We start from the raw sequence: 144,179 nt of genomic DNA, 5'->3' as shown, positions 1-144,179 counted from the left end.
TGTACTGACCTCTGCCAGAGTCCAGTCGTCAGTGCTGCCCTGCCAAGGTTAGGTGCAGCTAGCCGGGAACCAATGCCTAAGCAAACCACTCACCATCTGTAATCAATAAAGTTGTGGCCAAAATTATGCCAACAACCTTAAACTAAATTCTGTGTCAATTGTGTCTTTATTTATTGAGGGAGGTCTTGGGATCTTAACATACAATGCTCAGCAGTCATGGGATGGAACAAGGGGATTGGAATAACAAGGCTGGAATATTGTTGGGGGGGGGGGGTAATAAATATTGTTATGGGTTTGTGGGTGCCAGACCACTAAATCCCTGGATCCAGTAAGTGCTAGAATTTAGTCAAGTGTTAAACTGAGTGCCAGACTTCTAATCTTTGGATTCAGCAAGTCTTAAAAGCTAATCAAGCCAGGATAGTCTCCTGGTGATGTGTAAGGAGATGGAAGGGGCTTTGTGCGAGATGTAAATGGGTGTGGCCCACCTTCAACTCACAGATACTAAGAAGGAATAAAGCCAGAGTTTAGAGTGGAGAGTTAGCAGTTATGTGAGCTAGAAGCTGGATGCAAAAGTGTCAGGCCGGAAAGCAGAGAGATAGAGAGCACCATTCTGGATATCTACTTGACTCCAAGGCTGTGGCTATGGGAGATGCAAGACTCTTTTGAAGACTCTAAAGAAGACACAGAACATTTGGAGAATAATATTGATGGAGGACTGCCAGAACAGGAGAGTGGAATGATACAGCTGGAGACAGTAGATGGTGAAATAGAAAGGACCTCCCCCCAGGTGCCAGGGGGAGTGAAACAGTCCAACGGTGGAAGGTGTGGGAAACAGTGAAACAGTCAAACGGTGGAAGGTGTGGGAAACAGTCAAATGTTGGAGGTGTGGGATAAAACCGTGGATGGAGAGATTAAGAAATATTCTGAGCTGGCAGAGATAGAGCTGAGAAAGAAAGGATTCTGTTTACAATGTGGAGTGAATTTAGAGGAAAAAGCTACCAAGCCTCTGGCAACACTCCTGGACAAAAAAGGAAGGACCTGTTTTGTTTTGTTTTGTTTTGTTTTTTCAAATTAGGATGGAAAACCATAGCCAACAGGAAATGGGAATGGAAGATATGGAACTGGGTGTGGATTAATGAATATACAATAAGCAAATAACTATGGATTGATGTTTTAATATATTACCACAGCGAAGAGACGCATGTGTGAATAAACATGAAGGAATTATTGCTTCTCAGCATAGCAGGTAAAGTTGTTATGCTGGACTGAAGGAAGATTATTGTTGACATTTATTGATAATAATATTTGGAGAACCACTTTTAGAGTTCTTGTGTGGAAGGAAAAATTAATGACCTTGAGGTGTCTGGATCTGAAGACTGGGGAAATATCGCCTAGGTGGAGTAAGAACATATGGATGCCATCCTGGAGTGAATATTTTGAATATTGAATGTTTTGAATCTTTATATATATAAAACTGACAGACAGAGAATCAGAAGCTCCTTTTTAATTTTTCCTTCTTTTCCCATTATTTTATTATTTTCATCTTCCTATTTCTTTTCCCTACCTTTCTGCGCTTTCTTCTTGTTTCTGTTTTTTTTTTAATGTCCTCTGCTCTGGGTCAATGTGGAGATTTTATATGCATGAAGGTGAAGGCTGGCTGGTGAAGGACCCTGTGTGTAACAACAATATGATGTATCTCAGCAATGTGCCACAATTCATCCAGAGCTGTATGGTGTGCATAAGTAGGAAAATCAGATGCTTTTCAATAAAGCCAATTTTACTAAAAGAAGCAAAGGGGCAGTAAATGTTGTGGTGGTTCTTTTGTTCTTTTTTTGGGGGGGGGGACTATGATAAATTTGGATTCAGACCTGCACAGCTGTCTTCCAGAAGCTTCTCATTGAATTTGATAATCACTTTCCAGCTCCATCCATTTCTAATTGTATCCCTCTGTAGTATCCATTAAGACTGGAATGCAACACCCTGCCCTCTAGTTGATTTCAAGAATGATATTATCCCATCAATTTTCCAGCAAATTACAGTGCTTTGCAGAAGCACATTAAACCATCAGATCTTTCTCATTATAGATTTCTCACAAGGCATTTCATTCCAAATGAGCTTTGAGCCCACCTTAAATCTCTGATGGGGCTGCCGCCTTTCACAGCTACAAGAAATGAGAAGTGCAACTTCCATGCAGTAATTTGGACCTGGGTCTACTTGAGTGACGTCTGCAGGATGCAGTCTTGGAAAGCTGAGAAGCAGTGCTTAGTATTTGCAAGAAAACACATTGTCAAGGATTCATGAGACACACAGAGAGTGGAGGACTCTGTGCTTTGTATTCTTTCTTCACCTCCTGTGAAGATGCTAGTTATTTCAGTCAACCAGGATCTGCGGCCCAGTAATTATTAGAGCAATGATATCATGGTACAGAGATGATGTTGCCCTCTCCTGATGAAACAACTAATATCTTTAATATGCTGGAGAGATTTCAAATTCAGGGAGCCCTAAACCGTTGAAGCAGGTTGATTTAGCATCTCTTTTAAATACTGCTCATGCAAGAGGAGTTAGCTTTATTGCTCAAAAGTGACAACTGTTTCTGAATTTGCATTTAAGGAGCCATTGTAATTTTGCTGGGAAGAAAAATGTCTATGCATGGCTCCCTCTGGTCCATGCAAATTACAGGTGGAACACATCCTGGTATTTTATCTTCACTGTCAACTCACAGCATGAGCAAAGCACATTCCTGGGAGCTCTGAAGACAAAAGAGAAGCACAAAGAGGTAGTGGGTGGATTTTGCATTTACCCTACAAATGAAGAGGGAAGTTCCAATTCTGCTTCTAATGGAACTGAAGATCAAAGTAGCATGGGGATCAGAGGAAATTCAGCACTTGGTACGATCAGATAGAACACCATTTATAGAAGGACTGGAGCTTATTCTGAGCTGTCTCCCAATTGTTCCAGCACTATTTCAAACCATTTGCCTCTATTACCTGAGCCATTGCATATAGTATAACACATGTCTTCCTCCTGCTATATCTGGGTAGCTTATGGCCTCTTGAAGGTCTTATTTCATTGGTGGAGAACCTCAGACCCAGGGACCAAATGTGGCCCTCCAGACCTCCCTATTTGGCCCTCTCCCCAGGCCACACCCCTTAGTGGTCCTGCTTCACACCCCAAATATTACTACCTGGCTGGAATATGTCATTGAATTCTGACAATGCCTCTTGTTTCTCTGGATAGAGGATAGAGAAGGGCATGAGGGTGTTGTAGAAACTAGCCTACTTTGCAAAGCTAAACTTTATATTCATGGCTCTGCTTATCCTGCTGCCTGAATGAATCTGTATTCTGCACAGCTCAAGAGGCTCAACCCTTTATCATGTGTGTATCTTAACATCTTTCTATAAAATTAAGGTGGGAAAGCAGATATGGTATCTAAGTATCTTTATGGTAATTAGTGGTGCAACTTAATTAAAAAATAGCTGTGCTTGAAATCATGCAAGTTCTCCTTGCTTTCTAAAATTATCCTTGAGTTACCTTTCTCTCTTCCTCCTCCCTCTGGTTTGCACTCTTTTTATTATCATAAAGAAATGGCATTAAAAACAACAGGGGGAGCTTCACCACCCAATAGGTCTAGGGGTTCCCACCCTGCTCAGCAGTCTAGATTGCAGCTGAAAAGCTTATTGAAATAACAAGTAGTCTTTAAAGAGATTAGCAAGCCTGAAAATGACAGGAAGCACACATCCATTCAAAAGCATACAATAAAAAGAGTGATGCGTTTTAAATGCACTCCCAACTGGCTTGTCAGTAACAAATTAGACTTGTCACATTCTCCAAACAGATTTTTTTGAGAACATTAGCAATGCTAATGATCTTGGATCTCAGCAGGAGCAGAGAAGTTGAAACCTGGTTCAGAGGTACTGCCAGACAGCTCATCTCCTTCCTTGGAGACCAAAGGCAATTCCTTGCTCTGTAAGCATGGATTAATTGGCAAGAATAAGCACAGACCCAGCCCTTTTAGGGCTAGGTTCAAGGTTCTTGTGTTAGTATACAAAGCCCAGAATGATGTAGGTTCAGTATACATTAAGGACCACTTTATCCCGTATGGCTCAAACTTGCCTTTGTGGTAAATTGGAGAAGCACTATTAGCCCCCCTCCCTGCCCCATAGGCCAGAAGCACAAGTCATGTCAATGGGGTGGGGAGTCAGGCCTTCAATGTAGTAGGGCCAATTCTAGGGAGCTCACTCCTATTAGAAATCAGTCAGGCATCAATCCCGGCTAAATTTAAGAAGCTGAAATGGTTTTATTTTCAGACAGCCTTTGCACTACGAATGTTATTCTGGTGTCTGTATCTTCCATTATTATATATCTGTGTTTTATAGCTAGGGGGTGGGGGGGCTGTTTTAATTCAGTTCACATTTGAAGTTAAATCTATCAAATTTGCAGGCGCTGAAACAGTATGAGAGCCAGCATGAGAACCTGCTGGCGAGTACGGTAGATGAGGAGAGTGCATGGCACTGCAGAACCAGGTTGATCAACTTGCCTTTATGTGGTAAAGTCCCTTATATAAAAGTCTACCCTGGCCTCCTTTCCAGTGACAGGCAGGATTAAGGTTCTGGCTCCGGATCCAGAAGAGCAAATCCAGACATCAATGGACAAATGCTTGTAGTGTTAGAACAGGTTGAAAGCAGCATAAGACTGAACAATGAAGAGTCAAGCAAACCTGATCAGGAAAGCTTTAAAATATATTCTGAGGGGAGGGAGACCATATTACAGATGACAGGGAAACACCCGGTATTGGGGATACAGTTATAGCTTCATTGATGCACAAGCAATTGATGTAGTGTTCCCCCAGGCAGAAAACAGCATACAGTGGCACCTTGGTTCTCGAATGTAATCTACTCCGGAAGTCCGTTTGACTTCTGAATCGTTCAAAAACCAAGGCGCGCCTTCCGATTGGCTTAGGCGCCCCAGAAACAATAGCATTGGGCATTCGGCTTCCAAAAAACGTTTCAAAACCGGAACACTTACTTCCGGGGTTTTGGTGTTCAGGAGCTGAAATGTTTGAGTAACAAGGCGTTTGAGAACCAAGGCGTTTGAGAACCAAGGTTCCACTTTATATATATGCGTGTGCATACATGCACGCATTTTTGTAAACACTGATTGCATTGCAAAATTTGGAGAAGTGTGAATTTTGAAGAATGGTTGTGTTTCCATTCTCATATTGTTCCAAGAAACTGCAAATTTGATAGATTAGTTGGCTTTCAACGTGAACTGAATTGAATTTCCCCTCCATTCCTACTCTCAAATCACACTGAATTAATCTTCTTGTTCAAGGATCAAATCCAAGACAAATAAGGCAATACACTGTTTGCCAAGCATTCAGCACATTCTAGAAACCAACTTACCTATCCCCTTTTAAAATAAAGAATTATTGCAATGGTCCTGACACAAGGGGTTTAGCGTGGGCTAGGAGAGAGAAAGAATAGATTGGTAGGATGAGTCATTCAAACTAGAGACAGTTGGTAATTAATTCAACAAAACAAACACAGTAATTACTAAAAGTAATAAAACTTTACATTACATTAAAGGATCTAATAGGTTTTATGAGAGGATTCTATTACACTAAGCGCAATGGAAATGTGCTATTTATAAAAGCGAGCCTTGCAAAATGTCAATAGCTTGGTATTTACCTTAGAAAATTAGACAACCATACGAAAAAATAATTATCTTTAAAAATGCACATTTGGAGATTCTTTCATTAGTGAAATTAATTGCATGATCTTAATTGCGTTGGCGGCACGTTAATGGCTCCTGTTCGTGGCACTTTGTAAACGAAAAGCGATCAAGAAATATAATGGGAGGGAAATTCTATTCTCATTCCATGCAGTCATATATTGTAAAAGAGCTCATCTGGAAAATAAAAGTCAGTTGAAAGAGTTCCTTAGGGTGTCAAGGGTTTTGAATCAGACAAATGATAAGGTGAGTTAATGATTCTTTCAAACTTGGAAATGCCCAGGCCAGTTGTTTGCTCAGAACTGGAGCCAAAGTATTATTATTCCTGTCTTGAAAGGTTCTAATTGATCACCCACCATTTCATCCAAAGCAAAGGGTTAAAGTAATCAACTGCTGAGCATACACCAAAAATGACTGCTGAATTTGAGTGCTTATTACAACGAACTAGTAGAAAGCACCCAGCGCCCTTCAGGAATTATTAGAAATCAAAGGATACCAAGATTTATAAATGGATAATGTAATTTGTTCATTCCTGGGTCTGTGCATCCCCCCCAAAAAATAATAATAATAATCCAGGGGGTGTTTTGTCTCCTTTCTCACCATCCCAACCACCCTGCAGAGAGCAGAAGGTTTCAGTCCTGCTGGGTGCTGTTTCACTAGCAAGTTCCCTCCAGGAACTTCACCTTAAGTGAATAGCTCCCGCACTGCTGCTTCATGTGCTTGGCTGATGTGCCAGCCTTCTTGCCATCCCCCTGCTTCCACGTCACTTACCCCCTTGTGTCCCAGGTTGGAGCAGTTCATGGCCCAGCTGTTCCCACCACCACCGATGACTCCATTGCTTCTCATTCCAGGGCCACCACCCATCCAGCTACTGTTGTTGCCGCCGCCACTGCTAAATTGTGGGAAGTGGCTGCCTGAGCTGGACCCACCCAGACTGACCCCTGCATCAGCCATCACCGTGAAGACCATAACCAACAGTGACAGACAGACGCCTGGCACTGGGGCAGTCCTGTTCTCCATGCCTCCTCCACTACCCCATTCCTCTCCCCTGTACTTAGGTCTCATCTTCCTCCCTTGGGACCTCTGTGGTCTCAGCCACTCCCTTTTCAGTGCTGCTAGGGACCGCTTGCCCAGTGCCTTCCCTGGAGATAACATTCTGGCAAATTCTGTCCTCATCACGGAGGAAACGTGTTGCAGTGAGATCACCAAGACTGATCTCACTGTTTGTGTGGGTGGGATCGTTTGGATAGCCACAACAATGGGGTCTCTCGGTTGCTGGGGTAATTCTGGCCAATGGGGTTGAGAGAATTTGCAGCTGCCTCTTAGCGCCTCGTGCATTGGATCACCCGCCCACCCTCCCTATATTTAGGGTCTTGCCATGACCTTGCTATGCCATTGTGGGTCATCTGTTTTTTTGGAACAGGGGCCCAGTAGGAATTTTCCCATATGGCTGATTGGCTGGTGCTACTTGGGTTTCGCCTGCCGCGTAGCATATTGACACAACTTTGTAAGGTTTGGCGGTTAGGCGTTGGTTCAAGGTGTGGTGAGGGGGTGTTGTCACACCTGCCTCTCCCAATGTGCGATAGGGTGTTCCGTTAAAGGAATCCAGGTGCTCATCGTGCTTTTATCTGATCCTCTTCCGTGGGTTAGTTCCATGCCACGGCACCTGGGAGCATTTTGGGGTGACGTCATGTCTGTGGGAGGACCAATGCTCCCTCAGTATGTTTACCCTTACTGACTTCTGCCAGTGTCCAGTTGTCAGTGCTGCCTTGCCGGGGGTGTAGGTGCAGCTAGTCAAACCAATGCCTAAGCAAACCACTCACATTCTGTAATCAATAAAGTTGTGGCCAAAATTATGCCAATAACCTTAAACTAATATTGGTGTCAACTGTGTCTTTCTTGGGAGGTCTTGGGGGGTCTTCACACGCAATGCAGGTCCCAGCAGAATTGCCCCTTCTGCTCACAAAACTACAATTCCCAGAGTAGTTTCACAATCGATTCTTCTTCCCAGGGTAGCTCCATGTGGGGAACCTACAAAGAACTCTCAGCATCCTTAACAAATGACTACAGTGGAACCCCGGGTTACGCACATGATCTGTTCTGGGTCGCCGTGCATAACGCGGGCGTGCATATCCTGAATGCACAAAAGAAAACCCGAAAAACCGGAAGTAGCACGATTGGAGCACTTCTGCACATGCACAAAGTGCGCAGGAGAGTTCTGCGCATCTGGGGGTCTTGTGCGGGTTGCGCACGCTCCAGAAATGCTTCCGGGTTGTGGGCATTCTTAACTCAAACGTCTGCAACCCGGGGTGTGCGTAACCACTGTATTCCCAGGATTCTTTGGGGGAAACCATGACTGTTTAAAGAGGCAGGATACGGCTTTAAATACATAGTGCAGATGGAGCGCAAGTGTCAGCAACAGAGCCCTGAGGTCCTGACAGCCACCTAAGGGTGCCAGGTTCTGGTGTCAGGTTTGGTTAAATGAAGCAGTTTTCTGGGTTGGTAAAAGGCAGTTCTTGTTTGTATTTCTGTCCTGCCTTTTCACCCAAAGGAACTCGGGGCAGCAAAGAACAAAGCAGAAAAAATTATTTAGAAAAAAGAAAACACAATGGAGTTGGGTGCACCTCACTAGGGAAGACATTAAAAAGGGGGGGAATCACCACAGAGAAGGCCCTGTCAAAAAAAATTCAATACTAACCAAGTAGCAGCCAGTAATGACAACACCAACAGGGCCTGAGATAGTGGATACTGAGGAAAACATTGTTTGAGGTAAATTGTTTCTAAGCTGTTTAAGGGCTTATTTTTTATTTTCTTGTTACAAAATTGTACACACATAAATCATAAAACACAACATGACAAACAAAAATAGGTCACTTGGGGGTGGGGAATACTAAACATTATTTTACAGTACGTAATAATGAGATGATTACAGAAAAATGAGTTCTTCGGTAAATGTGCTTGAAAACACAGGGTAATAGGAGTAAGTACAGTGTTGTGCCTGCTTATCTGTGTCATATTGCAATATATGTTGTAGGTATTTCTTGTCCGTGTGTTGTTTCATTTGTATATTTAATAAAAATCACACCATACGGTGGAAAAATTAACTTGTCCCCTCCCCTCCCCTCCCCTTGCCACCTTCAGTTTTTGCTACAGATTTTTCCATTATTATGGCTGTTTGCCTGTTTAAGGCTTATATGCTGTGGCCTCCCACTCTCATAAATATAATGAACAAGAGCTGTTTGTCATTACTCAGAAGTGAAAGACACTATTCTCCTTTCCAAAGGAAACTTTTAGGTATTCCAATGTTCAGAGGTTGAGCCTATTATTGCAATCAGGTTCAAGTATTAAGTCCGTCATGACCTTTTGCTCAAATGTTTTCATAACTTTTTCTCTATATTTTTTTTAAGAAAATGAAGTTTGAAAGGATAAGGAAGCAAGATCAAGGGTAGAAAAAAATCTTTGATTTCAAGGGGTTGTTTAAATCAAGACAAAGACAAACATGAATGGCTTAGCATTTTTGCCATTAAGCCAGCTGCTTGGTTGTTGTTGTTTTTTAAAGACTAGGTAATTTTGCAATATTTAGGAGAAATGCAGAAAGAGAATATGGAAAGAGACTAGGAAAAGTGAATGATAAACCATTTGCGTACATTTGCACACATACACACACAAAAATCTGGTCAAACACTTCTTCCGAATGGAATACCTTGTAGCTCCTGTTTACAGACAATAAATGTTATAGGTTTACAGTGAAGAGAAATGAGAACTGCCATTCCCAAGGGACCCTGAATACATCTTTTCCAATGACAAGCAGTTAACATTATGGATAGCATCTGCCCAAGCTTTTATCATGATTTAAATTTGTTTTTCATTCACCAAGCTGGATTGCAGGAGAATTATACTGAAATGTGTGTGAATCACCAGACAGATTTTTATTATTATTATTAGCATCTCTGTGGTGAACCTAGTGCAGAGAGAGGAAGTTTATGAGTGAACAGGAGTACAAGGCACTTTCTTGTCTCCAATATTTCCTGCAACAAATGGAAGGTGTAATTGATTTTCTAATAATAGAGAGAATTCTCCTTTGGAAGCATAATATTGCAGCTTTAGACCATGTCTGGGTTCTGTAATCCACACTATATAGAGCCATTCAAGTGCTTTATGGCAAATGGTTTGTAGGCTTATTTGTTGCTGGAATCTGGAAGGATATGAAACATAAAGGGTCTCCAAGCCACTAAGGTAATTTAATAGCCCAAGACACACACACACACAGCCCACACCATGGAAATATGAAGTGCACAATATTTGGCACTAGGGTACCTGTGAGGAGCCTGCAGTGATGAGACAGAAAGAGTTATTGGTTCTGTCCTCTCTGCCTTGCAAATTCCACTGGTTGTTGACAAGGAGACTAGTGAGGGTGGTGAAAAATCTCAGCTGCTATTAGGCAGGACATCATTTGGGTCTTCTTCACAGACCCCCTCACTGTGAGTCCTTGCAATCTGATAGACAAGAGGACTTGGGAGGGCTGGTACTACATTCCCAGTACTGTCATGATTCAGGGAGAGCCTACCTATAACTTGGGTAGTACAGGGCATTTTTCAGCCTGAGGGCCACATTCCCTTCTGGAAAACGTTATGAGGGTTACATGCCTGCAGTGGGTAAAGTCAGAGGCAAAAGTGGGTGGACAATGTATGTAAATGTAGCCTCTGAACATTAGGCTACCTTCTACACACACTCAGGCATCCCTCTGTATCCTCCATCCAGGTGACATTTTCATGTCACTTCTGGATTTGCACATCTTGAATGCACGTAAATGGAGTTGCCTGTATTTGCACACAGACATCAAACCCTGGAGTCCTTCTTAACAGTTTCACTTTTTTGAGAGTTCAGGAAATGCAGTTGGAAATAATTAGGGTGTGGAAGGTCTGTAATGGCTATAAAAATTCCATCTACCCTGCATACCAAGCTGAGGTTACTGGCGTTTCATTATTTGACATGATGTGTTTTTATTAAATTTATATTTTTTATGCTACTGTACCTTTATAGAAATGTATGTTCGAGGTTAACTTTTCTGATAAGATGAACTTTTTAATGGTAAGATCAGTTTCATAACTGAACCAATTATCTAGAGGTCTTGAAGCAGAGAGGCTGGACAGCCATCTCTTAGTGACCCAGGAGATTGGACTAGAATATATTTGAAAACAAAGCAAAGAGCTCCAAACACCCTCTTTTAAAACCTGTGTGGGTGAGGTTTATTACAGAGCAAACGAAAACAGCACACGGAAGCCTTCTGTGATGTGCAATATTGAGGGGCTGGTTCTGGCACTGGTTCTTCATGTTAGAGTTGGTGTGTGACAAGCAGACCTGTTTTCACCTCTGAAATATTGGATTGGATGAAAGGATATAATTTTGCTGGCTCGGTTGCATTCAGAACTCCGTGCCTGAAGTCAAAATATTCCTTCTGAGAAACAGACAGGAAGTTGCCAAGGGACTGTTTTCCTTTAAGTAAAATGAAAATGAGCAACCGTGATATGAGAGTTAGAGCAGAAAGGCTGCAAACTATTCACACGTCTTAACGTAAATCAATAGTATTGGAATTAAGGTTTAACATGAGAGGCAGCTGTCACAGAGACAAGGCTAACAAGAGCAGAGTATGTGTAGAGACGATTAATGTTGTCCACTTTTTGGAACAGACATGCTGCTGAAAGTGAAGGGAGGAAGGGGGAAGAGCTTTCCTTGCAAGAAAGATGCGGTGGCATATTCATGAGTCAATTTACCAAGATTCTCAGTTGGGTATTGCAGAAAAGCCCCATGAGCCTTTCCTCTCCAACCAGCCTCTGATTAGCAGTTCTGAAAAGCAGTCAATCAATTTCACTGGATGGCCCTGTGGTCTAGCACGGTGGCATTGCAGTGAATTCTCTCTGTCTGCTTTCTGCCCATCACACATACTTTTGTAAACCTCTATGAAAAGTGGAGAAGATGGAGGCTTTAAAAAAAAAGTCATGGTGTGGATAGAGATCTCCCCCTGCCTTCTTCACCTATAATTCTGGAATGGGGTCATTGTTACTGAGAAGCTGATCTGGGTAGAATGGGTCCTTGAACTCGGATTCAGATACTCAAAATTTTATTGGCATGTGTCAATGTCTTTTGTTCCCATGGATGTAGAAACCAACCTGCTGTACAAAGGTTACATTTATATTCAGAGCCCTGCCTCTTTTTGCCTCTGGCACCCAGAAGGGAATTAACGTTCCACACATCAAAATGTGGTGCACGTTTTGCGTGATCACAAGTAGCCCCCTTGGATCACGGAGCAGCTCCTGGCAGTTGGGCCTGACACCACTTCCCAGGTTGGATACCTGTGGACTCCACCTACCCCAGCAGCCGCCCAATCCTGGCTGGGGAGGTGTTGCGGGGGGGGGGGGGTTGGCCAGGTAGAAGGAGGGATTATACAATACACACAATAGAACTTGAGTCATACCTGGGAAGCGGCCGTTGGATTCAGAGCTTCCCCACCCTCAATTGACGTTTACTTTACAGGTTAACCACCTTTTTTCCACAACCACACAGGCACACAGGTGCTGCTATGTCAAAGTTGCTGTTGAAGGGCCGGAAAGGACTTTCCCTGCATCGGCAGGTTTCGCCTTTCCCGTAGCAATTCGTCACAACTTTGGCAGTTGCAGGCCTTGGGCGTAATCCTTTACTCATTTACAGGATTGGGGGGGGGCGTGGGGCGGTGACCCCCGCCCCCATTGCGGCGGCAATAACAGGGTTCCCGTTAAAGGGGTCTTAGGGGGAGGCATTGGCCATACGCCCAGAGGTCGTTACTGCTCCCCCCTCCAGCGGGGGCGAACAGGGGGACGGGCTATCTGCTTGAAGATATGTTCTCCAGAGCTAGCCCACTCCCCACCCATGCTGGATAACCCTAAAATTACCCAGAACCCTGTCTGGGGAGCTGGGAAGGATAAACGCCCAATGCCTGAGCCAAGGTCTCCCTACATCTGAATATTAATAAAGTTGTGGCCAATTTAATCCCATAGAACCTTGTCACGTGTCGTTATTTCCCTCAGGGGCTGCCCCGGGGTACGGGGGGACTTCGCCTGGCCACGCAATGTTCCCTGCCACTGATGTTGCTGACTTAGTTACAATTACAAAGACAGAGGACAGGGATCTATCCAGGCTTTGCTGGACCTGCACAGCCTTGGGAGGGAATTATCCAGCTGGCCTGTGGGGAAAGCAACACAAGCACCCCACTGATTGGCATCCTATCTTCCTTCTACAGTTATTTTTCCCTACCTGAAGGAATGAATACTAAAACACACAGATGCACACAACAAAGTGAAGTGCTAAATATGTTTCCCATATTTTAACATCCCTTCTGCTTGTGGACTATTTATTTTTTATTGTCCCTTAATAAGCCCTTTTTCGCTGCTCACAAAGGCTATGCTACAGCCACCCAGATAGCCTCTGAACAGCCAACTTCTGATAGTGAAGCCTGCACTGAGGCCTTGAAACATACAATTCCATAAAAAAAATACTGCCTGGTGACTTAATGTTCATGTGTGGATCTGCCTACATATGCACTAGTGATAAAATGAACCCACTCACCCAATCTCCCTTTGAGACCTTGGGAAGGGAGCAGAACATTCTAGCATTTTAATAAGCAATACAGGGGTGGTGATTTAGCAGGACAGGCTGCAGAAAATAAGGATACTCCCTGATAAATTGTCTCATACTTTTTTGCCAAAGTCAAAGAAGGGCACAGGGGAAACAATTCTTCTCCGGCTCATAATTCAGTCTGAGCCAGAGAAGAATTTCAGGGTTTGAAAAACCTACTTCTCCTTTGAGGTGGACTTTACAAATCCTGATAATTCTTCTTCAACCTGTAATATAGAGAAGTTCACCAGGATCCCTAACAGTAAGTTGCCTCGACACAGCTCATCTGCTTGCCAGGTGCCCCCAGACAACAGCAATTTTCAAGTTTGTATATAATCTGCATGATTTATTCTGAAAGCGCAACTAGGTTTTCTCTGGAAGACGTGCTGGATGTTATTTATTTAATGGTTCATTTGGAGATGCATAAAATATTCAGTTCTGCTTCTTTGTGAAATCAACAGTAAGAACAATCCACTTTCTAGGTTTTGTGTTTGTTTGTTTTTTAAATGAAATTTTATGGACAACTTTTAGGTCTTTGTCCACAAAGCACACATTATTTGACGGGGAACCTGAATTTAACAAATGGTGTCCTTTTCACAAGCATGTTAAAATACTGTCAGTTTTCTGTGTATGGCATTAGTTCCAAAGGCAGCAAAGTGGGGATAGGGAAGAGAATAAATTAAGCTCAACAATGTAGAAAAAGAAAAGTTTCCCTTTCTCCCAACAGTGTTAATCAGAAAAGGCTGAAATATAGAATATCATTTCTCTTGAATAAAACTGACAGAATATAAATCACTCTTAATACCTCCAGCCCTCTGCAAGAATACAGACGGCATAAGGCAGTCGCTGTTCTACACACACTTTGTATGCTTCAAAGCCTTCCGCTTTGTCTGGCAATTCTGAATAATAGAGGATCCTGAGCCATGTATATGAAACTTGGATTAATGTGCAAGATTTAATCTACAGTTTGCAAGGACCAGGCAAATTCCAAGGGAAATCAAGAGTTTAAGAAGTCTCTCTCCCAAACAGGAAATAGGTCTCAAGTCCAACTTGTAACATATTGCTTATGACACATTTCTTGTTCCAGGCCAATTCTCACCTACCCCTGCCCCCACCACAACTGAAATTAGTGTAGAATGAGAGGGGCCGGAGTTATGTATTAAAGAGTCCCAAGCCTTCATCTGCAGGGGGAATGGAGGGAGATGGGTTTGAAGCTCCAGGAGCAGCTGAGCTTGCCAAAGGCTGGGTGAAGTCATAGGCTGCCTCATGCCAGGTGAGACTATCGGGCCATCTAGCTCAGTATAATCTGTTCTGTCAGCAGCTGTCTATGTTAGATATTACTGACGTTTTGTGATATGTGTGTGTGAGAGAGAGGAACAGAGGAAGAGATTGATTTTGTTCCATATTTACATTACTATTTCATTTTTTATCCTTATTCTAAAGCCATACTAGGGTTGTTTATTTGAAAGGGGGGGCATAAATGAACAAATCATTGAATTTTTATTTTGTTTTGACTATGGCAGACCAACACGGCTACCCACCTGTAACTCAAATCATTGTAGTTTTTTTTTCCTGATCTTGGCTAGCATCATAACAAGATGGCAGCTGTGGATGGGCCCAACATTGTTTTACACCAGGCCATACAGGGGCAGCTGCTATCCTGTACTTCCATGAGCTTTCCGGAGGCACTCCGGACAGCTTTTCCCATTTTGAGAAGCTCTGATCTATATCAGTTGAGGAAAGAGTCACATAAAGGCTAAAGTATACATTATGCTCATGGCATAGCTGTGTCTTTAATTGAAGAGTTTTTAAAACAAACAAAAACAAACAAATCACCTAACATGGAGAATAGAGAGTTCCAGCATTTAGTCCCTGGGCTGGTCCTAATATGGGTAAGATTCTCAACCCACCCACTTAAGCAGATGGGAAGTTTCCTAGTTCAGTTTGCAAGCATGGGGGGGGGGGCTATGATTCAGATTGGGAACACAGCATGGGGCAAAGGGTTTAAGCTCCCTATCAGAATTCCCTTCCAATCCTGATGGGAGCACCCTCTTTGCTTGTAATATTTTTTTTAAAAAAACAACAACAACAATTCCCTTAAAAACACAGCTCCATAGCTAGTGTAGTCAGCGGCGGAGGAAGCATCTTGGGCACCTGGGACGGTGCGCCCAGGGGTGGGGCAAACCACCCACAGGGCGGGACACACAGCGCCCATAGGGAAGAATGGGCTGGGGCACACGGCCCCCATAGGGAGGGCCGGGGCGAGGTGCAGGGCGCCCATAGAGAGGGATGGGGCAAAGCGTGTGGTGCCCATAGGGACGGGGTGCACCACGGGGCCTCAGCTGCCCTATAGCTGGGGGGGGGGAGGCAGCAGGCAGACAGCATGGAGCCTGCAACAGGCCCCGCGTTGAGTGCCGCCTGTCATTTTGTCACCCCCATCAGGGTGACACCCGGGGCGGAACACCCCTCGCGCTCCCCTTCCAACTCCCCTGACTGTAGCAACTTAGCATGCAGCTTGATCCTAGCTCTGATGTGTGCCAAAACAGTTGCACTAGTGCATTATTGCATTATTAAATTCCCTGTATTTCCCCCTAGCATCTGCCACTAATTAATGTGAAAGGAAACTGCATTCAAAAAATATCAGAGCAGAAAGAAATATTATGGGTGAAATATTATGGATGGGTACAGGATTTTTGTTGTGCTTATCTTATTTTGAAGATGGCCAACAGGTGTTTGCATGTGTATTTTCTTTCATTCCACAAAACATCTCTCTGGCTGTCTGCTCCTGCAGCCTTCCCAGGTGTTTGCACATCAATTAAATCCCAGGGGAATATATCATGAGATAATACATTTTTGTATATCGGAAAGTTCAGGCAGCTGGGGAGGCTGCTGAGAGTTGGTGAAATGTTTACTAGAAAGCAAAACACACAATGAGAAAGGCAAGCTCAAAACTGAAACTTAAAGGGGGAGACATGACCCCCTTTGCCTTTCGATGCCCAAGTCGACCAACCCACATTTTCCTATTGGTAGACCTGACATCCCAAACCACCCACCAAAATTCTAATGACATTCTAAAGAGGCTGGAGAATTTGGCAGAAAAATAGAAGCTTTGTTAGCTGAAGAAGAAAACTTTCAAGAAACTGGGGCACAGATTCTGGACATTACATGCAGTTCTACCCCACTCTCCTATTTTTTGGCCAATTTGATAAAATCCTGATTGCAGGAGAAATCTCTTGATGCAAGCAGTCACAGATGAAAGACCTTCCACAGAGATTTTTTGGGAGACACAAAAGCCTTTACATGACAAAAAAGTAATTATTCTTCAAAGTTCCTTGAAAGAGGGAGTTTAAGGTATTTAATGATTAAAAACTTGATGTCCTTGAGTACAAGTCAGATAAAGGAATTAGCATGGACCTTAAGGCTGCCAAAATGACAAACATAAAGACTGCAATAATGAGTGTGCCTGAGGTGATTACATTTTCTAATTAGAAGAACACATGTCCCATTTAGGCGTGGTAATCTTGTTCTGCCTTTGACGTCATTTGGGTCGTCCTCAACTAGTAGAAGCTCTTGCAATTTTTAAATAAAGCCCATAGGCAGAAGGCAGAATCAACTCCCCCCCCCAAAAAAAGAGGAAAAGAACAGCACCAACCGCATCTCTAAACATGAAGTGTGAAACTTCACGTCCAAGGTTCAAATGCGGCCCTGTGGGGTTTAAGTCACACTACACTATGAATACGGTCTGAAGCTCAACATCAAAAAAACTAAGATCATGGCCACTGGTCTCATCACCTCCTGGCAAATAGAAGGGGAAGAAATGGAGGCAGTGAGAGATTTCACTTTCTTGGGTTCCATGATCAATGCAGATGGTGACAGCAGTCACGAAATTAGAAGACGCCTGCTTCTTGGGAGAAAAGCAATGACAAACCTAGACAGCATCTTAAAAAGCAAATACATCACCTTGCCAACAAAGGTCTGTATAGTTAAAGCTATGGTTTTCCCAGTAGTAATGTATGGAAGTGAGAGCTGGACCATAAAGAAGACTGATCGCCGAAGAATTGATGCTTTTGAATTATGGTGCTGGAGGAGACTCTTGAGAGTCCCATGGACTGCAAAAAGATCAAACTTATCCATCCTTAAAGAAATCAGCCCCGAGTGCTCACTAGAAGGACAGATCCTGAAGTTGAGGCTCCAGCACTTTGGCCACCTCATGAGAAGAGAAGACTCCCTAGAAAAGACCCTGATGTTGGGAAAGATGGATGGCACAAGGAGAAGGGGACGACAGAGGATGAGATGGTTGGACAGTGTTCTCGAAGCGACTGGCATGAGTTTGGCCAAACTGCGGGAGGCAGTGAAAGATAGGCGTGCCTGGCATGCTCTGGTCATGGGATCACGAAGAGTCGGACACGACTGAAGGACTGAACAACAACAACAACAACAAGAACACACTATGATACAACTTTAAACGGTCTTGGCTTCCCCAAAAGAATTCTTGGAGCTGTGGTTTGGCTCAGAGTTGTTTGAAGACCCCTGTTTCAGAGCTACAATTTGCAGAGTGGTTTAACAGTCAATCCCTCTTCCCAGCTAGTATGGCCCATGGTCAGGAATTTGGGGAGTTGTTTTCTCCATGTCTCATAACAATAGAACTCATGGACATCCAGTGAAGCCGAAAGCTGGAAGATTCAGGAAATCTTCAAGACAAAAGAAAGTACATCTTCTTGAAATGCATAGTTAAGCTATGGAACTCGCTCCTACAGGAGGTAGTGATGACCATCAACCTAGTTGGCTTGCAAAGAGGGTTAGATGACTTCATGAAGGCAAAGGCCATTGACGGCTATTGCATAACTGCTATGCTCTGCCTTCAAAGATGGAGGCAGTAATGCTTGTACTGCTTCTGAAAACCAGTCACTGGAAGCTTCAGAAGAGGACAGTGCTATTGTGCTTGAATCCTGCTTGCTGGTTTCCCACAAGCGTCTGAGAATAGAATGCTGGACTAGATGGTCCATTGGCACGACCCAGCAAGCTGTTCTTATGTTCTTAGTCCAGCAATATGTGTGTGGGGGGTGTCACACAGAGGCGTAGCAAGGCCAGGTGGTAGCCGGTGCAGATTTTTTTGTCACCACACACACACACACACACACACACACACACACACACCAACGGCTCAGGGTAGGCTTGGGAGTCGTAGGCAGGCAACACACCAAATGTCACCCCCCTCAGTGATGACACCCAGGGTGGTTCGCACCCCACACACCCCTTCTTACGCCTCTGTCCCCATCTCCAGCAATGGGAGGGCCACTTCTTCCCCTGTTCCAGTTCCACACACCATGTCCATTTCTGTCTGAAGGAAGGACATGGGTGGGCTGCTGCTTGGCCAGAGCCTTTCCCAAACCATGGCACTGCGGAGGAAGAAGGACATTGTATTCTCCTGGCATAGGCATCCACTCTAGGGCAGCGGGGTTCTGTGGGCCCTCCCCAATGATTTTTTTCTGGGGCACAGCCCCCTCAATATTTTCTCTTTCCCCCCCCCTGCTTCTGTCTGCCTTTCCAGCTACCTCTCTACTCTGCTTTTTAAGATGCTGTCTAGGTTTGTCATTGCTTTTCTCCCAAGAAGCAGGCGTCTTCTAATTTCATGACTGCTGTCACCACCTGCAGTGATCATGGAACCCAAGAAAGTGAAATCTCTCACTGCCTCCATTTCTTCCCCTTCTATTTGCCAGGAGGTGATGGGACCAGTGGCCATGATCTTAGTTTTTTTTTTATGTTGAGCTTCAGACCATATTTTGCACTTTCCTCTTTCACCCTCATTAAAAGGTTCTTTAATTCGTCCTCACTTTCTGCCATCAAGGTTGTATCATCAGCATATCTGAGGTTGTTGATATTTTTTCTTCCGGCAGTCTTAATTCCGGTTTGGGATTCATCCAGCCCAGCCGTTCGCATGATGAATTCTGCATATAAGTTAAATAAGCAGGTGTCGCGGTCACTCTCTCAGACCTGAGCAGCACCCCCAGATGTTTAACTGTCTATTGGTAACTGCCTCAACGACATATGGTATATCCGCTGCCACCAGCCAGTATTCACTCTGGCAATGAATAACTTCAGATTCGGATTGTGGTAAAAATAAACATAAGTTTCTTTATTGTATGTACAAAGCGTAATGGTTTCAAATGACTTGGTAAAACATTTAATATAACTGTATGGTTATTCAGATAAGTATATTTCAACTCTCTACCTAGTATTCCAATAACTATCCCTAATGCCTCCTGTTAATTATTCAATCTGCTCTAGCTCTGCTCATTAGCTCTATCTCCCTCTCTCTATCCCTCTCTAACTCTGACTCAACTGCCTAACTTCCCACCTCTAACTGCCTTTTCTATCCTCTCTAACTGCCATCCTTCCACACTCTAATTGCCTGGAGAGCTCCCATTGGTCAAGCTCCTCCCTGCCAAGTTAACCCCTGGAGAACCTTTAGGGGTGAAACGCCACAGCAGGGAGACAATATACAGCCTTGTCGTACTCCTTTCCCAATTTTGAACCAATCATTTATTCCATATCCAGTTCTAACTGTAGCTTCTTGTCCCACATAGAGATTTCTCAGGAGACGGATGAGGTGATCAGGCACTCCCATTTCTTTAAGAACTAGCCATAGTTAGCCAGACTTGTGTGTTTTAAGTGCCGCTGACGCCCTTGTTCTGCATCTTACTCCCCCACCCGTTCCTTTAGCTGCTTGATAGAATCATAGCATGGCAGAGTTGGAAGGGATCCCAAGGGTCATCTAGTCAAACCCCCGGCAATGTCAGGACCCTGCCCACAGCCAGCACTGGCTGGGCTCCAAACTCCAACCATCTTCTTACCAGCTAGATACACAGACCCCTTGCAATTCTGCATGGGGTGGAGATAGGGGAGAAGAAGAAGAAGAAGAAGAGTTTGGATTTGATATCCCGCTTTTCACTACCCGAAGGAGTCTCAAAGCGGCTAACATTCTCCTTTCCCTTCCTCCCCCACAACAAACACTCTGTGAGGTGAGTGGGGCTGAGAGACTTCAAAGAAGTGTGACTAGCCCAAGGTCACCCAGCAGCTGCATGTGGAGGAGTGGAGACGCGAACCCAGTTCCCCAGATAACGAGTCTACCGCTCTTAACCACTACACCACACTGGCTCTCTTTCTCTCTCAGGACATTGATCTGAGAGGCACACCATGCAGCACTGTCAATATCTCAAGGGCTTTCACAGGGAGGAGGGAGGGAGCTTGTTTTCTCCTGCTCCAGAGGCCCTCAGGACCTGAAGCCATGGCTTCAAGTTACAAGAAAGGAGATTCCGACTCAGCTTCAGGAAGAACTTTCTGACAGTAAGAGCTGCTTGACAGTAGGAAGGAATCTCTTGGAAGGCGGTAGACTTTCTTTCCTTGAAGGTTTTTCAGGAGAGGTGGGATGGCCATAGAGGCGGAGCAAGCTGATCAGGTGCCTGGGGCGGCACATGCGCCCTGTGCCCAGGGGCGGGGCCAGCCGCCCTACGGTGGTGAGGCCAGCTGGGGCAGGATGCTCCGCAGGGCCTCCAAGGAGTCTTTCTGCCTCCTCTCAGCCGCCCTACAGCTGAGGGAAAGGCAACGGGTGGACCATTTGGGACAGCCTGGAGCCTATGCGCCCAAGCCACTGTGCCACTCCCAGGAGAGACATGTGGCTTGGGCGCACTGCAGGCCCCGTAGTGAGTGCTGCCCGGCATTTTGTCACCCCCTCAGTGGTGACACCTAGTTCAAACCGCCTCCACCGCACCCGTTCCTCCACTCCTGGGGCCACCTGCCCCCCAGAACTATAGTACAATAATACACATATGCCAAGAATCTTTTAAGAGGTGCCCTGGAAGTGTGATCCCTTTGAGCTTGAGAGATTTAATATCACAGCTCTAAGTGTGTAAAAAAACATGCTGACACATTTCCCTTCCACTCTGAGTAGCTGCTGGCGTTATGGAATTAGGTAATGCATTGGTCAAGCCTTGTGCTGAACCACTTCATCAGAAAAAAAGCCCAGTGCTTGATTGTTTTCACAATCCCCATGGCTGCAAAGTGGTGCTCTTTACAAACAAGCTCGCCTTGGTGGGTCTGGCGAGATCAGAGATCAGCTCAAGAAAGAGTAAGGGAGATCATGCTAACAACATTTACTGCATGTCAAAGACTCCGTGACACTCTTTGGTAATACCAGCAGAATGTATGGGATGCAGAACAGCACTGATTCTGTACTGTTCACTTCCTCCCTTACCCTCACCAGCCTTGTTCGTTTCCTTTTATAGCTGTTTAAGTAGAATCTGATTGACTCTTTGGCTCACTTTCAAACCCTCAAATGCTTTGAACTGCATGGCTACTTTGCAACACCAGGACATAAGATCTCTTGAGGCCTCTGCAGTCGATGCCCCCACCCTTGGTTCCAAGGGCTTATCCTCACACACTGAAGAGATTTTTTTTGTCATTATAGATTGGGGAGGTGGGAGAGAGAGAGAGAGAGAGAGAGAGAGAGAGAGAGAGAGAGAGAGAGAGAGAGAGAAACATGACTGACTGCTGCATTGCAAATTTCAACTCCCGGCTTAAAATGCCACAGAAAATTGGAGTGTTTCTTTAAGACTTCATTCTATCTTCCTGACATTTTGTTACCTGTTAATTTTTGTGTTTTATATGATCTTTCACATGACGTAAATGCCACTTCTGGAAATTTAGCAGAATCTAGTGGAAGTGTAACACTCATTTCTGTGTTGTTTCCAGAAAGAAAGAAAGAAACCATTTGCGGGGGGGGGGGACCTAAAGGGGCCTTAGGGCTCAAGACACACCCTAAGCTTGAATAGGGCCACTGCCTGGCTGGAATCTCTGCCCCTGGTTCTCCTGTGGGATTCCTGGATGTTTGGCTTGTACCATGCCAGGTTTCAACACTGACCAACTCCCCTGGTGGAGTTGCAGGTAGGTAGCCGTGTTGGTCTGCCATAATCAAAACAAAAGAAATAATATTTTTTAAAAAAATCCTTCCAGTAGCACCTTCGAGACCAACTAAGTTTGTTCTTGGTATGAGCTTTCGTGTGCATGCACACTTCTTCAGAAGTGTGCATGCACACAAAAGCTCATACCAAGAACAAACTTAGTTGGTCCCCTGGTGGAGATTTGGACTTGTGAAAAAAACCATTTGCAACCCTGGAATATCACATGATTTTTTTGTGCTGCAAGTTCCCCACAATTTTCATGGATCGTGCCCCCACCACTCGTATATGGTATGTGGATGGTATTTTAAAAAATATTTCCTGGTGAATCAAGGGGGGGGTGGAAGTGAGCGTGTGTGGAAACGGTGGGGGAGTGGCGACACATCTGATGACATTTGTTGCTGTGTTGGGCAACTCCCACTGATGTGAATGAAGTTCAGCACAGCTTGATGGTACATTGGTCCAAAAGCCACAGTTCCAAAGCTCAGCAGGTACTGCAGTGGGAAAGGGACGTTAAAGATCAGGGCAGAAATGCTAGCATTATAACCAGCAAAAACAAACAAACAGCAACAAAAAACCTAATGAAATAAACTCCATGTCTGAATGCAGCATTCTTCAGGATCTGAATTTGCTCATGGGAGAGTTTGGCTTCCTCCATTTACAGGACATACAGCTGCTGCCAACTTTGCTCTCACTGCCAATGGATCTGCCAACTAATACCTGAGAAGATTCTAACTGGGATTCAGGGCTGTCTCTACCATGAGACAGAGCGAAGCGGTTTCCCCAGGGGCGTTCCTAGCCCCTTGGCTGCCCGGGAAGCCAAGAGGCACCCCTGGGGGTGGGGCATCGCAGGGCGTGCGTGCGTCATGACGTCATGACGCACGTGCGCCCCGCCCCCGGGGGATGCCGAGCGGGGGCTTTCGGAGCCTCAGATGGCTGCAAAGAGCCCTGAAGCCGCAGCCTGGCACCCCTTTGTGCTAACAGAAGCGGATTCGGGGCTCTTTGCAGCCCGCAGAGACTCTCGAAGCGGCGGCCCGGCATCCCCGGGGGCGGGGCATCGCTGCGTGTGCGTCATGATGCAAGCACACGCAGTGACGCCCCGCCCCTGGGGGATGCCGGGCGGGGGCTTTCGGAGTCTCGGCGGTCTGCAAAGAGCCCCGAAGCTGCAGCCTGGCACCCCTTTGTGCTACAGCAGCGGCTTCGGGACTCTTTGCTGCCCGCAGAAGCTCCCAAAGCCCCCGCCTGGGCCCTCTCGGGGGAGCGCAAGTGGGGCAGGGAGAGGGGCAGGTCAGCGAAGAAGGGTGTCACCCCTCTTCGCTGGTCCACCCCTCTCCTTGCCCCGGCTCCGCAAGCCAGCCAGCGGCGCGAAAAGCGCTGGAGGGCAGGGGCTATTTTTGGCAGTGCCGGGGCAGAGCCGCAGGGGCGGCCAGCGAGGGGGGTGACACCCCGACTCGCTGGCGGCCCCTGCGGCTCCACCCCGGCAGTGCCGAAAATAGCCTAAAAAGATTTTTTTAAAAAGTTTTTTAAAAGCCCAATGGGCGGGGCCGACACCCGATGTGTCACCCCCAGCAGGGGCGCTGCCCGGGCCCCCCCCGCCCCCTCCGCCCCCCTGCGACGCCCCTGGGTTTCCCCAGGTGGCAAGTGCTGGTTGGCAGGAAATGTGGCAACGTTTTGAGGACAGAGTGGTGTGTCTGACCAGCATCCTCTAAGCTGGCCTGCTACATAGAATTGTAGAGTTGGAAAGGACCCCAAGGGTCATCTAGTCCAACTGTCTGCATCGCATGAATCCTGCCCACAGCCATCCCTGGTTGGGCTTCAACCACCAACCTTCTAGTTAACAGCCAGACAAACTGACCCACTGTACTTGCAGTGAAAGATTCTGATCTGTCCGTAATACTGAAATACCGGTAATATTCCATTTGCCTGTCTGGTAGTTTCTCTTCATGGAATGGATATATATGAGGTACTACCTTGTTCCGGTGGCAAAAATGTCTTGGGCTTGCCCTGCTCAGACTGGTCACTGGGATCGTATCAGATTGATTTGACTGTCTTTTGGTCTAGTTCTGAATTCTGTGTTTCTGAGGCTTACCAATAAGGACTTAAAAGGGGGCGGGAACCTTTTCCAGCTCAATTGTCATGTTTCCTTCAGGGTAACCTTCCAAGGAGGCACAATCCAAAGACAGAAGTGGAACAATGAATGCTAGTTTACACTCTCCTCTCTCTGTCTCTCACACTTCTCTATCCTCCATCAAGAGGCATTATCAGAGTACAAGGGAACATCCCAGTCAGATGTGGAAAAGAGCCAGTGAGGGGGTGTTGCCTAAGAAGAGTTATGAGGGCCAGATCAAGAGAGCTGAATTTGCCCCCTGAGCCTAAGGTTCCCCACCCCTTTCTTATTCAGCTTAGGACCCAGGTGCCATTAGGAATACCTTATCCCACATCAACCTGCTAATATCAAGTTAATTAGCCCATGCTAATTAATTGTAAAAAAAAAAAAGGTCAACAACAACAATCCTAAAAAAAGCTCAACAGCTCAACAACTTTGGTCGGCCCTCACGCATGTTCACTTCATCAAATCTGGTCCTCTTTGAAAAAAGTTTGGGCACCCCTGATGTATAAGCTAAACAAGCTATAGCTTAGGGCCCCACTCTCTTGGGGGCCCCATTTTTTTTTTTACTATTAATATGCTTCTTCTTAATTGTATTTCAGTTCAACAATTACTTTGATAAAATACATATTTTTTATGCGCAAATGGCTTTAGATACCTATTAGGTCCATAAATTACCATATAGCATATATTCAACACAAAAAACAGCGACAATTTGTTGTTGACTGGGAATATAAAGGGCTCCATTACCTTCAGTAGCTTAGGGCCTCATCAAACCTAAATCCAGCCCTGCCGCCAACTGAGGTGAGGTGGGATGTTACCGGAAACTGGGTCACTTGTTACAGAACTCCCAGTTCAAGGACATTTGCCAGGCACCTGTGTAGCTGTTTGGGGGGGGGCATGTGAAAAAGACAGTTTTAAGATTATCCCTTTCAGGAATTTAATAATTGTGATTAGCTGTTTCAGTTTTCTTTTACTTTTAATAACTCCAGACTTAATATTGTTTTTGCTAGATTTTATGCTATTTGTTTTGCATTGTTTCAAGCCACCATGGAATCCTGTGATGGAGGATACCATACACATTGAATAAACAAACAAGTAGAGGAAACACTCATTTTGGAATTATACTTGTGTGTCAAACCAATGTGTGACTAGGGAGTGGAGCTGTACTGAGTAGCCCCACCCCAGCATCACATATACCGAATAACCCCCATCCTGAGATTCATATAGGTGCACCTGCAGGGGTGGGAGGGTCGCCATGTGTCGGTGCATATGCACAGACTTCTATGCAATCTAGAACTTGTGAGTGTTACACTTATCAGGTGCAAAACAAGTCATGCAAAAATAAAATTGTATAGCCACTATTCAAGCAAGAAAGTGGCTGTTTCGGGCACATACAGAAAATATCCTGGTTTTGTGGCTGTGAATACCATTAAAAGTTACAAACAGCATCTCCCACTAATTTAGGGGAATGGGAGCTTCACAGAGTGCAGGATGTAGGGCAGGGCAGGGAGATAATAGTCCCAATTCTCTTTCTCCATCGGCAAAAAGAAATAAGAAACTATACCATTTGTTCCCGCCAAACTTTTTTAATTGCATGTTTTGAGGTCTTTATTCTAAAGGGACCATTTAAATGTGAGATTTCCTTGCAACAAAAAGAGTAATCATGATAAATGCATCCTTTCCACTATTATTTTTCTTTGCAACTCCTGGCCTTATCCATTCACAAGCTCTTTGTGGAGGCCTGGAAATATGGCAGGGTTGCAATGAAGGATAGCCAAGCAATGAGTGGGGGAGGGGGGAGAGAGAGAGAGAGAGAGAGAGAGAGAGAGGAGAGAGGAGAGAGAGAGAGAGAGAGGAGTGTCCTGGGGACTCATAGGGTGCAATTTGTGGGCTCCAACATCTCCAAAGTTAGTCTCTGTGGATGTTTGGAATATAACCACCGTTCTTAGAGTACATCAGCCCTTCACAATGAATGCCACATTAATACAGTAATGAGGCAAGCAGGGATGGGGCCTGATGCTAAGTCTGTATGTAAGAAGAAATCTCCTAGCATTAAAACCACAAGGCAAAGCCATTTCCCCTAATTGCAAACCTATGCAGTGGAGCACCTGCCAATGGGAGCAAAATGGTGCCACTCAAAAATAAAGCAGGGGTTTCTTTCTACATAGCCTACATGGGGAACCCTCTAAGTATGCAGTATATAAGTTTACAAATCAAAAGGAAAACAGCACCAGCAAATAAGCAGCTTGACAGGTGCTTGTGATTTTCCAGGGTATATTGAATGTTTAGGTAGCATTAAGGGGAAACAGAAGGAGTGGGAGATTATTTTATGATTTAAACTATCCTTAAACTTTGAATACTCAAACCATATCCCCATGCTTTATTAACGTATAGACAGACAGACATAAAACCCATCAGGTGTTTATTAAGGCTAGAACAAAAATTGACTGTTATGACTTCTTCACCCATCAAGATGACTAGAAGCTAATGATGAGAAAGCAGCATTGGATGCCATAAGGTCATGGAAGATTGGATTTTGTGCAGTGGGCAAGACTCTCACAGGATTTGCTGTGTGGGTGGGGGCTTTGCTTTCTACTTGCAAAGCTGCTGGGCACCAGTGTTTGAAGCACCACTTCTGAGCCACTGTGAACCCTTCTCTGTGGTGCCTGTGATGCGATGCGCTGCTTAATCATGTGCTCTGGATGCTGCTCTCCCTTAGGAATTTGCCCCCTTATTATTCCTGGCATATTGTTTTTTTTGTACTCTCATTAGGCTTAAGAGGCCCCATCAGATAAAAATACTATTTCCAAATCAGCCTGATTGAGGCAATCAAGCTGCTTGCACAAGGCTTTTTAAAATCCTTCATTAGCCTCAAGGATCCCTTTTTACATGAATGCTGCAGCCAAGGAAACTCATTGACCAACTCACATCGACCCTAAAGAGCCAAAATGATGGGTTGAAAGGGTTCAGAGATGGTTACGCAGACTGACAACTAAGCCAGTCAAACCACTGGAATTGTTTTGAATGTGTTCATCGAAATACACTTCCTTTAGATCTGCATATCCACAACTTGATCTAAAACTTCTGGGTTTACATAGCCTCCAACATTTCACAGATGAAAATAGGGGTGCAGTTGCAATGCTCTTAAGATGTTACAGCTTATGGATCCTCGTCCAGAACATGGCTGGGGTTGCATCAGCTGGCAGTGCCCAAGTAGGGGGCAGGAAAAGAGTAGAGAAATCCCATTGCTTAAGTACCAGGGTGATGAGGACCAGGCACAGGCCCTTCAATCAAGTAAGCCCACCCTGGGTGTGGGGATAACCAGCTTCTGGGATAACCAGTAATTCTGGAGTGCCTGCTCCCACTGGTTATGATGGGTCCGCTGGTTATGAGGTTTAGCTGAAGGTCGTGAGAAGTTGTTTGGAGTTTGTTACGAAGGTTTCTGAAGGTTCCGAAGAGGAAAGGATAGGCAGAGCAAAATTTGTGGCCAAAAGTAAAGAAGCGGCCAAATTAAAATAAAGAAATAAGAGACTGCAGTCAATGGTGGAGTTGTGCTCTCCCAACTACTAATCTGTGCGTTGGTTTCTCTTTCGCTTTCTCTCTTGTCTCGCATCACTTGTTCTCTCTTTGCTTGTCTCACGCACTCTACACAACGCTACAGAGAGCAGGGGCCATTTATTGATAAACTGAACAACGTCATAGCATTAACATAAACCAATCACAACATTGCATTGGGCTGTGTTTCCGGGCGGGAAACAGCTTTCAGACCGTTACTAGAGGCTTTTCTGGCGCGCTTTCTTGCAAGTGCGGAGGGATCCAGGCAGCAGTTGCTAGCTGGATCTCCTTTACTTCTATGCATTGCGTGGAAGGTTTTTGTGAGGCGGCAAAGCGCGGAAAGTCCCAAAAACGTATCCCCACACCTGGGCCAACCCAGAGACTACCTGACCCACAATGGACCCATCCCCAAAGCAATTCAGGGGCAAGGCTAAAGGTTTTTTAAACCCCATTTTCAACACATGGTCATGAGGCAGGGATGGGAAAAAAGAAGACACAGCCATCTTCTTCTTCACCCTTCCAACCAAGAGCAGGAAGATTCTATCGGGGGGGGGGCACACAGCAAGTGACACTATGCAGGATCAAATCTCCCTGCTTACCAACTATAATGTAACTTAAAATAGATGCATACTTTTTTAAAAAAAAGATTCTTTATTTGTTTACTTAATTTTTCACATTCAATATGTTATGCATAGACCAGATGCACAGAAAACCAAAACAATCTAGCGTGGCAAAATTCAGATGTGCATGGAGTCAGATATCTGAAGAGAGTCTGATTACATAAAGATCGGGGTGGGGGGTGGGGACACTGTCAGCGCTGAAATGCAAGACCACAGATGTCTTGGCAACATGTCTTTCCAGAAGGAGTTATGAGGACTTGATGGTCCCTTCCTGCCTAATGAAGCCCCCCCCCCCCATGGCTCTACAAAAGGACCCTCTGACTTTACCGCCTGAGAACTCAGTTTTGCTGTGTTGCCTTCTCAGCTAAAACTATGCACCACACTGTTGACCATCTCAATGTGACAGTCTAATCATGTAAATGCTGAACGGAAAAGTATATGTCCAGTGATGGGTAATTTCCAGGTGAGCACAGTACCATTAACAGAAAGACAATCAAATCTTTATAAAGTGAATCCTCCATTGCATTAGGAAATATCAATAGTACAGCTAACCCTGGGTCTAACAAGGCTATGAAGATGCTGCAAAAAAATCAATGCCGAAAGGGGCATTAGTAGCCATTATTTCCAAATTTTGCATATAAGAGGAAAGAAAAGATACCAAGAGACTGGCATTTTAGGGGCATTATCTTTTAAGTATAATTGTTTAATTCACACTGAAATGGAGAATGCCGGTGTATTTCTAATGGTGGGGATTTCCTGTGGCAGCATACTGAGAGCTTTCTGAGCTCTAACCGAGTCAACGATTAACTGAGAATATTAAACACATGAGTGTTTAACTAAAAATTCTCCATCTCGAAGGGAGTTAACTGTTAGTCTTTCTTTGGATGCCACAAAGACAACAAAGGATGTGATAATGGCTCTCTAGGAGCTCCTTAGGCTGAATTCAAACCAATGCAGGCAGGAATGGGAGAGAGAGAAAGTTTTGATTTCTGGAAGAATTACAGTTGTTTCTGATAAGACACTGAGCCTGTGCTGGACATGCACAAGCTATTATATGCAGTTATTTTGGATGTATCTCTATTGTTTTTGTTCTGTTTAGAAAAGAAGTTCTGCAAGTAAAGTTTTGAATAACATTTATGGGTCTGGACATAGTTTATTCCAAACAGAGTCAGTTTTTCATGCATCCAGTTGCTTCAAGCTGTGCAATATTCATATCTGCAATACTACCAAGTCAATGCTGTACTGTTTTCCATATCAGCTTCTTCCTGAAGACGGGTTTAAGCAATGTAGTATGCTGATGAAAAAATGAATGCATGCCTATGTTCAACCTCCACTGCTAGGTGCAGTATACCTTTGAAACTGAATGCCAGTTGCTGGGATTCACAAGTGAGGAGAGTAGTGTTGCACTCAGCTCCTCCTTTCAGGCTTCCCACAGACAGCTGGCTTGCCACTGTGAGAACAGGATGCTGGAGTAGACGGACCATTGGCCTGATCCACCCAGCTGTTCTAATGTTTGTGTCAGGGACTGTGCTGAGGAGGGCTATACTGAGGAAGTATGGTGGGAGCCACCCCCTCCCCCTGATCCTGATCCTGAATCTTCCCAGGAGCAGGAGGACAGTATAGATTTAGAACAGTGGTTTGCAGAGGGACATAGTTTAGAAGGCAGAAGCTGGGAAATACTGGATGGGGAACAGCTAGGAGAAGAAACACTGGAAGAGAGAGGGTTAACAGATTCACAGTCTCTGGACAGCATTCCGCTCCCATCCCCAAAGACACAGAGAGCTCAGAAAGTTACAGCTCAGAAAGTGTTAGAATAGAAAGTGCAGGGGGTACTAGCTCAGATTACAAGGCGTAGGAGTGATATAGATTACTAGGGACAGAGTGGGGGAGTGTCCCTTAATTGGGAGCACCACCATTCTAGGGAGACGTTTTCTTTTGACCCTCACTGTGTTTATTAAAGAAACTAACTGGTAAGATGTTCCTTTCATTTGATCTTGTCATTCACGGCCACAGGGGAGGAAGCCGATTCCCCGAAGCCTGACAGTATAATGATATATTTGGTTGAGTTTTTTTGTTGTTTGTTCACCCATTGTGATAAAAGTGGGTCTTCTCCACCCCAACAATTACAAAAAAGCATATTGAATCCATGTTTGTGGTACTAAACATTGAATATTAAAAGAGTATTGTACATAAAATCACTGCTGAGTGGACATGGACAGTGAGAATCAAAAACAAATATTAACAAGTTATCAGCTAGAAATAAATAACAGAAAGACTGTTGGGTGTTGCCTTATATCGAGATGCAAACAAATATTCAAGCCTACATTTGGGGGGAAATGTGAAATACACAGTCCTACCTTATTAAAGGAGCTCTTAAAAAAGAAAAGATAAACACCTACCATTGTGTGTAGAGATGTACAGACTTTCTGCATGCCACCAGTGACGGTAGAAAGAAAGTTTTAGTTTGCTAGCACTCAACAAAAACTGCAGGCGTTCTTCAATGGGGCTAAGGACAGCAGAGCCACCTGGCTGTTTTCTTTATTGAGTGTGACCTTGCAAGTGAAATTGACTTTGGGAAATAATTCATGATTTTGCAATGAAAAAATCCAGAAAAACAAAGCTTTGATGTCAACTGGTTTATTTATAAAGTGTTTGCAGCCGTATTGGTGGGGTATAAATAATAAATTATTATTATTATTATTATTATTATTATTAGTCCATTAGAATTGTTGGGGGTGTGGAATCAAAATGTCAACAGGATAAACTTTAAAAAAATAATTTCATTCTAATAGTCAGCAACTCTTCTGCAATATAATGGCTATGTTAAACTGAAACAGCCTTCGCCGAAGCAACAGCAAGAAATGGTGATGTCTTTAGCCATGGTATAACATCCCTCTTTAGCCAACATTTATTCTTATTCTTATTCTTATTCTTATTCTATTCTTATTCTTATTCTTATTTATACATACCCCACCCATCTGGCTGGGTTTCCCCAGCCACTCATGTGTACAGTTGAACATGTAAAAAGTGGTGTCATTGTGTGCCATTGTATACGATGGAGGTTCTTGATTGCATGAAAGCTGAACATGCAAAGGGACCTCTTTTAGGCATTCCATTGAATGTGTGGATGTTGAAGCATGGCCAAGGGAGTCGGGGCTGTCCTGTCCATGAGGCAGAGAAGTAGAAGAAGAAGAGAAGAAGAAGAGTTTGGATTTGATATCCCGCTTTTCACTACCCGAAGGAGTCTCAAAGCGGCTAACATTCTCCTTTCCCTTCCTCCCCCACAACAAACACTCTGTGAGGTGAGTGGGGCTGAGAGACTTCAGAGAAGTGTGACTAGCCCAAGGTCACCCAGCAGCTGCATGTGGAGGAGCGGAGACGTGAACCCGGTTCCCCAGATTACGAGTCTACCGCTCTTAACCACTACACCAAACTGGCTCTCAGTCAGGAGAAGTGGTTGTGGAACCCAGAAGCTGCCACCACATCACCCCAGTAAGTGAGGGTTTAGCCTCAGGTGGATGAATGGGACAGGCTACCTCTGAAGGGAGAGTTTCAATATCAGAGGACATAGCTGGTGAGCATGCCTCTGCTTCTCATGCACATGTTGAGATAAATGTCCGTGCTCTTGTCTGAGATCAATGCCAACATCTTTAGTTTCTGTTGTATATTTCTACTCTGCAATAGATTGGCTTCCATTTATGTATGTATGTATGTATGTATGTATGTATGTATGTATGTATGTGGTTTTGCTCCTTGGTTAAACATATATGGAGGGTAGAACGGATTGTCCAATAATATGTGACTTTGCATACATGTACATGTGCTTACTTATGCATGCACTAAAGACAAGATGTATTTGTCCCCATTCAGTGAGTTCAATAATAGCAGCTTTTGTCCCAAATTTAGGTTGTGTGTCAACTGAGTCTTTTTTTTTGTTTTGTTTCTACCAAGTGTTTGTGTGAAAGAGCGTACACTGGTTGATTTGTACAGGGCAACTACAGTGTATACCAGGCTTCCTCAACCTCAGCCCTCCAGATGTTTTGAGACTGCAATTCACATCATCCCTGACCACTGGTCCTGCTAGCTAGGAATCACCCATATAGCAATGCATGTGTACAGTACAATGATTGCAAAACTTGACTATTTGTGTACACAGGAAAATGGTTTGTACACTCACTGAACGTAATATGTGACAACTTTTAATGTAATGAGATTTCTGGGATGGCATTCTTTGATTGGTATCATTGTTACAGCCTCCTGGAGAGGTATAAGAGGGCCTGTTTGTCCTTCTTTGGCAGGAAATATCATCTTCACAAGGAGAATATGAAACATGAATGAGAATATATATATATATATATATATATATATATATATATATATATATATATATATATATCACACTATAAATTCCCCACACCAATGCCTTTGATGCTGTGTCATATCAGGAGCCTTGCCTGCATTAACTGGAGTAATGGCCTCTCGGAAAGATATTAACAAGAAATTTTCCTCTTGGAGCTGGTGGCATTAAGATGAGATTCCCTGGCTATTACACTGTCAATTTGTTTAATGATTATTAGAGAAGTAGGTGATTTCTATTAAAGAGAACTGACAGACTGCCCATTAGATATAGATGCATGTTTATTGAACTGGAAACTGGGAAGGAACAGAGCCGACTGGGTTATTTGCTTCCAAACTTCAGGCTAACCTCTTTGTTTTCTAACCTAGAAAGTTCAGGTGACTTTTCTTTCTTTCTTTTGTGACTTGAAAGGAAAGTGCTTAGCCACGTGACTTTTATGAATATATGGAAGGATGCTAAGGGTAGGTGTTTATTTTAATCTGAGTGCCAAAGAGGATGGAGGATAATAAGATGGTTCTAACAGAAACTGGGAATGATGTTATTATTGTGTTGTTGTTGTTGTAGTAGTAGTAGTAAAGGTAAAGGTAAAGTAGTAGTAGTAGTAGTAGTAAAGGTACCCCTGACCATTAGGTCCAGTCGCGGATGACTCTGGGGTTGCAGCGCTCATCTTGCTTTATTGGCCGAGGGAGCCGGTGAACAGCTTCCGGGTCATGTGGCCAGCATGACTAAGTCGCTTCTGGCGAACAAGAGCAACGGAATACTGAAACCAGAGCAGTGCATGGAAACGGCGTCTACCTTCCCACCAGAGTGGTACTTATTTATCTACTTGCACTTTGACATGCTTTCGAACTGCTAGGTTGGCAGGAGCAGGGACCGAGCAATGGGAACTCACCCCGTTGTTGGGATGCAAACTACCGACCTTCTGATCAGCAAGCCCTAGGCTCTGTGGTTTAGACCACAGCGCCACCTGTGTTCCTTCCCCACACCATAGACTCATATTTATCCAAATGAGATATAAAGGAGGACTGGGATCCTTTATCTTCATTAATAATAGTTAAAGTTCCTGCACTCCTTGAGATCTTTTCAGAGTATTTCCTTCTGACAATAGATGGCTCCTCAGTATATGCTCATTATGCTCTACAGAAGCTGTATGTAATGGGAGACACATTTTTTGATGACTTAATCTAGGAGCCGTAAGTGATTTAGCCAGTACCCCTAAACATTTTGTGAATCTTTGTACTTTTGTCCATTTACTGTATTTATTTCCCCCCAATTTGAACAATAAAATGGTGATTTTCTTTTTTATATATATAATAATTTTTATTGGTTTTTATGCATATTTTCCAGCATAACATCTCATAAACATCAAATCAAATCTTTAGCTTTCACAGCCTAAGACTTCCTTCAACCCCATCTAATGGTTTTCTAAAATCATTTCTAATTCTGCATTTTATTACTATAATTATTGCTATAAATCCAAATCCTAAATAAACTCATACTTAATCCCTTTTGTAGTAATTTTTATAATTCTCCTCACAAAACTTCTTGCAAACCTACAAGCAATGTCAATTGATTACAATTGTCTTTCAGATAAACGATGCACTTCTTCCAGTCCTTCAGGAAAATCTGGTCCTGCTGGTTCCAAATTTTCCCCATTAGTCTCGTCAACTCGGCATAGTCCATCAATTTTGTTGGCCACTTTTCTTTTGTCGGTATTTCTTCCTGTTTGCATCGTTGGGCTAAAAGTATTCTTGCTGCAGTTATTTTTTATAATTCTTGTGGATTTCTGTACCCACAATGCCAAGTAGAAGAGCTTCAGGATTTTTTTGCAAATGTATATTTCAACATTTTTAAAATTTAATTACAAATCATTTTCCTGAAGTCTTTTACTTTTTTTACATCCCCACCACATGTGATAAAATGTGCCCTCTTGAGTCAAAATGAGAGTACCCCTAAACCTTTCTTTTAAGCATTGGATTTAACTGAAGAGGCAGAACTCGCTACTGACAATGAGTCTTGCACTGGTCCTTGCTCTGCCCATGACAATGTCCCTATGGTGAATGGAGAGGCATGAGCTTCTCCAGATGATTGAAGGGGCCCGATGTCACGTCACGAGGAGCCAGGGGGCAGAACCAAATGCCCTCTGAACATTGAGGGGTCTTGGCCCCCTGGGAAAAAATTGGGGAGCCCAAAACTGCATTGGCCCCCATGAGTTGGTGCCTATGGGTGAATTGGAGATCTGGGAATGGATGGAAAAGGAGCTCTCCAGTCTCACCTCACGCTTCCATCTTCTGGTGCAACCCTTGCCACTGTTGCTGCTGACAGCCTGTGGCATTGTGAAGCATGGCAACTGAAATAATAGAGCTACCTTTCCATCCCCTGCTGTTAAACCCAATTCACTTTTGACTAGTGATAAATAAGTTTCTCTGGGTTTGTGCTGTGAAGCCTTTTACTTACCATACAGGTATAGGAGAAACTCGGGCCTTGGGATCTCTCGTTTTCTTACAACGTGGAAAGGAAGATTCGCTGCTTCGCTGTAAGCTGCAGAAATGTAGGTTAAATACAGCCAAGGAAGGATGAAGAGCAGGCACACCACACCAGGATACTCAAATAGCATTTATGCCTCCACAAAGATTACCTCAAATCTCTATTTAGCATAGTAAGACCAGCCTTTGAAAGACTGAATCAGAAGTAATTCAGTGGCAGAGGAAATAACATAGAGCATTGGGCTACCCGGGGGGGGGGGGCAACATGGTATCCTCTAGCTCCTGTTGGACTACCACTCCCATCTGCCCAAACCACCATGGCCCATGGCCAGGGATGGTGGGAATGGTTGTCCAACGACAACTGGAAGGCACCACATTGGCTATATTACAGTATTTAACAGCTGACACTAATTTCCCTATGAATCCAGGTAATGGCTAAAAGAAATGCTGTGCCTAAAAACTGAAGAACATCTTTGTGGAACTGTGTGTGTGTGTGTTTGAGTGAGAGAACTTTTACTTATCTATTATCTTCCCTGTAGCCCTACCTAGGCATTCTAACCATAGAAGAGGCACAGGGCCTTCTATCCTGACCATAGAGCAGAAAGAATTTGAAGGGAGGGTTGCCAGCACATTTGACTTTAGACTCCTGCCCACAATTGGGCAGGGGCATAGCATGGGGAGGGCAAGTGGGGCCATAGCCCCAAGCACATTATTTTGAGGGGACACAAGCCAGATGTCCCAAAGCAGAAATCCCCACCTTCCACTGGGGGTCTATGGGCCACAAAGCCTGGTCTGGCCATTGTGTCTCTGCCCCCCACATTGACTGGTCGCCCAGCACGTGTTGGGGAGATGTGTCTGTCAAGGGCTGTGGGTGGGCAGGCAGCACAGTACGGCCCTATGGATCCTCTGTGCCCCACACCTGCCTGGCGGCGGCAAGGGTTGAGTTGGCCTGGTGGGTTTTGTTCACCCTCCACACCCGATTTCTGGTCTTTGTCATGGGACAGGAGTCAGCTACACCTGCTGCTGATCAGCCATCTTGCTCCTGATGAGAACCAGCTGGCTCCAGCTTTCTTAAGCAGGGTTTCCAGCCTCAGTCAGGTGCTGGAAACAACATTTGTTGTTCCTGACCAGATCTTGCTGCTTCTTGCTTCTTGTGATCTAGGACCAGGGGCGGAGCTACCTGCCCCGGCACCCAGAGCGGTGTGGGGGTAGGGCTAGCCGGCCCATGGGGGCAGGGCTAGCCACATGCACGGCGAGCGTCCCTAGTTGCTTGCCGCCCGTGCGGCGAGCGTGGGGGAGTGCTGCTTGCCATCCGCATGGCGAGCATCGGGTGGGGGGGGCGCCGCTAGCCACCCATGGCAGCATTGTCCCTCGCGGCCTGTCACCCACACAGCGAGCATCCGGGGGCATCACCCCACAGCACGCAAGGGTGGGTGGGTGTGACATGGCAATGTCACCCGCCTTCACGGCTGACACCCAGTGCGCACCGCACACACACCCCCACACCCGCCTTCCACTGCCAGTGTTTAGGAGCCTTGTCTTTTGTTGATCCCTGGATTGTCTGACTACGTGAACTGAGATACTCCTGACCTTAGGACTGGATTGGACCTTGTATATGGCCTCTGTCTCCAGGCAAGTACCCTCTGAGACTCAGGTGGCTGGCTTCTCCCTCCACTGAGCTGTGCTGTGGCTGGCAGCACAGGACTATGGCTGTCTTGCCTTCTGTATGTATGTATGTATGTATGCATTTGGACACCCCGGATGCCAATAAAGGATGCAACATCACTGCAATTGGGGACAACAAGGTGTAGGAGGGGAGCAGGGGTGAGAATGAGTGTGCACACCTGCTTCCACAAACAGAACTTTAGAATGTGTCAATAGGGGCGCATTGTAACATGGGGAATATTGTGTTGGTTTTCCTGATTGTGATAGTAACCTTTGGTCCCCTTTTCTTACAATCCTTTCACACTGGAGTACCTGTGGCTTTTTGACCAATATACCAGCATGTCAGGGTAAACTTCATGCGCACCAGGAGATGCAGTGCGCCACAGTGGGATTGGACAACGTCACTACTTCCCCACCCTTTTCGCACATGCATGCTTCTCTTCCCCCATGAAAATGGCAGAAAAGAACCGTGTGCCAACGTACTGCCCCAAATTCCGCCACTTTACTTCTCCAATTTTGTGGGTTAATGTGGTTGGAAAACGGATTATTTCTAGAACCAATTAACATGGAAATGAGCACTAAACTTCCACCACATTCTGCTAGATTTTCAGAAGTGGCTCTTATGTGTGAAAGCTCAGATATAATATGGAAAGGAACACTTAGGGACACATTGGGGAAACTAAATAAACTGCTGTGTGTATGCAACCTAGGGCTACATCCATACAATTCAAACACATCACCACATGTTTGTAACACTATTTCCGCAGTGTTATCAACATTAATTATAATCATTATCATTACGAAGTTGAAGAACCTCTTGTCTCCATCACTGCAGCCTCCTTGGCTTCACCCCCATTTAGCCACCAGGTACACACAAACACACATTCTGCCACAGGCCTGGGAATAATGTCTGGGGAAAGGTGAGGCCTGAGGAAAGTCCCAAAGACTAGATGGAGAGGTCTGGAGGACCAAATTTGTCCTTGCCTGAGGTTCTGCACTCTTATTTTGAATAAGGTTACATTCAGATATGGGCAGGGGCTCCAACTTGGGCCCCAGATTATGGATGCCCAGTGGTGTGCAACATAACATGACATTATTATGTCATGCCGCACCATGACATCATGCTGTCAGGTTGTGCGTGCCACAGAGGCACCTGGGAAGCCTGGAAGTTGTGTCCGGGACACCCACAAAAATTGTGGGTTCCCAAGCCCCCGGGCCCCCATATGATTGGTGCTAGTGGCTGTGGGGTTTATTGGTTTTGTTTTCCATTTTATAATGCTAGAACCATTTTCTAATGTTCCCTTTACACTGCAGTAACTGTTGCATTATGGAACTGTGACTTTTTCATTGATATACCACCAAGTCACACTAAACCTTAAGCAGCAGGGGTGGGGGTGGGGGTAAGAGGGGAAACTGTATGCCAGGATACTGCCCCAAATTTCAACACATGAAATTGCAACACAAAACTCAAGGTGAAATGGGTTGCAAATAGATCCCTCACCCCTGCAAACAATGGAAATGAGTGCTAAACCTCCAGTAGATTCCACTAGGTTTCCAGAAGTGGCATTTTCATTGTGTGAAAGTTCACATAAAACACGGAAATTATCAGGCAAGGGAATGCCAGGAAAATGGAACAAAACGCTGCCTGAATGCAGCCTAGGAATAATGAAAACTCCAAAAAGCCCTTTACAGCCTTAGTCCTGTATTTCTCACAACCTACCTTGAATCACATTTGTGAGATAGAGTCTCAGTCTAATAGGAACAAAACAAAGGCTACATACACACTGTACAGGTGAAACTCGAAAAATTAGAATATCGTGAAAAGGTTCGTTTCCTTCAGTAATTCAACTTAAAAGGTGAAACTGATAGATGAGATAGACTCCTGACATGCAAAGTGAGATATGTCAAGCTTTTGTTTGTTATAATTGTGATGATTATGGCATACAGCTGATGAGAACCCCAAATTCACAATCTCAACTTTGGGGTTTTCATCAGCTGCACACCATAATCATCACAATTATAACAAGGAAATGCTTGACATATCTCACTTTGCATGTCAGGAGTCTATCTCATATATTAAACTCCAGTAGCTAATGAAAACAATTGCTTACACGATTGTGGGAATACACTCCGTGGGTGCCCTTGCACCTGCAATTATTTGTACCTGTTTGAATGTAAATTATGTGCACTATTTAACGTATACTTCTGAGTAAAAGCGAAAGTGAAAGCAGGATTCAGTAGGCGTCTTGCCACTGAGATCCCTCCGCTTAGACTTTTTGGCTCCAAAGGTTTAAACTTGTTAATGGTCAGTTAATCTGCTTCCCGCCCTTTTCAAGGGCAGCAACAGTGTTCTGATTGGTAAAAAGTATTGATCATGACGTTGTCTGTTCGTTGTCAATAAAAGGCTGCGGCTCCCCGTGTTGGTCAGTTCAGTCAGTCGGGATAGGAAGATAGTTGGATGGAGTAAGGAACAGGTAGGTTAGAATGAGGGTTGGCTGGGTTGGAAGAACGCGCAGGAGGTAGAAAGGATAGAATGCGGAAGAATTGGTGGTAAAGGTTTAGCTAGCTTAAGAAAGGATAGATCGCGGAAGAAATGGCGGTAAAGGGTCAGTTAGTTTAGATAGTCTAAAGGATAGATTGCGGAAGATTTGGCGGTAAAGGGTCAGCTAGCTTAGATAGTCTTAGAATGGACAAGGTACAGAGAGAAGTAAAAGCCCACGCGGGTCAGCCAAAGCCATCAAAAGAAACTATGGTTGTCTGTCTTCATTTCATCTTAGTTTAATTTTTTGCAGTTTATTAGTGCTTTTGTTTGGCCGCAGTTTTGGCCACCTTTTATCTGGGTACTTTGCTTTAGGGAACAACTTAGGAGGTCGCAAGTGCTTGCAGGTACATCTACGAGGCACTCATTCATCCGAACTACTCACGCACCCTTCAGATTCAGCCTGGCGGACAACTTTATTCACGTCGCGGTGTGAGTTAAGCTCCGGAATTACCGGCCGTCCCGTCCGCAGGCTTGGCCGGTGCCCGTGCAAGGACGCACGTGAGACGCTGGCCACAGATCCCCCAGCAACTGGTATCCCTTGTGCAGTTGACCTTGTCCTGCACGCGGGAGGCTCCAGCGAAGAATCCCCGCACACGATATTCTAATTTTTCGAGTTTCACCTGTAGATTTAAACTGCAGTTGAACCACCCGCCCCCCCTTCTCAGAATCCTGGATGCAATATTTTATTAAGGGTGCAGTGAATTGTAGCCCTGGGAGGGTTAAACTACAGTTACCAAGATTCCTTGGGGCAGAGGAGGGGGGGTGCTTTTAATGTGTGGTGTGTATGCTGCCAAATACAGTTCATCTGTGAGCTAACATTAAAAAAACACACACACACACAAAAAGCAGTCTTTGTTACTTAATGGACAATTTCCATTTGCATGTACTGAAATCAGTGATTATACAAGCAGAAATTCATTTCTGGAAAGACTGCCAACTGCTGATTGTCTTTTATATATTGAAGTAAATGCAAAGTCAACTGCGACACATCTCTCCCCGCACCACCAACTCTGCAGTAAATACAACCTTGCAGCTTGAAATCAAGAGTAGGATGTGGCACTGTCTCTAATAAATCACACACATTTCCCTCTACACCCTTCCTGTTTGTGTTTTTGCTGTACAAATTTGTGATTTGCGACTGACTTGTTTGCACTAAGGAGTGAATGCTGGTGGCACTTCATTTTAAAGGCAGGAGGATGCTGCCATCCAATGGTGAGCCCTATACATCAGCCTGCCTTCACCCAAAACAAGCTGCTAGATGTTGGCTGTGACTATGAACCAAGAATGACGCCCGTTTTTGTGCTTACATTGGCATTAAAATGCAAGTTATCAGGAAAGCTACGGATACTGGTGGTTGAATAAGCAGACCCCTGCAACATTAAGAGATAGGAGGAAGTGTGGCCTGATTGTGGGGGAGATACAGCTGCAAGATTAGGAGGTTCAAGCTAGCTGTGATGAGTGTTATCCGAAAACAAAGACTATGCTTTCTTTCTTCAGAATTAATGTCTTATTAGCTGCCCACCTGAAAGATGACTTGAGAGACAGGACACCTGGTTCAAGGTTATATTTATTAATTTAAACATCAGGATCTACAGCCAATAATCCAAACTTTAAAAGTGCAGGCAGGCAGAATCTATCTGTAAACAAGGTGGGGGAATATCCCTCCTTTCATCCTGGGCACTATCTCCCTGCCTCACCTATTTCTGTAAGAAATGCCATCATCTGCTTGAAGTTGCCCGAGCTTTAGGATTGCTTTCTGTGGCCATGCTCTGTGTCTCGTCATTTGGGTACGGTTGGCCACTTATATGCTGTCAAAAAGGAGGATACAGATTTGTGCAATATTTGTCCTACACCTTGTCTAAGGTAATGAGGAGTTTAACACTCCATGACTCTTCGCCCCCTCCCAATTGTTGTAGTTGCTTAACATCTGGTCTACTGCCTTCTAGGATTCGGTGGCGAGGTTCTGCTGGGATAATGACCAACTGGTGCCATCAGGATATGTCTTTTAGGCACCATGCAAAAACATTCCTCTTTACCCAGGCCTTTGGCCATTAAATAATCCATGGCCTGTTACATTTGTGTGATGGAGGCCACTGTTGTTATTATTACTATGCCACTGAATTATTATGCTCTGTATTGTGTTTTTTTTAATGCTCCATAAAACATGTTCTTAATTTTGTACATCTCCTTGGGATCTTTTAATAAAGGGTGGTATATAAATCAAACAACAATCAGTTTAATGTCCATGTTATCAAAAACCGACCTTTCAGTCCCCTAGGATGACAATATCTATCTATCTATCTGTCTGTCTATCTATCTATCTATCTATCTATCTATCTATCAAAAAATAAAAATTGTCCAGTATCACCTTAGAGACCAACTAAGTTTGTTCTTGGTATAAGCTTTCATGTGCATGCACACAAAAACTTATATCAAGAAGAAACTTTAAAAGGTAAAGGAACCCTGACAGTTAAGTCCAGTCGCGAATGACTCTGGCGTTGCGGCGCTCATCTCGCTTTACATACCGAGGGAGCCAGCATTTGTCTGCTCCGCAGACAGCTTTTCCAGGTCATGTGGCTAGCATGACTAAGCCGCTTCTGGAGCAACGGAACACCGAAACCAGAGCAGCGCACGGAAACACCCTTTACCTTCCTGCCGGAGCGGTACCTATTTATCTACTTGCACTGGCATGCTTTCAAACTGCTAGGTTGGCGGGAGCTGGGACCGAACAATGGGAGCTCACCCTGTCACAGGGATTCGAACCGCCAGCCTTCTGAAAGGCAAGCCCAAGGCTCTGTGGTTTAGACCACAGCGCCACCCGTGTTCCTTCCCCACACTATAGGCTCTTATTTATCCAAATGAGATATAAAGGAGGACTGGGATCCTTTATCTTCATTAATAATAGTTAAAGTTCCTGCACTCCTTGAAATCTTTGCAGAGTATGTCCTTCTGACAATAGATGGCTCCTCAATATATGCTCATTATGCTCTACAGGAGCTGTATGTAATGGGAGACACATTTTTTGATGACTTAATCTAGGAGCTGTAAGTGATTTAGCCAGTACCCCTAAACAGGAGCTGGGATCGAGCAACAGGAGCTCACCCCATCATGGGGATTTGAACCGCTGACCTCCTGATCGGCATGCTTGAGAGGCTCAGTGGTTTAGACCACAGCGCCACCCGCATCCCAAGAACAAACTTAGTTGGTCTCTAAGGTGCTACTGGATATATATATATATATATATATATATATATATATATATATATATATATATATTCGACTGCCTCAGACCAACACGGCTACCTAACTGAATCTAGACCCCTAGGATGACAGTTTGTACTGCAGTGCCCCATGGAGAATCTGGAGGTTACACAGGTATGCATACATTGCATATGAGCAGATCCACCATTCACTGACTCATCTTTATAGGGATGAGGGTGTCCAACTTTCTAATGAAGGATGTAATTTATTTATCAAGGATCCACATAGGGACCTGTCTGACCTTGTGCTCTGCAGGTAGGTAGAGGGTATCCCAGCTTAAGCTCTTGTGGCACATAGTATGAGGAGGGAAGGTGTTTAGCTTAGCACCCCTGATGAGCGCCCAAGGGCACCAACTCAGTGAAGGGATGCTCATCCAATCTACCCCGACTCCTCACCAGGAACAGAAGAAACAGACCTTGAGCACTAGAATAAGCTTCCTTCGAAATGCTGGGATACAACTTTTGGATGCCCACCTCAGCTTGATTTTAAGTGAGCAGACATAGAGGTGTACTAATCCATTAACTATCTAAATCTGGGACCCTGAGCCAGGGTGGGGTTGCCCAGATGAAGGGCTGAGGGGTTCCCAAAGCACCTTCATCGTGTTAGGCTTCCTACATTTTCCTGGATTCACTTTCTGTCAGGGCCTTGATAGTTAATAAAGTTGTGACGTTTAATCCCAGTCACGTCTTTGCTTCTAGGGGTGGGGACAACCCTTGTATTTGCATGCATACAATCTAATTCTAGAAACTTGCTTTTCAGCAGATGTTGGCTTGAGCAGGGGGGTATTCCACAATGGAGAGTTGATGATAATTGTGCTGGGTCAGCTGGAAAGGACACACATGTGGGAACATAAAGAAGAAGAGTCACATTGCCAAAGTTACAAAATGGCTACTGTCGGCACATTGCTTTATTCACATGGTAGCACTGACTTGAACTGGCCCCCTTTGGCTTTCACAGTGGGGAGGAGATGCATTCAGTAACAGCTCCATTTAAAGGCCACAAAATATTTCATTCTTTCCCCATCAGCCCTCATGCTAGGGAACTGTTTTGCTACTTGGTTTTCCTGGGCATGTGTCCCCTTTTCAGACAAAAATCACCATTTCCCCACTCAACTGTTCTGATTGCATGAAGAGAAACCTGATTGCGTTATTATTCATCCATTGGTTTCATAAAAGATTTTTTAAAAACCTCTGTAGGAACCCTAGAGATTTTGATGAAATTATATTGCAATGGGGAGTGAACGGTTGAGATAACTAGCTACATCTGATCCCAGCAGCTGCAGAAGTGAGGCTTGAAGAGGGGAAGGAGGAAAGAGGGATGTTCCGTTATATCAAGCAATATGTAGAATATAGAGCATCATCCTTTTCCCCCTCCATTTTCTGTCCAAGGCCTAGCCTGAGACTCAAACTTGTTGTGACCACACAGGGGGCTTGTTGTGGCATGGTGGGGGCTACCAGGGTGGTGGCCCCACGCACATTTGGGGGGGCACATTTTTTGGAGGAATGCCTGTTGCTTCCTCACACTGGCCCTGCACCCTAGCCATGTGCCACTTTGCGAAAGCAGCTGTGTTTTGTTTTGCTGCTGATGAGTTTGCCTAGTGCAGTGCAGGGGTCTCAGGGCAACTGCAAGTGGGGGTGGAGGGCAGCAGAGGGGCTGCCTGGGCCAAAGGAGGGCCATGGCAGGGTGGTGGGTGGGGAGGGAGCTAGCAGCGAGGAAGAGGCGCAGAGGAAGGAGGAGGAGGAAGAGCAGCCGTTGCTCTGCAGGCTGCTGTAGCTTCCCTGCTCTTGTGAAGGAGCCAGTTGTGGGAGCAGGAGGGAGGCAGGTGGTGGTCAGGGGGAGCGGCAGGGAGGAAGCATTGAGAAGGAGCTTCTGCAATCTGTGCAACCCACTCACCACCTGTTCCCTTAACCTTTCCCGAGCCTCTCTCTTACACTCTTATAGACACTGAATGCATTGAATGAGTGCATCAAAGTCCTACCTGTGTAGGCATACCCAAATAGAGACTCAATGCAGGGTTGAGGGATCCCATAAGTCGCACCTCCCTGCTCGCTTCTTCCCCTCTCCTGTGAGGGGTTCCAGCTGCCTCATTGTGCAGGTGGCAGCATCATTCATTGGATGCGAGGAGCCTCTGGGTTGGGGTGGGACAAGGGAGGAAGGAGCAGCACAACTTTCAACACCAATAGGGTTGCCCGGTATGCACCTCCCCCCCAGTTTCCCAGTCCACTAGGGGGGCACAACACTTCCCCACGCTGGGCACAGGCAACCCATACTATGCCCCTGGTGACATCGGAGATCTGCCAACTCTTTTTACTTACTTCCAACAGATCTGAGAGTTGCCGTAGGATTGTGAAAGGAATGCTGGGGTCAATTCTTCTCATATTCCATTTGCCAATTGATGTTGTTTACCAAAGTTACTAGGGACATGGGTGACGCTGTGGTCTAAACCACTGAGCCTTTTGGGCTTGCCAATCAGAAGGTTGGCGGTTTGAATCCCCGTGACGGGGTGAGCTCCCGTTGCTCGGTCCCAGCTCCTGCCAACCTAGTAGTTTGAAAGCACGAAGTGCAAGTAGATCAATGGGTACTGCTCCAGCAGGAAGGTAAACGCAGTTTCTGTGTACTGCTCTGGTTCGCCAGAAGCAGCTTAGTCATGCTGGCCACATGACCCGGAAGCTGTACGCTGGCTCCCTCAGCCAATAAAGCAAGATGAGCGCCGCAACCCCAGAGTCGTCTGTGACTGGACCTAACGGTCAGGGGTCCCTTTACCTTTACCTTTACCAAAGTTACTATGGGACCCTCTTGAGGAAAACATGTCACTCCCCTGAGTCCCACATGGAGATAAGTTGGATTCACTGTAATGGAGGAGGAAGCCTTGACAGACTTCCTCCTGAAGGAGGAGAAGAGGAGATGTTTGTGGATCAATCAGAAAGTGATGGGTTTGGCCCATAAAGTCTCGTTCCAGCCAAGTGAGACCACCACACCTTGACTGCTGTGGTGTCTCATCCATCCACCCTTGGACTGTGTGGGTTTACCCAGTCACCCTTTCGGGGCTAAGTAGGAAGTAACAGCTGAGGCAACTTTCTTTGTGTAATCCACATTGTTCCTTGTTCAGCTGGTTTTCCATAAACATAGCTGATGTCTGCAGCTCGCTCTATGAATGACATCATATGTTGGCAGTGACATCACAAAGATTCTAGAAAGGAAGGGTATTTCTTAGAACATCCCAAGTGAACAGTAGGAAAAAAGCAGAAGAGACAGCACAGGAAAGAGATATGTATTATTATGAAGAGGGTAGCAGCTGGGATGAGGAAATTGGGAGCCACTGCACTGAATATGTTCAGCTGGCCTTTATGTGCTCCTGTCTGTCCATTTTTGTGGGAGGCATCCTCCTCATCTTGATGTTCAGAGTAATAGAATACACATTGAGGTCCTTGTTTAAATTTACTGGATTGAAGGTAAACACACAATTGGATGCTGAGAAAGGAGGGTTTGCATGCCTGGACAATGACGGAACTAGTTACCAGCTGGTTACTAAGAACCATCCTTTGGGGAGGCATCTTGGTTCTTCGGGGTGGGGGTGCTTTTTCGCCCCCAACCCACACATCAGGGATAAAATATTGGTGCCATTGTACTCAAATATACATTTCAATTTATCTTGTGTGGTGTTCTGACAAGGTACAACAACATACATGTGCAACAGTAAACAGCTCATGAGCATGACCTTGGAAAAGATAACCTGAAAGGCTAAGAAAAATGTAAACAAATTGAAGAAACTGAAAGCTGGGACTGGCTGTGAATGATCTAGTTCTGCTGCTCATGATTGCTATCCTGTTATTTGTTGTATCTTTTTTTTTTAAGAATTGGGGAGTGTTAGTGGAATTGGCATAATTTTCTCTATATGTTTTTATTGTTAACACACCGACACACTGAGGGGTTTCCAACATTTCCAGAAACCACACTTCCCTCACCCCCTTTTACACTTGTGTCTGTTATTTAATATTCAGGCTTGGCACTCAAATAGGAGATCTGCCTTGCTCACCAGCAGGTTCAAAATGAGCAGGTGTGTGCTTAGTTTAAAAGCCATTTTCCCCCCTCCTCCCAGTTTCCCCAAAATGTTCTGCCCCTATTTAAACACTGGGCAGTTTTCTACTGCTTTTACAGAGATTGGGGTGCAGATTTCACTTGTGTGGAGAAGATGGGATATGGAGAAGTAGCAGGGGGCATACACCAATAATCTGAGAGATGAGAGCGCCCTGCTTGCCTGTAGCACAGCAATGTGGATTGTGGCCCTTTTCAAGGACTCAGCTCCTTTCTTTCCCCCTTAATAGACTCGAAGGATGCCAAGGTTAAATCTATGGAAGAGACACTTTCAGGTTTGGGTGGTAAGGATGATCTCTGCTCAGACTGTTGTGGGACGTATACTGGTGAGTTTTTAAATTAATATGTACGCATTGGGAAGGGAAGTATATTATTATTATTATTATTATTATTATTATTATTATTATTATTTTGAATTTATATACCACCCTATACCTGGGGGTCTCAGGGCGGCTCACAGAATAAAATCAAGCTATAAAACAACAAAATACATAATAATAATAAAACCAATAGCCCCCCCCCAAAAAAAATCACATTTTAAAAGGGCATAGGATGTCAATCAAATCAACCAAAGGCCTGGTTAAAACCATACATGATATTGCAGTAGGAGAGGAGGCATGGCTGCAAGGTGATAACCACCCCCATCAACATTTCTTATGTTCAGGCACCACAAAACAGCACCACTCATGCAAAATAAGAAGGTACTGGCAGGTTCAATAAAGACTCAAGGTTTTCCAAATTAAACATGTCCAGGAATGTATACAGATGTCACAACATAACCCCCCCCCCCAAAAAAAAAGGTTAGGAGAAAAAACCCTATCCAAAATATTGCAGTCGGAAGCAGTGTCCAGGTGGAATTTGTCAAAACGTCTGGGAAAATCCAGACATACGGCAACCCATGTCGGCCGTGGGTTTTTTTTGCCGATTTCCCATAAAAATAGCTCAAAAACATCAACCCTGGGTATGGCACTCCACACTGTAACTTTATGTTGCTGGTCCAGTTTGTTATTTCAGTTGCGTGTAGAGGTCCTCAAGCCCACCCCCAAATGATTCACACCGGACACAGAAATTTTGTTTAAGGTTATTGGCATAATTTTGTCCACAACTTTTTTTATTAAATTACAACATGTGAGTGGTTGCTTAGGCATTGGTTTGACTATAAGTCCCATCCAGGGGACAGGCTGACTTCCATCCGCTTGGTGGAAGACAGCAAAGGGGAAAACACTTTGAGGAGAGGATTGGGGCCGGGGTGGCCAGGACCCCCCCTCTCCCCTAGTGTTCCCAGGGGCTCTTGCATGGCCCTAACCCATGACCAAGGGACGGACAAGCATGGAGAGCCCCTGGATTCCTTTAACGGAATTCCCCGCGCAGCAGCAGCATTGGAGGGGCAGGCACGGCCAACCACTTCCCCTCCACCAACCAATTGAATAACCAATGCCTAACCGCCAACCTTACAAGTTGTGACTAATTACTACGCGGTAGGCGAAAACCAAATGGCCACAGCCAATCAGCCAAATGGGAAAATTCCTACCAGGCCCCTGCAACAAAGCAGACGACCCCATGACAGGCATAGCAAGGTCAAAGCGCACACCTACAAAACGAGGGGGGGACAGGTGGGAGATCCGGTGCATGCAGCAAAGAGGGGCTGGTGCTGCGAGCACCCAGAATATATAACCCCTGAGCTGTCTATCAAACTTTGCAACATACAATTCTCCCCAACAACCCCAAAAGCCCCTAGCAGCATCCTTGGCTAGCTAATTAAATCCCGCCCCACAACTCCAGCAGGGTGTCTTGCTAGGCCCCAACCGCAACACGTGCTCTCTGGGAAGGAGAACACGCTTTAGTGATGTGTGAGGTTCATTGTGGTTTACATTGGGGATTGGCTCAGCTATAAGTTGGTCTACTTTCCCCCAGAACCCTAAAAAAATAGCTCAGCTTATTTCCAAACCAAGCAATATTTGACTTCCTCTTCTTTGAGGTCAGCATTACATGATACGGAAGCTCAAATGCAGGCCCTAAGCCCAGCATGCTCCACCAAAATCTCTGTTGTCGAGAGTTCAAGGCCTATAACTACAATGTACTGCAATATATGGACAGATTGTGCTCTCCTAAAAGACCACAAACTTACATTCCAGTCCTAAGCCTCATAGATTTTGCTTCCAACTAAATGTTCTTTGGATTGAAGCCGACCACTTCTGATCTGAAATAGCATTTGCTTGGAGGTAAGCGCCATTGATTTCAGTGGAATTGGCTTGTATTCTGAGTAATAGCATTTTAAGATCAGAGTGTACCAGAGCATTCACACCAGTTTTTTTTCCTCCTAGTAGATGCCTCATATCCTCATATTCTGGACAGAGCCAGTGATTAGTGTGCCACTTCCAACTTCAATTGCAGTCATGTTGTTGATCACATCAACCTTCCCCTCCACAGAGTTTTATGAGTAGAAACATGTGCAAACTGGATATGCTACAATTCCTGAATTAGTTTTAGGAATTATAATTTTAAAACCAAGATTCAGGAGGAGTGGAGAGCAGGGCAAAGTGAAACAGTGAAACAGTAAAACAAACAAACAAACAATAAAATAAAATAAAATAAAGAACCAGGGGAAGTTGCAAATTCATATAACGCGTGGCAAAGAAACTGCTAGCACATTTGTCAAGCTAAGTAGGGTCTGGTATGGTTTCAAACTGGATGGGGGACCATGTGTTCAGATTCCTGCATTGCAGTGGGTTGGACTAGATGACCCTTGGGCTCCCTTCCAATTCTATAATTCTATTATTCCATGTGTGCTGTATAAAATTGAATGCACTGTGTAAAATTGAGGGTTGCTTTATGTTACCCTAATATTTTATCTGACAGTGGTTGCAAATAATAAAAATTTATGTTGTGACATCTGTGTACATTCCTGGACATGTTTAATTTCATGTGCTGGAAAATACATACATACATACATAAAAACAAACAGTGCTTGATACAGATTAATCCATTTGTCCCCTTCCTGCATAGGAATGAACTGTGTGATGAACATATGCTTGGAAAGAGACGGCTGTATCATCACAAAATAAAGTGTCCAGTGATCTGCAATGCAGGTGGCGCTGTGGGTTAAACCACAGAGCCTAGGGCTTGCCAGTCAGATGGTGGCGGTTTGAATCCCCGCGACGGGGTAAGCTCCTGTTGCTCGGTCCCAGCTCCTGTCAACCTAGCAGTTCGAAAGCAGTCAAAGTGCAAGTAGATAAATAGGTACCACTCCAGCAGGAAGCCAGAAGCGGGTTAGTCATGCTGGTTACATGACCCGGAAGTTGTATGCCGGCTCCCTCGGCCAGTAAAGAGTGCCGCAACCCCAGAGTCATCCGCGACTAGACCTAATGGTCAGGGGTCCCTTTACCTTTAATCTGCACATGAAAGCCATAAAGTGTACATCTACCCAACATTTTAGTGAACTTTAAAGGAAAGGATGGGGAACTTGTGGCCCTCCAATTATTGTTGGACTCATTTTTTTTTTTACCAGCCACAGCTAGCATAGGCAACACCCAGGGATAATGGGAGTTAGAGTCCAAGTGAACCTGGAGGGCTACAGAGTCCCCACCCTTGTTTTGAGAAGATAGTAAAATGGTTTTGCATCTTGATAGATGAGTGGCATGGTTTAGAATCAGCTGGATTTTCATATCATTTATCACTGATTCAATCTGGGTTTCTGTTTTAGGTCATACTGGTGTTCCTGTTTAGCATTGGATCACTTATCATTTACTTCATCAACTGTCAAAGGTAATTATAATTCAGATATCTATTATAAAGTGTATTTTAATTTGTTGCCTTTTTAAAAACAACTGATATATGTATTCAAAATACTGTATTTGTATCCACTTTTCACTTGAAATCACCAAGATGGCAAACAACAAAAGCAACAGGGAAGGATAATAACAATAATAAAACACACACACACACACACACACACACACACACACATATAATATATAATAGTAATAAAAAGACAGTGTTAAAATTCATATTGAAACCCTCAGTAATCCATCAATCACTTTAAAAATCAAATGTACAAATTATATTGGGAAGGACCACTCCAAGAAATGCTCACTAGAATTATATTTGGAGGCAGAATGTCCCCCAATATCTACCTTTGTGGTGAGCAAAGGTTGAAACGTGAGCAAAAATGGAGCCAGGTGGTCTTCCCTTGGGGACACAGAAAATGCCTTCTCCCCCCAACTATTTGTTATATTTATGACATTAGAGGAACCTGTAGCAGGATTCAGGCTGATCTCAGCCCTCATAGGAAGCTGCCTTATACCAGTCAGAACCATTGACACACCTGGATTGCTATAGTTCACACAATGGTTGGCAGCAGTTTTCCAGTGTTTCAGACAAGAGTCATTCCCAGCCCTGCCCAGAAATGGTACGAGGCAGCTCCCTATGTTTCTGAGCTAAGTCTTGTTCACAATGGCTGGCCTCAGCTCTCCAGAGCTTCAGGCAGGAGTCTCTCCTGGTCCTATCTGGAGATGCCAGGGACTGAACCAAGGGTCTTCTGCATGCAAAGCAGATGCTCTGCCACCAAGTTATGGCCCTTCCCAATGCCAGGGATTGGGCCTTTTGCATGTGAAGCATAACAACAGAAGAAGAGCTCTTCTGGCTCAGTCTCATCCAGTCTAGGATCCTGTTCTCACATGGCCAACCAGGTGCCCTTGAGGAACCTGCAAGCAGAACCTAATTGCAACAGCAATCTCCTTACATGTGTCTAACCACTGAGCTAGTGGTTACTCTTGCTCAGACAGGCTCATATGTGAGTAGACTGTGATACTCTTGTTCTGGGTCATGTAGGGTTTTAATTAAAGCAACAACCTCAGTACTTTGAATTGATCTTTGGAACCTACTGGTAACAAACATAGAGGAGACAGTAGTGGCACTATGTGGTGTGTTTGCACAGTGTGTATGTTTTGGCTGTCACATTCAGATTGAAGTACTAAATTCCATCCTTTATTCAGAAATTTAAAATACAAGGTATTCTATCAAAGTCATTAATGCTCCAAATTGAGGACCCACATGAGCAGCTGGGGAATAAATGGTGAGAAAACAGCTACTGTATCTGTTAGATACTTGCAACTGAAAGCATATGGTCCCACTAAAAGATATAGGGTACAGGCTACATTTTGAAAAGTGGGTTGTTTTTTCTGGGTTGGAAGCAGCAACATATTGAAAAGCACAAATCAAAATGGCTTTGGCAATTTTGTTCTGTCATTCTGCACTTGTCAAAAACACAAAATGTGGAAACTGTCAAGGGTGCCAAATGGAATGTGAAATTCAACTTGTTGATATTTGGGAAGGGACATAGCATGATGATGCAGCATGAGAATGGTTTTGCTCAGTTGCTGCCAGTTCTGAATATCTCATTAAACCCAAATTTGCTTTTAATGACAAATCTTGCACCAGTCTATACTGGTTGAAAGGAAGAGAGTCAGGCATATGTCACACCTTAATATGCTTTGCAAGCAAAAGGTCCCTGGTTCAATCTCTGTCATCTCCAGATGAGTATTTTTCCAAATATGCCCATCCTGAAATCCTAGAGACTAGATACAGCATAAGGTACTGTAGTTCCATTGTTCCCATGAGAAAAGGTCAATGTTGTGATGAGTGTCATAAAATGGGCCAGATTATCTATCCCACCTTTCATCCAATGAGTTCAGGGTTATGTACATAGAGCTCTGGTCTACCTGGTCTCAGTCCAAGAATCTAACCATTAAACCACACTGACATGGGAATTCATATCAGCCTATAAACAATGATGAATCACTTTCCCTCTCTTCTCCAGTGTTAAACAGTTCTGTCTCTCATTTGAAGACCAGACAGTTTTTGTAGACCTCTTCTTCAATTTATTCTTCCTCTTTTACTTCGGATTGCGGGTAAGAATTATTATTTTTCTTTTATAAATTAATAGGGAAAGTCATGGCCATGCATAAAGGAATGTGCAGGTGTTAGAATGACATATGGCAAAACTGAGGAGATGTATCTCCCCCAACACTGCCCCAACACTCTCAGTAGCAGGTGAAGTTCTAAACATTTTTTTCCCCCAGATGGCTGGTGAAAAGTCACATCATGGAATGAATGATGGGAGACATCTGTCAGCAGGGCTGGCCCACCTATGAAGCAGGGTGAAGTGACTGCCTCAGGTGGTCAGATCCACAGGGGCAACAGATTCTGATTCTGCCACTGTGGTGGCAGTGACATCTGCAGCCTGCTCCTTGGAGGCCAGGTATTCTGCCTCCTCAGCAGTGTAGTGAGCCAGTGTGGTGTAGTGGTTAAGAGCGGTGGACTCGTAATCTGTGTAACCGGGTTCGCGTCTCCGCTCCTCCACATGCAGCTGCTGGGTGACCTTGGGCCAGTCACACTTCTTTGAAGTCTCTCAGCCCCACTCACCTCACAGAGTGCTTGTTGTGGGGGAGGAAGGGAAAGGAGAATGTTAGCCGCTTTGAGACTCCTTCGGGTAGTGAAAAGCGGGATATCAAATCCAAACTCTTCTTCTTCTTCTTCTTCTTCAGCAGTCGCCCGCCCAAGCTGCCTCTGCTGCAGCCTCTCAGTTACTAAGAGGTGCTGCTGGTCTCATCCCACCCATAGGAAAGAAATAACAGAGGCTGTCTTGCAAAGGGACAGCTGACCTAGAACCTCATCAATGTGATCAGGAGCCTAGTTAATCCACAGCTCGTGTGGAAGAACCCGTGCAAATGAAGCCAGCCCTGAATAATTGGGAACCCCCTTTGGACTTCATATGTTTGTGTGTGTGTGTGCTTTATTGTTCATATTTGCACCTGTACATCAAAGATATATCTTCCTTATTTTACATAAGTCAGTTTTGTCAAAACGAAAACCCAACAAAGAATATAAGTCCTCCTACACTATATTTAGCACATAAGTTTGACTTCCCACCCTTTCCCAATTTATCCACTCTAATAAACCTATTGCCTCAATATACCTGTATATAAATCTGTTTTGTCCCTTTTAACCTATATTACTTGCAGAGATTACTCAAAGGCTGCTACCAATTTCAGGTTGCAACAATTGTCCTTTAAATATCTCCTTAGACGTTCCCAGTTTGAAATGACCCCCTGTTTTGACTTATCTGTGATCTTTTCCGAGAGACTGTCTAATTCAGCATATGCTACTAGCTTTAGATTTACTAAAGCTACTCATTTAGAAAGCTACTAGATTTAGATCTACTAGCTTTCAGATTTAGTGGGAATTTTGTCACTCTTCCAATGTTTTGCTCTAAGTATCCTTGCAGCAGTGGTGGCATACAGAAATGCTTTTCTTATCTTCCTAACAATATCTGGACCTGGAATGCCAATAAAAATGATTCTGGTTTCTTCAGAAAAGATACATTTAACATTGTTTTGAGCTCTCTCTATATACAGGTGAAACTCGAAAAATTAGAATATCGTGGAAAGGGTCATTTCTTTCAGTAATTCGACTTAAAAGGTGAAACTAATATATGAGATAGACTCATGACATGCAAAGCGAAATATGTCAAGCCTTTATTTGTTATAATTGTGATGATTATGGTGTACAGCTGATGAGAACCCCAAATTAACAATTTCAACTTTGGGGTTTTCATCAGCTGTATGCCATAATCATCACAATTATAACAAACAAAGGCTTGACATATCTCGCTTTGCATGTTATGAGTCTATCTCATCTATTAAACTCCAGTAGCTAATGAAAACAATTGCTTACATAAATGGACTTTTCCACAATATTCTAATTTTTCGAGTTTCACCTGTACATCATTCCAAAAGGTCTTAATCTTTTTACACACTCACCACATGTGGAAGAGAGTTTCACCTGGTTCTCCACATCTCTAGCATGTATTTGGAACAGTTTGTACATTTTGGAAAGTTTATAGGGGGTTAAATACAATCAATATAGCATCTTTTGGAGGTTCTCCCTTAACGTAAAACATGCCGTAAATTTCCAATTAACTTTCCATAGGTGGGGAACCCCTTCTGGACTTTTTGTGTGAAAAAGAAAATGAATACACAATATTTGTGTTGGGAGATTGAGATAATACTGGTTTGTAGAAAGTAGAATAGTTTGATGTTATCATGGGACAAATGCTTTGAATAATTCTTTTTTGTACAACTTACAAGGGGAGAATCAGAAACCCTTTTTCTTTCCTTTCCCCCAAATTTATCTCCCCTTTTCAGACCGCCTTAGGTCAACCAGATGTTTTTTTAATTAAATGGCTGTTGGCAGATGTTGATAAATCCATCAGTTATAGGGTGGCACTTTCTGCTCAAGCAGCAAGAAAGAAAAGGGCAACCTTTATGGATAGTGCAAGTGTCAAACCCTAAGGATGCTGACCAGAAGGAATGTTGTTTTTTAAAAAAAATAAAATAAAATTTAAAAAAAATCTGGACATTGTAGCTTTGTCTTGGTCTGCTGCATGCAATGTCTTTTGTTCTGAAGCTGTGTGATTTGTGCTTATATTGTATTCTGATGGCCATTGGCTATAAACAATAAAATTCTATTGGGATAATTATTTTTATATAAATAACAAGGGGAGAGTTGGAAACCCCTTTTTCTTTTCTCTTTCTTTCTTTCTTTCTTTCTTTCTTTCTTTCTTTCTTTCTTTCTTTCTTTCCTTCCTCTCTCCCTCTTCCTCTGCCCCTTTAACTTGTTGAATCAGGAAAAAGCTTAATGGAAATAAATAAATAAAAATGGTGGAAAAATGAAAATGGATTCAATTTCTCCCCCATTCCTAGCCAGAAATAATGAGCATCACCATAATTTTATTATTTGTACCCCACCTGTCAGGCTTCGGAGAATGTCTCTCCCCCCCCCTTTGGCAAAGCAGCAGCCGAACAAAGCATTAGAGTCCCTTACCAGTTTAAGAGTGTTTAATGATCACAGCAAAAGAACCCAGCAGCCATTCTCAGAGCGAAGGTGCTCCCAATTAAGTTTTCCTCCTCCTCCCCCCCCCCCGAGTCATCGTCACTTCCCCTTCTTGCAACCTGATCTCACAACCATTGAGTGTTCTGCATAGAAACCTTATCAGCTCTCCTTGCATTTGGAGAGATAGGCTGGGCACTCTCTAGCGAAGGGGAGTCAGTTATCTCTCTCTCTCTTCCTGTTCTGCTTCTTCTAACTGTTTCCCACTCAGCTCTGCCCAGCTGTTGTTTTCCGAACCATGTCCCTCTGCAAACCAATTCTCTAAATCTATGCTGCTCCACTGTACCTGAGCAGCTTCAGGATCTTGGTCAAGAGCAGGAAGAGGGAGAGGTTCCCACCATTCCTCTTCAGAGCTGTAATCCTCAGTCTGCTCTCTGACACCGCCCATCTGACTAGGTTGTCCCCTCTACTCTGGGCAGCTTCCAGCATATACAAAAAGTAGAGGGTAGGTCAAGGATGCAGGATTCAGTATCATAACCTTCTGCGTACTAGCTTTTCATATGAAGGGCTAATATCTGAAGTGAAATGGTAGGTGATCAGCAGCTGACAAGCAGGCAAGAAGAAAGGCAATGAACAGGAACTCCACCCAGTCACCCTCCCTGAAATGGTGTACAGTAGTTTGGGAGGATGGATAGTGGGTGGGTGGGTGGGTGGAAAGACAGCTAGACAGATATGGTCCTTGTGTCATCTGATTTTGTGCAGTTTTTCTAGTTCTTTGCAGCAAGTGACAAGTTGACGTTTTGGATTGAACTCAATTCTATTGTGGACTTCTTCACCATTACCCCGGTCTGTGTAGCTTTCTATTTAGGAAGAAACTGGCTTGGTGAGTACACCAATATTTCCATTAACTTGCATAGAAAACAGCATAAATTCCCAAGAAAGACTGAGGTAGGGAGAATACCACTCAGTCTCTCTCTCTCTCTCTCTCTCTCTCTCTCACACACACACACACACACACACACACACACACACACACCAAGGAACCTCTTACCCCAAGGACAGTTGCCAGGAGCAAGCTTCTGCCCCCATGGGGGATATGGTAGAGTTCTCCTTTCCACAAATTGCTGTAACTGGAGTGCTCCGAGAACACAATTGTTGTGGTTAAAAGTTAGATCTGCCCATGAAATCTAAAGATCCCCCCTTTCCTGTTAAGCTCTGAGCATTTCCTCTGTTTGGTTTTGTTTTTCAATAGGAAAAAAACACAGGATTTGAGGGCAGAGCGAAGCACCCTGCTCTGGTACCTGGAGCGGCGCGCGTCCCAGGGGGCGTGGCATGTGTCCCAGGGGGCGTGGCATGCCTCTCAGGGGGTGTGGCATGTGTCTCAGGGGGCGTGGCATGCGTCTCAGGAGGCATGGCATGCGTCTCAGGGTGTGTGGCGCACCACCCATGGGGGCGTGGAGTGCGTTCAGGGGTGTGTGCAGCATTTTGTCACCCCGGGGTGACAACCCCCCCCTTTGGAATGGCACCCAGAGCACACACCTACACACACAGACAGACACAGACACAGACACACACACACACACACACACCTTGGAACACCTGTTTGAGGGACAACTGAAGCCCCAAGGTTACTCAAAAGCTTAAGCTTTCCCTGCTCCAACTTTGGATGTCTTTTTAATAGTGCAGCCCAACACAGAAATATGTGAACTTTCTGAAAATCAGCCAAACTTGACCTTGTATTTCAGGATACGAAAGGAACCGATGCACATACTGCTAAATGACACTGTAGATTAGCCATGAAATACTACCAAATACACAATGCTGACCATCAAATACTACCAACTCTTCTCCTCAAATGCCTGTTTCTATCAGGAACCATTGCTATCCTCTAGTAGTCCACTTCACTGAGTTCAGTGGAACTTACACCTAGGTAAGGAAGCTTAGGATTTCAACCTAAGCATAACAGACCAGATAATAGCAGGGGTTATGCTCAAATGCTCACCACCACAAGGACCTTTCCCTCCACTCACAAAGCCTCATCCTGCCTCCTTTCCTGTAGGTTTACGTTTCTTGCGAGCACTCCGACTGATGGAACTTCCCAAAATATTACAGTTTCTCCAGATTACGACGACTGCGTAAGTCAGACTAGCATCATACCACCTTTTCTTATAAGCAATAGATTTCCCTTCTATCCCTCCTTCCCCACCTTGGGATTTTGGTGGCCTGGGCAACAAGTCATTTGCTTAGTGTGGAGTTTTGCACACAGGGTTGTGATTTGGACAGCTTTTGGTTGGGGGAGACACAGGGCCGGATTTATGTTTGATGAGGCCCTAAGGTAATGGGGCCCTTTATATGTCCAGCTGTCCTTTGTCAACAACGAATTGTCACTGGGTTTGGGTTTTGTTGTTGTTGTTGTTGAATATATGCTATATGATAATTTATGGACTTAATAGGTATCTAAAGTGATTTGCACATAACAAATAGGAGCCTACACAACACAAAACACTGTTGCTGTATGTAGGTTTTACTTTATTTGTTTTTTATCTTATATTTTGGAAATGTGCATCCAGGTTTTTTTCCCTTTAAATTTTTTTGGGGGCCCCAAGAGAATGGGGCCCTAAGCTATAGCTTGTTTAACTTATATGTAAATCCGGCACTGGAGAGACAGCACAAAACCAAAGATAAATCAGTGGAGGTTTGACTAAGGACTCCTACTTCTTTCTCCCTCCCTCCCTCGCCAGTTAGAGTGTTTCATCCTTGGAGTGCTGTGGACCCAATTAAATTCCAGACTGTGCTTGTGGAATGTCCTCCTAACATCACCATGAATCCTGTACAGAGAACTCATTATCTGAGGCTGTATACACACAACATTTTATTCTCAATATCAATGGAGACTACTTTCTATGTAGTCTGCACACAGTCCAGATCTGATGTATATTTTGCCCCTCAAAAGTGCTTCTTGGGAAACTGGTCTCATTCCAAAAATAAAAGCTCAAAGCTCATTGCAGGTGAATTCTGCATTACACTGCAGTATGTCCTGGCAACAGGTGTGTGTCTAAACACACATGTGCCCAATGGCATTGCACATAGGTGTATGCCAATATCACAATCCCCATTTCCTTCTTAGTTCACCTGGACAGCAGGAATCTAGAATCAATTTAGATTAAAATCAGCATGTTGAGGATAAACATGGATGATTCTTGGGAAAATTTATTATGTTTAAAAAACAAAATACAAACACTACAAATCCAAAAAAGAAAAACAACACTTGACTAAACAACAAAAACCAAAACACCAAAAATACAACAAATAAATCCTAGGCATCCTCATACTTGTTTAATTCTTACTTAATGGACTTCCTCCCATCTTCTATGCTGCGTTCATTACAAATTTACTTTAGTAACTTTATAACAACTTTAAATCATCGTTCACAATTAATCTATACCTTATCTATCTATCATCTTATCTCTAACAACTTATATCATACCTATACACCTTAACAATTCTAGCAATTATATCCTACTTTTTCTAAACACAATCTATACTGTTGCCATTAGTTCAACTGATTTCCAGTTCAAATCTCTATCTTTTCGCATTTTTTCATATAGTCTCTGAATTTCTTCCAATCTTCTTGCACCCCTTCCTCCCTCTGTTCTCGGAGTTTCGCAGTCAGTTCAGCGAGTTCCATGTATTCAATCAACTTCATCTGCCATTCTTCCACTGTCGGTAGATCTTCACTTTTCCAATTCTTCGCTATTAAAATCCTAGCAGCTGTTGTGGCATACATAAAAAAATGTTTTATCTCTATTGGGAATCTCATGGTTGACTATGCCCAGCAGAAAGGCCTCTGGTTTCTTAATAAATGTGTTTTTCAATACTTTTTTAAGCTCCTTGTAAATTTTCTCCCAGAATTCCTTTACCTTTGGGCACGTCCACCACATATGATAAAAGGTACCTTCTACTTTTTTACATTTCCAGCATTCATTACTCACTCCATGATACATCTTAGCTAATTTCACAGGTGTCAAATACCATCTATACATCATTTTCATAATATTTTCTCTTAAAGCATTACATGCAGTAAATCTGATACCTTGCTTCCAGAGTCTTTCCCAGTCCTCCAACATTATATTATGTCCCACATCTTTTGCCCAACCAATCATGACTGATTTAACCATTTCATCTTTTGTATGCCACTCTAGCAACAAATTATACATTCTGGAAAGATTCTTACTATTCGGTTCAATTAGTTCTGTTTCCAACTTGGATTTCTCAGTTTCAAAACCTAGTTTTCTATCTATCTTAAAGACTTCATTAATCTGATAGTACTGCAACCAGTCTGTCATCACCTCTTTCAATTAACATGGATGATTCTTGGGACTGGCACAAGCCTGAGACTGGTCCAAGATCAGCCAGCAAATTTTCTGGATGAGTGGGGATTTGACCCCTGGTCTCTCAACACTCTAATCACTACACTGGCTTTCTAGCTGAGTGTGGTTTCTTATGTAGATATGCATCAGAAGGTATGGGAAAGCTTTATGATTTGAGAAACAAACAACAACAACTTTAGGGGGAACCCTAAGCAGCCCATTGAGGATTGAACATGCTCAGTGATCACAGAATCCTAGCTGACTGGGGAATGGATGCATAACCTGGGGTAAGAATGGAATGGTATATCCTGGAAGTAGGTATGGCTGGCTTGCTAGAACCCTGCATACTCTGCACTGCAACATTTTGTTACATGTCCTGCATGTCCTTTGGGAGTCCTACTGTGCATTGGTAAAACACCACACACAAAAAGTGTCTTGATTCAAGAGCATGCACAGTTGCATTAATTGCTTATTTGTAGTTTTTAATCAAAACACAACTGCCGGTTGGTTAAAATGCAATGGATGGGGAGATTAAAAAAAAAAAATGAACTGCAGGAACTGAAAGCTATGGCAAAATGTGCTCTGTACAACATATGAAAATTGAAACAGAACAGTAAAAAAAATATATAATGCATTGGTGCCATTTTGGACGCAATAGCAGAAAACCTGGAACTCTGAAATCTAGAGAGAAATTAAGATAAAGAGAAAAATGGTATGTTGTTGGGAAATTCATACATATGTTGTGATTATTGGTGGTTAGTCACTTTGTGTGAACCACAGGCCAAATAGCAGAACGTAAAGCATAATTCACGAATGGATCTATATTTATCTCCAATTGAATTACTTATGATAGCAGTACGGTGCCTAAGTGGGATTCTACCCACCTGAGTAATGTTAGGAGGAATAAGTAGAGATGACTTTGGCACATTGGCACTCAGGTCATGTCTTCCCTTGCCGGTTTAGCACTGCAATCAAGCTGTCCAAACTCCTAGCTGTATCTGTCAGCACTTGTCTCACTGCTGCAGGATTTCTTCATTGGGTACGTAAAAAGCAATGGCTGCAATGGCTCAGGCTTTCAGGTTTTTACGTGACATTTTTTTATTCTATTTTAATTAATTTATTCTTTTTTTGTTTGTTTGTTTGTTTGTTTCTTGCACAGATCGAAAATTCTGGTGATCCCTGGTCACATACTAAAAATTCCCAAAGCCTGACTTACTTTGATTGCTTATACATGGTCATGGTAACCATGTCTACAGTTGGATATGGTGATGTGGTGGTAAAAACCTCCTTAGGGCGGACATTCATCATTTTTTTCATCATTGCTGGCTTGGTAAGGAATTTCTTAGCCCTTTCAAATCTACTCTACGGTTTTCTTTGTCTTCTTCGGAATCCTGTATCTGAGATCTTTAGTTCTACCTAATTTGATGTATTACAGAACAGCCTTTTTTCATTGGCACCTTTAAGTAGCAATTCTCAAGTGCATGAACCACTATAGTAACTCATTTGCCAAACTGACAGATGGCCTGATTGAGGAGGCCACATTGCTGAATAATCTCAAGGGGAGGACTGAGATTCTCGGAGTGTTCAAGAGGAAAGTTCCCTCCCCCCCCCCCCCATTTCCACAAAACCTTGGTCAGAATTTCTGTCTGAGAAATTTCAGTTCTTTAAGTGTGTCAGGTCAATGACATCTTATGTGTGCTAGGAAGTGCAGGAAACAGTCTTATTTTGAATCAGACCAACTCAGCATTGTCCTCACTGACTGGCAGTGACCCTCCAGAGTTTCAGGCAGGAGTCTCTTCCCACCCTACCTGATGCCAGGAGTCAGAGTCAAGCATAGGTTGAAACAGTGTCTGTGCCGTTAACGCTTTAGTCAAAGAAACCAAAACAGTACAGACCTTGTGATCCTATCAACTCTTCACAATAGGTCTTACTCCAATGAGGTAGCTGTGAAGACTGAAGCTCCCCACCTTCCCACCACTCTCTAAAGCCAGGCTTCCTCAACCTTGGCCCTCCAGATTTTTTTTGGCCTACAACTCCCATGATCCCTAGCTAACCGGACCAGTGGTCAGGGATAATGGGAATTGTAGTCTCAAAACATCTGGAGGGCCGAGGTTGAGGAAGCCTGCCCTAAGGCTCCTCCTCTCCAGGGTCTTTCCCAAGCAGTTGCAAGCTGCATCTATACACAACCAATCTCTGCTCCGCTCTTTTCATTTCTCTGCATGTTCTAGGAGACCAAGGGGGAGGAGAGCTGTTTGCAGCAGGAGGGGAAATTCCCTGGTTTCTTCCAAAGCCTATCTCAATGCTGCCTCTTGGCCAACCTCCTCTCTAGTCTCTGCTTCAGCTTTGGAGTCTGAACTGCTCTCTGCCAAAGTCCCTTCCTCCTCACTAAATCCTGTTACTTCTTCTGCTTCTGACACTTCCACCTCCCAATCTGCTCCTTCTTCTCCCTCTGACTATGCATCGTCGTCCCACCACCAATCCCCTGGCTCTGAGCCTTCTTCCCCTGGGGGTTCCCTTTGGGGTCCCCCAGCTAGTCCCTCTCACCACTCCTCGGCATCCAGCCAGTCTGTGATACCTGGAGATTGAGCCCAGAGCTTCCTGCATACAAAGCAGATGTTCTACCACTGAGCTGCAGCTCTTCCCGAGACTTTTAAATGTATGGTGAATAATAGCCTCAGTGCTAACATTTATTTGTTCTTTCTCAAATGTCCTTGGGTTTCCTATTTATTTACATAAGAATTTTCACCCCGGCATTTCATTCAATCGAGCTTGTATATTTCCATTGTCCTAGGTCCTTTTTGCAAATTTGGTGCCTGAAATGGTAGACATTGTTGGAAGCACTAAACTACACAAGGGTTCCTACGTGGCTGTGAAAGGCAGAAAGTGAGTAAATTAAAAAAACAACAACTCAAAATTTGAAACTTTATTGTGCTTGGTATTGCTTGATCATACTGGCTGCTGTTGAGTAAGAGATTGTGAGTATTTGTTGCCACTTCATTTCTGGGCCCAATTCCTGGTGCTCCCCTTAATTGTTGTTGTTCTTTAGTCATTTAGTCATGTCAGACTCTTCGTGACCCCATGGACCAGAGCACGCCAGGCACTCCTGTCTTCCACTGCCTCCCGTAGTTTGGTCAAACTCATGTTGGTAGTTTCGAGAACACTGTCCAACCACTGGATTATATTTTGGAAAGGAAAAAAAAATGAATTCCTATGCCCCACAAATAACCCAGAGATGCACCTGGACCGTCCACGGGCCAGATTGAGAAGGCAGTTGGGCCGGATCTGGCCCCCGGGCCTTAGTTTCCCTACCCATGCTCCAGCCCATCCATTTCTTCCTTAGATAATTTTAGGTTTCCTGTCAGCATCGTTTTGCCTTCCCAATGCCCTTTCCTAACCACACACACATATTTTTTTTGAATTTTAAAGAGATAAATAAATTAAATAAAGTCAAACTGAGGCAAAATAGAGGTGTATAAACAAAATGTTGCTAGGAAGAGGCATCCTATTGAACTGCACTGCTGGGATACAATCCTAGCGGCATGAATGGTGAAATCCAAAGACCTGCTGAGCTCAAAGCAATGGGGCAGAAGCCAAAGGGTGTGTGTGGGTGTGTGCGCGCGCACATGTTTCTACATTTTCTTCTTTTAGTACCTCTCCCCACCAATTTTTTCCTCCCATTGCTCTCAGACAGAAAGGAAATCAGTGTACCAATTCCAGAACTGCTGTATTTCTCACTTGTGATGGAATCATGTCAGGAGAGTTGGAGAGCTGAGGATCCAGTGGCTCTAAAGCCTTTCCCAACCCACCCTGGAATGAAATGATCCATTTTTGTTCTTATAATCCTTGGAACTGACAGTGAATTCAGTGGCAGAGGAAGCCGATCGGGCGCCTGGGGCGGCGCATGTGTCCTGCACCCAGGGGCAGGGCCAGCTGCCTACAGGGTGGGGCAAGCCGAGACAGGATGCTCCGCGGGGCCTTCGAGGAGTCTGACTGCCTCATCCCACTCAGCCGCCCTACAGCTGAGGGGGAGGCGGTGGGCAGACCGTTTGGGCAGCGCAGAGCCTGCGGGCACCCAAGCCACCACATCACTTCCAGGAGAGACGTGTGGCTCAGACACGCTGCAGGCCCCACAGTGACTGCTGGCTGGCATTTGTCACCTCCCTCAGTGGTGACACCCAGGGCGGCCTGCCTCCACCACAGACCCCTTCCTCCACCCCTGAGTGGATTGACAAATGTGGAGGAGGTTTTCACCCCCGCGATGGAGTAGTCTGCAAGGATGGAGCTTTTTCTCTGCAGGACACAGTGACAGATCAGCTGTATCTCTTAGGTTCTGTGACATCTTTCCAAGGGCTATAGGATTGCTCTCTAAATATGTGATATAATGATTATATCATTAGACCCAACATCCTATGAATAAAAAGCCATACATTATATGAATGAAAAAATGTAATTTCATCAAGATTATTTTTGTGTTGTGTTTTACCAGTCTGGAAGTGCACACTTGTGAGTTGACAGATTTGGATTGTCATGGTGGCAGCTACAGTTGGTCTGCAGTTTCCTAATTTGTAGTGTTGTGCTACATTTTCCAGGCAAGAAAATGATCTGTGGACATTTCTTCTTCCTGCAGATATATTGTGGTCTGTGGTTATATCACTCTGAACAGCGTAACTACTTTCCTAAGGGACTTCTTATCCCCAGGCTCTGGGCAGGTTGCCACTGAGATTGTCTTTTTGGGAGAGTAAGTATATCACATTGATTTCAATGGGGGGGGGAATACATACCATCCAGATTCCTGGAGTGGAAATTGCATTATTTCTTGCATCTGCTAGCAACACAACTACCATTCTTAAGTACCTTGCATTGTATGAACATATAATGATAACCTTCTTTAGTGCTACACCAAATGTTTAGGGTGAAAGCAAAGCAAAACAAAGCACTCAGCAAGTGTGGCTGACTGTCACAATGAAATTGCAGGGAGAAAACCTATCTCTTACTACTTTATTGAGCAAGCAACACAGGAACAGCCAAAACTGCACCTCTTACCTATGGATGCACAAAGCATCTGAGCTAGTACCTGAGTAACATTTCATAAGAAGGAACAACTGCACAGTTCCAGAGACAACCTTAGCTGGTGTACCACAGGTCAAAGGCCCAACCATAGGGAGAACACACCCCCCCCCCCACATACTTATTTTAGCAAGGATCCCTTTTCTGGGTGACTGACAGAAGGAGGTAGGGTTGGAAGTACTTGAGAAATACAAACAAAATACTCTTGGTTGATTTTCAATGGGACCTTGCCTTGCTGAAAGGGAATGATGGGTTTGAATTTTTCAGGGTGGGCAAAATGATTACTTGATTTAGTACTTGCTTCACTCTTGTTGCTCCAGCTACACACACACACACACACACACACACACATTCTTCTAAGGGTGTTACTGCAGATAGAATCATAGAATCATAGAGTTGGAAGAGACCACAAGGGCCATCCAGTCCAACCCCCTGCCAAGCAGGAAACACCATCAAAGCATTCCTGACAGATGGCTGTCAAGCCTCCGCTTAAAGACCTCCATAGAAGGAGACTCCACCGCACTCCTTGGCAGCAAATTCCACTGTCGAACAGCTCTTCCTAATGTTTAGGTGGAATCTTCTTTCTTGTAGTTTGAATCCATTGCCCTGTGTCCGCTTTTCTGGAGCAGCAGAAAACAACCTTTCTCCCTCTTCTATATGACATCCTTTTATATATTTGAACATGGCTATCATATCACCCCTTAACCTTCTCTTCTCCAGGCTAAACATACCCAGCTCCCTAAGCCATTCCTCATGAGGCATCATTTCCAAGCTGAAAAAGCAACCATATATTGTTGCACATACCCCAGTATCTGAATGGTGAGAGAGTCCAGGGGTGCCAGTGCTTACCCAGGGTTCAGTTTCCTTGGGATGGAGGTCAACTGAGACTCTGATGTTTGTAGCGTTTATGGTTTTATTTATACATTTGTACAACCTGGGCATAGGATGGAAGGGCTTGCAGCATTAACATTCCAACATTCCTCCCCATTTGGTTCCTAGCCCCCTAGGCATACACTTGGATTCAGCACAGCCAAGAAAGTCAAGCGTTTCTCACCAGCTTCCAACCCAGTCAAAACTCACACACCAAAAACAAATTTCTCTGTCCTATTGTCTTCTTTCATCAGATGACCTGGCATCCAGCCAAGTGGGGGTGGTGGGGGAGGCTTCCCTCCTGAAAGCATAATCAGTTGTCACTTTGGCAAGACATCTCTTAGCTAACTCTTTAAGATGCTGATGAGGCCAGCCAAGACCATCACCTTCACAAATGAATTGGTTTAACCAGTTCACTAGTAAATTCTAAGCATGGACACAGAATCACAGGCCTATAAATATATATATATTCATTCCCAGGAATTGATGGACACCTTCATTCTCTCTGCATACATTTCTCCTATCTAGAGCTGATCCAGGTCTGGAACTGGAAACTATATTCAGATGTTATGCTGCATATTCCACTTTCTTCCAAGGTTCTGCGATGAAGACTGAAGATCTGCGGAGAGTTCAGGTAGGACTTCATCTTCTTCTTCTTCATGAACAGAGTCTAATGGGATAGTGCCTTAGCTGTGAATTCTCTTTTGCAGAACCAAAGGAATGATAGAAATATAGGAAGCTGCATTATACCAAGTCAGACAATTGCTCATCTAGTTCAGCGTTGTCCATACTGCAGCAGTTGAGGCTCCCAATCTTAACTCTGAGATGCCAGAGATGAGTGTGGGACCTTCTACATGCCAAGCAGGTGCTATACCACTGAGCGACAGCCCTGCTTGTAATTTGCAGGTGTTTACTGTGTTTGAGTTGGAAATAATCTTCCTGCACTAGGAAAGTAACACTCCAATTTTAGTTGACCCCAAGCCCCTGTGAGTCTGGGGCAGAGTTGAAAAGGAATGCAGAATGATCAGAACTTCCCCCCAATATTTATACTGGAAAGCTTGAATAGTAATTATACGAACAGCCAGTAATTAAGGGTTGAAAACTTTATTAGAAACTTTATTAGAAACTTTTGTTCTGATTCCTGCCTGGGCATAAAAAAAAACAACTGTCAACAGCCAGAATGGAAACTAAACCAAAGCATGTGATTTATTCCTAAGGGGCAATATATACAGTACAGTATATAGTTATTATAACTATACTGTATTGTAGTTGCAGTGGCTGCTGATTCAGTGTAGTTGCTTAGCTAGGTGGGTCAATGGTCTGATCCATCATTTGGCAGCTTCTTCTAGTCTAAGGATGAGGAATCTTTGGCCCACCAGATGTTGTTGCACTCAAACTCCCATCAGCCCCAGTTAGTAAGCTGGTAACCAACAAGAATGGAAGTTGGACTCCAGCAACCTCCAGAATGCCAGACATTCCCCATTCCTACTCTATTCTGTTGGGAAACATTCACAATTGCCCACTACAGATATTTGCCCTTGTTATAACAGCAAGCAACTTACCATTTTGTTTATATGAGTGTTCGTTTCTTTAATGTATTGCACAATTGAGCTGAATTTGGATCATGTGAGCTGGTGGAGGGAGGGTCTGAAGCAGACATTCACACACACACACACACACACACCCAAGTGCAACCACACCCTCCCATTAGGGTGTAGGGGTTGTCAGCCTGAGGCTACTGAGAGGAGCTCTGCTGCAGCAGTGGAGCTTAAAATCAAGGAGGAAATTTAGAAAAGCAGACAAGGCCTCAGGCTTCACTCCTGAGAAATAATTTCAATATTTTTGTCCTCCCCTGAAAAAGAAAAGAAAATCACTAAAATGTGCTTTTCCAATTTGCTGCTGCCTGTGAATGGAGTATCAAATTGGAGAGGACAACATTTTCCCCAATCCCTTTTCTTAGGGGAAGTAAGAAGAATTTTTGATAGTGGGAGGGTTGATAAGGGCAGAGAACAACTCCTATTTGTGAGTCAGGCTCAGCTCAAATTAGAGCCAGACTTTTATTAACAGCAGTGCTTGTACAAAGGTAAGGCTGCAGTCCTGTTCAGATGTATGGGTGGACTAAGCCCAGCTGAACACAGATTTACTTTAGAGAAAATATAAATAAGATTAGGCTGCCAGCTTACTTCTAGCCTCTCCTCTATTCTCTTGTTGGGAAATAGATGGAGAACGCTGAAGCATGTCTCATCTTGGCTGATACATGTTCTGCCAACCCCTATATCGAGGATACTACTAACATCATGAGGTAAAACAGGGTTTGTTTGTTTTTGCTGTGGGGGGATAGTGTTAAGTATAATAGTTTAATTGTACATTGAAATAGAAAATGACTCTCTACGTATTGCTAAAGAGATATGGGAATTGCCATAGGAGTTAAAGAAAAGTGTCTGATGGGTTAATGTATCTGCTCTGCTCTCTCATGTGGTGTTTAACTTTAGATCACATGAAAAACTTATTCAGTTGCAAATAGCCATTTTGAAGAGAGTTGTTCTTTTTCTGAATGCCACAAAGGATGGGGTAATGATTTCTCTTCAGGAGAACATAGCCCTAGCCTGGAATGCAGGCTACGAGAAAGACAGAGCTTTGTTTTTAAATCATGGTTATTTTATATTTGTAAGAAACTGAACCTATACTTAGACAAACATGATTTTATACAACTTTCTGGATGTAACATTGATAGTTTTGTGTCTGTTTTGGAATAAGTTCTGTTAGTAAAGCTTTGAAACCATAAACCCAAACCATCTTAAAAAAATTGTCTTGTAGGTTGCTTCTTTCATTTTTTTGAATAGGAACAACATGATATGATCAGGTAATATGTAGGTTTTTCTAGAGCTAAACTCTGCTTTTCAGATTCCTTTTTCATGTTATTATGTAGAGCAGATACAGGCCTAGTTCAAGTACATCTGTGTGTGGAGTGACTCACTTTAGATTGTTTGTGGAGAATTACACAGTTGTGAATGCATCTATTTATTTGTATGGAAAACTCTGAACATAGCCATCTTCTTGATCTACCAATTTTGTTTGCTAAAACCTTACTCTCTGACAAGAATATTATTAATGGAGGGCTATTCCTTTATGTAAGTCACTACCTGCAATCTGGAGTGGCTGAAATGAGATTTAGAATACATCAGTGAAAACTGGTTCTCAGTCATCTGTATAATACATACTTTATCAAGATTAAGCATGGAGAAATCTGTCAATCCCAGTTTCTCTCAATTTTTAATTTTTCCAATGATAAGTTGTTGTTTTTAAAGTAAAAATACCCTCAGCATGGATCTCAGAAGCAGAACAGGCAAAGTAGAATGTGTTAGTGAACATGATTCATTTCTTCTGATTCTGTGGGTGGGTGGGATTCATGGTTCTGGAGCTACAACTATTTTCTTTTTCATGTAGGGTACTGTCCATCAAGAATCACTTCCCAAACACCAAAGTCATAATACAGATCATCCAGTCTTCTAACAAGGTTGGGCTTTCTATTTATCTATGGTGTGTTTCAGCTTCAGACGAATCCCAAATCCTAAGTCAAAGTGTGGTGACTCAGAGATATTCTTGGAATCTCTCAGGCACCATCCCAAGTTGAAACGAGGTTGTTCCAAAGTGTCCCGTGATGCCTTAGTGACTTGGACACTAACCACATGCTGCAGATGAATGTAAAACTATGTGCTTAAAAACCGGTGGTGGGAAAACCTTTCCAGCTTGAGGGCCACATTCCTTCTTGACAGCCTTCCGGGTGGGTGTCTCTTACTTAGTGGCCACATAGTCCTGTTTTGTCTGTTTTAATTGGAAACTTAATACTCTGCTGTTTCTCATCCTTTCATATTTCTCCCCTTTTTCGCCTGAAACAGGTCTACCTTCCAAAGATCCCCAACTGGGACTGGAGAAGAGGGGATAGTATAATCTGCTTTGCTGAGCTCAAACTTGGGTTAATAGCACAGAGTTGTGTGGTGCCCGGCTTGACTACGCTGTTGACTAGTCTGTTCATTAGGGAAGACTCCAAGGTAATTCATTTTCCAATTCTTTAATGGGTGTTGAGTTAACCAGAGCCTTCCAGATTTATCAGTACAGCTGTTCCACTGTTTACAGTTAAATAAATAACAGATATATATTTTACAGGTTTGGACATCATCATGGGCTAGGGTGATTCTCCATAGAACCTGCAGCCCTCTAGATACCTGTATGACAGCTAGGGATGCAGAAGGAATTTGTTTGGTCTGTTTTTTTGCAGTGGACTCTCCATACTGACATTCCCAAACTTACTTGTAGATCAGAATGGAACTCCCAGTTTATATAATAATGCACGGGAGTATATTACATTGCGCGCGCACACACACACACACACACACACAAACAAACACACGGTGAGTCCTTTAAAAGAGGCCCCATGGATACAGAGTACACATGTTCCATGGGGCCTCTTTTAAAAGACCCACCCTGTATATCTCACATCTTTGCTGTCCCCCCTCCCTTTCCTCCTTTTTTCTCTGTATCACTATACACACACACACAGCTTTATTGCAGTCCATAGACCCAAAGTACACAGGCAACAATTAATAAGCTGTAAGTTTGGCCTTGCTAGGCAACAGAGGAGCTTTAGCCTGTACATACTGATTTCTGATTTTTACTGCCTCTGAGAGGAATTTTGCTACAGCCAGTGTAATAGTATCAATCTTATTATCCTCAAGGAGAACATTGACATGAAAAGAGCCAGCAATTCCAGGTTGTTCTGTTAATATTGGATTAATTAGGTGCTGTCTGACCTGTTTATACAGACTACATTATAATAAAATGTGCTGCATATATTCAACATCCTGGGAACATGGGCACAGCCTATCTTGGTATGAGACACCAGCCAATCTTCCCCTCAGTATTTCAAATGGCAAAACAGATGGTGATAGATATGGTCAAATATATATGGCGATAGTTAGATACTGTCAAATATATATGAATACAGTACACACACACACACACCGTATTTTTTTCCCCATGTATAAGACACCCCCATGTATAAAATGACCCCTATTTTTTAATCCAAAATTAAGAAAATAGGACCCCTTATTTTAAACTTCAAAAATATAGGAAAAATATAGTCTTATACATGGAAAAATGTGGTGTGTGTGTGTGTATACTCTTATATATATATATATATATATATATATATATATATATATGAATGCAACAAGGCTGGGACAAGGTTAAATAAAATAAATGTATGTTATATCTATTTATTTCAATGTTACAGTAATGTTTTTGAAGAAGTTAAACAACAACAAAGATAGTGTTATGAAATTGACAGTGAAATCAAGGGGTTAAAACAGCAAGCAAACAAAAAACTCATAAAGCAGAGTGCATTTCACCTAACTTAGTTGTTAGATGTTGTTAGTTGGCCAAATGATGACGACAATTATATTTGTTACAGAAACTGAGCAATTTGAATAAGCACCTGCATGAAATAGAAGGCCACGATTATAAAGTGATGACTCAGCTTCTATCCAACGATTTTATTGACATGTCCTTCAAAGACGTGGCCAAGTAAGTCCAGGATTTCCCACCACCACTGCCTTAGTTGATTCGTAAGAACATGAAATCTTTACTGGGTCACACCAGACTCATCTTGCCCAGCATTCTGTTCCCACAGTGACAAATCAGATATCTATGGGAAGCCCACAAACATGACATGAGCACAACAACAGTGTCCTGCTTATGCTTTGCAGCCACTGGTATTCAGAAGTCGTGTTGCTTATGGGTCTCATTCCATCCAAGAGTTTGTGTTGTAAGTGAAGGAAGCCAATGGGTGGGTCTAGTAGTGTGTGGTGACATGGTCTTGCTCTTCACTCATGCATAATAATCATTTTGCCTGAGTAGAGCTCACGCGGAAGCTCACTCACATTGTGTTTTACCTGTTGGGCAAATGTCTCCAGCAGGTTTTAAGAACTGATAAGGTTTTCAGCAATGGTTGCTACTCTGAATCCCCCAGATTCCCCTCCTTTCTTCACTTGCTTGTTCCTTTGTCAATAACACAAACTAATCTCTTTCTTAGATTGTGCTTTTTGAAGCTGGATCTCATGTTGCTTGCTATCGAGTTTCGATCTGACATGCAAGGAAATAGGTGGGCACCTATCCTCCTGAACTTCTTGCACTTAACAGGATTAACTATGATATCCTAAACTCTTTGGGTTGGAATGTCCCCATGGCCAGAGCAACTTGCCTAGGACAGATTGCTGTGAGACTACAGAAAAGCAGAGGAAGGAATACCTTATGTATTGATAAACTGGGACAAGAAAGCCACATTGGGCCTCAGAGTAGCCATGCCAAGGGGAGACCGTGAAGTACATTACAAAATTGCCCCAACCCTGCTGGCATCAGATCCAAAGCATCTTTGTTCTTCCAACACTTTTTTTCTTCTTATCTCCAGCAGAAGCCCATGGGGCTTATCCATACTTGTCCCACTGCTTTCCTCCAGGGAAAACTGCTTTTTAGAGCTGAATTGGAGCAAATTGCAACCAGGACTTGCCCTGGATTGCCGTTTGTTCTGATCTATTGCTAAAGAGTGGGTCTTCCCTTGGAAAGGAGAGTGGCAAGGGGAAAACTGCTCAGACCTGTGCTTTCCAGGCGTGACACAAACAGAAGTGTGGACGAGCTCTTGCAAAGGCAAAACACCATGCCATTATGTCAGCCTGGATAGCTCAGTTGGCTAGAGCATGGTTCTGATAGCATCAAGGTTGCAGGTTCAATCCCTGGTTCAATCCCTGGCTGCATTTCAGGGGTTGGACTGCTGTAGATGATCCTCAGGGTATCTTCCAAGTCCATAATTCTATGATTCTGTGTTTAAAGCCTTTGTAGGGAATTCAAGTGGTGAAACTTTGGATGTGATAGATCTTACACCCCTTCAGTAGCTGCTGGACTACAGATCCTATCTTTCCCTGGTGCTGGCAGGGGCCTGATGAGAGCTGGAGTCCAACTACAGTTGGAGGAAACAGGTTTCCTGCCTCTGATTTAAACCCAATTCAGTCTCTGCCTGCTTTGTTTGGCTCATTGACTAGTCACCCCACTTGGCGGATGGAACAATCAGATTAGTTGCTAAGGTCTTGTCACTACATCCAAAGCTTCTCTACTCCCCCCCCCCCCCATGTAAATATTTGCCTTCCATAGAAGAAGTAGGTCACCAGGATTGAATATTGGAGTTATCTTGTTGGAGACACAGAATTCAGTAAATTGGGGAAGCTCTTCAGGTGATCCTAGACAAATCTGCATCTGCACCTTCCGTTTGCCCTAAAGATCATCTTTCCCCATCACCTCCTGGTCTCTGACAATTCATGTAGCAGCTGTACAGATTTAATACAAATGTTTAAACAGTAAACTAAGGGAGGCTTAAATGACATTTCTTGTTTTTCTCAAACAATTTGACAATAGCATCCTGATCAACCCTTCCATGATTAAACTCCATTTGGACACAATGGGCTTTTTCATCGCCAAATCTGCAGCGCAACTCAGAAGGTAATTTCTTTAATTACTTGCATCCATATTTGAACTGTATTCTAAGTTGAAACAAAATTAAAAATTAAAAAATCAAAAAAATCATTCCAGTAGACCTTAGAGACCAACTAAGTTTGTTATTGGTATGAGCTTTCATGTGCATTTTTATTTTTTTATTTTGTTCCGACTACAGCAGACCAACACGGCTACCTACCTGTATTCTAAGTTGTTAAACATTAGAGTGGATGTCAAACATTGGGCAGGTGTTTCTGTAACAGTGTTATTTTGTGCTGTATTTCACAGCCAAAGAAGGGAAACTCTCATTGTTTATATATACAGATGAATACAGATGGGAAGGAATCTTGCATTTAAATGTGAACCTACCTAATTTGCAGTTTCCAAGAAATATGCAAACCCACACAATTTTGTCCTTTGAAATTTGCACAAATTTTGTGATTGCATTATTTTTTTAAAAAAGAAGATGCTACAAAAGGCATATTGTCAGGGAAAGCATGCAACAAAATGCATATCCTTCCCCAACACAAATAAAGCCTTGGCTCATGCACAACACATATAATAGGTGTGGGGAACTTTTGGTCTTCCAGATGTTGCTGAACTATAACTCTTATCAGCCCAGCATGCACGGTCAATGGCCAGAGATGATGGGAATAGGAATTCAGCAATATATTGAGGGTCAAAGATTTCCCACACCTGACATATAAGGATACACATTCCTGAATGACACGCCTGCCCCCCCATTTCTCTCCCCCCCCCACACATTTCACTGCTATTCCCAGAATTGGGAGAGGTGAAAGGAATTAATTTTCTCCACTATATAATATTATTACAGGCCTGTATCCTTTCCCATAAAATGAATCAACATTGCAGTCCTTTCTACCAGATCTCTCTGTACCTTACAAAGCATTCTGTCCCCCTAGCTGTTTTGTTCCATCTTGTCCACAGTAGTCACCCCCAGGACTTTGATTCCCATCTCCCCTCTCCCGATGCACTTCACAAACTTATAATAACATTCTCTTCATCCCCACAAGACCCACCGTTCCTTCTCCCTCCTCTCCACCCCCAGGCCCAACTTCCCTATCTGTCGCTTTCCCAAAAGCCAAATTCCCTTGACGACATTTGCCCCGACTGTTCAGAACTATCTCTCTCCCCTCCCTTGCCACACACAACTGGATACATTTTTTTTCATTATCACCTGTTTTCCACATACAACTAGCCTTATGAAATATATTAAAAACCAAAACAGAAACATTATTCTGGAAACATTTAGAACATTAAAGTAGGTTGAGGCACACATATTCTGGAAGCATTTAAGAATTCTTACTTTTTCTATTTTCAATCAGTTTTATGGTTGTTTTTTAAAAATGTCATCACGCATTGTGAACTTGCGCTGAAAAGCAGGCAAAAACAAAACAAAACAACAAAAGAAAAGAAAAGAAAAGAAAAGAAAAGAAAAGAAAAGAAAAGAAAAGAAAAGAAAAGAAAGCCAGTGTGGGCTTAGAGTGGTTCAAATCACCAGTTCAAATATCCACTTGGCCGGGAGCTCACTGGGTGACCTTGGACCGGTCACTGCCTCTAAGCCTAACCTACTAGTGTGCATGCACACGGAAGCTCATACCAAGAACAAACTTAGTTGCTCTCTAAGGTGCTACTGGAAGGAATTTTTTAATTTTATTTTGTTTTGACTATGGCAGACCAACACGGCTACCTACCTGTAACTACTTCACAGGGTTGCTTTGGAGACTAAATGTGGGGTGGGTGTGTGGGGTGGACCATGTACACCACCGTGAGCTCCTTGGAGAAAAGGTAGGGTATAAATGCAATGCAATGCAGTACTGTGTTTCCCCTAAAATAAGACACCGATTTACATCCCCCCCCAAAAAAAAAACACAGTATGCCTTATTTTCAGGGGATGTCTTATTTCTATTAGGCCTCCGTCTGTCCACCTACCGGTACCTCTTCTCTGTGGTGGGGCAGTCTCTTTCCTCCTCCCCGGCGTGGCAGCGCAGCAAGATCGGGGTCCCTCCCCCACAAAAAAACTGTTATTTGGTTTATTTGCTCTGGCGGTCCTTGGGGCAAAGTTAAGAAGCGTAAGGAGGGAGGGAAGGAGAGAAGCTTTGAAAGTGCTGCCAAGTTCCCACCACGGGTTCCTTCTTGTCGTTTACCGGTATTTGTCTCCTCGCGTGCAACGGCGCTTCTCGCTCCCTCAGTTGTCGTCGGGGGGGGGGGGCCACGACAGCCTCTTGCTCGCTGGCTCCCTGCGCACTGTTTGTGCATGCCTCTCACTCGCTGGCTCCCTGAGAGGGGGCGCAAGAGGGGCTGAGGCGGCGGGGCCGGGCTGGGGACAATGGCAGCGTCTCCTCCAAGCCCGTGGTGGTGGCAGGGCCCCTGCACTATTCTGGTCCGCTAGGCAGGGGGTCTCCAAGGGCTTTGTGGGGCCCTCCAGAACTGCGCCTATCACTATGACTTATTTTCGGGGTACGGCTTATATTTCACAAATGAATAGAAATCCTGCTATGGCTTATTTTATGGCTACGTCTTATTTTAGTGGAAACATGGTAATACAGACCACAAAAAAACAAGGAAATGCATACATACAAATAACTGTTCTGACTATTTTCTGTCCTGTTAAATTTAATCCAGGCGGTTTTTTCTTTTCCTTTGTTGTCTAGGGCACGGTATTACTGTAGACAATGCCACAGTGACATTTTAAATCCAGAGTTAATTGGAAAGTGTCGTTGCAGAGCAAAAACCACGAGAAAAACCTCACTCTCCCTTTCTGGTAAATTCTCTCTACATTTCAGACTGGACTAACCATGCATAAGTCAGAGGTGGATTGCATAGCTAGCCTTCAAGTCCGTCATCTATCAATTTTATTTTGATATTAAATGTATATCTCCAAAGATACAGGGGAAAGAAGACTCTTATGCTCGTAGCTGTGTGGTTTAGTAACGCCAACATGCATGACCAAAGGCAGTTTATAGCAGTACTAGACTAGACTGCTGCAATGCATTATATGAGGGACTGACTTTTAAGACAGTTCAGAAACTGGAGCTTAATTTGGTCGCCAGGCTTATAACTATAACAAGAAGGACCACTGGTCCATCTACACTAGTTTGTGCTTGGTTTCCATACCAAATTCAAAGGGTTGATTTTAACCTGTCAAGTCTTATATAGCTCAGGGCCCCATTGCCCTTTCCCATATGAACCTGTCTGGACCCTCTTGCCATCTTCAGAAGCCCTTCTCAGAGGACTCCATTCTGGGGAATGTACATAGGGTGACTACACAAGAAAAGGCCTTTTCAGCAGTGACTCTCCATTTTTGGAATGCTCTTCCTAGGGAGGTGAACCTGGCTCCAAGTCTAAGATCTGTTTGGTGCCCTTGCTGATGTAGGGTTCTGTTTTCGTTAGTGGCAAGCATGAGCTGCCACTGCAGTCCAATGTGTCCAGGGTCATCAGAAAGTGGTTTATAGGGGCATGAGATTGCCAATTGGCTAGCCATCCTTTACCAGGCTGCTGTCAGTGAGCCAATTGTCTAGCCAATTTTAGGACCACATGCCTGCACGGCCCTGACTGAAGCACCCTCTGCTTCCACAACCACTGCCTTCTGGTGTTTAGTGGTGGGAATTCCTCCTGATGGTTACTGCAAAGGGAGCGGGCTGCTTCATTGTTTGGGCTGCTTCACCAGCTGCTACTGATCACAATAATAGCCAGTTGGGTCTTTGTTACTGGGAGCCATGCTTGTGCTAAGTTGCTAAAACAGCACAGGGCAGCCCTCAGCAATCTGGTGCTGTACAGATGTTTGAACCACAGCTCCCATCAGGCCCATCCTTGCTGGCTGGGAGTTGTAGTCCAAAACATCCACAGGCTACTAGGTTAATGAAGATGAGCACAGAGCCTCACCAAACAGGAACGTTTATCTCCCAGAGGATGTGAAGCTGTAGTTAATGCCGACTTTACTGCTTTGAGAACTGTTACTCCCACAGAGTGTTTGAAGTGGCCATGGTCTGTTCAAGGATTTATTCTTAAACAGTCTATCTTTTATTTGAACAGCAGATGGCAGGCAAGCCCCATTGCTAACCCAACTGTTTTGTCGCCTTGGTAGATTTCACAGGAACACACATCCTCAGTGAGATCTCAGAAGTGCACACCTGTGGGCTTGTTCACACATTACATTCATGAGAGATTGGGGGGGGGGGATTCAGTTCAGTTCACTTTTAACATGAAGCTACCAAATTCACACTCCCCCAATCTGTGAAACAAAAGACAGCTATCCTTTGAAATTCTCACTTTCTCTGAATTTTGTGCTACAGTTCCCCAACCACATAATGACTATGCAAATGTATATATTAGGGCAGGGGTAGGCAACCTAAGGCCCATGGGCCAGATGTGGCCCAATCACCTTCTCAATCCAGCCCACAGATGGTACGGGAATCAGCGTGCTTTTACATGAGTAGAATATGTCCTCTTATTTAAGATGCATCTCTGGGTTATTTGTGGGGCCTGCCTCGTGTTTTTACATGAGCAGAATGTGTGCTTTTATTTAAAATGCATCTCTGGGTTATTTGTGGGGCATAGGAATTTCTTTTTCAAAATATAGTCTGGCCCACCATATGGTCTGAGGGATGGTGGACTGTCCCACAGCTGAAAAAGGTTGCTGATCCCTGTATTAGGGGAAAGTGTGCATTTAAAAATTAATATATTAGTGAAAACAGCACACATTACATTAGAGGAAATTGGTTATAATAATATTTAGGGTTGGATAAACATCTTACAAAATAAATGTACATGTTTATGAGGAGAAATCTGCACTAAAATGCTGATGAAGTCTCACGAGGTCTAGCAAACTGACATGGAAATGTAGAAAACCCAATGTAAGCATTTGCCTATCTTCAGACGAATGCAATTTCTCTATAGTGTTCACATTTGGTGTTGGTTCTATGGCTACATAAAATAAAAAAGCTACTGCTCAGCGTTTCTTGTAATTACACAGCATTCAATTTCCACTGAAGGTCTAGTAAGTTCTCTTCCACACACCAAGCAAATGGAGAATCTTTGGCCAATGATTCAGTTGCCCTGTGTCAGTGGACAGGTGGGGCACAAGTTTCCCACAGTGCCCTTGCAAGAGTCTACAAGAAGTTGTATTATCCCATGTGAGCTCACATGGGGTGGGAAAGGCCAAGTGCTTAAAAGCTTCACCCATAAGTAGATTGGGCACTTTTTGCCCGGTGAGCTATCACACCTGCCCACTTGTGATGTTAGTGGCCTCACTGAGCTCCTTGGGTCACTGATTAACAGGAGCAGAAAGGGATTTTTCTCTCAACATCAGTTGGCTCTTAATGAGTGCTTCATCATGTTATGCATTCTCAATATTCTGTGACAACTCTGTGTGGATATGGTTTTGGGTAGGATCAGAATAGTAAGTGGGGGGGGGGCATAAGGGGCCTGGAGGAAAGATAGGTTGAGGGTATGCTCCTAGCTGAGGTGGAGCCCTGCCAGGCCAGAATGTCTCCCCAGTGGGATCCTGGATGCTGGCCTGTCCTGTATGGTAGCCAGGGTCTGATACTAGTCAACGTCCATGGAAGGCTGGACTGGACTGTGCAATGCCAACCATTGAACAGAATGCCATTCCAACAGCAAATGCTGATGGGAATCAATAATTGATCCTTTATATATTCTCCATTCCTTATAGAATCTCTGTTTCATGTCGTTTCTTACACTTCCTGATAACTTTTATATTCAAAGAATACTTTTAAAAAATCATTATAAGAATTAAATTCTCTTGGCAGAGCTAGACTAATTCTTGCAAAACAAAAAGTGTAAATAATATTATGTTAGGATATATGAGGATAACTGAATGTAATGAGGCTGCACATTATAAAGGAAAGAATAGACACAGTAAATGAAAATTCCAGAGTCTGAGGCAGTCAGACTCTGGAGGCCCCCCTATGGTCAGCTCACCCCACCCTCACCCTGCCCCTATGGGTGGCTCGCACCGCCCAAGGCCCCCGAGCGGCTTCCTCTGCTGCTGGACATTGTTAGCTACTGTCCCTTGTCTTCAGAGAGCCACTGTGGTGTAGTGGTTAAGAGTGGTAGACTCGTAATCTGGGGAACCGGGTTCGTGTCTCTGCTCCCCCACATGCAGCTGCTGGGTGACCTTGGGCTAGTCACACTTCTTTGAAGTCTCTCAGCCCCACTCACCTCGCAGAGGGTTTGTTGTGGGGGAGCAAGGGAAAGGAGAATGTTAGCTGCTTTGAGACTCCTTCGGGTAGCGATAAAGTGGGATATCAAATCCAAACTCCTCTTCTTCTTCTTCATACCATAAATGGCTTGCACATCAGCTCTGGTCCAGAAAGGACAAAGTTAAAAAGGAGGTGGGGGGAATTGTGAAGAGGTACAGGGAGCTCTTGCCAGTATGCCCGCTTCCTGGAACATGGGTCTTAGCAAGTGCCCAGCCATGTCAATGTTGACGCCAACTTGGGATGATCTAATTGGTTGAACATTACCATTTCACTTGGCTTAGGGCAGGCTTCCTCAACCTCAGCCCTCCAGATGTTTTGAGGGTACAATTCCCATCATCCCTGACCACTGGTCCTGCTAGCTAGGGATCATGGGAGTTGTAGGCCAAAAGCATCTGGAGGGCCGAGGTTGAGGAAGCCTGGCTTAGGGGCTACCATGAACTTGAAACTGGTAATGAGATGCTTCTACATGCACTTATTTGCCACTATCAAAATTGATCCTAGGCTGTTGAAAAACAATTAAGACTAGCAAGAGAAGAAATGGCCTCTTGATGCTTTTTATTTCAGATAAGTTGAAAGGAGTGCAGGATTCTATGAGCAGTCCAGTAGTTTCACGCTCCCTTGGATTTTTCCCTTTCTGGATTTTTCCGTTTCACGCTGACAATGAGGTCAGGTAAGACATTGGGGAGATATATATGTGTGCACCATTTCCTGGTCTGAATTCCTTCTGAATTTGTGTGAGTGTGAAATGGGAGAAAGGAAGTTATGCTTCTTTTAAAGTTATGATTTCTAAGCCTCCTTGGCACTTTACATCTAATGTGGGGGGCAGCTGGATTTGACTGGCTGAAGTTTGTCACTATTTATGGTTGAAATATTGAAATTTGAGGATTCTGTGCCACATTATGAGCTGAACCCAGATCAAACTGAATTCAGGCCTGGTTGGAGAATCCTCAATAATAATAAAATTCAGAAGGGATTTGGCACATCCTGTAGGTGTGAGGAACCTTTGATATTTCAAATGCTGCTGAACTACAACCACCACCCCTGCTGGCCATTGCCTATTCTTTCTTGGGTCAATGGGAGCTGTAGTTCAATATTCCCAAACAGCTGCCTTACTAGGTCCCACATGTGTCCCTTTCCACAAGCAACAGTTCCTCAAATTCCTTGGCTAGGACACAATGGGCTATAGCAGGATATCTATCCAAAGGCATTTCCAGAAGTGAAAACAGTGGAGAGCTACTGGGAGAACCTTTATCACTATCATGTAGATGTTACTTTTTAAAGTAGTTATTATAAAGCCATATAATGAAGAAGAAAAGCCCTTGGCCACCTCAGAAGGTAAGTAAAGCAAGTAGCAACCCACTCCTGAAAAATTTGGAGACAATTCTTCCCCACCTTCATGACCAAGTGGTTGCTTGCAGTTATATCGCAGGGAGCTCAATGTTAGCCCCCTCATTTAATCCTCACAGCTGTAAGGTAGGTTGGGCTGAGAGGCAGTCACTGGCCTAAGGTCCCCCCCCCCATGAGTTTAATGACTGAGTGCACTTGCCAAACATGCCTTTCTAGCCATTACCGGCAGTCATACTTGGTCAAAAGGTATGGCGATCATTTGCGAATGCTATTCCCTCCCAGCCTTTGCCGCTTTGACCTTATGGGATAAAGATAAAATCCGCAAATGGATTTTAGATAGGGACGAAGCGTTGGATTTGGATCTATCTAACTCGGCCAGCCTATCTATGTGGTTCCCCCGCGTGAAGGCAGTAGGATCTCTGGGCGACTATCTGAGTGACCTGATGAATCCTGTGCCTGTTTCCACTCCATTCCTACAGGGTATATTTTCCAACACTCCTCCTGATCTTCGCCTTTGCCCGTGCAACAGGGGAAAGATAGAGGACTTTATTCACTTTTTCTTTCACTTTATTCAGTTTCTTTCTTTATATGACTCAATAAGACCGAGGCTCTTCCTATTAATTCCCCCGTCCATCGCCATGGAAGATGACTCCATGAAATACTTATTGGTGGACGCCAACCCCATGGTTACCCGCGGTGTGGCCATCTATATTTTACAGGCCCTGGAACTCAGGGCCACCTTGATAGGTTAACTTCTTTTAGCCCTGGTCCTTTGTAAATATCCTGAAATACCCATAGTTACATGATTTATTACTGATTTTACCATATCTTGTTTTATCTACCATGATTTTATATCTGTTGTTTTGCAAATGTATCTGACATATTTTTGTATAATTGCGGCAGGTTTCTGCCTGGATTCTTTTCTATGTGCTATGGCCAAATGGCTAATGCAGTAAACTCTGTTATGTTATGTTATGACTGAGTGGGGCTTTGCATCCTGGTTTCCCAGTTTCTAGTCCAACACTCTAACCACTACACCACACTGTCCCCCTGATTTCATAGGAGGGTTTTGTCCCCGTCCCCCCGTGAATGGTGATAAAGACATTTTCATTTGTTGATTTAGACACTGTTTTAATAACTTCCTTTAATGAGTTAAGTAAGTGGTAAAATATTGGAGGGGAGCACCTTAAACGCCCCCTCCTGCATGTATGTGTGTACACAGGCAGACATGCACAAGGGCATTCTACCAATTTGTTCAGGAGGAGAGGAATTCATCATTAAGTTTACAATACAGTCTCTCCTCACCCCCTGTGTCCGCAGCATAATTTGAAGAAGGTGGGGAGGGAGAGACTCTCTCAACCTGCTGAAATATCATTATTAAAATGTGCATGAAAAGTCAATTATGCCAGAGGGAGGTATTTAAGAGAAGCGAGTTTCCTTACTGTGGGATTACACCTTGGGGATTACAGAGATTGCTGAAATCTTTGCAGCTGTTTAACTTAAAAGAAGAGAGGATTTTCACTGTCAGATGTTCTCTATAGCCCTCGCAAAGAGGAGAGCAAGCACTGAAGGAAAGCCATTGTTCCCGTGGCCCTTGAAACTAACTCCTGCCATCAAACAGCGGAGGAGGAGATTACCGCAGCAAAGGTTTGCCCCGTACAGGGTCAGATTAGAGGCCCTAAACACCAAAAAGATCACAGTTCTCCCCTGCCCCCACCGGTATGGAACTCAAAATACAAACATTACTAAAGAGGAGACTGAGAGGTGATTTGATAGCCATCTTCAAATATCTTATGGCCTTTCACATGGAAGATGGAGCAAGCTTGTTTTCTGCTGCTCCACAGGGTAGGACCCAAACCAATGGCTTCAAGTTACAAGAAAGGAGGTTCTGACTAAACACCAGGAACTACTTTCTGACAGAGCTGTTCAGCAGTGGAATGGACTCCCTTGGAAGGTGGTGGATTCTCCTTCACTGAAGGTTTTTAAACAGAACTTGGAAAACCATGTGTCACGGGTTCTTTAGCCATGATTCCTGCATTGTGGGGGTTTAGACTAGATGACCATTTGGGTGCATTCCAGCTCTGCATTTCTATGATTCTATAAAGTGCTCCACTCAGCTGGTTATGTTTCATTCCACCTCTTATCTCAGTTATCAGAAGAAGAAGAAGAAGAAGAAGAAGAAGAAGAAGAAGAAGAAGAAAAACAACAACCCAATTGCACAATGTATACTATATGCATGAAAGAAAATCAAATCAAGTACATATAACTCAGAAAAAAATGTATCAGCAATAAAACATAGATTGATTACTACACATAACAAGATCTGATTTCCTTGCATCATTTCGATCTGTGTCAGAAGGCTGCTATAGAAATAAGCAATTTTAAAAGAACAGAAAAATGGGAGAATAGTGTGTAGTGGAGGGCAAGGAAGTCTAACTAAATTCTGATTTCCCGCACAATCTAGAGAATAGTTTCAGTTTTTGAAAAACATCAGGTTGGTAGTCCTCATGATCATGTGCATAGACGCTTGGAAATGCATGGACAGCATTGCAATAAACGTCAAAAGATCAGCACTAGGCAATCATATTTTATGCATCACATTACAGAAATATCAACAACCTCAGATATGCTGATGACACAACCTTGATGGCAGAAAGTGAGGAGGAATTAAAGAACCTTTTAATGAGGGTGAAAGAGGAGAGCGCAAAATATGGTCTGAAGCTCAACATCAAAAAAAACTAAGATCATGGCCACTGGTCCCATCACCTCCTGGCAAATAGAAGGGGAAGAAATGGAGGCAGTGAGAGATTTTACTTTCTTGGGCTCCATGATCACTGCAGATGGTGACAGCAGTCACGAAATTAGAAGACGCCTGCTTCTTGGGAGAAAAGCAATGACAAACCTAGATAGCATCTTAAAAAGCAAAGACATCACCTTGCCGACAAAGGTCCGTATAGTTAAAGCTATGGTTTCCCCAGTAGTAATGTACGGAAGTGAGAGCTGGACCATAAAGAAGGCTGATCGCCGAAGAATTGATGCTTTTGAATTATGGTGCTGGAGGAGACTCTTGAGAGTCCCATGGACTGCAATAAGATCAAACCTATCCATTCTCAAGGAAATCGGCCCTGAGTGCTCACTAGAAGGACAGATCCTGAAGTTGAGGCTCCAGTACTTTGGCCACCTCATGAGAAGAGAAGACTCCCTAGAAAAGACCCTGATGTTGGGAAAGATGGAGGGCACAAGGAGAAGGGGACGACAGAGGATGAGATGGTTGGACAGTGTTCTCGAAGCGACTAGCATGAGTTTGGCCAAACTGCAGCAGGCAGTGAAATGCCTGGCGTGCTCTGGTCCATGGGGTCACGAAGAGTCGGACACGACTGAATGACCGAACAACAACAACATTACAGAAGATGCCAATATTCATTTACTGTATTTAGGGTAAAGTTCTGTGGGCTGTTTATCCGGGTGTAAGCCTTATTTAAGGTGGTAAACTGTGTATATGGTCCCTCCCCCACATCTTATCCTTACAACAACCCTGTGAAGTAGGATCAGTTGAGAGATTGATAGCAGTGTCAGGTCCCTCAGTGAGCTTCGTGTCTGAGTGAGGATTCAAACCGAGTCCTCTCAGTCCAAGTTCACTGTAGCCTGTACACTGCAGTGCCTCTCACTCGCTTTAGAAGATAATTCGCTGGATTTTTTTATTTTATTTTGCGTAATGAGTCTCGTGTTTTCTCCCCACCAGCACCTTTGCAATAGTAGCTTTACTCATTAATTAAGATAGTGTTTGTTGACTGACTTCCCTTCTTTATACGTGCTCCTCTCCTTCTCACCACGGTTCAGGCATGCAACATGCTCTTTTAAAATATTTGAAAACAGCACTCGCAAGTTTATCTGAGGAAGAAGAGCCTTGTGGTATCATATATCCCATAGCCAGAGTTCTGTACAGCGAGTGTCTACCCCAAACATAGGGAATGGGTTTCCTTGGAGTTCAGTACTAGAGTTCGATAACTATATATAGCTATGCCGTTTTGGGGCAGAATACAGTGGCTGCATTTGCACAGTGGCTCTGTTCATTCAGAGGATGTGGTCACATCTAGACCATACATTGAACGCATGTGGCTTCTTCCAAAGAATCCTAGAAACTAGCTTGTTAAGCGTGCTGGGAATTGCTGCTCTGTGAGTATTATAAACTACATCTCGCATGATTATTGGGGGAAGCCATGCACTTTAAAAATGTGGTGTAGATGTGGACTGTGTTTGGATGCTCCCTTGTGAATCCTTTCATGCTCCCAGTTATTCACTCTTTTGCATCTATAAAATTGCCACTTTCTCTTTCTACTTTTCAAATATCACCTCTAAGGCCTATCCATTTAAATGATAAAACTTTCTGCACGTATAAAATTGGATGTCCGGAGTGAAGAAGATGATGATGATGATGAAGAAGAAGAAGAAGAAGAAGAAGAAGAAGTGTTTGGATTTGATATCCCACTTTATCACTACCCGAAGGAGTCTCAAAGCGGCTAACATTCTCCTTTCCCTTCCTCCCCCACAACAAACACTCTGTGAGGTGAGTGGGGCTGAGAGACTTCAAAGAAGTGTGACTAGCTCAAGGTCACCCAGCAGCTGCATGTCATGCTTAGTCATGCTGGCCACATGACCCGGAAAAACTGTCTGCGGACAAACGTCGGCTCCCTCGGCCTGTAAAGTGAGATGAGTGCCACAACCCCAGAGTCGTTCACAACTGGACTTAACTGTCAGGGGTCCTTTACCTTTTTATGTTATTGCGCAAAGACGAAATCAGCTAGAGCCAGTGTGGTGAACATTTGGCTCCCGAGAGGTTGTTGAACTACAACTCCCATAAAGGTCCCTCCAAGTCAAAACTGTATGTCCTCAGATTTCCCCCCAAATTGTTATTGTTTGGCCTTTCATTTTGCTTCAGGGTTTCAGCTGAAATGTCACTATCATCATCATCATCATCATTATTATTTAGTTTGCTAAATTCCTGGAGCAAAACTCAATGACCCAGTAGCTATGCAAAGGTATTTGTTTACTATTTGATATATGTGAAACCTGCTCATAAAACAAGGTGTTGTCCAAAATCAATCAAAATAATACAACAGAAAACCCATTACTCTAAGCAATGTAACCTCACTTAAAACTGAAATACGGAAAGACTGATGCAATAAAACAACTTGAATCGCAGCAGCTAAAATACAACCAGGAAATATAGGAGCTGAATCTACATGCCATACCAGAAGAACTGAAATAATGAGATTCTAAAATGCCTGGGGGAAACAAGGAAGTCTTAGCCTGGCACTGAAAGGACAACAGTGTGGATCCCTGGTGAACTTCACTGGAGAGATAATTCCATGGCTTTGTTGGGCACCGAAAAGGAACCCTCTTTCATAGCTAGTCTCTGAATTTTAGAATCAGGGGTCTCTGAGAGAAAGACATCAGTAGATAACCATAAGGAACAGCAGGGATGAGGTGCCTTTTCAGCCCAAAGGCCCTGTTCCACAGAGGACAACATGTCAGGGATTGCTGGGGATCAGAGTCATACAAGTGCAAAAGATGTTATTCTTATTTTTATCCAGAAGGTAGACACTTTTGTCTACCTGGGCTCCACCATATCCAGCAAGCTTTTCATCGACACTGAGCTGGACATGCACATCGGCAAGGCAACTACAGCAATGGCTCGCCTCTCCAAAAGGGTATGGGAGAATGTGATGCTAATGACCAATACCAAGATGAAGGTCTACCAGCTTTGCATGTTGAGCAAGCTGCTTTATGGGAAGTGATTCGTGGGAAGCTTACACACTCCAGGAGTGACACCTCAATGCCTTCCATATGCCATCAGGAAGATTTTGTGCATCACATGGCAGGACAAAAATCTCAAGCAAATATGTGCTCTCCCAAGCCCACATTCCTAGCATGTTCACACTTCTGTCTCAGCAGTGTCTATGCTGGCTTGGTCATGTACACAGAAAGGAAGATGGCAAGATCCCTAAGGGCATGCTCAATGGGAAGCAGGTTTCAGACTCTAGGCCTGTTGGCAGACCAACTCTGCATGATGAAGATGTCTGCATTTGTGACATGAAGGCTGACATTAACCCCGCCATATGGGAATCCCTTGCAGATGATTGCAATGCTTGCAGCCAGACAGGTCTTCTATCCACAGCAGTGAACAGAGGAAGGGCGACCACTGGGAGGGATGCAGAGCATCTGCCCCAGCTGCAATAAAACAGGTCTCTGCCATATCTGTCTCTACAGACACAGCAGGCGCTGTGACTTTACCCCGAAGGCGGACTCTTCCGTTGTCTCCCGAGATAGATGGATGAAAACAACAACATACAAAAATCAAGTGTTTCTGACATGCACACATGGCTCTAGCCTTCATCCAGGCAAGCAACAGGCATCATCCTGGTTCAAAAACACATTCCTGCCATGCAGAAGCACTTGAGGAAGGTGCTGTCCAAGAGCTGTGAGGAGTGTTGCCTGAGAAGGAGCCATGTCTTGTTGTGAGTCCAGAGAGCCTAATAGATGGGACTGGAGGGATGCATTTGGGCCCCCAGGCCTGAGGTCCCCCACTCGTGAGGTACAGGTGTGTGCATACAGGAGAAGGCTTTCTCTCTTAGGTCAGTGTCATCAACCTTAAAAGTTATAATTTCAACCTGATTATGATCTTGTAGCAATCATCAAAGGCTACACCTCTCTTCCATTTAATCCAGACATGGTCAACTTTCAGCTTCTCCTTTTTGAAACCTCCCTTAGGCTGCAATTCTATACGCAATTACTTCCCTAGGTGTAGTGCCCTCACCCACTGGAATGTTAGCGAGAAACTGCTTGTTACTGCATTTGAAGGTATTCCAAAAGAGTTAGGGAGAGTTAGAGAGTGTACTGGACAGAGTCGGCTGGGAAATAAGAATGGAAATAGAATGAGAGACATCTTTGTTCAAGGGTAGCCAGCCAAGCACATTCCAGATGTTCTTGGAGTTCAGTGCCCATCAGCCCAGCCAACATGGTCAATGGTCTAAGATGATGGGAGTTGATGTCCAACACATGAGTTGTTTCATATCTCGTGATTTATAGTTTGTTTCCATTAACACCTTGTGAGAATCATTGTTGCTTACTAACATAACATCTCTTTCTTGTTGAGATCTTCAGCAATTATAAAGATTATTATTTTTTGCTTGTTTCCGCAAACTTTCTCTGCTTCTCCTATGAGTTGGAAGAGAAACTTCTACCATAAACTCTGTCTGTGCTGTCATAAGCTGTCATAAGCTGGGGAACCTGTGACCCACCAGGTTATTTCAGATTCTGACTCCCATTAGCTTCAACCAGCATGACCAAAGATCAGGGATGATGGGAGCTGTAGTTCCACAACAACTAGAAATTCTCAGGTCCCTGCTCTACTGAACTCGGCGGGATTTGATTCAGAGTTAATTTATATAGAATTGCCCTGCACGTGAGATTACATTTTGGACATGCTATTGGGAGATGTTTCAGCACTGCAACCAGGGTCTCTCTTTCCCACCCCACCCCATAACATGTAATAAAAAACAACGCCTTTGTGTAAGTGTATCTCTACACCACCCTCTGTCATCACCTCCATTCATTGGCTGCTACTTGGAAAAAGGAGCAGAAATAGTAATAGGGTGATTTCATTTCCCATACCTCACTTTCTACAGCACTATAGAAGTGCCTAAACATACAACAAAAATCACATTGCCGTTCTATAGCAATTTTTAAAACACCCTAAAGAATTAATAAAATTCAGGAATTCATTTATATACAGGTAATATTTAGAAAATATCAGAAAGCAATGAAACAGAAACAACCCAAACGATTACCAGCAATTAATAATTACAAATCCTTTCCGAAAATACAATGGACAAAATCATGTCATGTTATGTGACATCCCCACCACTAGTGCCTACCAAACTACCTCTAATTATCCCCCACCACAAGCATTCATTAAATGCTAATATGTTTTTTGATCTCTGAACCATTAAACACTTTCTCTTTGTTCCAGGGATAATTATAATGTTGTAGGATAATCTTTTAATGGCTTTCAGGAAACTTAACCCTGGGATGAATTCCTCCACTCAAATTCCACAGGTGGCATTTAACTAAGCCTTATTAAGAGTATACCCATTGGCATGACAAAGTTAGGTCCATTAATTTCAACAGGTCTATGCTGAGTAAAACTGTAGCAGACTATTACCCCATGTGTATCTTCAAGCTGCTTCTTGCACTGCTAGGACAAAATCTTATTTGGTTATAGGCAGTGCTTTTCTCCTAGGAAAAAGGTGCCAGTATTCGCCATGAAGTTGTTACAGTAAGTGCCACACTTTTAACCACTGTTTTTCCCCCAGGGGGTACTCAAGGGTCTGCTGTGCCGGCACCTCCCCCCCCCCAAGAAAAACCCTGTTTGGTTACTCTCCTTTTGGTGAAGCCATCAAGTCTCATATTTCATTTTGGTTACATTCACAATCTGGGCAGAGGAGGGGTCATTTGTTAATTAAGATCAGCTTTTGCCAGCTTGGTGCCCTACACCTTGGTGTCTTGGAAGGTGACCATGCTGGTAAGGCTGATGAGAGTCATAGCCCAAAACTTCTAGAAGCCACCAGATTGGGGGAGGCAGCATAAGATAGTAATCATACAAAGCTGGTTACAGCCACACACACTGATTTCTATCTGGAGTTTTTAAAAACCCCAAATCTTTTAACCAAACCAAACTGTGTTGTTTTTAAATGAAAAACAACAACAACAAGCTAGGTTAGGTTAGAAAAAGTACGCTTGTGTTCCATCTTAATTGAAACTTATCTAACACCTGGATAATTGCTCATAAATGCCTGTTGAGTTGCCAAGGTACAGTTATAGCATGTCAGTCTTTAATAAATTTCCAGGACTTCAGATCTCACCCTTTGATGCTACCCGTCAAATCCTGGTCCAGAGGCAAGGCAGGGGGTGTCAGTTGTAGGGTGGGGAGAGAGAGAGAGAAAGTAATAATGCTAAGCACTCCTGCATTCACTTAATCTGGGAGAATGCATTGCACTCTTTATGAATGTGTAGGAGAGGCTGTGCAGGAGTCTGCAGAAAGGTCACTGATATTTTTGGAGCGATAAATCACGAAAGGGGGGGGGGAAGATTTGCATTTTGGCTGTATAACATTCAGGGACGGATTAGAGAGAGAGAAGGGAGAATTCTTTGAAGTAATATTTCTCCGCTGACTTGTTTTATTAGCTCCCTTTTAACATGTTACATTATTGCTTATAGAATTTCATTTACTTGGATTGGCAGCTTGATAAATATGTCTATTGGCGATGATTTGGATTGCTCTGGGCATTAATATTATTAAAACCTGTCACAAGGAAATGTCTGAAAGATGACTTACTGTAAAGATTACAGCACAAAATAAATCACACAGTGGTATTTGTTACCGTTTATGGCCTCTTGGAGCCGAGTCAATCCCTTTTTATGTTGCATTATTTTTCAAGTTTTTATAGCTTTACATTATATATCGCTGTCAGAAATGAACAGATGGGGTGTCAAACATGAGCTTTCTGAATAATTCCCACCCTCGGGTTATTTGTGTGAAGGACAAGTGTAAAACTCTGTTCTCCAGGAAAGGGAGACAGGCAGGGGTGGGTGAATGTGTTGTTACATTAAAGAAAGCTTCCCCTCCATCTCCCCCCCCCCCGTCAGCTGGGACAGGGTGGTTTTAACTTCTGACCTCACCTGGCTTTTCCTCCACAGCAGGGCTTCTTGGGAAATCCAAGCTGCCTGCTTTTTTGCTGCAGGAAATCTTCATTGCAAGCAAAACAGGCCAGAAGGCAGCACCTGGCACATCAGAAACAGGGGCTTGCCACTTCCCCACCCCTCTTTCTTTCTAGGACGGAATCTGTCTGCCAAATCATGACTGCCATTTGTAGTGCAGTCGATATGATCAAATGTGCCATTGGCTCTTTTCTCTGATGCGTGTAGGAAGGGCGCTAATGGTGCCTCTTCTTCCATAATTTGTTTTGTGTAAGGAGAGGGGTAGCAGAAGCCTCAGGCTCCTTCAGCCATAGGCTCAGTCAGCTGTGCTTTTTTTGCTTAGCCTTTTCCCATTGCTGTTGTTTGCCTTGCCTTGCTTTGCTTCAGTCTGAAAAGACCCGCAGGACTCCTTCCTCTTAGCCTCTGTCACGGTCCGGTCTACGGGTGAACCAAGTCCTGGCAGAGGACGTCAGGACCGGGGACAAGATGGCGAGGTGGGAGCAGGAATGTGAGTCCAGAAACCCAGGGTCCGAGGGTCAGGGAGCAGAAAGTCGCGAAGTCAAAGGTGTGAGGGTCGAGAAGCAAGGAGTCCAGAAGCTGGGGTCCAGGGCTCAGGAAGCGGGAGGCAGGAATCAAGAGGCAGAAAGCGTGTTGCTGTGGCAAAGATCCGAAAGGAAAAGCTGACCTATATCCCTTCTCGGCTCTTGCCACCAGGTGCAGCGAGTTACCAATTGGCCTCACCTGTGTGGCCACGTCTTGCATCTCCAGAACAAACTTAGGAAGGCCCCAGTCCTGCTGGTCACAGGGCCTGGCTCCTGCATGCACTCCTGACAGCCTCTGCTTATTCTCTGCAGCCACTAGGAATGGGCAAAATCTGTCAATTTTGGTTTCACTCAGGTTCTCCCCCCCCCCATCTTAAATTCAGTCATCCACATTTCAACATCAGTTTGGATTTGTTTTTGTTTTTTAAGTCCCCATGTTTATCAGCATTTTTGTGCAAATTTCTCCTAATGGGCACATTGTTTTATGTGCACTTTTGCCTAATAAACACATTTTTTACAAAGCAATCTTATAATGCACTTTATGCTTAATGCATTTATAATGCATTTTTAATATTATCCTGGATGACACCTGCACACTTCACCCTAGTAAATGCATTTTTGTACACTTTACATGGCTAGCGTATGGCACTGCAAAATTCAGAGAAGTGCTGGTTTCAAAGGATGGCTGTGTCCAACTAAGTTCTGCTTAGAGCAGACACACTGAAATTAATGGACCTTAAATAGTCATGTCCCATAACTTTGCTGTGTGTACCCTGAGTAAAACCAGCATTTGATACAACCCACAGCCTGGTCAAATTATGTTGCAAGTTGCACTGATGGCCTCTGGATTATACCTTGGATTTGGCAAACATGGTTAACACCCCCGCCCCGCCCCCCAAACTAAGACCACAGAACCCATTGCATGTTGATTCCGACAATTGTATGGATTTCCATGACTTTTAGCCTGTAGGGTTATATACAGGTATGTACATGGGAACACCTTGTATTTCTGTGTCCTGCCTTAGCATACAATGAGCAGTTTAGAGAACGAAGCAATGGGGTGGGGAAAGAAATGTGATGTGGTGTGATATACAAGAGCCTCACATGTAACTTCAAATATAGGGGATCTCAACAACTTAATATCTAGGTAGGATCTCTCCAACAAGTAATCATGTGCTGTGGATAAACTGGTTATCTGAACCCACCCTGCCTACTCCAAGCGCATAAAGATGAGTTGGCTAATTGGTTTTGGCCTGTGAACTTGTGCAAACTCATCTATTTATAATCTGGCCAGCTCCTTATTCTGTGCTAAGGACATGGAGAAAAGGCTCAACCTCCTGGCAGTGCACACTTTATATTTTAATTACCCACACTAATTTCTAACATTTACACATATACCATAAATCACATCATAATGATCCTTATTTAATTGCTGGACTGGGAACTCGAGTTAAACAGGTATGAAGGGGATTAATAAGGAGATCCAGGCTCCAAGGATTGCAGCTGGCTGCATTCTCGATTTACTGGTAGATTGGGAGAACAAAACATAAAGCCTTTAGGTAGGACCAAATATTGAACCTTTTAGTTCAAGATTAGCAGTTTAGTCCAGACAGTTGCATAACTCTCAATTTTATTCCTCTTTTAAAGGACAGATTCTTATCCTCCCCCATGTACAGAGGGGCTTTAGCCTCCTTATTACGTTAACAGTTTGATGAAAAGTGGTAAAAGGTAAAGGGCTGCTGTGGCATTCAGGTGCTCACATATGTGACTGGACTGACACAGTAGGGGCTCTGCCACAAGTGCTTGGAGCCCCATTCCTCCCTCCCTTGTTACTTGACCTCTCCAGGGACAAAATCAGTAAGACAAATGAGTTTCCCAAAGGAGGGAACTGAGGCAAATGAGGGAACTGCAACAAAACTGAGCAGGGAGAGGACAGGGGGAGGGGGAGGTTCCACTGAGAACAGCTTCTCCAAGCTGCCCCCCAACCCCCGTAATGAGCACTATCCACCACCCTGTTGACAAGCAAAATTTTAATTGAAGCAACCTACTAACTAGCCATGCAAATACACAGAGAAGCTGTCAGAAATGTCTCATAAATGGCATGCTGTCAGTAGAGATGACTTGATGTCACCCTCTCTCCTTTCTGAAATTGGTAAATATCTAGGGTTCAGGGTTGCCATATTTCAAAAAGTAAAAAAGCAGGACACCCCAGAAGTCGCTGAGCTTTCTTAAGGAAACGGCCAAAGTTGTTCAGCTTTTCTTTACAACCCCGCCAAAAAAACCCACCACAATTTGACTTCCCTAAGATCCAGGACAGGGGCGTGGGTGGTGCTGTGGTCTAAACCACAGAGCCTAGTGCTTGCCGATCAGAAGGTCGGCGGTTCGAATCCCCGCAACTGGGTGAGCTCCCATTGCTCGGTTCCTGCTCCTGCTAACCTAGCAGTTCGAAAGCATGTCAAAGTGAAAGTACATAAATAGGTACTGCTCCAGCGGGAAGGTAAACGGCGTTTCCGTGCGCTGCTCTGGTAAGCTGTATGCCGGCTCCCTCAGCCAGTAAAGCAAGATGAGCGCTGCAACCCCAGAGTCATTCACGACTGGACCTAATGGTCAGGGGTCCCTTTACCTTTAAAATCCCGGACAAAGCTCTGCCTTTCGGTAATTCCTCTCGGACCTCAACTCTGCCTTTGAAATCCTGGTAATGTTTGGGGAAAATCTGGATGTACGGCAGCCCTATCTGTGTTGCCGTATTTTAAAAGGTGAAAATCCGGACATTTCAGTGACTTTTTTGCCCAAGCACTGTTTCCAACTGCTGTATTCTGGATATGTCCAGGAAATTCCAGACGTATGGTAGCCCTATAAATATTCATACTGCAACACTGCTGCTTTCCTCTTCATTGTCTGCCTTTCCTTCTTGTGCCCAGACTCCCCACCCACCCATGTCTATCTTTTGTATTCCAATTACATACATACATATATTATACATACATAATTTTATTTGTGTTCCACATTCCCATAGTTAAGATCATGCTCAAAGCAGCTTACAGCATATATAAAATACATAATTATGCTCATAACAAAAGTAATCAACAACAATAAAAACATAAAAAGTAAGTTTTTGTTTTGATTTTGTGGAAATCAAACAATTTCCACATACATCATAAGATCTAAAATAATTACAGAAATAATATCAAAAACATCAACACTCTTCCCCATACAAGAAACACCCCTAAACAATGCTCCAGCCTAAGAGTCTTTTCAGCAGCCTCAGCTTTTGTAGCTGGAGTCAGTCAAGGTCAGGTGGAAAAAGAGCAGCAAGGCGGGGAGCAGGTCTTGCAGGACTCACAACCAATATGGATTCAGGCCCATAGTGTTTATTGCACAGCCTGCCACATCCCTTGCACACCTCTCATCTCTTTATAGAGAAACAGTAATTTTCCACTAACTCCACCTTCTCTCTCTGACTATCTTTTCCTCCCTTTCAGTATTAATTCCAATTAGCTTGCCTAGTTTCTGTGCTACATCACAGTGTCACAGTGTTTGCCTCTTTGAAAATAATACACAACCTGCAGCTAGTTTTTGCAAATCATGAATTGGGAACTGTGGCATTCACACAGGGCCCCTGGTCATTCCACGGACTATTGACCCTGTGCCACCACTATTCCGCTGCCACCAACCAGGATCCCCCTGGTAAACACCGAGTCTCAGTAAGGATTTAAGTTAAACAAAGAATATTAAGAGTTTATTTTCACACACCAACAAGCTTTCGATATTAAATACACTGTTGCACTTTATCCTCTCAGTCTCGTTTCTGCCTTTAGCTCACTCTAACTCCTCTAACTCCCCACCACAAAGTTCCTCACAACCACCAACTGCCCACCACTAACTCCAACTGGTACTCTTCTACCCCCACCCCCTTGGGCTGAGTCTTAAGGCCAATAAGCTCCACCTCCAACTTACTATTGGACAGCTTGTTAACCCTTTTGTCTCCACCTGCACAATCTTATTCAGAAGTAATGGCCAAAGCCACAGGAGTGGCTTCCCTGGTGGGTCAGAGGGGCAGCAAGAGCTTCACATCTGTGGCATCACTGCCACATAACAGGAGGGAAAGAGACAAGGTAATGGAGGTTGGAGCCCTGTGGTGGTTCTGGTAGGAGCGTTAGATTGGTTCTGCAAGTGCACCCTTGCAGCCCCAAACTTGTTTTGCCTTACCTCTCTCAATATGTGGTAGCGACACTGCTGGCCAGAGAGCTTTGCTGTGACTCCATGACACTGGTGAGCTGCTCCTGCCTCTAGTTCTTGTAACTGATCATTGGGGCTGATGGGGTTGAAATCTTGCAACATCCAGAAGGAAGGAAGGTAGGCAACCCACCAATAAACAGTAGAGAATAGCCCTGAGCCTACTGATATCAATCCCTTCCTTTGAACTCCCATGTCATCACAAACACTATAAGAGGGAATGTCTTGGCTGTCTTTAGTGTTAAAGAGAAAAGAAGTCATGATAAGCTTAGTGTGGTGTAGTGGTTAAGAGTGGTAGACTCGTAATCTGGTGAACCGGATTCGCGTCTCCGCTCCTCCACATGCAGCTGCTGGGTGACCTTGGGCTAGTCACACTTCTTTGAAGTCTCTCAGCCCCACTCACCTCACAGAGTGTTTGTTGTGGGGGAGGAAGGGAAAGGAGAATGTTAGCCGCTTTGAGACTCCTTCGGGTAGTGAAAAGCGGGATATCAAATCCAAACTCTTCTTCTTCTTCTTCTTCTTCTTCTTCTTCTTCTTCTTCTTCTTCTTCTTCTTCTTCTTCTTCTTCTTCTTCTTCTTCTGCTGCTGCTGCTGCTGTTGCTGTAGCTCACCCAAGGCAGATAGAAGCATATGGTCTTTACTAGGATTCAGTCTTGCTACAAAGAGGCAGTGTTGATTTGGTGGTTATAATCACTAGTAGATTATTGCAGCTGGTTTTGTGATTGATTTTACCTGTCCACAGAGGCTTTTTGCTGATTAGGGGTTGGAATTCTCTAAATAATTATCCTTTTTCAATTACAAACAGCACCTTTATATATGTGCTAATTTATTAAGTTTCGCACAGTGGGTAGCAAAACACTTTGCTGAGTTGTTCTAAATCAAGTGGCGTTAATTTGTGGCAATGGTGAGGGGCAGCAGCAAAGGGAAAGGATTAAAAAAAAATTAGCACTGAAGTGACAAGGGAAACTTCTTTAGAAATAGAAATAGTTTATTGTCACTGTATCACATGTTTACAGTGAGATTAAACGAGCCCCCCTCCCCCCACAATCTCTCAGTCCTTGTCACACTCTGTGTGCTGTCCTACTACCACCAACCCCAAACGTCAGCTGTGATGTTGCTGTCTTTCATTCAGCAGCCTTGCGGCCCATGGGTAGAAACTGTTCTTTAACCTGTTGGTGTGGCTTATCATGTTTCTATATCTCCTGCCCGAGGGCAGGAGATTAAAAAGGTGCTGGCCAGGGTGTGAGTCATCCCTGAGAATGTTTCTCGCTCTTCTGAGGCAACGGTCTCTCGGGATAACATCTAGCAGACTCAGGGGACAGCCCACGATTTCCTGTGCTGTCTTCACCACCCTCCGTAGGGACTCTCTGTCCATGGCTGTCAAGCCAGCATACCACACCATAATGCAGTATGAGGGAACACTTTCTATCGTGGACCGATAGAAGGAAATAATCAGTTGCTGTTCAACTTTGTTCTTTCGCAAGATCCTTAGGAAATGAAGTCTCTGTTGGGCCTTCCTAACCACCTGGGCTGTATTGACCTTCCAAGTTAGGTCTTCACTAAGATGGACTCCCAGGTATTTAAAGGAAGAGATTCTCTCCACGCAGCCCCCCCTGATGTACAACGGGGCTAGCTCCCCTCTCTTCCTCCGAAAGTCCAACACCATCTCCTTTGTCTTGCCAATGTTTAGGTGCAGATTGTTCTCAGAGCACCATGTGGATATCTTTTGAACCTCCTCCCTGTATGCAGATTCGTCACTTCCTGTAATTAAACCCATTATGGTGGTGTCATCAGCAAACTTAATAATTGCAGTAGATGGGTCAGATGAAATGCAATCATATGTATATAACGAATACAGGAATGGACTTAGCACGCATCCCTGTGGAGTGCCAGTGCTGAGCTTTAGGGTGTTAGATGTAACAGGTCCAATCCTCACTCTTTCTATCCGATCTCTCAGAAAGTCTTTAATCCAATCACAGATGTTAGATGAAAGGTCCGGGTCCCTTAACTTTCTGATGAGAATGTCTGGAAGGGTGGTATTGTAGACCGAGCTATAATCAATAAACAGCATTCTGACATAATTCCCTGATCTCTCCAGATGACTCGCTGCAAGGTGAAAAGCTGTAGCAATGGCATCATCTGTTGACCTATTTCTCCTGTAGGCGAACTGGTGGTTATCAAACTCCGGTGGAAGACATGTTCTAATATGTTGAAGGACCAATCTCTTGAAGCATTTCATTACTACAGATGTTAATGCAATGGGTCTTTAGTCATTTAGGCAGTTAATTGCTGTTTTCTTTGGGACTGGGATAATGGTGGCCACTTTCAAACATGATGGAACACAAGCGGTTTGCAGAGAGATGTTAAAAATCCTTGTCAAGACCCCTGCTAGTTGATCAGCACAATTTTTGACCACTATCCCCTGCTTTACTGGGATTCACTGCCCTTTTAGTCTTAGGTAAAGAGGATTCCCACACATTCACTTCCCCTACATGCCATTCTGAAAAGTACTGATGAAGTGGGATTGAGAGCCCATATAACATAGATGTTGGACAGAACTGGGATACCCTTGTTCAAACTTCTGTTTTGTTGTGAAGCTCATTGAGTGATGGTGGAACAGTTAGTCTTCCTCAGCCTAACCTGTCCTACAGTATCCTTGTATGGATAGAATGAGGAGAGATGGTAATATTCAACCCTGACCTCCTGTAAGCAAAAGTATATGATAAATAACAGGGCATCAGAGAGCCACCAGATGCAAACCAGGAGTGGGCTCTGTACCATTCATAGTACTATTCCTCTGCACCATTCATAGCTTTTTCACCCTACTGCTCCTCACCAAAGTTCACAATCCTCTGTACAACATACAATAATGTTTATAGATATCTTTTGTTCCATTATTACTATTTATTTTATTATTTATTCAATTTGTCAGTCACTTTATCTTGCCCACGGCAATCCAACATTTATAACAACCAACCAACCAACCAAACAAACAAACAAACAAACAGACAGACAGACAATAATCCCCACATAGATACATTAAAACCAAGAGGAAAGAGAAATACATTAAAAGCATCTCACCCACTTCTAAGAGGAAACAGATCGTTAAAGGTCAAAGGCCTGAAAGTTTTTGCCTGGTGTCCTTGGGGTATTGTGGTCCGGAGCTGCTCAAAGCCAGCACTTTGAATTTGGCTCAGAAACTATTTGGCAGCCTGTGAAGTTGGGCCATGATTGGCATTATATGCTCAAATCATCTTGCCCTGGTGAGCAAGCAGGCTGCTGAGTTCTGCACCAGCTGAAGTTTCTGAACCATCTTCAGAGGCAGTCCCACATGTAAGGCAGTAGTATAACCTAGAGTTTATCAGAACGTACACAACAAAAGTTTGGCTATTCCTGTCCAGGTAAGGGTGCAGCTGGGCTTGCCGGTGCTCCTCCTCATTGATGTTACTGCCTTTTCAATTGCTCCATCTGAGCAGTGTTAGGAGTAGGGATGAGGAATAAATCCAGTATTTTGATGTAAAGCTAATGTTTCACACAGTGAAACAATACGTGAACTGAAACATAACCATCCTTTGAAATTTGCACTTCTCTGAAATTTGCATTGCGGTTCTCCAGGTAACTAATGTAAATAAAAATGCAGAGGAGGTGCCTAAAAATGGATCCATTATTGAAAATAACAAGCAGAAAGAGAGTAAATTAGTGAAAACGTCTAGGAAAAACTCAATTTAAGGGGAAATGCATGCTAACATTCTGATGGAATTTTTTTTAAAGGGGGGTGGGAATCTCAAACTGATGGGAAACTGCAAAAAACTGATCTTAGGAGCGGAATAATGAGAAAATAAGAGAAATTGAAATCAACGGATTTGCCAATCCCTAGTCAAGAGTCTTTACCATAACTCTGTGGGCAACTGTGTGGATTCTGTCCCAAGAGAAGAAGAAAGTGAATGGGCATACCTTTCCCAATGATCCCTTAAACCTGGAGCTGGTGCTGCTTGGTAGAAGGCAGTTTCCTAGCTTCCTATTTTAAGAGCTACCGGTAGATTTCAAAGACAATCTTAGGCTTTAACAAAACCAGATCCAGGCTTGTGAAATTTCCTTGGAAGACCAGGCCATCCATTATTCTCTTGTGCTCTGTATCTGTGTTTACTTCTGCTAAGCCTACCTTCTTCCTGCTTTATTTCCTGGAGATTCCTCAGTGCGGATACTGGGGAATCACCAGAATGATTCACTGTTCTCCCAAGAAAAGTAGATTCCTGAAAATCTCACATCATTTGCTGAGAATATGGCAGAAGGGAACATTAGTTAAGACACAGAGAGATAGATGAGCATTCGCCCCCTCCCTGCCCCCCGCAATGATATCTGGAGAAGGATGCCTTTTTGATGAAGTGTGTTTCAAGCAGTCTTGCCTTTTTATTTCCCTACCCAGGGCTCTGACAGGTGTTTCCTTCGGGGCATAGATGCTTCCTATAACATTTTGAGTGAAGGGAGATATCATCTGTGACAGCTTGTGTACATAGATCATGGTTTTATGATGATGGAAAAGTGTGCACTGATTGATTTGCTGAGCTGGGCTGAGTTAAAAGAGCTTGCAACAAGATATCTTCCCTCTTGCCAAAACACAATTTAATCACCACCTGACCGATCCATCATCCAGGCAGGAGGGAGGAGGTTTCAAATGCTGGGGAGGTGCCATATGACTAATGGACAGAAATGTCTATTCTTGGCATGGGAGGACTGAGATACACTGCTAACATATTCTCCCATATTATCCACTAGTATCTGATATTTGGGGAAGGGCTGTAGCTCAGTTGTAAAGTCTCTGCTCTACATGCAGACTGTTCACCTAGCCTCGCATTTCCTGTTCTGGTTGGCAGCAGCCCTCAAGTTTCTCAAGCTGAAAATGGGTTGGGAGATTTGGAGTGGCCACCTGAGCATCCTGTCAGCTGTGGGTTCAATACAATCTACTACTGAGCAAGGCCATCGCTCAGTTGCATGTAGAAATTCCCTGCTTTGCATGTAGAAATTCCCAGTTTCAATCCTCCGCACCTCCAGGTAGGTCTAGGATGTCCCTTGCCTGGAACCCTGGAGAGCTGCCGTCAGTCAGTGTAAACAATGGTCTGACTCAACATAAGACAGCTTTATCCCCTTTAAAGAAGCTTATTTCAAATGACAAAGAGTGTGACCCTCTACAGTGTTTCGCTTTTTGCTTTGTAAACTTGAACCCAGACACACATTCTAGCACCAGCTATTCATTAATGGCCGGAAGGGTATTTGGCAAAGAGCTGTCATTAATTTCTGGTGCCGTTAAGGGCTCAGCTTGTATAAGTCTGAGCTGGTTTCACGATGAAAGGGCATTTGTAAACCCTGGAAATCATTTAAGGCAACAAGGCACTCTGTGTATCTGCATGCCCTCTTCTAGAAATGAAACATGCAACCTCAGCCCTATGCATATTTATTTGGAACTGAGCTTCACAATGATAAATGAAATGATTACCTGAAGTGTTTACTTTCAGCTAAGCATGGGTAGGATTGCAACCATAACCCTATTCAGGCTTTCAAATAAACACATTTGGACTGAAGCTGGGGAGATGGTGCACATGTGCTGAGCATACTGGTTTAACCCCCCCCCCCTTCCAATATTTGTACTTTGAGTAGAAAGGTCTGAATGGGTCTTGTAAGTGCTTACACTCCTCCCTGTGATCAGGGTTCTTGACTACAAGGAAACTCGTAAGTGTGTTGGGCCAAATGTGTTTGCACACTCCCACCAGACCTTCTGGGAAAGGTGCAGCTGCCACGCTCGGGAATATGTGGGGCATGGCTGGTACACATGGGCCCACTTCTCATTCCAGGTTTAAGCCTTCCCATGTTCATTCTTTTGAATGCTTCAATTAGGGCTCTTAGGAACATAGGTCATGATATTTGTCCATCTAGCCCAGCACTTTCTTCTTGGACTGAAAGCAGCTCTCAAGTTCTCAGGCAATGGACTTTCAAGGAACCTGCTTCCTAAGGATGGACAAATCTGTCCATTTCAGTCTCTCTTGTTTTTCCCATTGTAAATTCTGTTATTCACATATCCACATCAGTTTACAATCCATTAATGTTTTTTAAAAGAGCCCTCATGAAAATTCACCAGCATTTTAGAGTGTGTTTCCCCTAATGTGCATATTTTGGTATGAAATTTTCTCCAAAATATGCTTTTTTGCAGTCAGTTTCCAGCAGCATAATGCATTTTTGCATGCTATTTTCACAGATATATTCATTTTGATGTTCACTTTCCCATAATATATGTATTTCAGTACACATAAATTGATTAGACAATTGCATCATGGAATATGGACAGCTGCAAATTTCAATGGATGATAAGCTATATTTTGGTTCCCATATTTCATCAGAACGTGCAAAGTAGATAGGTTTGCAGTGTGAACTGAACTTCGTTGACTAAGCAAAGAGAAGCCTTTTGTTTCACCCAAGCGGTTGGCATCCCATTGGTTTGTTTTCGAAGGTTCTCAGATAGCAGAACTTGGGGAGAAACTCAGACCCTGGAGAGCTGCTGCTACTAAGGTAGATGGACCAATCAGTACTTATGCTGGTTTGTGATGCAATAGCTTGGTCAAACACTGTGATACTGGAATGGGATTCGATACCTATGTTCAAGGTATGATGCAACATTTCAAGTCTGAATACCACTTCATTCAGGATGTGGGTGGCACTGTGGTCTAAACCATGAAACCTCTTGGGCTTGCTGATCTTTGGGTCAGTGGTTCGAATTCGCATGATGGGGTGAGCTCCCATTGCTTTGTCCCAGCTTCTGCCAACCTAGCAGTTTGAAAGCACACCTGTGCAAGTAGATAAATAGGTACCACTGTGGTGGGAAGGTAAACGATGTTTCCATGCTCTCTGGCACTCGTCATGGTGTCCTGTTGTGCCAGAAGCGGTTTAGTCATGCTGCCCACATGACCCGGAAAGCTAGTTACAAGTTTATTAAATTTGTGAGGTCCATGCCTTTACACAAAATACCATAAAACATTATTAAAAAGATAAACAATAAAATTGTAAAAATAAGTTAAAATTCATTCCATGCTGTCCCAGCAAAGGAGAAAAAAGCTGTCTGTGGACAAACGCTGACTCCCTCGGTCTGAAAGTGAGATGAGCGCCACACCCCATAGTCGCCTTTGACTGGACTTAATCCGTCCAGGGGTCCTTTACCCTTTTACCTTTTGTACCAGTTCAGCCACTACATCTGTTTTCCGAGGAAGCGAGTATGATGGAGGAAAATGCAAGATACAATCCAACATGTTATTTCCCTAGAACAGCTCTGAGTTGTGATTATCCCATTTATCAATGAAGCTGCTTTTCTGGAGAAGTCCTTATGGATGAGGTAATGTGATGTAGCCAGATCACATTTCTTTCCTACAGCATCACCCTTAGTGGCATCAGTGTGATTTTCTGGACCCGTTGCCTTGCACCCTGCTGCCCTACTTGCAAAAGTAAACACCAATATGCACATAATGTGTCCATGCTTTTAGTCATTTTGAAACCTGCAGCTGCTTTCTTGGACGAGTGGAAGGCACAAAAAATAAATCACGGACCACAGACAAGCAATACCGTGTCTGTCAGACAGCATGTCAACACTTTAACCATAATTGTTGGAGGGATTCAGTGCCATGCTCTTCTGATTGTTCTTGCAGCAAGCATTCTAGATGAAATTATCCTGCTTTCCTCTCTCTGGATGCTGTTCTGGGGTTCTCCAGCAGATTTGAGGAGGTACGCCCAGGGCAACACAAGGGGAGAAAGGGGGAAGTCCTATTGTGCTAGTAGGATCCTGTTGAGCCCTTCTTCCATTACCTTCTCCTCCCTCTCTTGCTCCCCTTTTGCCCATTTCCAGATAGTAAGCCTTTTGGGTGGAAAGAACGGAGCCTTCACATTCTTTGCATAGTGTCATGCGCATAGATGGTGCCATGTTTCTGGTGTTGGTATTGCTAATATTATTTCATCACCTGTTATTTTGTCCCTTTTAGTCCATCCAGACCTTCAGAAAACGTGGAGGAGGACCATGGAAAAACCACTCTAGACTCTTCAGGAATGTTCCATTGGTGTGAAGCTGTTCCTTTTGAGGAGGCCCTCTTGGTAGGTGCACTATATGTAGGGTGGGTGTTGGCTTATTAACTTGTTTCTAGCCAGCTTCCTGTGCCGTTAACACCTGCATGGCATGCACAGATTTGGAAAGTGAAGCTGGAGGCAGCCTCATGTTGGGGGAAAAGCTTTGCCTGCCAAATATGAGTTATTAATGCAGTTGCTAAGGCACTATGTCTAGCCCCAAGTGTGATGGGGGTTACCTGGCGAAAGCGCCCCCTCATTGTTGGACTTGTTGGAGTCTGGCAGGCAGGCAGCAATAAGCATTGGTAGCACCCTCAGCCATACTCAGAGTGCATAGGAACTGGGCAAGCTACTTTATTACCACATCAGATCACTGGTTCACATAGCTCAGTATTGTCTACACTGATTTGCAATGGCTCTCCAGCATTTTTTTTTTTAAATGTTCTCTTCCAGCCCTATTTGGAAATGCTAAGGAGTGAAACTTTTGCATGCAAAGCAGGTGTTCTACCGCTGAGCCAGGCCCCTTCCCCAATATCTAGCTGGGGAGCTAGATTGAGCCAACATTTAAATTTCCAACAGTGCTCCTAAAGGACTTTACATCTTGGGTATTGTTGGAAATTAAAATGGCACTTACACCTAGCTGACAGGTACCATTCAGCACACTGGGCCGGATCTATTTATTTATTTAACTATCAGGATTTATATTCTGCTTAATCACCAAAAACATCTAAGAGGTTTACATTTAAAAAATATATAATATTCATTAAAGAATAACGAGAAAATCAAACCTTCAGTAAGCTGGCCTAAAGTTTAGCAAAATGTAAAGTCAGTTGTTGTTGTTTTTAAAAGCACAATAAAAATAAGATCCCATGTTAAAATTACATGCCTGGTTTAGCAGGTACCGAAAACAACATAGCAAAGCTTCCTGCATATTCATTTCTTCTCCATGATTTTAAAAAACAAAATGAATTTTTTAAACCAACCGACAGTCAGAATCCAGCAGCATGACAATAGTTATCATTTTAAAAAACTGAGGGAAATTGGAAAGACCACCCAGTCATATCATCAAGTACAGTGGTACCTTGGTTTGCAACCATTTTGGATTACAACCACGTCAAACCTGGAAGTGTGTGTCCCCCCTTTTTTATTACAACCCATTTTTTTAAAATTTCAACCAATTTTTGGAGGGAGGCCCCATTGGCGAAAGTCCATCTTGGGTTACAACCTGTTTTGGTTTACAACCGGACCTCCGGAACAGATTATGGTTGTAAACCAAGGTACCACTGTATTAAGTTGCACGCCTTCCCAAGCATGTTGCAATGTCTGCAAAGATAGCATCAGTTCCTAACACATATTCATGGGAGGACAAAGGCCCACTGGAGATGGGAGGTATATGAAGATTTGTTTTACGTGCTGCTTTGGTAATACTTCAGTCTTCTCCAGATTAATGAAATACAACACAAAAAGGTAATCTTGAGTACAACCAGTTTTCTCAAGGCCCAAATGACTATTGTTAACCCAGAGGACATCCAATAAAGAGAGGTACAAATCAGGAAGGAAGTGGAAGCACCATCAAACCACCCATGCACAGTACTCTGTACAAAATTTGAAATTTAAAGAAGAACATTTGAGAATTCCTAAATCCTTGGTTCTATTTCAGAAACAAAACTAGTCAATTTGGAAATGAACTAAAGTGGATTTTTTTTAGAAGCATCCTTAGCTCCTCTTCTGTCTCCCTCCTCTCTCCCCACGTCGTCGTCCCCAACCTCACAATGCCTATGACAACAATGTCTCACACCGAATGTAGCTGACATGTAGAAAGGGCTCTATGAATTGAAAACAGAGACGTTATATGTACCTTTGTTATTCATGAAAAACTCTTAATAAAAAATAAATTTAAAAAAGAGGCATCCTTAGTTCAGGTCAGCAAATGTCTGTTGAAATAATTTCTACCACACTTACAATGTGTGCTTCTCTCCCTCCCCCCCCCCCCGTACGCCAACTGCCTTTCCCTTCAACATCTCATATCCTAGTCTGGCTAGGTTGTTGTTCAATAGTTCCTATTAAAAGGTCTATAGAATGGATCATTTCCATTGTTTAGCACCACTTGACAGACTAATAATTGGATTTAAGGCACGTTCCACTAAATACAGCTTGAGGTTTCATTATTCAATTTAGACTAATCCAATTAGTTAAGATGATCATTTAATTTGGCTATGATTCTAATCACTCATCAGCAAAATTCCCATGACATGAGTCTTTTATTGCCCTCTGAAGAAAAAAAAAATCCATTGTGGAAGGAGTGTTTTATGAATGTAATAGTTTGGCAGCTCTTGACTGGGAATGTGGACATATACTAGGGGTTTGTACAGTCTCTGTGATTTGGCTTATATCTCTGTATCTGTGCATTTTTTAAAAATAAAAAAACCCAATCTGTTTCTGAGTCACCCTGTGCTCTCTCCACTGAGATCTGTATTTTGGGTTCTGAGCTGCTCCATATAAAAAGAATGTTGCCCCATTCACTATGACAGAGAATATAAAAACAGCTATAACCTTTTACCCTTTTGGCCAAAGTGGATGAAATTTACAGGCACAGGAACCCCTCCAGAGTGAATCAAGCCTGCCAAATTGCAGACTAACAGGGTGTGTGTGTGTGTGTGTGTGTGAGCAAGAAGCAAAAGTGATCCCCTTTCTACCATAAAATGACCAAGAGATAGCCAAGTGGTGTGTAGCCTTGTGTGTACAGTATGTTGGTTTTAAAAAAAATAAAAAATAAAACTTTGCTACTTCGCACTGACCTTTCCCTTCTGTTGTTGCTTGTGGCCTTCAATATAGGCCTTGCAGACCTCCAAGAGTTAGCAGTGGAGTTTGGAAGAGTTCTGGTTCCTTTTTGTTAAAGCAGAGCATTTACCTTTTTAAAAGAACCTCCATGGTTTGTTTGTTTTTTTTAAGAAAGGAAAGACTCTCCCCAGCTAGATTTCCACAGATCTGATGCACATCCCTTGCATATACTATGTACCAATCATGGAAAGATTCCATCAATTGATACACAGAAAACATCCCAAAATGAGCTGTGTCGTATAATGCAGTATGGCATTGAAATTGAGAAGTACAGCAGATCTCAAAGCAGTAACACCAATTTTGGTTGGTTAGCCTACCCGTTGGTTAAATATGCTAGAAGGCTTCAGGTTACCGTGTGCTTTGCAAAGGGCATTGCCACTGGGATGCTGGTGGTGTTCAGTAAAGTGTGAAACTCATTGATCTTAGTGTCAGTTAAGTCCTTAATCTCCAGAATACATTCACAACCAGTGAAGAACCAGTGAAGAACATGGCCATGGCTGAATGCTCATTCACCTAAGAGTTTTGCCCAATGGCAGCTGCCAGTCACAAGGCATCCTGTGCTGATTTCCAGTTGCACTGGACCTATGCATCCCACCCACCCCCCAAAAACCTTGTTACCATAAGAGATTGGCTTTCCTAATTAGTTTGTTGTTGTTCGTGGAATGAATGCCCCATAGGAATGATACCACAGCATGACATAGCATCCTTCCTATTGGAGCATTATGCCCTAGGAATACTACTGAGCTGCATGACATAGCATTATTCTCATTGGCTTGCTTAGTGGGCTGTTGAGAAATGTTGCTGGACATTTCTCGCTGAAAAATTCCCAGAATAATAATAATAATAAATTTTTATTTATACCCCGCCCTTCCCAGTTCAAAAACTGGGCTCAGGGTGGCTAACAGGAAATATAAAACATTGATTAAAATGCGACTTAAAAACAGCATAAAACAGCATTAAAATACAACATAAAATGCAGCACCAATAGCAATAAAATTCAAAAATTCAGGGGTCATTTTGGGGAAGAAGAAGAAGGGGAAAAAAACCCCAGTCAGTAGATATCAAATGATCACCAGGGCTAACTGGCCAAGTTGGTCCTACTAGGGCCAGTAAGGAGACCAGGGAAGAATTTAAATGTGGGGTCCCAGAAAGGGTTTCTTCATAAAAGAGGAAGGGAGGGAAAGGGAATAGAGGATCAGGCTAATTCAAATTGAAGGCCAGGTGGAATAGCTCTGTCTTACAGGCCCTGCGGAAGGAGATCAAGTCCTGCAGGGCCCTAGTCTCGTGGGACAGAGCATTCCACCAGGTCGGAGCCGTCACTGAAAAAGGGAAGGAATTGTGAAAGTGTGTGTGTGTGCTAGACCAGGGCTAGGCACAACATATATCTCTGCACCAGACACAAAGTGTCCACCCCCATATTTGAAGTTCTTCTTGGTTTGGGACCAAAAAGTCCAACACAATCCCAAGATCCACTACAATGAGTGGATTTAGACTAGGCAGGTATCCAACTGTCCCAGTTTAGCCAGGGCTCAGGAGGCAGAACATATGCTCATGTAAATCCCCCAAAAAGTGGCATGGAAGGGGTGTGATGGGACAAGAAGAGATTGACACCTGTTCACAGCCTCTTTCAGTTCAATCACATGACCTGGCAATATGGCGGATGCCATGGTGGCAAAAAGGGTGCCAGACTCAGGCCAGTTCGCATGGCAGTTGCCCAGCACCTGAACAGTGTCTGGAATAGGTGTAAATTACTCCAGTTTAATTTCAACTGGCATAAATTTGGTCAGCTTTTGATAGGATTGCTGTGCCTGTATCTGAAAGACTGCCTATCCAAGCCTTCAGATCATCAAATGATGTTTTTCTTCTATGATATCAAGCCACTAAGATACAGAAAATGGCTACAACAGAAAGGGCCTTTCCAGCAGTGGCTCCTCAGTTGTGAAATGTCCTTCCCAGAAAGGCTTAACTGTTGCCTACTTTAATGGCTTTTCAGTACCAGGGAAAGACATACTCTGCCCACAGGACTTTTAAAATGTTAACATTTATTTTTTAAAAAGGCAACATATGGCTATTTAGCTCTGTGATACTTTAATTATTTCAGCTTTCTGTTCAAATTGATACTGCAATGTTTTAATTTACCTTGATCTCTGCTTTGAAGTGATTTATTTGTATTTCAAAATTGTCGTATTTGCTGCTTCTTAACTTGTTTTATCACAACACTGATTTTGAATAGGTTTTTGTTTCTTTGTTGTTGATTTTTTAAATGTGCATTGCCCAGATAATTGCTTATGGGTCCAAATCAGTTGAATGAATTTGATTTCCTATGAACCATTGGTATTTTAAAGAAGAGAAGTGCCAACATTTGTGTATAATTTAAACTGAAATCCACAGAAGTTGAAATCCTAGAATATCACACTTGAAATTCTGATATTGGTAGGGGGAGGGGGAGGGGGAGGGGGAAGAGGTTCCCCTCCATAAGCAAAAAAGACATGTTGAGATTTAGTGTGATACATTCTGAATTTCAAATTTAGACAGGGAAATTAAATTGGTATCCCCACTTCTCGGTTTGTTTGAACCAGCAGTCTTTCTGTTGAACCTGGCTAGCAACATGTATCTGTATCATCAGGCATGACCTCTGTTGCTTTCCCTTGCTGTCACTATCCTTTGGCCTGCCCTCTCCAAGAAAACTGGTAGGACTAGGTGGAAGGAGAAGGAACCAAAGACTCTTGATAGTCACTTCCTTTGCTCCTCTCCCTCTCTCGATAATGGTATGAATTGAGTCCAAGGGCAGAAGTTAAATAAATGAGCAGTCACAAAGAATGGGTAGTTGTGGCTGTGACAGCAATGAGCAAGCATCATATTGAAGGGCCCACCAAAATCTGAAAGCAGCACATATGACATTATGTCAAGGATCCATTTCCCAACATGAGAATCGCCCCATTTTCCTTTAACAATTTCCCCCCAAAACAATGTTTTCATTTCTTACATCGTTCTGTTTTTTCCTGTTTAGAAGCGACCTAAGGGGCAATCCAGATCTGCGCTGATCACATTGTAGTCTGTGTTTTCGGAGATGCTACCGCCGCGCTGATTGGACTACGGAACTTTGTGATGCCTCTACGAGCCAGTAAACTTCACACTCAGTGAGCTGAAGGATATTGTCTTTGTGGATCACTTGACTATCTCCAAAGAGAATGGGAATTCTCCACAATTTCCCCCAAACATTCTTACTGAGGGTATACATATTCTTTACATATCGTACCCCCCCCCAATATTCTCATCTTAAAAATGCATTTATGTTAAAATCATGGAACTCAAAACTTCCTCAGATCAACTATAATGATACTGGGTCATCAAAATACAAACATCCCTAACATATTAACCATATAATATCTTCTCTTTGTGGGCATTTGGGATTGAGTGAACAAAAGTGATCAAAAGGAGTTAACATTTCACATGGCATAATTTAAGGAGGCTATGCATTTGGAAGTAAAAAGCCTTATCAAGAATGGAGAAACAAACAAGTAAGCGATACATAAACAGAGTGCTTTCCCATCATGGTCAGCACAAATAGATGAAACAAACTTTCTCTATTTATTGCCTGAATGATTCCAAACATCCACTTTATTGTAAGGGGTGGGTAAGCCTTTTCAACCCAAGGGTCAGAAAGAAAACTGGCCTACCGCCTGTGAGTTATTTTTGACAAGTGGGTGTGTCTGGTCACCCGCCAATCATTTTATGTCATTATGCTGTCACATGACAATGTAAAAAGGGCTCACTGTCAGCACTGATTTGCTCTGACAGTGAACCCAGCTTTGTTAGTTTGCAGGCACAGTTTGGATTCAGAGCACTCCTGAGAATGGATATATTTCCTCTGCAGATCATCAGATCTGTCTGCAAAAAGGAAACACTCATTTTCAGGAGGTGGTTGAATCTAGCCTGCACCTGCAAATGCATGACTTCAGAGGAGCTTGCTGTCAGCATCAGTGAGCCAATCAACACTTTCAGTGAGCTCCACTTGCCAAGAAATTGTTTTTCCCTTGCAGACTCAACTCCACCTGCTCCGCACCTGATATCACATCAAGTGTGAGATGAGTGAGTGTGGACACCCGTCAGGCCTAATTTGATCCCCACTCCTGCTTTATGGGATCTTCCATTTAGGCAGCTACTTTTCTTTGGGTGTGATGAACAATTTCAGCCAATCTAATGCGTGGTCACTTTCTCATTAACTGACAGCACTTGTTGGTGTAATTTGAAGGAAGATCTTGCATAGGAAAGATGCAGCCAGCAGCTGCAACCTGAACAGCTTTCCTATCCAAGGTCCCCTTTGGATGAGATGAACAAAGTCAGTATTACAAAACTGATCACACACTGGCCTGGCTACGTCTGGAGCCAGTCAGAGAAGATTTGCCTCAGAAGAAAGAAAACCTTGGAACGTGTTATTCCCAACCACCTTGTACAACAGCTGCTGGGTTCTCCTTTGGAATTTGGGTTTTCATTCTGAATCCAGTGCATTTGGCTCCAAAAGAAACATAATTTGACTTCCTCTTGAGCGTATCAGCGGAGCACACCTCATGAAATTCTTTTTACTATTAATGTCCTGTTTCTGTGCAGAAGCTCTCTACTTTTTGCTTTCCTGTTCAGGTTCGGATGGCCTCCTGCTAGAGCCTCCTTAATCTGAAATCCGCCCCTTGTTCTGAAGCATCCCTTTTTTTTCATATATTCAACAGAAAATAAGGGATGTATTTTAGTCACTGTCTGGGACTGAACTGGGACTGATCTGCCTTTATGGGATTCAAGCTTCTCTTGAACAAACATTGAAGCTTCTGAATACATATTCGCCTGGCGCCTTTGTTATACACGTTTAGGTGCCAGGCAAAAACATTCCTTTTTAACCAGGCCTTTGGTTGATCCAATTTATATCCTATGCCCTTTCAAAATGTGTTTCTTTGAGGGGGGATTGGGTTGTGGGTTTTTTGTTTTTTATTAGGTATTTTGTGTGGACAGGCAGTGTCTCCCAAACCCCAGGCAACCCCTGAGCAGAATAATGACACAGGACAACGTGCTATGAGATTAAAATTGGCCACAACTTTATTAAGATTCAGATGTAGGGAGACCTTGGCTCCAGCATTGGGCGTTTATCCTTCCCAGCCCCCAACCGGGGATCTGGGAAACTGCAGGATTATCCAGAATGTCCGGGGATTGGTCTAGCTCTGGAGAACATATGTTCAAGCAGATAGCCCGCCCCCCATTTTGCCGCCACTGGTGGGGGAGAGCAATGACAACCTCTCGGCATATGGACAATGCCTCCCCCAATGCCCCTTTAACGGGGAACCCTGTTATCGCCACCACACTGGGGGTGTGGAGTCACCGCCCCATGTCACGCCCCCCATTTAGGAAGATGACTAAAGGCCTGAAACTGCCAAAGTTGTGACGAATTGCTACGGGAAAGGCGAAACCTGCCAATGCAGGGAAATTCCTTTCCGGCCCTTCAACAGTGGCCTTGGCATAGCAGCGCCTGAGTGCCTGTGTGCCTGTGGAAAAAAGGTTAACCTGTAAAGTAAGGATTAATTGAGGGAGTGGAGGGTGGGAGAAGCTCTGGAGCCAACTGCTGCTTCCCAGGTAAGCTACACTCTCTATTGTGTGGGCTGGGTAGACCCTCCCCTTACCTGGCCAATCCCTTGGCTACACCTCCCCCAGGCGGAATTGGACAGTTAGCTGGGTAGGCGGAAACCCCAGGTATCCCTTCTGGGGGAGGGTGCAGCCAGCCGAGCTACCAGGTGTCGCCCAGGAATTCAGGGGGCTACGCGTGACCACACAAACATCGCCCCCCATTTAATGTGGGGAGCGGTCATTGTGGTTTTATATCTTGATTTTATTATGTGAACTGCCCTGAGACCCTCTGGTATAGGGCGGTATATAAATTCAAATGATGATGATGATGATGATGATGATGATGATGATGATGATGTTTCAACTGAACCTTGGATTTTTCAGTCTTGCCAGTCCTTTGACCCTCATGACTTCCACTCCTTCCCCCCCCCCTTACCAGGGCAGTGCACTTTCCTGTGCTGATCTGAAAACAGCCAACATCCAGTATTGTAGCATGTGTGCCATTCTCTCAGCCCATGCGAGAGGTCCTGGTGATCAAATCCTGGTGGATACAAAATCTATCCTGGCTACTCTGAACATCCGTTACTACATTTTAAAGCAACAGGTAGGTAGCCGTGTTGGTCTGCCATAGTAAAAACATAATAATAATAATAATAATAATAATAATAATAATAATAATAATAATAATAGTAATAATATCCTTCCAGTAGTACCTTAGAGACCAACTAAGTTTGTTCTTGGTATGAGCTTTTGTGTGCATGCACACTTCTTCAGATACCTTCTTCATGCACACGAAATCTCATACCAATAACAAACTTAGTTGGTCTCTAAGGTGCTACTGGAATGATTTTTATTTTATTTATTGTAAAGCAAGTTCATCATTAGGTAAGAAGGGGAAAGAGGATACATGGACTTCTCCCCACATCGGCTGCAGAGGGTTAGGGGACCCCCTGGAATATATTCAGGGCTGGATTTAGGTTTTATGGGGCCCTAAGCTACTGAAGGTAATGGGGCCCTTTATATGTCCAGCTGTCCTTTGTCAACAACAAATTGTCGCTGTTTTTTGTGTTGAATATAAGCTGTATGGTAATTTATGGTCCTAATGGGTATCTAAAGCCATTGCACATGCAGAATGTAGGCACCCTTTATATAGAAATGAGCAAACCAGTGATATTTTAGGGAGCAGGCTAGCAGGTGGGGTCCATTACTTACATCATAGGAGCCTACACAACACAAAACACTGTTGCTGTATGTAGGTTTTGTTTTATTTATTTTTTATCTTATATTTTGGAAATGTACATCCAGATTTTTTTCCCCTTTAATTTTCTTGAGGGCCTCCAAGAGAGTGGGGCCCTAGCTATAGCTTGTTTAGCTTATACGTAAATCTGGACTGAATATATTAGGATGTGCACAGGTGAAGGCAGAGAAGTGAACACTCTATTGCGCAAGCTGAAATCAAGCTCCCATTGTGGAGGAATATTATCTAATAGGGAGCCCAATAACTGGAAGTGTAGTATTTTCCTAGGTAAAGGAAGAGAAACCTGTTTCTGAAGGCACCGTCACATGATCATGTGGATAATTTACCACAGTTTTGAAGTCACTTTGTAATGTAAGTCGGGCGATAAGACTGACAGTGTGTGCGGGCACCTTCATAAGAAAGCTTTAACTGTGCAATGACAGAGAAAAGTGTCATTAGGTTGACATTTTCCTGTCAAAAAAATATTCCGTAAAGTCTCCCACGGAGAAGGTAACTGTGCTAGATGATGGGAATAAATGCAGCAGACTCAATTCTTGAGTGTCGAATCCAGCAAAGTCCCAGGAGCTGGAAATTAGATCAGTGGTGCCCTACCCTATGCATGGCTACTCTGAAGTAAATCCTATTTTAGTTAAATGGCTTACGCCAGAAAAATGGGTATGGTGTTGCAGCCGTCAGTGCATATTTTTTTTCCCCATTCAACAGAAGTAAATATGCATAGGATTGTGCTGTTAATGTGCTTTTTAGTAAGGCTGAGAAGTTTCTCGTCTGTTTTTTTTAAAATAAAATAAAAAAGTAAAGACAATTAAAAACGCCGTTTAAAAACTCAATGTCTTCTCAGCTGCTGACAGACCAGTTTCTGAGTTGTTTTGACATACTGCCACCCTGCTGTACCCATTCAGTTGTTATTTTAAACTTTGCAACAGTAGATAAAGTCTCTTGTTTCACATCAAAAACTTTGCCAAAAATGCATTTTTTTTGTCATGAATGTGATGTAGACCTCATAATGTAACTCCCTTGAATAAGTTGTGTGTGTGTGTGGTGTGTGTGTGGAATCAGGAAATGATGGGTCTGCATTTTTTTTAAGATGGTAATACCTAAGCAGGAAGGGGGATTTTAAGGGTTTCAGACTGCGTTGCATCACACTTACGATCTGGATGTCCCTGGGGCCCAAAACAACCAGTGATGGTGCTAGAGTTGTGCCTTCAAATGAGGGCGTGCCTTAACCAATTCTACATTTCTACAGAAGATGTGGTTTTTAAAAATGCCAAAGACCTTTTCTCACCTGCTAGGTTCTAATACTGGCTGGGAGGGAAATGGAACAGAAAGAGGATACAGAGAATAAGTGGTTGTTAGAGAATCAAAAAGTCCATCCACCTATCCCAGTATTCTTTCTCCAGGGTTGGACAAAGGCATTTTGTTGCCTAAGATGAAGGACAAAATGCTATTTCCCTCCATTTCACAATGCAGAGGACAACTAGACTGGAAGTCGACTCTTCTGCATTGGAGTAGGGTCAGTAGGCTGGCTTATGAGGGGCAGAGCAGGCTGTGTGGCACACACAGTTTTTGTTAGGGTTGTTGGAAGTGGAATCCCTGATCCGGACCTTGTGCAGAAATGAATGAGCTCTCAACCGCAAGAAAAGGTTTTTACTGCCAACTGTTATAAACTAGTTACATAATAAATGTTGCAAATATAAAGTAGCACATTGCTCTTAAACAAACTACATAGTAACGTGGTTAATACAGTCCAAAAACTTCCTGCATGGAACTTGCTTGTTCAAGAACGCTCACTGAGTGGTTGGCTGTCTCTGGTTTTATCTCCTGCTGAGAGAGATTGCTGATTGGGTTTCCAAGGATGAGTCATCAGTTAACCCAAATGCTCAAACTGAAAACTCTACCCTCTCCGGTGCATACAATCATTACATTTTATGTACATTAAACTTTTATCTTTAACAGTTTTCTCCTCCAACAGAAAGGAATAGCTAAGGAGCTAAGGATAAATTGCATCTGCCATCTGAGGTGGCTATTTATGGTAGGGCTGGTCCCATCTGTCTCCTAAAGTGGCTGGCCAAATGTTGCAGTCCAGCATAGAAAGAAGCCAAGATTGTGATAGCTACCTCCATAAGAATATAAGAACAGCCCTGCTGGACCAATGGGTTCAATACTTTATCCTGTAAATCCTATTTTTGGTAGAGTTCAGTGCAAGTCCAGCACACTCCAATCTCACTTTGGGACTGGTCATCCCAAAGCATTAGCTTTTGAACGTAGGGAAAATCTTATAGAGTAGCAGCAACTTACATCCACACATGCAAAAGTGCCATTTTTTCCTACTCTGTAAAGTGTTGCTGCTGTTTCCAGTTATGTGTATTAGAGAGAGAAAATATAATGACATTGTGATCCCAGAAGTCTGTGTTCTAATTCATCATTTCACTTAGCTTTAATTAAGGTTGCAATTAATTGCTGCCTAAATAGCTTCTCATTATCTTTGCTTCACGATTACCGGTAGATTGTTGTAGCCCTGGATTTAGGGCTGTTTGGGTGCCCCCCCTCACAAGGCACCAAGCCAAGGGGAAATAATAATAATAATAATAATAATAATAATATCCTATATTTATACTGGTAGTTGCTGGGAAGATCCATAAAGAGCAATACCAAAAGGAAATTATTGTGAAAAATAAGAAATATGTAGGAGACATTTTGTCCTCACTCAGAGCACCATATACTGAAGTCCACCCTGATACCGGTAGTACCTATGATCTTGCAGAAATATTGAGAAAGAAAGCAAATTATTAGGTATGTTCCCTCCTCTACTAAGCTTGATATAGCTAACCAGTCACCTAGAAACCAACTGTCCTTCCTGATAGAATCCATAGCTTAGTGTTTTCTACTCGGCATCTGCCAAATAAGGTTAGAAATATCTCTGAGCCCTAAGATTGGATTCTGTCCAGGGCCCACCCGCCAGTGCCGCTATGGGGCTGCCGCGTGCGATCGGCGGCTTGTGGGGCTGCCCCGCCCATGCTGCTTTTCGCGCAGCGGCTCTCAAGGTCGCCGCGGAAGCAGCAGAGCCGGCCCCAGCAACGGAGTGCACATGCTCCCGATTTGTGCATGCACGCTCCGTCCTGATGTGTGCCGTGGACGTCACAATGCCCCGCCACCAGGGGTGCCTCCATTCACCACCCTGGGTAGCGAGGAGGCTTCCTCCGCACCTGTCAAAGATATTTTTCAACTTAGGTATGATTAGCAAAGCTCTTGGTTTTAAGGGTATAAATATTAGAGCCCAGTTCAGAGAAACTCAACGACATCTTAGCCCAGGTGTGGGGAACCTTTGGCCCTCCAGGTGTTACTGATCTACAACTCCAATGGCCAGGGATGATGGGAGTTGTAGTTCAGCAACATCTGAAGAGCCACAACTTCCCCACACCTGCCTTAATCCCTCACATCATTGGGACTTCTTCTCTTCCTCATTGGGAAAGCTCAGAGGGATCATATGACTAGGATGTCTAATGAAAGACAAGCTCCACTTCCTTAAGAATTCTTAGTAAGCTTTCAAAATGTGCCTGTACTTTCAACTGCTACAATGAGATTTTTTGCTAAATGTTCTGTGCTTTCATACCATCTTTTCTTGTTGTGTAAATATTGTTTGATGTTTTGAAGTTCTTTATAAAGTCTTTTTCTTTAAATATTTTTCTCATCGGTTTAAAAATCTTTTAGAACTCACAATGAGCTCAGGCAGACACACTTCCTTCATGGGAGATCTTATATGGCTCAGTTAGCTGATAACCTTCTGTTATCTAAATACAGGGGTATGGAACTCTCCTAATAGGGGTGGAAACATGACATTGTTTCCCATTGGGAGGGAAAAATAGATTTCTCAGCATTGCTGTAATTAGTATCCTGTCATGTTCCATCACAAACAGGTTGGCAAACCTAGGTATTGAACTAAATAATCTGTGGCATAATCTAAACATACAACAATAATTAAGCCTGACAACTTAATATGCTACCACAATCCAAACATACAGTAGAAATGTGCAATTAAGTAATCTTTTGTAATAGCAGCCTGCCAAGATGAGAGATTTCAGGTATAGGGCTGTGTACTCATGGGGAGCAAAAATATTGACATAAGGAAACTGCAGCCAGGGCATGGCTACCTTCATATTAAAATTAAACACTGTCTCATCTGAATAGGTGCACTGCTGAAATTTTCATTTGATTTTCTCCACCAGTTTTTTGGAGTTGTGTGGAGCATCCTTGTAACACGGAACTTCTTAATATCTGGTCAGATGATTTGTGTATGTAGCCAAGGATTGTCTCACCAACCTGGCAGAAGCTCTCCTGGGTCTCAGACAGAGAAGGGTCTTTTCCATCCCCTGAGACTAAGCTGGGGGTGCCAAGGATCAATCCTGAGGCCTTTTGCATTCAAGGTATATTTTACACCATGGATAGTCACTGTTCCACAGTCTCAGTTACCTGGTATTGTTTCTGGAATGTGATGCATCACCATTATGTCTTCATTGCTGTCTTCTTCTTCTTCTTCTTCTTCTTCTTCTTCTTCTTCTTCTTCTTCTTCTTCTCTGGCTTTTGTGCAAAACACTCTCCCAAGTTTGGGGTAAAAGGGACCAAGTCCAGAAGTCAGATCCAGCTCTACCGATGCCCTCCAATAACCTCAATAGGGCATTCGAGGACCTTCCTCCTCCTCCTCCTCCTCCTCCCCCCTTTAAAACATTTATTTTTTAGAAATATTTTTTTTAGAAATACCTTTCATAAAAGCATGAGCAATGGAGTGTCACACACAGACACACACACAGTCAAATGTCCTCCCCCACCATAACCACTTTAACCATGTCATTGAAATCTTAACACACAGTTTTCCTTATCATCAGAGCCACATTCAGTCAAAAGAATGCCTTGTGAATTTCTCTCTCCCTCCATTAAATCCTATGCTGTGTGAGAAGAATGGACCATTAATCTAGAAATCAGAGAGGTGTCCATCAAACAGTGGAGATGGAGATGGTAGCAGCCCAAAAGATAGACTGTAGTTGAGAGAGTGGGCAAGAGCCTCAGATTCTCTTTCCCGATTCCAGGTGACTTTGCCCCATCTTGGCCCCTACTACGTTCATCCTCCTCCACCTCCTCATCATCATTTTTTATTTGTATTCCGCCTTTCCACAGTTAAAACAATGCTCAAGGCAGCTAACAATATGAGAAGATTTACATAATTACAAACATAGCAAAGTAGTCATAAAAATAAATAAAATGCATTAAAAACTACATAACCAAACATGCAGTCAGGGGCGTAGCAAGGTAAATTGGTACCCAGGGGCAAAACTTTTTTTGTCACCCTCCCCCAGAGGCGTAGGAAGGTCAAGTGGTACCCGGTGCAGAAAATTTCTTGTCACCACCACCCCATTGATTCCCCCCCCCTGCAAAATGGTTTTACGTTATTTCATATTTTCTTACAAAGGAATAATAACAAGTAATGATAATAAAAAACTTTTATTTATATCCTGCCCTCCCTGGCCAAAGTCGGGCTCAGGGTGGCCAACATCAGATACATAACATTGGTATAAAATCAAACAATAATTAAATTACCTCCTAAAACATCTCAAAATCAAATTAAAGTCTAAATAGATGGCTTTCCACAGGGTTAGGGTTGGGAACAGTAAGTGCTCCACTGAACTGAAATTTCAGCCTTCACGACATAGGAAAACAGCCAAGTAAACAGCTATTTTGGTGGAGGAGGGTCAAGATATTAACCAATATGCATGAAATTTCATATATAGCTATATAATCCCTAGTATAGTAAGACAAGACCTTTGGAGCAGGCTTTTTTTTTTAAAGTTTTTTATGAACCGCCCTAGTAGGGCAGTAATTGTTCCTTGATAATTTGTCACCCCCTCCATTATGGAAACTGGGGCGGTCTGTCCCCTACGCCCCCCCCTTGCTACGCCCCTGCATACAGTGGTACCTCTGGTTGCAAACGGGATCCATTCCAGAGGTCCAGCCGCATCCCAAGGAATTCGCAACCGGAGGCGCAGCTTCTGCACATACGCGCGGCATGGTTTAGTGCTTCTGCGCATGCGCACGGTACATAGAGCGCTTCTGCACATGCGCACTCAGCGAAACCCAGAAAAATGCTTCTGGGTTTGCCGCGTTCGCATCCCAAAGTTTACATATCCAGAGGGATACGTAAGTGGAGCTACGACTGTAAAAATAAAAATACAAAAAGTTAATATCAGTAACATCAGCAAAAACTCCCAACAAAACTTTCCTCAGAATACCCCAGTCCTTGCTGGGCAGCAGCCACAGCAGCAGTTCTTATACGGCCTGTCAGGCCCCGCCCTAGGCCAGGTGGAGAGTGGCAGGAACACTGTCTTCCTCATGAAACAACTTCTTTCTCTATCCTTCTTTCACTTGCTGCATTTTGTCCCTTCTTTCAGGCCTTTTCTATCTGCTCTCTCCTATGGGAGGAACTGTGGTTTAGCATGTGCTTCATATGCGCAATGTCCCAAGTTCAATTTCTGGCACAGCAGGTTAAAATAATCCGGTGGCAGAGAAAGGGCAAGACCCTGGAGAGCTGCTACCAATACAGGTCTAGAGTTAGCCATTCCCTGGTTAAAGATAGCTTGGACATAGTAATCCATGCTCAGGTCATCTTCATGTTATATGAATGTAATGGACGCTTTGATCACATTTGGCCACCTGGCCCTCTGTTGTGGGACTGCCTTGTGCAGTTTGCGCCATGCGCTTAGTTGGCAAAGACAGCATCTGTCTTCTGCCAGGTCTTGCAAATCCGCCTACAGGATGCCTTGAGGGTGCTGCCAAGCTCACATACCTCCATAGGCAGCAGAACCTGGCTGCTACCTAGCATTGGGGCCTGCCCTTGAATATGGTTGGGACTGCTGTGGCTGGAGTACAGGGCAGTGGCCATTTTGAGTGAAACCTCAAAAAAGATTCCGAACAACTCAGCTGCACAAACCTTCCATTAGCAATGTGGCAAATTAATTATACTGCACCCCCCATAACTTTCCAGTGATGTATTCAGTCGTTTGGCCTATTTGTATTAGCAGTGATGTTTTGTCCCATCATTGCACCAGAGTGTCTTTTACCTAGATATTCTCAAATAACTGAAATGAAGTCAATAAAATACCTACAGTAAAATACCTACAGATAAGGTATATGATACTTAATTGATAATATTCAACAGTGTGGATCTGCTTTCTAAGACATTGAAGATTTCATTGTCTTAGGTAGGCGCCTCTTGTAGCACTTTGAAAACATTTTCATCTTCCCGGTCTGTTTTTTTTTTTTTTTTAAACAACTTGCTGAGTGACTACTAAAGGCCTTATTGACTTTGAAATTGGATTAACTGCTGCACAAAGGTGTGCCCCCCTTGAATCCTGTAGGATTGTATTCGTCTATGTGCACTCCAAAATCTGTTTTATAATTCCTTTATCTCGTGACAAAAATATCCCGCCAACAAGTTTAATACCACCCAAATTCCTGCTTATACAGCCAATTCCATTTTTAATCCAATTTATTACCACCTTGGTAGTGTGACCTTGTTTTCTTCATTAGCATATGGGAGGGAGAAGAAAATGCAGCAAATGCTTTCCTGGGTTTAAATCAAGAAATGGTGGGGGTTAATTCTTGCTTTGTTTTACTTTATCTGCAAGCAAATAAACAGGACTGTGTATTCTTTATGTCACAATCTGCAATCAGATTGTACCAATCCTTTAAACTGAAACTGTTCTTATATAATAAATTGGGTCTTTTTTCAGAGGTGTGTGTGTGTGTGTGTGTGTGTGTAATTTGAAATGAACACCAATACTCCTAGTTCCCACAGGTTATTCTAATGCCTTTGCAGTCACTGACCAGAAACATGGGAAATGGGAGCCAGCAAGTTTATGTCAAAAGTCTTGTGTCCACACTGCATATAAATAAATATTATACCAAACAATCATGGGAAATGTAGTTTGTTAATAGTTCTCAGAGTTGTTAAGATACCCCTGCTATGCTCAGAGAGCTACAATTCCCAGAGTTCCCTGGGAAAAGAGATTGATATTAAATCCCTTTTTGTATCATAGCTTTGTGAGGGGAATAGGGGTTTCCTCTTACAACTTTTAGCACCCTAAAATGTACAGTGCAGATGGAGGTCTGAGTGAGCAATTGGGAAGAATACTGCTGGCCTGCATGAGAAAAAAGTCACTTTTTACAGGCGGGGTGGTGGGGATGGCTCTGGGATGATTCACAACCCTTAAATGGCTACAGCTTTGGACTTCACCCCCTGAGGCGCACTCCATTGTCTCTTGAGATAGATGGGTGCTGACAATGCACACAAGCACACTGACGTACGTACACACACATGCACGCTGAAAGATGTCTCTTGCAGACTGCCTTTGGTCCTCATTGAGCAATTAATATAACTAAGATTAATTCAATTGATGTCTTGCTAAATCTATTTGTTGAGCAGCCTTCCCATATGCTCAAGGCAGCACAGAGGGATAAATAAAACAGGAGAAAAATTGCAATATATTATTATTATTATTATTATTATTATTATTATTATTATTATTATTATTATTATTATTTATACCCCGCCCATCTGGCTGGGTTTCCCCAGCCACTCTGGGCAGCTTCCAACCGAATATTAAAACACAATACAGCATTAAACATTAAAAACTTCCCTAAAGAGGGCTGCCTTCAGATGTCTTCTAAAAGTCAGATAGTTGTTTATTTCCTTGACATCTGATGGGAGGGCGTTCCACAGGGCAAGCGCCACTACCCAGAAGGCCCTCTGCCTGGTTCCCTGTAACCTCACTTCTCGCAGTGAGGGAACCGCCAGAAGGCCCTCGGCGCTGGACCTCAGTGTCCGGTCTGAACGATGGGGGTGGAGACGCTCCTTCAGGTATACAAGGCAGGGAGGAGCAACCTGCGGCCCTCGAGATGTTGCTGGATGACAAATGCCATCACCCAACTGATTGTTGGCCCTCACTGTCTGTGACTGACAGGGATGGGAGTTCAACGGCATGTGGAAGGCCATAGCCTCCCTCTCCTCTGCTTTAAGCAGAGCAAATGCAAAGCACACAGGATCTAAGTAGCACTGAAGAAACTCATCAGCTGAGCTGCAGCCCATATAAAAAGATGCCGCCACTGTTGGAGGCATTATACCTCTACATAGCAACCACTAGGAAATTGTGCATGGGAAAACTGTTGTTGCACCCAGGTCTTACTTGGGGGCTTCCTATAGGAATCCAGTTGACCACTCTTGGTTGTATCCAACACTAGTCGTACTCCATTGAAGCTAATTGATATGACAAACTTTGGTTTATTAATTTCACTAGATGTGCTGTGAGTAGAACATGGTTGGATACAACCAATGTGGGAGTAGATGGGCTTTGGTCTGATCCAGCAGGGATCTTTATTACTTTGTACCCTCTCTGGAAGTCTAGTAGAGAAGAGGAATTATGGAATTTAGGATTGACTTCATTTACAGCTTCAGGACCACTGGTTTGACTGACTGATATTTGAGGACAATAAACAGTTCCAGGAAGAGCTTTCAAGTAGATATCTCAAATCTTTCAAGATAATGAAGATTGGGAGAACAGCATGCAACAAACAGAGGTGTCTTTTATAGTTACAATAATGTACAATAAGCACTTTGGGGCAGTCTCAAGTTTTAGCTCTTTGATCCCTGACTTTCTCTTCTTCTTTCTTTTGCCTGCATTGTTACTGAAAGCTACTCCACTGGAAATCAGTCAGGGAACAATTGATAGTCAAACAGTGCCCATGCTTTCCAAACGGACTCCCATCATCACTGAGCTGAGTAAGTTCTTCTTTGGGAACAAATTTCACCAGTGTTATGCCTGATGCATTATTTATTTACTCCTGAAACCTCTTTAGAATTCAAAGACAGAAAGTGACAGCATGCCGTGTCCAAGGTACATAAAAAAAGATTTGACTTAAATGTTAATTCACAGGCTTTGAAGAAGTCTCAATAGCTTATCAGGAGAATATATGTAACAAAGTGTTACAAAGACTCAGCATGAAACTAAAGCAAAACTTTTTTTTTCCATCCCTGCAGCATCCACATGGATGTTTCTGGAGGATTTGGAAGTGCTTTTAAGTTTTGGTGCTCGTCTATTCCTTTCAGTCATCGTTCTTGGATCTTTTGATAGTTCGTAATGATTAAAACTACTGGTGTGGGTGGGTTTCAGAATTGGAGGTGTTTGAAAACAGCACCTCCACTTTGGAAATAACAAACTTTTAATGTTCCAAGCCAAAACCACTTTGCATTTGGGTTAGGCTTATACAGAAGCTCAGTCTGTTGAAATACTCCTCCATCTTTTCCTCAAATAGTTACTTTCCCCAGCAGCAACTGGGTCCTCAAGATACTTTTGGGCTGTGAAGGTGTAGGGGTCCATTCAAGACCTGAGGAGCAGGCCTTCACTCTCCACAATCAGTTGCCGCTCAAGGAAGATAGCCTTTGGAGAAAAGAAAGGGATGAAATGCAATAATTGAGGGATTTGGTTTCTGGGAAGGCTGGGGGCAGCGGAGGCCTGGCAGTGAGGGATTTGGAATAGTCAAGGTCTCCTGAGATATCAGAAACATTCGCAATGTTCTTATATGAAAAATGCAGATTTAAAAAGTCACTTTATGGTGGCTTTTCTGCCCCAGTAATGATTATGTCAACTGAGAACATCTTTCATATTTTAACTATTTTTACTTAAGTAACTTTACTTAATTTCCAAATACAGTGGTACCTCGGGTTAAGAACTTAATTCATTCTGGAGGTCTGTTCTTAACCTGAAACTGTTCTTAACCTGAGGTACCACTTTAGCTAATGGGACCTCCCGCTGCCGCTGCATAATTTCTGTTCTCATCCTGAAGCAAAGTTCTTAACCTGAGGTACTATTTCTGGGTTAGCGGAGTCTGTAACCTGAAGCGTCTGTAACCCGAGGTACCACTATTGCTTTCCAAATATTGTTGGCCTGCATCTTCCACTGTATTAATATAAATATGGGCATGAGTGGTAGGGGAAATGTAATTAAATGTTGACTTGTTTGTTTTCACAAACCAGGTGAGTCTTAGTACTCAGCCTTGTCACAAAGCCCAAAAGACTTCTGATCTATCATAATATAATTAATCAAGTGCCACCAAGTTATAAATGCATCTAGCTAGCTTGCTTACTGATAATCATCACCATTATTTATTGTCACAAGAGCTCATTTCTTGATTGATCTCAACTCCTGGCCTCAGTAAATAATTTGGTCATACAAGTCCATTAAAGCAACCACTCCTTCCTTTCTCTCACACTATTTCCATTATTTTACATCACTGGAAATTGTTGAGTTTAATTATGATAATTTCCATTGATTATATACAACCTTGGTGTTTGCAGGTGGTTGAACTTCTGCTATTGTTTTGTCCTCTTTCAGAGATCGCCTCCAATGCACAATTCTTTGAACAGAGCAACAAAAATCAATCTGTTTATGGAACACAACAGTTATCCAGAGGAACAGTATTTTCTGACAGCTTTTTGGATGCTGTAATGTGCACTGTAAGTCCCTTATAGACCTTCCAACTTGAGTCTCATATTAAATCACCCATCTCTAGAAGATCTGCTGGGTAGAAATGGCTAAGCATGAGTCTCCACTGAATTGTTAACCTCTTCCAGCAAAGTTCTACTATGGGCAGAAATGCAGTTTGACTTGCTGTCCATGTTTGTTTTGTTTACAAAATGTATTATGCGCTTCTAACCTAAAACATGCATTTATTTCACATTAAAGTCAGGAATTACTTTTTCTGGAATTTGGTGGTATTTGTAACTAGGGTTTATAGGAGCAGGGTTTATTTGGGCAGAACTATTTCTAGAATGGGCCCAGGGTGCAGTGCATTCCTGTAAGTATATAATGCCAGATCTCTACCATGCTCAACAATGGACAACTTCTTCTGCAATAGACAAAACCTCTGGATGTGTACATTGAAGTCTAGAGCAGCTCAGGGAGCCCCTGTATAATGCTAGGTCTTCATTTGTATGGCTATAAGACTTTCACATGGTGTAGGGTAGTCTTCTTTGGTTCCCAAAAGGCCCTAGAGCAGGCATATCCAACAGGTAGATTGTGATCTACCGGTAGATCACTGGACGTCTGCGGTAGATCACTGGTAGATCATTGGCTCCCCCAAAGAAGCTGAACAACTGTGGCTCCCCTAAAAAAAGCTCAACATTTTGCCTCCTCCCTGAAAAACTCAACAACTTTGACCCACCCACCCCCCATGGGCCTTCCTCCTTCCTAAAAAAAGCTCACCAACTTTGACCTGAACCCAAAAAAGGGGGTAGATCACTGCCAGTTTTTAACTCTGTGAGTAGATTGCAGTCTCTTGGGAGTTGGCCACCCCTGCCCTAGAGGATGCAAGCACAACCTGGTAACATCTCTAGATTCCTGGAATGGACTTTGGAACGGAGTTGGACACAATAAGAAATTCAAATTCACTCACTCAGAATACCATACAAATCCACCCTAATTTGACTTTATAGATAGGCTAATGTTGTACTACTTATAGTTAGCACCAGATAAGAAAGTTGTGTGAATATGTAACTAATTATCCATATTATTAAAAATCTTAAAGCTAGGTTTGAGTAGATTTCACCCAGTTCATTGCTTTTTTGTTTCATAAATTGCCTCTGTCTTGCATTCTACTCCTGTATTGTGGTGTTAAGTGGAGGAATTTCTAAAGTTCATTCTGGAATTAGAGCATGTGCAATTTCTTAACCTTTTCAGGCCATTTGCACATGTCCCTCTAAATGTTCTTGATGTGCTTGTGCCTATTGATAAAATACTGCCCAAAACTAATCTTGAACATTGGTGTGTGCGCAGTGTTTTACAGTTGTGCACAAGAACTTCTTGAGCATGGGTAAAACACCACCAAAATAATATTGATGTAATCATGCATACAATTACATCAAGATTGATTTTGTTGCTGTTACTCTATGTACCTAAGCATATCACTAATGTCTAGGTGAATTAGGATTTTTTCAGGAGTGCAATCCTTTTCAATGAGACTGAAGCTTCTTTTGAATGTACTCACATTTATTGCAGGGATGTTCTTAAAGAAACTCAGCTCTCTTTAGTTGTCTTTCTTTTCACTCTGCAAACTCAAGCAGTGTATAACTCAGCAAATAAAATGCAGGTGACACATAAATCCGATTAATTAAGCCAAGTATGCAAATGAAATCCTTTTGATGTCAAAAAAGTTTAGCTGTGATATGTTTAAGAGCTCAGCAAAGTATGTAAAATGTTGATACCCTCTGAGCTAGACAAGCCTGGCCAAAAGAACATGATAATTCTAAATAAATCCCTCCTCAAAAAGGCAGAAAAGGCTCAAGAAATATTGAAGTGCAACTCACAAGCATGGCCTGTAAGTTTGCAAGGACCATTCAGTTATTTCAGTTTTATGGTATTTACTTTAGTATCCTAATGTGCCAGGTCCCAGCTCCTGCCAACCTAGCAGTTCAAAAGCATATCAGCACATGTAGATAAATAGGCAGGAAGGCAAACTGCGTTTCCATGTGCTCTGGTTTCCATCACGGTGTTCCGTTACGCCAGAAGCAGTTTTGTCATGCTGGCCACATGACCCGGAAAGCTGCCCGTGGACAAACGCTGGCTCCCTCGGCCTGAAAGCGAGATGAATGCCGCAGCCCCATAATCGCCTTTGACTGGACTTAACCATCCAGGGGTCCTCTACTTTTACCTTTACCTGTGCCAGGTTGAAAGGAAAGAACTTCACCAACATGTACATCCTCTCTGCTTCCTTTCCCTTCTTTTCCCTTCCCCCCTCTCTCCTCCTCCCCTTAGAATCATAGAGTTGGAAGAGACCACAAGGGCCATCCAGTCCAACCCCCTGCCAAGCAGGAAACACCACCAAAGCATTCCTGACAGGTGGCTGTCAAGCCTCCGCTTAAAGATCTCCAAAGATCTCCCTTGCATGCCTCAACTTGTTACTTCTGGATTTGTGGCAAACTATAGTGTTCCATGTAATCCAAACTTGAATATAGCACTTTCCCTCTCATATGCCACCAGGCAACCAAAGAAATAATGTGTAGTGATCCCATGCTACAGAGGCAGCACAGTTAGTTACCGGAGATGTTCTTTTATCTCTCATTAGTTCCCACAAATGACTTTCGTTGGAAAGTTTGAAAGAGCATTACGAAGGTCAGGCAACAAGGCCTATGTCCCCTGAAACAGCCTGCTTTGGGTGTCTTTATAATAAAAAAATATTAAGGATATTAAGGTTTTTTGAAAAACAACAACAACAACAAGGTGCTTTGTTTGTTTTGTTTTTGCCTTTTTAGATTTTTATAGTATTATTTATTATATGCTATTGTTTTATTTTTGTTTCATTGGAGAGAGGGGGGAGGGAAGGAGGGCGGGAGAGACTGTTTAGATATCAAGTGATAGATACATATATGAAACCAATAAATAACACTCATAAATAATGCCACCATCTACATGTCATATGAATCATCCCTTCAGATTCTCTAAATACCTTTAAATGGTTGGGGTATTTTGCTGGTTCTTGATTTTCTAATCTTAAGGCCTTTGTAGTCATGCTTGTCGCATCTAAGTAGGCTGTCGTGGGAGATTTGGTGTCCCCTTATTTTTCTGAAATAATCATAGTCACCCAGTCATCTGAATTTAATAGTTTGTGGCCCTATACTGGTCACCATGCTGCTCCTCTATTTTCTTGCTCATGCATCTCCACAATAATATGGAGATTTCCAGTGCCAGACCAGTGAGGATTCAGATTTCTCACATACATTAAGCTGGTGGCCTTGCACACTTGAGAGATATCTGCTAGAGTGGCAATCAAACTTTGTTTGATGAAATTTGCCAAAGTTTCCCCAAAATTGATCAGAGGTCCCAATCCTGCAGTCCTAATCCTGCCAGATATATTGCCTGGCAGAGAGGCTGCCCACCACAACCATCCCTGCTGGAAAATGCATTGTGAGTGCACTCAAATTGTGTTGTGCGACAATGAGGCCCGAGAACCCTGAGCAGTACCGTAACGATGTTAATATTTGAAAAGGCATGCCAGATCCTTCTGAAAATGCACATGGATTGCACAGAAAATGTTGAAGCTTCTTGGCGGCAGGCAAATCAATGTGAATTAGCATTGCTTCATTATAGGAAATTTGAAAACCATTGTTCTAGAATACCTACAGGAAGGCCCTATCAATTCTAATTGGATAGACATTTGCTGTCCTTTGTATCGTCTGGTAGAAATGAATGTTTGTCTTCTGTACATTTTCATTGCAGACCTACCATAATCACCATGTGTTGGCTTTGCTGCAGTCACTGGTGACTGGAGGGACCAGTCCAGAACTGGAAGAATATCTGACAGATGTGGCTTCACTGAGTGGCAGTACTAGCAATGTGGTGCACTATGGGTCGAGGAACAGGTGTAAACTGGCACTTATACCACTGACAAATAGTCCAAGTGTCACAGACGGACTACTGGTGAGTTGTATTTAGCTCATTTTCTTCAAGCTACCTCTTTTAAGACTCATTGATGTGCTTCAAACCACAGGAAGATAGGCAGTTGTGTTTACTGTTTTCTTAGATTTGCAATCCATAGAGTGTTTTGAATCACATGCATGAGTTTTGTATCAGCATTCATATCAATACCCTCATTTAAAAACATGCTGTGTACCGTCTGAATGAAGCTCAGTTTGGAAAGGTGTGATTTGTATGAAGTCCTTGGGAAGTGGTCATTAGGGGATCTTGTGCTAGATATTACCAGTTTGTAGACAATGTGACACTCAGCCAGGGGTGTGGGAAGGGGGATGCGGGGGGCATGCTTCACCCCGGGTGCCATCTCTGGAGGGAGTGACAGAAAGGCACCCTACGACTCGCCCCGTCGCCCCCCGAGGGATCTCACTTCTGCAGCCGTGTGCGATGAACCTCCCTGCCAACTACCCCTGTGTTACCAAGTATATTATTTCTGAAGTGTTCCGGGTCACTTTTTCTATCCACCCCACCTCGATCCTTGAGGTCCGTCTGTGTGGATAATCCCCTTTTATTATAACTAGGGATAACTTAGTAACGGGGTTCTCTTGTCCAGCTGTCGTGGCCTGTATATATATATATATATATATATATATATATATATATATATATTGCTCTGGGCTCCTGGGTTAAGAATACCTCTCAGCTCTATCAGTTCTGGGTCTCTCTCTCATTAGATCCCCCCACTGCGTCAGTTAGCTAAACCCTTTTAGCAACTGTGTAGCCTTACCAAGGTTTCTGCCCTTTTGCCCCTCCTGGGTGAAACTCCACGACACAAACTATCACCCTGCAGGTCAGTTTTGCCTTTTCCCTGAGTTCACCTCCTCATGAGCATCCATATATCGCTGGACCAAATAAATGCCTCTTTTCTCTTGGCTCAACAAAAACAAGTCTTTATTTATTTCAGAACATCATGTTTCACGTACTTCAATAGTTCATCAGCTTAGTTACATCTAAAGTATAAACTCTTTCAGTATAACCGACTGATCTTCATCCTATCCTAGCCTAACCACCACTATCCTGGCCCCACACCCTTCTTCTTCCCTGTCTCCACACACACACCCTCCCTCTTCTCAACTGCCAAAATGACCGTTCCCTCCTTTTAAACCGGGGACTGCCCCGCCCCCAAAGGATGAACTGTCTGTCAAGATGAAGGTGGATTAACTCCTTCTGAGCCGGGATGTAATACCTCCTCAACAAAGGATCCTGCCACTGCGTGCATGCAGTGGATTGCCCCGCTCCCACGTGGCAGATCCCCCCCCCCCGAGTGCACGGCATGGCTGCCGCTCCGCCACTGCACTCAGCTCTATTTCTGTGTATCATCTAAGCAGTGGGAGTCTGTGTAGGACCTAGGCCAGGGCTTGGAAGCAGTGGTGGGGTGGATGAGGGCCAATACACTGGGATTGAATCCTGACATCCTAAGAGTGGGTGGTTCCTGGATTCAGGACTTTGGCAGCTCACCTGTTCTCTGCAAGGTTGCACTCCCTCTAAAGGAAAGGTGTGCTTCTGGATCCAACTTTGCCGGTGGAGGCACAGGTGAACTCCACAGCTACCTGACCCCAGTGACTAATGCATTATATGTGAGGGCACCACAATCCCGACTGGAACCTGTGGTATAAATGCACATGCATATGAATTCATACCAAAATTAAGAATTTTATTTTATTTTATTTAAAACCAGAATAGCAGATGATTCCTAATCTATGTGTTCCACGTTTTTTGGGTGAGGGAGATTGGTGTTTTATAAATGAGGAAGGAAAGTGGATGAGGAGAGTTTCAGAGTTAGCTGTAGCTTCCTACCCTGCCAAGGAGAGTAATAAGTTTGGAAACTACTATTTTAAACCAGGGCCTTCAACCAGTAGTTTATGGGACATGCGCCGAGAGGGAGAGGCTGGAAGGCCCTGCAGACCAGGCATTTATCCTTGCCACGGGCGTGGTGCCAAGCGCCGCTACTGGTCAGATGGCACCACACCCAGGGGGAACGCCCCCTACATTCCTGCCTCCATTGGCCAATTTGGTGGCAGAAAGGCAATCTGGCCTGCAATAGGGCAGTTCACAGGGGAAGCCACCTTCCCGCAAAGCCACCTGCCCCCAAAAGGTGCAAACAGACTTATCAATGAAATTCATCTTATCAAGGAATGTTGATACGGCATTAAGACAATATTGTCACTTTCCCCCCCTTCACAGCTCTTCTTTGGGGATATCTACAATCTAGCACTTGACTCGCATGGAATCCTTTGCTTTGGCCTCTACCGTCAGAAAGATGAGAACAGTTTTATTGAAAATAGGAAAGTATATTGCAAATTGAAACTCATAGAAGAAGGTCCATTTGAGTGTGTCAGTTACAAAACAAATAAGAAAATTGTTCGCATTTACATGGATCAGTATTGGTCCTATTATTATTATTATTATTATTATTATTATTATTATTATTATTATTAAAAAATGTATACCGCCCTTCATCCGAAGATCTCAGAGTGGTTCACAAAAAAAAGCAAAATGAGAATACTGTACTACTGCATTAAAAGATTGTATCATGTATGTATGATACATTTTAGGGTATCATTACATGAGTAAGAATTAAATTTTCTCTTTCCCATTAACCCCCTCCCATTTTACGCAGATATTTTGCATCATTATGCAAGTTTTTTAAAAACACATTCAAAACCCCTTAATATATATGTCCAAAAAACAATTGCTCCTTTGAGTGTATAGTTTTACAAATTGTGATATTGCTGAATCTTTTTTCCCCCCTTCTTCTAAAACAGATTTGTGATTGCTCGGCCACCTACCAATTTTGAGATCTACGCCTCTGATCAGGTCTTTTGCCTTGTCCCATTCAACACTTTAGTAAATGACCTGACAGCTGTGATAAAGTCCATTCGAACAGTCAGGCGAAAGGATGCTTTGCAGACAGCAGACCAAGTGTTTTTAGCATGAAAGAAGCCAGCGTCTCCCTTCAAATAAATACTTTGTTCTTTATGAAGTGTCTGCAACCATTTATCCCCGCTTCCACCCTTTACCCTGGGGTATGATGTAAGGTCGCCTATATGAGCATTCCAGGATCCAAATCCAAAATTCTCACCAAGTATAGATTAGACAAAAAGGGACGTGGGTGGCGCTGTGGGTTAAACCACAGAGCCTAGGGCTTGCCGATCAGAAGGTTGGCTGTTCAAATCCCCATGACGGGGTGAGCTCCCATTGCTCGGTCCCTGCTCCTGTCAACCTAGCAGTTCAAAAGCACGAAGTGCAAGTAGATAAATAGGTACCGCTCTGGCGGGAAGGTAAATGGCGTTTCCATGCTTCTCTGGTTCGCCAGAAGCGGCTTAGTCATGCTGGCCACATAACCCGGAAGCTGCACGCCGGTTCCCTCGGCCAATAAAGCAAGATGAGCGCTGCAACCCCAGAGTCGGACATGACTGGACCTAACAGTCAGGGGTCCCTTTACCCTTTATAGTTTAGACAAACCCATGTGATTGTTGCAGGGGCTTCTGGGGAGACCTCTCATTTCCTGAAGGGAGTGTGGTTAGAACCCCCTTGCATTCTCTTTGCATTCTCTGTCAATCACTTCACCAGGGACGCTGGGACGCTTTCCATGGACCCAAGGAACCAAATACCCCCTACTCTACCTTGCTGGTCCCATGAGTGAACCAGGCCAGGCAGGAGGCCCATCTACAGGCCAGAGAGTTGGACTGGACACGGAGGTTCAAAGGGCCTCAGTCTGCCTCTAGCCTTTGTTGGGTCAAATTGCTTGCTCCAGGTGCTACCTTCCTTGCCAGGCCAGTATGGAACAACTAGGACATTAGGAGTTTGTGTGTTTTTTCTGGTACATCCGTGCATTTCACAAGCTCTATGAAGGGTTGGTTAACCCCTGACCTCGAAGCACATCACCCCCTCACTGTTCCTCCTGTTGATCATCTGATGAGTCAGGAAGGGGCGATTTGCATCCCAATAAGCCGAAGAGTGATGCCATCTCCCAGTCCCTGTTTATCCTGTTGCCAGCAGAGTGTTTTCAGCCCTCAGGCCCAAGAATGTTACCTGCCCTTCTAAAGTCTCAAATCTGCAAGTGCGGATGAAGTCCTTTATTATGTAAGATCAAGCTCCCTACAAATATGTAAGTTACTTGTACCTTGAATATATCTCTGGCCTTCTTTTGCAAAACTGATTGGGGGCGGGAGGAAAAGGAGGGTTTGTGGGTTCCCCTCCTTCCCTTAACACTAATTAGGTTTGAAAGACTGCAGCTTGAGTCCAGCCACCACATACTGAGAAGCAAGAAGCTTGAGCAGCTGACGCAGAGTTCAGACTAAACTAACTGCAAACTCCCTGGAGATGTCCCAAGGTAAATCTGATAGTCTCTGTCATTTATAATCATTATCAGGCAACTGAGCTCACTGCATTTTTACGGGGGAGCCAATTAAGTGATCCCTGAGGCTGGAGACAAAGGTCTGCGCTGCTTTCTCTTTAAAAGGGGAAGCACTAGACTTTGTTTCAAATAAATAGCATGACTTTCACCATGGAATTTCACAGAGATATTGGACGTAGCAGAGACTAAGCTGGAGAGTGTAAGAAGCGGGCTTATTTTCCAGGGGTGGCCAAACATATCAATTTCTGTTTCTCTCCATTTCTCATTTTTCCAATCTTCAGTTTAGTTCTCCACACTTTCACATCAGTTTGAGAATTGTGGGGGTAGGTCATTATAAATTCACCAGCATTTTAGTGAGAATTTCTCCAGATACACCTGTTTGTACGCAATTTAGCCCAATATGCATGTTTTGCAATGCAATTTATCCTAAAATGCATTTTTATGTTATTTTCATTTATTTATGCATTTTATGCACATTTTTCTACCAGTATACAGATTTTTTTGCACGTCAGTTGACTGGAGAACTGTGTTGCAGAATTCAGGCATGTGCCAACTTTGAAGCATAGCTGTGTTTCGGTTCTTGTATGGTTTTGAAAATTACAGTGAATTACAGAGGTTCACATGTCTATGCAGATTGAATCAAAATTCTTCCCCATCCCAACTCACACATCTAATGGACAAGCAATAGGTCACAGCTTCATCTTTCCAGGGTTTCAGGCCAAGGTCTCTCCCTGCCTTGCAAATGGATCCCTTTTCACAGAAAATATTGAGACTAAATCTCAAGACAGACAGGTTGTGAAGCCACAGTAGTGACCAGAGGAGGAATGACCGCTGGGAAGAGCACAGGGAGCAGAAGCGCCATGGTGCACCTGTAGCAGCAAAACTGTGTGCCTTCATCTGCCTCAGCTGCAACAAAACATGTCTCTCCCATATCAGTTTCTATAGCCAAAGCAGGCCCTGTAACTCTCCAGTAGTTTGACTTCAGCCCCATAGGTGCACTTTTCCATCGTCTTCTGAGACAGATGGATGCCAACAAAATCTCAAGAGTAGGGGACACAACTCTTCCTGTGACAGCCTTCTTCCTTTATTAATGGCACCTGTGATGTTAACACATGAGAGCACTGGAGGTGAAATAGTTAAACAGGCTACCCAATCAGAATCCGGGGGTGGAGTCAGAGGGACTATAAAACCAGCTCTGGGAGAGGCGAGAGGAGTTTGTTGGCGGGTTGGGTGGTTGGTTGGGGGAGAGTCAGTTGGGAGAGAGTCTGTGGGTAGGTTGAGTTAGTGTAGCAGAATAAGCTGAGTCAGGAACAGTCAGGAGCTAAGAAGACAAGTAAAGAGGTGGTTTAGGGAGTGAGAACAGGGAGAGGAAGTTATAGGTCTGGATAGGCACCCCATGATTGTAATTGACTGAGATCGTTTATGAAACCACACACTTGTTAAACTACAATAAATAAACAGAAGTTTTATGTTACAATTTAACCCTGACTGGACTCAGTATTTTACCACGTAGGGCCTGGTTGGTGGCAGCGAGAAATAAAGTGGTGGCACAGGGATCAATAGACGGTGAAACGTCGGGGGACCCTGTGTGATCGCCACAGCATCTCCCCCTGCTTTTCCTCCAAGGACCTCAGGGCACCCTAGTCCAAAACATCTGGAAGACACTTGATTGGTAAAGTCTGTTACTGTTAATTTCCATTTCCAAATAATTCACTTTTCCTGTGTAAGATAATTAATCCTTTTAAATTTTCCAATACAGCAATTGGGTTTTTGTTACCTGGATTCCTGTTTAATTCAGGCCCAAGAGATCAAGGGCACACCTTTGCTATGCCCTTTGTCCATGATCCTAATCATCCATATCTTTTCCACAGCCATCCTGAATATGTGAAGGGAAAACATCTCCGATCATCACTCATCTCTAATTAAGCACGAGTGACAGTCACCGTAATGTCTTTGAGAGCTTTCCACCTCAGGGATTCTGTTGGGGCAGGCAAGGTGAGCAAACTATCCTCAGGCTTCATTTCATTTGGAAGGGAAGCGGTGGCTAGATGATCCCCAAAGTTATTTCAGCTTTGTACCATGTCATTCAAAAAATCTCCCATTGGGTCCCCGAGTCTTTCAACCTTTTGACTGCTTCACATGCAGCATTTTTTCTACCCATGAAAATCATTTCAATGTAGCAAAAACAAAACAAAACAAAATAACCACAAATAAAAATGTGCACTGCCTTGTGTGAAGTTGATGTGAGTGGTTATTTTGCTGTTGCCAGAAATATACACACATGCACCAGATCTCCTTCATATCTTCTTGACAAAATAAAAACCTCATGCCATCATCAATTAGTTATGCTGAGTTCCCAGTGAAATCAATGAGACTTAAGTCATGACTTCTTTTAAAAGAATACTTTTTATTCCACATTGCAGCCCTGAAAAGCTATCAAAGCAAGTTTCTTCTTTTTTTAAAAAAGAACACAAAAGAAGAAGAAGAAGAAGAAGAGTTTGGATTTGATATCCCACTTTTCACTACCCGAAGGAGTCTCAAAGCGGCTAACATTCTCCTTTCCCTTCCTCCCCCACAACAAACACTCTGTGAGGTGAGTGGGGCTGAGAGACTTCAGAGAAGTGTGACTGGCCCAAGGTCACCCAGCAGCTGCATGTGGAGGAGCGGAGACGCGAACCCGGTTCCCCAGATAACGAGTCTACCGCTCTTAACCACTACACCACACTGCTGCAAAAATGATATACAAGTCTGGTATCAGGAACAAAATTGCCTGGATGGTGACTGGATTATTCAGATGGATTTCCTGCCCCCAATCTTGGTCTTTCTTGATGTTGTCCTCCAAGTCAAGGGAGGGGGCTGAGCAGCTGGAACTTACTCAACCCATGATGGAAGGAAGTAATCCCTTCCTGGAATTTATCCCATTGATTTCATTGGGAACTTATTGCAACTAACATAGTTTGTGTTGTTGTTGTTGTTGTTTAAAAAAGCTCAGCAATGATTGGCAAATTCCCCTCTTTAGGAAATGGTGCTCACTGCCCTGACCTGACAATGAAAAGGAGCCCATGGGGCAGTACAGAGGATGCCTTAGTAAGACATGTACGTACAGTAAGTCTGGACTTCTTGGGCTTTGCAAAGCTCAAAGAAGACAACTTGCAAAGTGCAAATCAGATAGATTCAAATTTAAGTGCAAACTGAATTGAATTTTTCCTCCATCCCTAGTTAAGATCATGGAGGGTTTCCGGTCACATGGAATGCCTGTGCATTTGCAACACATGCAGATACTCTACCCACAAACTTTTTGCTCAGCCTATGTGGGTGTCAGGGGCAGAGCTGGCATGGGGCCAGAAAGGAGCAGCCCCTCTTTTCCATGCATTTAGCATATATGTGGAGGGATGCATGAAGAGGGTTGTTTTCACATTACACCCCAAGGCCTTTGTTTCCAAGACAGATAATTGTCAGGGACTGGGCAGAGGAGGAATGGTGGAGAACGCCTCCCCATCCTCACCCTCCCAGGGAGGAGGAAGAGGAAGACAGTATAGGTTTACAACACTGGTTTGCGGGTGGTCACTGCTCAGAGGCAGATGAGGGGAAAAGTTGGGAAATAATGGGAGAGGAGGAGGCAGGATGGGAATGGCAGCTTGTTGACATGGTGTTTTTAGAAAGTATTCCAGACCCTCCACCTCCCAGAACCTGGCAAGCCTTAGAAGTAGGAGAGCAAAGAGCTCAGAGGGCGTGTAGCAGGCTACTAGCAGCACCCGTAGAAGTGACAAATGAGGAAGTGGGAGAGACGGAGGGTGGAGATTCACTTGGGACAATGTCATTATCCAAGAGGCTGGGTTCTGTAGCCTCTCTCTTGTAAATACTGAATAAACAGAGGACGGTAAGAAACATTTCCTTGTTTTTATACTTTCCTGGGCAACCAGCTGGGAGCCGCTGACAGCATCCTGACAATAATGTTTGTTCAAGCACCAATGTTGGCATCACCAAAAGACAAAAAATTAAGGTAAGGTAAACAGGGAGTGTTAGAGTGTACGCGTTTATGGGAATTAGTATCTGATTTCTATACTATACTATACTATACTATACTATACTATACTATACTATACTATACTATACTATACATAATGGAGATGTAAAAAGAAGGAATGGATTTCATTCTGGAGGGGAGAAAATGGATTGGAACTTTATTCTCTCCCCCCCAAAAAACCTCCTTCCATTTACTAAGTATCTCTTTATTCATCACTTTAATTACTTAATCGTAAATTTCTTGAGGGGGTTATTTAGAAAGAAAATTACCATCAAAGCTTGGCAGATATTCCAAGGCTTTTTGGAGTAAGGCCAAGCTGTTTCACCTGTGATTAATTAGATGGGGCTTTCCTCCTCCCCCTATAAGTGCCAGAGGGCTGCTAAATTCTTTAAGCAGTTACATGACTTCTGGCAGCTCCAGGATTATGATTGATGGATTAGCCGGGTGTTGTATGCTGCAGTCTTTTTTTCCCCTTTTTAATGGTGTATGCACAAGCATTTGAAAATGGCAACAAGGTAGATAGAGAGCCTCACCAAATATTTTTAGCATTATCAATGTACAATCATTATTCTTTTGGTCAATGGGATCCTTTAAAACGGGATTGGAAAAACCTTTGGCCCTCCAGATGTTGATGGACTACAACTCCCATCAGTCCCAGCCACCATGACCAGTGGTGAGGGATTATGGCAGTCCAACAACTGGGAGGCCAAAGGCACCTCACTGCTACTTTACCGCTGTCATTCACCATTTATAGGTGATTCAGAGCTCGCTCTTCAAAGCAGCACTTATTTTGCAGGGAAATCACCTTTTCCCCAGGGTTCAAGCAGAAATTTGTTACGTAGGTGCTGGTAAAGTACAATTCCTCAGACTTCACCATGTTAGCCTAGCCTGTACTTGGATTGCTATTGTGAATTTTGTTTAGACAGTGGTTGTGTGGCTCTTACAAGCCCTTTGGGGGCAGTTCCACTGTCGCCATGGCATGATGTGAAGACAATTGATGCAACCAGCGAGTTTAAGATGGGAGATCACTTGCAGAACCCATGGAAGCTACTCTGAATTCCAAGGAAGAAAGGAGTACTAGCTTTGTAATGAATAAAAGTGCATTGCAGTTCATGTATGTGTAGCTCCTTAATCTTTTAATTATGCTGGACTAGCAAGGACTAACAAACTGTGCACTGCCACACTTCAACTCTCCTTCACTTCACAGACCATTTTATTTTTTTTGGTCCTGCAAAAACAGCCTTCTCATCTTTTCCATGTTTTTGATCACACACAACTTTTAATTATCCCATTTATTCAGCCTATGCTTTGTTCCATCAAGCACATTCTGACTCCATCAGCTGTCTGAAGTACCTTGTTCCTGAGAAGAACCTAAATCCTTTCAACATAAAAAAGTAAGATGAGACCATGGCACTTCGATGCTCCCACCACACACACATAACGCGATTATTTCCGAGTCCTCTGGGTGATAATAGTATTATGCAAAAAAGCCCTTGACCAAATAATGCTTTTACCTTCCTTAAGCTGTGTTTCCACATTTTCTATCTCTTGCAAAGCAGAAACACCTTTGCACATAAAGGAGACTCAGAGACGAATAAGTGTTATATGAGTTTTTATTATTATTATTAACTTCTAATGCCAGCAAAGGGTGAAGGACAGCATGTCAAGACTGGAATTAGGCCATGCAGGAGAGTGAAGCAGTGACTGTATTCTCTGGTTTTAGGGGTGCAAGAAGGTATCCTTTTCCATTACACCACGTATTCATTGCATGCAACACTGTTCCTATTCACCTGCAGTTTGTCTTCCACCAAAAACCACATTATTCATCTTACTCTACACCAGGGCAGATTCATGCAACTTAGGCATTGAGTTTGATCCAAGAGGGCAATTGTTTGCAATTGACTAGTAGTGGTTCCGACACATGGCTTTCTACTCACTTGTTCACTGATCTTCTTAAAGGAAAATTATAGGTATTGTACCTTCTGCATGCAAGCCATGTGCTCTGCGAATGAGCTTCCTCTCCCAATTAATTATGCACATGTTAGTGAGAACAAGTATGGCTGGGGAAAAGCTGCCGGGTGCAATGAAGTAGAGATTGGCAAGCTGAGAAAGGGTTAATAATACACACAGTCCCCCAGTCTCCCCTCCTAAAATGAAGGTGTCCACAGTGGCTAACAATATAGACATGTTTATTTAAAAAACACACGATAAACAACATCAAATAAAACAAGCATTAAAAATGCAATAAGCAGCAGTAAAACAGTAAGGGTAATATACCCCCAAATAAGTTAAAAACCCACATACAATGAACAACGCTATACAGTGGTACCTTGGTTGTCAAACTTAATCCATTCTGGGAGCCCGTTCGACTCCTGGAACCATTCGAAAACCAAGGTGTGGCTTCCGATCGGCTGCAGGAGCTTCCTGTGCTCGACCAGAAGCTGCAGAAGCCACATTGGACGTTCGGCTTCCGAAAAGCATTTGCAAACTGGAACACTCACTTCTGGGTTTGTGGCATTTGGGAGCCTATTTGTTCGGGAGCCAAGCCGTTCGACAACCAAGGTACCACTGTACATCGAATATCTCAAAGGGTCAGTGGAAAAGCAAAGTCTCATGGTGGTGGTGCCCACCAGAGCAGTGGGAGGGATCTTGTCCTCCATGAGCATGGAATGTTACACACTTGAAACCCCAACGGAAGTCTCACCCAAGCATCCCTGCAATGTAAAACTCTTGGGTCTGTTCTTTACATTAAGCTTCATTGTCTCCAATTAGGCTTGTAGTATGCAGCAACCTCATGATTATTAGCAATGTGTTTTCTGACACTGCCTCCGTGGATCTGCAGCATCTCTTTGCACTATGATTGGAAATGACAAGCCTAGAAGATGACGTCTCTCCAGGCCTTGGAACTGCTGTGTATAACAAGCCAAACACACCCCAGAGAAGAAAAGGGAGGGGGAGAAACCTACCTTGACAAGCAAACAGTCAAAGCCACCCACACTGTCAGAATGAAAGATTGGAAATCCCCCAAAACAAGTTCTAATCCCTGAGTGACAGATGATTTTGGGTTCCTTTCCTCTGATGAGGGATGAGATCTGCTCTGGTTAGGCACCTCTTCAAAAATACCTTTACATCTCATTTCTGTCATCACTCTTTTCTCACCTGTCTCAAGCAAGACTCCACCTGGGAGCTTGCATCTGGCACAGCTATTATGTAATTAGGGAGGGTTTTTGTCTCCCTGTTTACACGGAAGTCTCTCTCCTGTGGAAATACCATGAGCTACAACCGCCCTGTGATGGGAACTCTTCAAAGGTGCTAGAATTTTCTTTCAACAGCAAACAATCCACCTGTTTGCAGGGAAAGTGAAACCAGCTTTTTGCTTTCTTTTTAGGGTTATGTCTTGATTCTGTTTCACATTCCTTTTTTAATTAAAAGAAATGCAGGAAAGTGTTTTAGCATCGATATCTGTGCCAAATTTGATACTCGCAACCATTGGAAAACCCAAAATATTATCCCAGATGAAGTGGGAAATTGCTATGAAGTTTCCCGAGAGAATGCTCAAAGGGCTGAACATTCTACACTATGGGATGTCACAAGACTTAAGCATAAAACACAGAAATATGCACTTTGTCAAATTTCAGAAGAGAGGTTTGAAATCATTCAAAATCTTAAGAACCCAGTTTCAAATTCTGAAGCTTTTTGTGCAAGCTCGCAATTTTCTTTATTTTAAAAGTATTTTAACAGTGTACAACACAAAAACCAGTAAGTAACCTTAATACTAAACTACAACTTAAAATCAGTAAAACAATAGTATAAAGGCATATAAAAACAAGAATTCGGGGAATTCAAACAAATTAAAACTGTGCTCCAATCTTATGGGTCGGGGAAAGCCTACTCAAAGACGATTCCTTTACAAGACATCTGAAGCAACTGATGGTTGCTGCTTCATGTACAGCAATGGGAAGACCATTCCTTAATACAGGGGCAAAAGCAGAAAATGCCTATTTTCAGGTCACTGGCCTATGATATTGTGTAGGGTTCAGTATCATGTGTAGATTTCCCCTGTATTATTATGTGTTACAACTATACCCCACCTTTCCTTCAAAGAGCTCAACATGATGTACATGGTCCCCCCCCTTCCCATTTAATTATTTAGGCTAAGAGACAGTAACTGAACCAAGGTCACCCAGTGAGCTTCAAGCCTGAGTGGGGATTTGAACTCTGGTCTCCCAAGTATAACCATTATACTATGCTGGCTCTCATCACACTGTTGAAGTGTGGTGTAGTGATCTTATGAAAGTGGTGATACATAAGTTTTCTTGCAGCTCTACACAGGGGCTGGTGGCCTTTCAGATGACAAACTATTCAGATATTTTAATTTTATGTATTTTTCTCTTTATCTCACTCTTTCATTGTTATCATTCCAACCCCAATCCTTAGGAGCTCAAGGGTTTAGACATGTTTATCTGCTCCTATTACTCCCAGGGAGATTCATGGCTGAAACAGGACCCCCTCTCTGCACTACAACACAGTGGCTCTCCAGAGAAATTGCTACCAAATAGTTTGTCCATTATTATTTTTTATCTTCTTTTTTAAAGAAGACCATCAGTTAATTGAAAAGCACCACCACTGGGAGGGAAAAACTAACTTTCACATTTTGCCAAATAGCATTTTGCTGAAGTTTATTCTCACTGAGAAAGCTGTTCTCTCCAGGCTTTAAATTTTTACTATTTGCTGAGCTTACACAATGGGAGCTCACACAACCCCTCCAGGGGTTGGGGAAAACCCAGAAAAGATGGAGGGTTCTCAGGGTGAGGAGAGAGAAAGTTCCTCCACATGAGCAGAAGCTGTTCTGCTTGCACAGTGATTTTGTTGGGGACAACTCATTTTGTTGAAGGTATGGAGTGGATTGTCAGGCCACTTGGACTAGCACAAATCTGTGCATTGAAAGTACATTGGAAAGAGGTTTCCATGCATAGCAATGGATGAACATAAAGCTCATCTGTGCAATGCGACAACCTGGCCCACGCACATGTTGGTATGCAGATAGAATTCTATCCAGTCTTTGAACATATGGGTGTCAGAGGCAGTGTCGGATTTACATATAAGCTAAACAAGCTATAGCTTAGGGCCCCACTCTCTTGCCCCCCCCCCCCAAAAAAAATCACTATTAATATACTTCTTCTTAACTGTATTTCAGTTCAACAATTACTTTGATAAAATACATATTTTGTTATGTGCAAATGGCTTCAGATACCTATTAGGTTCATAAATTACCATATAGCATATATTTAACACAAAAAAACCAGCGACAATTTGTTGTTGACAAAGGACAGCTGGACATAAAAAGGGCCCCATTACCTTCAGTAGCATAGGGCCTCATCAAACCTAAATCCAGCCCTGGTCAGAGGCATGAGAAGAGCTCACAGCAGCACAGCAACCCCATCCCACCCACCCACACCCCATCTTCTTTATAGGGAGCTATGCACAGTTAGCAATGCAAAGGAACTGTTTACTGATTATTACATTTTACTTAGAAAACTCACCACCCGTCAAATATTCTCCTGCAAACCAGCTGCTGATCTCCTGCAGATGTTTGACCAGCAGTTTAAATTGTGCAGGAATGGGCAATTGCAGCATAGAGGAGCTGCAAACTGGACTCTTAAATGCAGAGAATCTCAATACTGCTGCTGCTAAATTAGTGTCTTTCGATCCATCTTTTAGAAGCAGCATCCACAAAATGAGAGGCCAATCTTCTTGGAAGCACCATTGCTCTGGAGTGGCCCACTGCCCTGGGCCATCTAATTATGCTTGGGTGGCTGGATCTACAAGCTATCACTGGAAATTCCTGCAATTCCCTGGAATTATGCTAAATCCAAAGCCTGGAACTTACCTACCCTGCACCTGTAACCTCTTCTATCCATGTCCCCCCCGTTTGTGTTCTTCTACACCCATGGTTCCCAATGAGGGGCACATGCCCCACAGGGGGGCAATTTGATTTTTAAGGGGGGCAATTCAAGAATGAATTATTAAGTTTTAGGCTTTTAGGCTTCTTCCACGTGAATAAGAGTTCGTTTTTTGAATAAAAAGAATTTTATGTCATGGGGGGGGTGGAGCATCAGGATCTTAGAGATGCATGGCCCAAAAAAAAAAAAAGGTTGGGAACCACTGTTCTAGACTATGGAATATTTGGGCAAGAGATCTTACTTTTGCTCCCTGTATGGCTTGGGCCTGGAGTGCTCAGTTGCCCCACCTCTTAAAAAGCACTGTAAATAAATATGTTTTCTATTATTGTTATAGCAGTAATAATAATTGTTGTTGTTGTTACTGGTGCGACTACTGCTACTACATTTATATGAGGTAGAGTAGCCACATTTGGAAATGCACAGCAGACATGGATTTTGATAATATGGTGCCCTGAGCAAGGACAAAATGTGACACCCCCAAATTATGTTATGTTATGTTATGTTATGTTATGTTATGTTATGTTATGTTATGTTATGTTATGTTATGTTATGTTATGTTATG

The 144,179-nt window shown here is 43.5% G+C and overlaps 1 protein-coding gene across 1 annotated transcript; it reads left to right on the top strand.

The window, feature by feature from the left end:
- Window positions 1–46,164: 46,164 nt before the first annotated feature.
- KCNU1 (potassium calcium-activated channel subfamily U member 1) lies at window positions 46,165–132,204 on the top strand. The gene is given in 31 exon segments (XM_033172504.1): window positions 46,165–46,385; window positions 47,259–47,354; window positions 50,732–50,793; window positions 52,847–52,937; window positions 56,689–56,800; window positions 57,977–58,052; window positions 61,251–61,326; window positions 61,447–61,617; window positions 63,079–63,170; window positions 64,915–65,025; window positions 66,753–66,858; window positions 68,444–68,526; window positions 69,672–69,741; window positions 70,124–70,275; window positions 71,688–71,807; window positions 72,316–72,384; window positions 73,689–73,772; window positions 76,442–76,551; window positions 86,879–87,069; window positions 91,538–91,611; window positions 103,914–104,022; window positions 109,867–109,959; window positions 109,961–109,994; window positions 109,997–110,032; window positions 110,035–110,066; window positions 112,883–113,051; window positions 123,438–123,524; window positions 125,137–125,258; window positions 129,016–129,216; window positions 131,452–131,552; window positions 132,033–132,204. Coding segments are annotated over 31 exon segments (3,285 nt in total). The 5' UTR covers window positions 46,165–46,202.
- Window positions 132,205–144,179: the final 11,975 nt, after the last annotated feature.

The sequence above is a fragment of the Lacerta agilis genome, chromosome 15 (genome assembly GCF_009819535.1).
Source record: "Lacerta agilis isolate rLacAgi1 chromosome 15, rLacAgi1.pri, whole genome shotgun sequence".
NCBI lineage: Eukaryota > Metazoa > Chordata > Lepidosauria > Squamata > Lacertidae > Lacerta > Lacerta agilis.
Note: the sequence above shows the minus strand (reverse complement) of the source record. Positions and strands in the feature narration are given on the sequence as shown.